At 48.2% G+C, this 134,784-nt stretch overlaps 8 protein-coding genes, 1 non-coding gene and 2 pseudogenes across 20 annotated transcripts; 8 read left to right on the top strand and 3 right to left on the bottom strand.

Annotated features, from left to right (window-relative positions):
- Nucleotides 1–882: 882 nt before the first annotated feature.
- ESYT1 (extended synaptotagmin 1) lies at nucleotides 883–15,396 on the top strand. The gene is made up of 31 exons (XM_058742406.1): nucleotides 883–1,377; nucleotides 3,027–3,068; nucleotides 3,247–3,381; nucleotides 3,499–3,572; nucleotides 3,694–3,766; nucleotides 3,926–4,015; nucleotides 4,192–4,247; nucleotides 4,680–4,803; nucleotides 4,892–5,068; nucleotides 5,196–5,278; nucleotides 5,657–5,705; nucleotides 5,836–5,922; nucleotides 6,025–6,117; nucleotides 6,347–6,418; nucleotides 6,622–6,708; nucleotides 8,149–8,298; nucleotides 8,614–8,769; nucleotides 8,894–9,070; nucleotides 9,244–9,326; nucleotides 9,453–9,501; nucleotides 9,611–9,700; nucleotides 9,815–9,910; nucleotides 10,194–10,265; nucleotides 10,358–10,444; nucleotides 13,094–13,234; nucleotides 13,330–13,484; nucleotides 13,591–13,689; nucleotides 13,768–13,899; nucleotides 13,974–14,079; nucleotides 14,312–14,361; nucleotides 14,557–15,396. The coding sequence occupies exons 1-31, from the start codon at nucleotides 988–990 to the stop codon at nucleotides 14,594–14,596; spliced, it is 3,315 nt and encodes a 1,104-aa protein (XP_058598389.1). The 5' UTR covers nucleotides 883–987; the 3' UTR covers nucleotides 14,597–15,396.
- Nucleotides 15,397–16,674: 1,278 nt separating this feature from the next.
- On the top strand, nucleotides 16,675–19,998 carry LOC131519400 (syntaxin-7-like; annotated as a pseudogene).
- A 13,826-nt stretch (nucleotides 19,999–33,824) lies between these two features.
- Nucleotides 33,825–38,180, top strand: MYL6B (myosin light chain 6B). The gene is made up of 8 exons (XM_058742402.1): nucleotides 33,825–34,011; nucleotides 35,435–35,663; nucleotides 36,400–36,427; nucleotides 36,664–36,807; nucleotides 37,038–37,211; nucleotides 37,700–37,777; nucleotides 37,909–37,960; nucleotides 38,070–38,180. The coding sequence occupies exons 2-7, from the start codon at nucleotides 35,481–35,483 to the stop codon at nucleotides 37,935–37,937; spliced, it is 636 nt and encodes a 211-aa protein (XP_058598385.1). The 5' UTR covers nucleotides 33,825–34,011; nucleotides 35,435–35,480; the 3' UTR covers nucleotides 37,938–37,960; nucleotides 38,070–38,180.
- Nucleotides 38,181–38,426: 246 nt separating this feature from the next.
- MYL6 (myosin light chain 6) lies at nucleotides 38,427–41,636 on the top strand. Of its 2 annotated transcripts, XM_058742404.1 has the most exons (7): nucleotides 38,427–38,540; nucleotides 38,793–38,820; nucleotides 39,688–39,831; nucleotides 40,060–40,233; nucleotides 40,322–40,399; nucleotides 40,693–40,737; nucleotides 41,440–41,636. In XM_058742404.1, the coding sequence occupies exons 1-6, from the start codon at nucleotides 38,538–38,540 to the stop codon at nucleotides 40,719–40,721; spliced, it is 456 nt and encodes a 151-aa protein (XP_058598387.1). In that variant the 5' UTR covers nucleotides 38,427–38,537; the 3' UTR covers nucleotides 40,722–40,737; nucleotides 41,440–41,636. The 2 variants fall into 2 exon arrangements, with proteins under 2 accessions (XP_058598387.1, XP_058598386.1); XM_058742403.1 differs by lacking the exon at nucleotides 40,693–40,737.
- Nucleotides 41,637–43,025: 1,389 nt separating this feature from the next.
- SMARCC2 (SWI/SNF related, matrix associated, actin dependent regulator of chromatin subfamily c member 2) lies at nucleotides 43,026–63,510 on the bottom strand. Of its 7 annotated transcripts, none has more exons than XM_058742390.1 (30): nucleotides 63,324–63,510; nucleotides 61,109–61,228; nucleotides 59,654–59,739; nucleotides 59,109–59,190; nucleotides 58,915–59,007; nucleotides 58,248–58,317; nucleotides 57,948–58,017; nucleotides 57,183–57,258; nucleotides 56,516–56,647; nucleotides 56,301–56,416; nucleotides 55,797–55,921; nucleotides 54,694–54,753; nucleotides 54,535–54,572; nucleotides 54,119–54,249; nucleotides 53,779–53,850; nucleotides 51,509–51,622; nucleotides 50,879–51,032; nucleotides 50,101–50,193; nucleotides 49,748–49,864; nucleotides 49,593–49,655; nucleotides 48,993–49,251; nucleotides 48,597–48,758; nucleotides 48,270–48,334; nucleotides 47,931–48,066; nucleotides 47,682–47,848; nucleotides 47,131–47,265; nucleotides 45,115–45,496; nucleotides 44,737–44,820; nucleotides 44,392–44,457; nucleotides 43,026–43,840 (listed from the first exon to the last, which is right to left on the bottom strand). In XM_058742390.1, exons 1-30 carry the CDS (start codon nucleotides 63,432–63,434, stop codon nucleotides 43,764–43,766), a joined length of 3,456 nt encoding a protein of 1,151 aa, XP_058598373.1. In that variant the 5' UTR covers nucleotides 63,435–63,510; the 3' UTR covers nucleotides 43,026–43,763. The 7 variants fall into 7 exon arrangements, with proteins under 7 accessions (XP_058598373.1, XP_058598372.1, XP_058598369.1 ...); XM_058742389.1 differs by having other exon boundaries at nucleotides 49,748–49,867; nucleotides 63,324–63,509; XM_058742386.1 differs by having other exon boundaries at nucleotides 44,392–44,820.
- Nucleotides 63,511–64,287: 777 nt separating this feature from the next.
- TRNAS-CGA (transfer RNA serine (anticodon CGA)) lies at nucleotides 64,288–64,369 on the top strand. The gene has a single exon. It is a non-coding gene; the product is annotated as a tRNA-Ser (tRNA).
- An 11,940-nt stretch (nucleotides 64,370–76,309) lies between these two features.
- Nucleotides 76,310–84,726, bottom strand: RNF41 (ring finger protein 41). Its single transcript, XM_058742396.1, has 5 exons — nucleotides 84,614–84,726; nucleotides 80,902–81,173; nucleotides 80,070–80,205; nucleotides 79,496–79,599; nucleotides 76,310–78,655 (listed from the first exon to the last, which is right to left on the bottom strand). The coding sequence occupies exons 1-5, from the start codon at nucleotides 84,701–84,703 to the stop codon at nucleotides 78,304–78,306; spliced, it is 954 nt and encodes a 317-aa protein (XP_058598379.1). The 5' UTR covers nucleotides 84,704–84,726; the 3' UTR covers nucleotides 76,310–78,303.
- A 4,513-nt stretch (nucleotides 84,727–89,239) lies between these two features.
- On the top strand, nucleotides 89,240–90,575 carry LOC131519393 (HIG1 domain family member 2A-like; annotated as a pseudogene).
- A 13,709-nt stretch (nucleotides 90,576–104,284) lies between these two features.
- NABP2 (nucleic acid binding protein 2) lies at nucleotides 104,285–110,775 on the top strand. 4 transcript variants are annotated; one of them, XM_058742398.1, is made up of 7 exons: nucleotides 104,285–104,771; nucleotides 106,421–106,522; nucleotides 106,870–107,008; nucleotides 107,121–107,192; nucleotides 107,325–107,406; nucleotides 107,501–107,564; nucleotides 110,251–110,775. In XM_058742398.1, exons 2-7 carry the CDS (start codon nucleotides 106,444–106,446, stop codon nucleotides 110,448–110,450), a joined length of 636 nt encoding a protein of 211 aa, XP_058598381.1. In that variant the 5' UTR covers nucleotides 104,285–104,771; nucleotides 106,421–106,443; the 3' UTR covers nucleotides 110,451–110,775. The 4 variants fall into 4 exon arrangements, with proteins under 4 accessions (XP_058598381.1, XP_058598382.1, XP_058598383.1 ...); XM_058742399.1 differs by lacking the exon at nucleotides 104,285–104,771 and adding an exon at nucleotides 105,887–106,003; XM_058742400.1 differs by lacking the exon at nucleotides 104,285–104,771 and adding an exon at nucleotides 106,013–106,090.
- A 118-nt stretch (nucleotides 110,776–110,893) lies between these two features.
- On the top strand, nucleotides 110,894–116,594 carry SLC39A5 (solute carrier family 39 member 5). 2 transcript variants are annotated; one of them, XM_058742394.1, is made up of 12 exons: nucleotides 110,894–111,045; nucleotides 111,719–111,827; nucleotides 112,029–112,383; nucleotides 112,898–113,081; nucleotides 113,915–114,077; nucleotides 114,255–114,424; nucleotides 114,668–114,808; nucleotides 115,189–115,285; nucleotides 115,371–115,544; nucleotides 115,660–115,740; nucleotides 115,884–116,074; nucleotides 116,331–116,594. In XM_058742394.1, exons 3-12 carry the CDS (start codon nucleotides 112,100–112,102, stop codon nucleotides 116,472–116,474), a joined length of 1,629 nt encoding a protein of 542 aa, XP_058598377.1. In that variant the 5' UTR covers nucleotides 110,894–111,045; nucleotides 111,719–111,827; nucleotides 112,029–112,099; the 3' UTR covers nucleotides 116,475–116,594. The 2 variants fall into 2 exon arrangements, with proteins under 2 accessions (XP_058598377.1, XP_058598378.1); XM_058742395.1 differs by lacking the exon at nucleotides 115,660–115,740.
- Nucleotides 116,551–134,033, bottom strand: ANKRD52 (ankyrin repeat domain 52). Its single transcript, XM_058742393.1, has 28 exons — nucleotides 133,852–134,033; nucleotides 133,444–133,527; nucleotides 132,886–132,964; nucleotides 132,594–132,664; nucleotides 131,376–131,576; nucleotides 130,482–130,569; nucleotides 130,197–130,339; nucleotides 129,683–129,895; nucleotides 129,358–129,436; nucleotides 128,929–129,043; nucleotides 128,663–128,745; nucleotides 128,439–128,556; nucleotides 128,164–128,232; nucleotides 127,851–127,991; nucleotides 127,694–127,774; nucleotides 126,368–126,479; nucleotides 126,091–126,162; nucleotides 125,611–125,812; nucleotides 125,262–125,349; nucleotides 125,068–125,185; nucleotides 124,262–124,481; nucleotides 123,959–124,046; nucleotides 123,767–123,850; nucleotides 123,514–123,659; nucleotides 123,212–123,294; nucleotides 122,931–123,013; nucleotides 122,657–122,748; nucleotides 116,551–122,219 (listed from the first exon to the last, which is right to left on the bottom strand). The coding sequence occupies exons 1-28, from the start codon at nucleotides 133,876–133,878 to the stop codon at nucleotides 121,969–121,971; spliced, it is 3,231 nt and encodes a 1,076-aa protein (XP_058598376.1). The 5' UTR covers nucleotides 133,879–134,033; the 3' UTR covers nucleotides 116,551–121,968.
- Between the last annotated feature and the right edge of the window lie 751 nt (nucleotides 134,034–134,784).

The following is a 134,784-nucleotide window of genomic DNA, read 5'->3' as shown; positions in this document are numbered from 1 at the left end:
AGGCAAATAAGAAACAGAATTGTCTCATTACTCTTCAGTTCCTCAGGGTCAGGGAAATCATGGGAAATGTAATCAATTCCACTGTAGCCGAGGCATCTCCTCTCCCCACTCCCGCCCCCACCGTTTGGGAGCCAGTTTAATTTGCCCTCTATGATAAAGATAACTAAATCTTGGAGATTACTAATAAGAAATAAAGCCTCACTTCCTGTACACACCGTTTTCTCTCTGTCTCTCTCGCTCTTCCCTGAAGGCTGGAGAATCCTAACTCTAATTCTCGTATTCTCCAGTTTTTCTGTAGCGTCTGTCGTTACACTGCACAAAGTAGAGGGCTGAAGACCGCATAGACAGAACCTTTCATTCCACATGGGGTGTTTTGTAAGGACAGCCACGGAAACCCCGAAGAATAAGAAACGTGCTTAGAATATAAAAACTACGGAAAGCTGACAAACGAACATGTAGGAATTCCAGACAAATCCTGCCAAACCGTCCGAACGGAGTGGAAGTAAATCCTCATCCTCCACAACCCCTCAACCCCAAGTCCCTCTAAAACGGAGTAATTGGCGGTGCGGCTCCGCATGACGTCATACCACAGGCACTCCCATTCCACTTGGGGGAGCGCCGGGGCTTCATCTCTTTAAATGGTACACCACGCCTCCTCTTTCTGACCAATCAAGTGCCGCTCTTTTAGCCTCTTTCCTCCTTTTCCCGCCATCCCAGACTGCCCATCTTGACACTCGGTCTAATCAGGGAGGTCCTGCCTCTCCCGAGCCCTAGCGCCTCCCGGCGGAAGAGGGGCAGGGTTTCTGTCTTTTGACTCCGCCTTGGTCTATGCAGCGCCGGCCAACCCGAGCCCTCAGAAAGAAGGGGCGTGGCTTAAATTCCCCTCCCCCAGCCCAGGGGTTACGGTTTGTTGGGGGCAGCTGGTCGCTAAGCTAAGCAACCTTCTCCTGGTCTCTGGGTCGGGCGGGTCCTCCCAGAGGTGGCACCATGGAGCGCTCTCCTGGAGACGGCTCCAGCCCCAGCCCCGCGGATCAGCCCTCTGCTCCCTCCGACCCCCCTGACCAGCCCCCCGCTGCTCACACAAAGCGGGACCTGAGTTCTGGGAACCAACCTGCCGGCCCAGGCGCGGCGGGTGAGGCCCTAGCGCTGCTGACTTCATTCGGGCGGCGGCTGCTTGTGCTCGTGCCGGTGTACCTGGCTGGGGCAGTGGGACTCAGCGTGGGTTTCGTGCTCTTCGGCCTCGCCCTCTACCTGGGCTGGCGCCGGGTCCGCGACGAGAAAGAACGGAGCCTTCGGGCAGCGCGGCAGCTGCTGGACGATGAGGAGCGGCTCACGGCGAAAACACTTTATATGAGCCATCGAGAGCTACCTGCCTGGGTGAGCGAGCACCCTCAGTGCTGCATAGCCCCCCTCATAGCCCCTCGGCTCTAGGGCTCTCCCTCCCTGTCCCTAAAGTCAGCTTCCCACCCTGGGGCCATGGGAGGGAGACTCCCCTCTCGCCCCGCTAGCCGGCTGCCTGCTAGGACGCGCCACTCTTGGGACCCGGTAGCCACTCTTCCCCCTTTCCCCCTCCTTTCCGCGTGCCCAGATCCTGATCCTTCCACAGAATCAGGACTTCTCCCTCTGCGGTTGGGCAGGAGCAGTTATAACATCTGGGGAGCCTGTCGCAGCTGTGGCTCTCCCTCCTAGCCAAGACGCTTGAGCGTTCCTCGCTTCTGGTGCCACTCGCGCCTTGCTGCTCCCGGACATCCCCGTTGCGGCTCAGAGGGTTCCCTCGTCACTCCAGTCTTCCTTGGGACTTTTCTCTCTCTCTTTTTTTTTTTTTTTTTTTTTTTTTTTGCCTATTTAAGGCCATAATGTTCTCCCTTTTCCCGCTCTTATCTCCGGGTACCCGCCGGGACTCGACCCCGGGAGCACTGCTCGGGGGAGCCACGGCACCCGGACAGACCCCCGACCCTCGCCTTGCAGCCCCAGGCAGCTGGGCCGCAGCGCAGCGGAGGCGGCTGCGGGACTCAGGGCGGGGGTGCGGGGGAGGGGGGAGGGTAGTCCGACTGACTGCTGCAGTGCCCGCTGCCCACACTTCACCGCCCCTGGCCGGCCCCACCCTTTTCCGGACTGCGCGCTGCGCTTGCTCGGTTGGGACCCGGGCCCTATTTCTGCGCCCCCTCACCCCCCTGCCTGCTCTCAGCCCTCGCCGGGGCAGAGCCCGTTACACGGCCCCTCCCTGCCCCCGCCTTCCTGCCCCTCCCAGCGGAGGTGCGGTTCTACGGGGGAGAATGGCAGAAGAGCGGAATCAAAGTTGACACTAGACAGATACAGCCATGCTGCGCAGGCCCAGGGCTGGAGAGGGGAAAGGGGGAGAAATGGTCCCAGGGGACATGTAGCCCAGGCAGCAACTGGCTATTCCTCCTACTCCTCATCATGGAAAAGCAGTCTTCTTCCTGAGGCGACTGTCCCTCCTCCTCCGCCAATACAAACCACAGGTGTCCTTCTTTCCCATAAAAGGCACACTAACGAAATAAAGAAGATGAAGAAAAAAACAAAAACGGCCAGCACTTCTGGCCCCTCAAAGAGCCGCTTCCCTCTTCACCTTCTTGGTGTAGAAGAAGCCCCAGTCCAGGGTGAAGTGGGAAGGCTGCAAAACGGAACCAAGACTTCTCTAATCCCAGGGTTTCCTCCTTAAACTCTGGTTTGTCAGGACCTCCCCCTCCAGAAAGAATGTTGCCCTTCTCCTCCCTCCCTCTCTGCTCCAGCAGCTGTCTTCATTTCACATCCCCAGCTATCCACAGAGCAACTTTGGCCCACATGCCGTCAGCGCCCCTTGTCAGAGAGACCTCAGAGCCCGGAAACCCCGTGGAGGGGTGAATCCTCTGAACATCCTAGCACCTCCCGGCCAACCCCTGGGTGTGAGGAGGCCCTGTCACACTTTGGTTTCCTTTCCTCTGTGGGCACACCACCCAGCATCTTAGTAGGAGACCACAGGTGGAGGCTGTGCTCATCCCTACCTCTCCCTTCCCCACCTCTAGGTCAGCTTCCCAGATGTGGAAAAGGCTGAGTGGCTAAATAAGGTGAGCATGATGGTCTTGATTTTTATTTTTCATGAGGAAGGAATGGGGTTCGTTTCTCTTGCCAGACCCTGCCACTCGTCAGGTCTGACCCCAGTGCTCTCTGCGAGGAGGATTCCGAAGGAACTTGCCTTTAGGAGGAAGATTGGGCTCTCCTGTGACGGGTTCCCTCTCCTTCCAGATTGTGGCCCAGGTCTGGCCTTTCCTGGGCCAGTACATGGAGAAGCTTCTGACTGAAACTGTGGCCCCGGCTGTTCGGGGCTCTAACCCCCATCTGCAAACATTTACATTTACACGAGTGGAACTGGGTGAAAAGGTATGTGTGTAGGAAGGAAAATAACTGGATGGAGGAGATGAGCCAGGGAAGGTGGGTGGCCCAGAAGATACTCCTCCGTTTCCCTCTTCTCTCTCTCAAGAATTCATCTCTCTGCAGCCACTGCGCATCCTAGGAGTCAAGGTTCACCCTGGCCAGAGCAAAGAACAGATCCTCTTGGATTTGAACATCAGGTAACACCACTCACTCTTCTTGCTTCCCCTTCAGCAGGATCCTGATCACTCTGCTTCTCTCCCCTTCCCCCATTTCAGCCTAGTACTAACCCTCTTCGTTCTCTTCCTTATCAACCCCTAGCTATGTAGGTGATGTGCAGATTGATGTGGAAGTGAAGAAATATTTCTGCAAAGCAGGCGTCAAAGGCATGCAGGTGGGGCATGTGTCAGGGGTACCCCTAATAGGGAGACTTTGCCCTAAATTTCATCGGATGTGGGGAAGTGGAAAGTTGGAAAAACCAAAGCTGGGGAAGTTTGGGAGGGAAAGAAGTCCTTTTGTAGAGAAATACTTTGATCTTCTTTTTTTGCCCCAGCTACATGGTGTCTTGCGGGTGATTCTTGAGCCGCTCATCGGGAACCTTCCTATTGTGGGGGCTGTGTCGATGTTCTTTATCCGACGCCCGGTAAGGGAAAACACCGAGCTGAATGGGGAAGCAGGGAAAACAGAGAGGATTGGGAGGGAGAGAGTGGCCAGCTCTGGGGCATGGGGGAGGGAAGGCTGAGGGGTCTGGCAACTGTTGGATGGGTGTGGCCATACCAGCTTGTGCTCTGTGCTGATCTCCCTGCTCTTTCCTTCCAGACCCTAGATATCAACTGGACAGGGATGACCAACCTGCTGGATATCCCAGGACTCAGGTATCAAGGATTTATTGAGCACCTAAGTGTTCCAGCCCTGGGCTGAGGGTTTTCGGGATACCAAGCAGTAAAAGATACAGCTGATATCGTCCAGGAGCCTTGATCATCCTAGCTGGAGAGAGAAGACAGATACCCCTGAAAAGTTCCATGCTGTTATTTTTCTCCTGTGGGGGAGCATGCTTGCGGATAGAGAAGGAAGAGGGCTGCAGAAAGCTCAGCAAGAGGAAAAAGAAAAAGAAGAGCTGGGACAGTAGTGAAGAGACAGAGCAGTAGGTGGGGAATTAGGGTGGAAGAATAGCAAAAACGGATTTTGAAGAAAGGATGTCCCTCTAGCGTTAGGTCACTCTCAGTTGTGGAAAAGAAAGCTGGGGTTGGGGGGTGGATATTGGAATTTGGGGCCACGTTCAGCTCCTTTTCTACCCCCCCATCCAGCTCCCTCTCTGACACCATGATCATGGATTCCATTGCTGCCTTCCTTGTGTTGCCCAACCGATTATTGGTGCCCCTTGTGCCTGACCTTCAGGATGTGGCACAGTTGCGTTCTCCTCTTCCCAGGGTATGGCCTCTCCAACATCAGATAGATCCTTCTTTCAGGAACCTCATGCTGGGTCCTTAGTTTTTTACCATCTGATTCCTATGCCCAGGGCATTATCCGGATTCACCTGCTGGCTGCCCGAGGTCTGGGCTCCAAGGACAAATACGTGAAGGGCCTGATCGAGGGCAAGTCAGACCCCTATGCACTTGTGCGAGTGGGCACCCAGACATTCTGCAGTCGGGTCATCAATGAGGACCTCAACCCCCAGTGGGGAGAGACTTACGAGGTGGGACAGCTGAGGAGTGGGAATTGTGTCAAATGGGGGAGGCCCTGGGAGGCTGTGAGAGAAGATCCTGATTGGATGATCCTCACAGTGTAGCCCATGAGACCCTTAACGCTGTAATGTTCTTCAGGTGATGGTCCATGAGGTCCCAGGGCAGGAGATTGAGGTGGAGGTGTTTGATAAGGATCCAGACAAAGATGACTTTCTGGGCAGGTGAGACTCTGCCTGTGTTAGGATTCTAAAGCCCCAGTGCTACCATGGTTGCAGAAGCAATTATAATCTCCTTCCAGGCCTGGGAATTGTGTATCATTTTCCTTCTTAACACCCTCTTCCTGCCTTCACCTGCCTTCTCTCTCTCTCTCTCTCTCTCTCTCTCTCTCTCTCTTTCTCTCTCTCTCTCTCTCTCTCTCTCACACACACACACACACACACACACACACAGACACACACACACATCTGCTGAGTACAAGAAGGGAGTCTGAGATTTGCCGTTTATTTCTGGGTGGGTGAGTGGAGGGCCAGTGACATGCTATTAATTACAACACATTCTCCTTTTTCCCCCTCTCACTGTCCCCTCCCCACCCCCTCTAGGATGAAGCTGGATGTAGGGAAGGTATTGCAGGCTGGAGTGCTGGATAATGTAAGTTGAGAGAAGAGGAAGAGGGAGGGTGGTCTCACCCATTGGGTTGACAATAGTTGCTACACTGGTAGAGAAGAGGTTGGGTAAATATCTGATCTCTGTTATACCTCACTTTCTTCTATCCCTCCAGTGGTTTCCTCTACAAGGTGGGCAAGGCCAAGTTCACTTAAGGCTAGAATGGCTGTCACTTTTGCCATCTGCAGAAAAACTGGAGCAGGTAACCAACCTGGCAAACAGGAAGCTGGCAGGGGAGAAACAGATGACTGGAAATATGGGGAACTGGAGGGCAAGGGTCTGACTACCGACCCCTTCCCTCTAGGTTCTGCAGTGGAATCGAGGAGTCTCCTCCCGACCAGAGCCACCATCAGCTGCCATCTTAGTTGTCTATCTGGACCGGGCCCAGGATCTTCCTGTGAGTGTGGCTTCTGAGGGCAGCTGAACAGGAAACCCTGGATGCAGCATTCCCATACCCTGTCTTGCCCCTGCCAACTGGGCTTCAGAAGCAGCAGCATGTAACACAAGGGTTCCAAGGAGGGGATCAGAGCCACCTCAGGGAAAAGATTCTGATGAGAGCCCTACTTCACTCACGGAGACAAAACCAAAAACACCAAGATGGTGACTTTCTAATTCTTCCCCCACAGCTAAAGAAAGGGAACAAGGAACCCAATCCCATGGTACAACTTTCAATTCAGGATATGACCCAGGAGAGCAAGGTGAGGGCCAGGATATCATTGTGGGAGATGGTGTGTGTGTGTGTGTGTGTGTGTGCCCACGCACGCGTGCCTGGTGGGGTAGGGGAGGATTGTTCTTGAGATGAAGTCTCCCCTTTAGGCTGCCTGTAAAGGCAAAGGTTTTCTGGAGAAACAGGAATGGGTACTGCAGCACGTAACCTTAATCCCATCCTGTGCGTCTCCAGGCTGTCTACAGCAACAACTGCCCGGTGTGGGAAGAGGCCTTCCGGTTTTTCCTGCAAGACCCTCGAAGCCAGGAGCTTGATGTGCAGGTGAGACAATCACCCCACTGAGCTCCTTCTGAATACCCTATTCTGCCTTCCCAGGTCTGTATCCCCTTCTTCCATCTGCCTTTTGATCACTATTTCAGTCCATCTACATAGACTCTCCACCTCCTTGAAGCACTCCATTCTTCCCCAACTATCTCTCTAGAATCATTCTTTATAACTGAGAATTGTATACTTAAAATGAGTGATTTTATGGCAAGTTATGCCTCAGTGAAATTATTTTTAAAAAAAGAACATATTGAGTACTTAGCCTTTTATATTTTTCCTTATTTAGTTTAATTGTAACAAAACAACTTGTACACTTCTAACATTTAAAACTAAGCATCATCTTTCCTTTTCAGTGGAAAAAGAAAATGTGAAAATAAACAGAAGCAAAATTACAATAGAGAATGTCAATTCCAAATAAGATTCTACAGGTTCTAGGGCACCTGGTTGGCTCAGTCAGTTAAGCATCCAGCTCTTGATCTCAACTCAGGTCTTGATCTCAGGCTTGTGAGTTCTGACTGGGTGTGAAGCCTACTTAAAAAAAAAAAAAAAAAAAAAATCTTACAGGTTCTGTCGATTCTCCCATCAAGTGGCAGGGCTCAAGTCATGATTAGAATTTTATTTTATTTTTTTAATGTTTATTTTGCAAGAGAGTGTGTTCTCTTACATGAGCTGGAAAGGGACAGAGAGAAAGAATCCGAAGCAGGCTCCACACTGTCAGCACAGATCCCGACTTGGGGCTCCGTCGCACAGACTGTGATATCATGACCTTAGCTGAAATCAAGAGGTGGTTGCTTAGCTGACTGAGTCTCACCCAGGTGCCCCAGGAGAGAATTTTATTTTAAAAGTGTCATCTTAAACTGCAAGAATGTCTGTTAAACATCACAATTAAACATGCCAGAGAAGCCATGTAGACATCTAGAAGCTTAAAGTTCACAGAAAAAAACATGAAACAGTATCTGCCTTCATGAAGTTTACTGGCTAGTTTCACAGACAAGACACATATGTATAAAACCATCCAGAAATTATTAAATATTAACTAATGGGAATAAAGTACCCATAATGTAGTGCTAAGGATAGCCAAAGAAAGGTACGGAGGCTTGAGCAACTAGAGAGATTTTGTGAAGAATTTTAGGTGGGCCCTGAGTGATTAATAGGATTTAAATAGGCAGGGGGAGGGAAAATAAGTAAATAAAGTAAACTAAAAAAAAGTAACAAAAATTTTTTTAAAATAGGGGGAGGAGAATGAGAACTTTTCAGATAATGGGAACAGGATGAGCAAAGGCAGAAGGAACGATGGAGTAGGTGGACTGTTAAGTTGGCTAGAGTGAGACAAAAGGTGATTGGCACAGAGCAAATGAAGCTGGTGGTAGGTTACAATTTCCCCAATAGGTCTTTTTCCTAATCTCTTCACTACATCCCCTCTTCCTGTGCCTCTAGGTGAAGGATGACTCCAGGGCCTTGACTTTAGGGGCACTGACCCTGCCTCTGGGTCGCCTGCTGACTGCCCCTGAACTCACCTTGGACCAGTGGTTCCAGCTCAGCAGCTCTGGCCCAAACTCCAGGCTCTACATGAAATTGGTTATGAGGGTATGGAGACAGAGGAAGCACTGAGGGTGGTAAAGGGCCTTGTAGATTCCTTGGTATTAAGAGTAAGGAAGGGGAATCCTCTAATATGTGTGGAAGAACCTATCAGGCACACAAAAGTGTTTGTTGACCTAACTGGGGAAGAAATAGTGTGTGAGTAGGAAGAGTGTGGAGGGAACCTTCTAGAGATGAGCCCAGCCAAAGCAGAAACCTGTTTTCTCGGTCAGAGCCTCTGCTCTGCCCCCCCACCCCCACATACCTTGCTTGCAGGTGGTCAGCTGCACTTCTTTGATTTGACAACTACACTACCCTTCCCAGATCTTGTACTTGGATTCATCAGAAGTGCACTTTCCCACCGTGCCTGGAACACCTGGTGCTTGGGACCCGGACAGTGAGAGCTCCCAGGCAGGCAGCAGTGTGGATGCCCCACCTCGACCTTGTCATACTACTCCTGATAGTCACTTCGGGACTGAGGTGAGTCTATATCTAGAAAGGACTAGGGTCGGTTGCCTAAGTGTGCAAAGCCTGTTTTTCAGGGCTGGTTTTGTCAGGTTTATCTCTCACAGCCATCTGGTGCCTCTGTCTGTCCCTTTTGCAGAATGTGCTTCGGATCCATGTATTAGAGGCCCAGGACCTGATTGCCAAAGACCGTTTCTTGGGGGGATTGGTAAAGGGCAAGTCAGACCCCTATGTGAAACTAAAGCTGGCAGGACGAAGCTTCCGGAGCCGTGTTGTTCGGGAAGATCTCAATCCCCGCTGGAATGAGGTTTTTGAGGTCGGAATTGAGCAGCTGGGACTCCTCTTGAGTCCCTTCCCCTTCTTCCCTCTAGCTCTGAGAGAGCCCCAGGGTCAGAAAGCCCTCCGGGGTTCAGGTGATTGAGGGGGAGGTTCCTAGTCATTTGGGAGAAAAAAGGAAAGAATCCCCTTTGCACTATTCTCTCCCACTAGGTGATTGTCACATCGATTCCAGGCCAAGAGCTAGACATTGAAGTTTTTGACAAGGACCTGGACAAGGATGACTTTCTGGGCAGGTGAGAGGATGGGAGTCTGGCAGCGAAGACAGGCTGGGCCTCTGTAGGCCACGGAAGTCTGGCTCTGGGGAGACAGAGTCATGGCTCTGACCGTTGGCCTCTTGTTTAAATCTTTCTTCTCTACAGGAGTAAAGTGAGTCTCACTGCAGTCCTAAACACTGGCTTCCTTGATGAGGTGAGCAAGAAATTAGAATCAATAATCCTTCCTGATCTTGACCCATGTCTCACTCTTCTAGTCCCTCTGTCCCCACATCCTCAAGCCTTAACCCTGCCTACTTCCTCAGTGGCTGACTCTGGAGGACGTGCCATCTGGCCGCCTGCACTTGCGTCTGGAGCGTCTGACCCCCCGGCCCACTGCTGCCGAGTTAGAGGAGGTAGGGAATGGACTCCAGATGGGTCAAGGCGAACTCTTGTGTCAGCTTCCGAGGTGTAGGCCAGGCCCCAGTATGTCAGTCACCACTCCCCAAGCCGAGTGTGTCTTCCCACAGGTGCTGCAGGTGAACAGTTTGATCCAGACGCAGAAGAGTGCAGAACTGGCAGCGGCCCTGCTGTCTGTTTATCTGGAGCGGGCGGAGGACCTGCCGGTGAGATCTGCTCCCCACGCCCCATAGCTCCCTGGCCCTTGCTCCGCCTCCCTCAGGTTTGGATGCCCCTGGTGTATTTGGAATAGTAAATTCCAAATTCCTCTTTCCCAGGGTGGCGCTGGGGTGGGAAGAATGGTCTGTTTGAGGCCAGGAGGGTGGTGGCTGTCAAGTAATAATGGGGACCTGGTCACTGGCTGTGGATGGAATTTGTGAGGGGAGCGGGGGATCTGCCTAACGAGGTCTAAATTTAAGACCGTATTTAACACAATATTCTGTCTCTTAGCTCCGAAAAGGTACCAAGCCTCCCAGTCCTTACGCTACTCTCACTGTGGGAGATACTTCTCACAAGACGAAGGTATTAGAAAATGCCACAGGGCTGTCTGGGAGGGATGAGAGATGCAGAGGAGAGAGTTCCAACCACTGACTGTAACCCTTCATCTCCACCAGACTGTTTCCCAAACTTCAGCCCCTGTCTGGGATGAGAGTGCCTCCTTTCTCATCAGGAAACCAAACACTGAGAGCCTGGAGTTGCAGGTACTATAAATTCATTCTGTGAACATTCTGCCATCACGGGCTGGGCACTGAACCAGGCACAGGGCGTTCAGAGATAAAAGATCTAGTTCTTATCTTTATGGAGCTCACACTCTCTTTTGGGAGAAAAATAACCACGGAAAACTTCCAGACTGACAACTGCTGACGAAAAGGCACCGTGGGGGGGCGCCTGGGTGGCGCAGTCGGTTAAGCGTCCGACTTCAGCCAGGTCACGATCTCGCGGTCCGTGAGTTCGAGCCCCGCGTCAGGCTCTGGGCCGATGGCTCAGAGCCTGGAGCCTGCTTCCGATTCTGTGTCTCCCTCTCTCTCTGCCCCTCCCCCGTTCATGCTCTGTCTCTCTCTGTCCCAAAAATAAATAAAAAACGTTGAAAAAAAAAAAAAAAAAAAAAAAAAAGAAAAGGCACCGTGGGGAAAAAAGGAGGGCTTTCATGTCAGACTAGGGGAAAAGGTAAAGTCAATAAGAGAGGCATCCTTAGATGACCTCTGAGCTTAAGGGTAAACAAACTCTGACCAAGAAGAGAAGGAAAAGTCTTCAGGCTGAGAAGAGAAGGAGCAGAAAGAAGGCAAATTATAGATAAGAGAGGCAGACAGAAGCAAGATCACAGGGGCTCTTGAATATTATGCTAAGAATCTGGATTTATCTAAAGGCACAGGGAAACAGTTGAGGGAGTGAGGGGAGGGGTGGGGCAGCCTGGATGGCTGAGCGTCTAACTTCGGCTCAGGTCATTATCTCACAGTGGTTTGAGAGTTCCAGGCCCCACATCGGGCTTGCTGCTGACAGCTCAGAGACCACTTCAGATCCTCTGTCCCCCTCGCTCTCTGCCCCTCCCCCACTCGTGCACTCTATCAAAATTAAACATATAAATAAATAAATGAGGGGTGACACACCCAGATTTGCACTTTACAGAGATCATGCTGATAGCAGGATAAAGAATGGACTAAAGGAAGATGATGCTGGAGGCAGGGAAATCAGTTAACAGTCTATTAGAGTAATAAACAAGAAATGACCAAGCTTGGATGGTATTTGGTGGTGGTTAATTTGACATGGGGGGAGATGGAACAAGGAACAGTCGAGATGCTAACTCCTGGGTTCTTAGCATGGGGTAGCTGGACAGAGAAGGGTGCCATGGCCAACACAGGGAATGCCCAAAGCAGGAGTTTAAGAGTTTTTTGAAAATGTTTATTTATTTATTTTTGAGAGAGAGTGGGGGGCAGGGGACGGAGAGAAGAGAATACCAAGCAGGCTCCATGCTGTCAGTGCAGAGCCCAACAGGGGGCTCGATCCCACAAACCCTGAGATCATGACCTGAGCCTAAATCAAGAGTCTGACGCTTAACTGACTGAGTCACCCGGGCACCACCAAAGCAGAAGTTTTTGAATTTGAGATCTCTGAGACCATGCAAGGGGAAAGAGCCATCCAGAAGGTGCATCTATGGCCCACTATGGTGTTCCTCCCTCTCCCTCTTGTTTGAACATCATGAATAAGCACCGTGTAGCAACTGTAGCCGTGGGTATGAAGAGCATTCTTAGGGATGTAGGGTGAAAAGAAGACCAAGGATGGACACATTGAGCATGGCAGCAGTGAAAGGGCAGGCAGAGGAAGAAGCGCCCTTCAAAGGGCCTGCAGCGTGGCCAGGGCAGTGGGGTGCGCACCAGGAAAGAAAGGGTTAAGGAAACCAAAAGAAGAATGTATGAAAAGAAGTAGCCAAATGTTACTAAAAAACAAAATTAGGGCCACCTGGGTGGCTCAGTCTTGGTTTCGGCTCAGGTCATGATATCATGTTTTATGGGTTCGAGCCCCACATCAGGCTCTATACTGACAGCCCAGAGCCTGCTTGGGATTCTCTCTCTCCCTCTGCACCCCCCACCCCACCAACTCATGTGCTTGTGTGCATTCCCACACTCTCTCTCTCTCAAAATAAAATAAATATAATAAAAAATTAGATGACCAAAAACTATTGATTGACTTTGAAAATGAGGTCACTGATTATTGGAGCAACTTCAATGGCATGAAGAGTGAAGGGTGAGCAAAAGTAAAGAGGTATGGGAGTGGGGAGAGGGAGGTAATATAGGGGTGCCCTTCCCCTTCTGAAGTGTGAAGAGTCAGATACTTTCTAAAGTTGATAAAACAATAAGTAGAGAATTATACGAACAGAAACCAATAGAACTTAATGGAACTATCAACAACACAAGCAAAGATAGAGAAGAGATGCAAATGAGCTCAATTCTTGACCTTGCATTGCAGGTCAGTAGACACCAAAGCTGACAAATCACAATAAAGTGATATATAGGCATATTAGTTAGAATTATGCTAGAACTAAGAAAACAGAAAGGGTTTACAGGTAGTTACTTAGGAATAAGGAAATGGGGTTGGAAGGGCAGGAAACATTTAATTCCATTTTTACTGTTCTTTTTCTCCACCTATGCAGCTATTACAGCCCTTGGGCATAATTTGTGAATGCCTGGGAAGTACAGATAGCATGGTCCACTCTGGTTAGGAAAGGAAGGGAAGCGGGACCAGCAACATGGCTTCTCTGTCACAAAGGGGAGTCTCTCTCTGAAACCACCCAAGTGTCCAAGCGTTTGGAACTAGAACACCAGGGTTAAATCATTGACCTCTTGACTCCACAGGTTCGGGGCGAGGGGACTGGTGCACTGGGCTCACTTTCCCTGCCCCTCTCGGAGCTACTTGTGACTGACCAGCTCTGCTTGGACCGTTGGTTTACACTTAACAACGGACAAGGGCAGGTGCTGCTGAGAGCACAGCTGGGGGTGAGTGCCAGGAGATGACGGGCCAAGGGCCACGCCCTCATAGCAAGGGAGTTGAGCACGAGTCTGCCCTGCTCACAGCCTTCTTGCCTACCTAGATCCTGGTGTCCCAGCACTCAGGAGTGGAAGCGCACAGCCACAGCTACAGCCACAGCTCCTCATCTCTGAGTGAAGAACCAGAGCTCTGGGGGGGGCTGCCTCATATCACTTCCTCAGCCCCAGAGCTCCGGCAGCGCTTAACACATGGTGACAGGTAAGGGCCTTGGACAGAAAGATGGGGTGCAGTCAGGAATACAAAGGATAAGCCACAGGCTCCCGAAGTACTACCTTCTTCCAACACTATCTCCATCTCTCCATAGTCCCGTTGAGGCTCCAGCAGGGCCCCTGGGCCAGGTGAAACTGACTGTCTGGTATTATAGTGAAGAACGGAAGCTGGTCAGCATTGTGCACAGTTGCCGGTAAGACCCTATGCTCCGGGTTCCCACCCTCCCTCCCCCCATCTTGGACTGCCTTCTACCTTCATCTCCCTGTTGCAGGGCCCTTCGACAAAATGGACGGGATCCCCCGGACCCCTACGTGTCACTGTTGCTACTGCCAGACAAGAACCGGGGCACCAAGAGGAAGACCTCACAGAAGAAGAGGACCCTAAATCCCGAATTCAGTGAGCGGTCAGTCAGGCATTCAGGGGGAGATGGCAGGCTTGGGAAGGAACCCCTGCCCCTAAGACCCAGTCCCTCCCCAGGTTTGAGTGGGAACTGCCCCTGGATGAGGCCTTGCGGCGAAAGCTGGATGTCTCTGTGAAGTCTAATTCCTCCTTCATGTCAAGAGAGCGTGAGCTGCTGGGGAAGGTAAGAGGGTGAGGACAAGCAAGGCAAAGGTAAGACTTAGAAGCTGCTGGTAATGAGGCTATAGTCCCTCAGGGACTTAGGAAGGAAGCACTGAAGGTGACAGTACTATACAGGTGGTCTGCATAGTACCAGACCGCCGCACTGCACTGGTTTGGACCAGGAATATGTGATGATGGGATGTGGTCTTTGGAGATGTCAAAATAACACCTTGCTCCTACCATCATCCACACAGGTGCAGCTGGACCTTGCAGAGATAGACCTTTCCCAGGGAGCGGCCCAATGGTGAGTATCGGATAGGCGGGGAATGGGCCTGGATATTTAAGTAAGAGAAATCCCAATCATAGGAAGGGAGAAAAGAATGCATTCTGAGGTGAGAACTGTTGATTCGCTGAAGTATAGGAGCGCTTGGGTCATGTTTCATTTATAAGAGGACACAGGTCACCTTTCTACCTGAGCTTCCTCTGCGTGTTCCCACAGGTATGACCTCTTGGATGACAAGGACAAGGGCAGTTCCTAGGAGCCAAGGATTACCAGCCTGACTACTGTCTCCTTGCCTTGCCTCTTGCTGCATCACCTCAATGTGATGAGCCTACAGCTAGGGCCCAAGGGCAGAGCCTGTGCCCCTCGCCCTCTCACCTCCCAGGCCCATGCCAGGGCCTTTGCCTGACCAAAGAGGAGGACCACAGGTTACCCTTTACTGCATGGCCTCAGGCAGAGACCTGAGCTGGCTATTTCCTGCTCTGCCTGCACATTCTTCTCCTTCCCTCCCAAGTCCTCAGGGCCTTCTGTACCTGTGCCTGGCCACTGGCAGCACCTGCAGTGGCATCAGCTTATGCCAAATATAGCTTTTGGAAAGACCTTTTTTTCTTTAATTGGATGCTCACCTTCTTCCCCACCATGAACAGTCAGGGAGGGTAAACACATAGGTGGGAAGGTGGACAGGCTAAACACTCAAGAGTCTCTTGGACTATTGCATGTAGTAAATGTACAGCAACCCAGGCCCACAGGGCCAGTTCTGTCCCCACTTTTCCTCAAGTCTGTCCTGCAAACTACACCTGCTGTGATGACTAGGGCAGTCTCTTCACTCACTTTGGGAATGAGAACACTTAGATCCTATCCAAGCCTTCAAGTAGTGGATATCAATCTTGGAACCTCTAGCTGGTGCTGTGCAGAGGAACTCGGAGGACTCGGGCCAGCAGGGCCAATGTTTTGCCCAGGTGCCTAGGCTGTTAACTCAGTGACGAGAACTGAATCTCTTGGTTTTGCACCAACTCTGCCAATCCACTGTATCTTACATTAAACATTATACTCAAACCAGCTGTGGCTCTTTTCCTTAAGGACAGGGAATCCAGCTTCTATCACTATTTGCAGATGACATGACATTCTATTTAGGAAACCTTAAAGACCACCAAAAAAACCGTTAGAACTCAAAATTCAGTAAAGTTGTAGGATACAAAATCAACATACAAAAATCTGTTGCATTTCTAATCAGGTACATTAAAACAATCCCATTTACAGTGGTTTCAAAGAGTGAAAGACCCAAAAATAAATTTAACCAAGGAGGTGAAAGACCTGTACGCTGAAAACTGTAACACTTTAGGAAAGGAACTGAAGACAGATAAAAGACATTCTATGTTCATGGACTGGAAGTATTGTTAAAATGTCCACACTACCCAAAACAACATAGAGTCAGTGTAATCCCTATCAAAAATCCAATGGCATCTTTCACAGAAATAATCCTAAGATCTGTATGGAACCACAAAAGTCCCCAAACAGCCAAAGCAATCTTGAGAAGGAAGAACAAAGCTAGAGGCACCACATTCCTTGATCTCAAAGTATATTGTAAAGATATACTAATGAAAACAGTAAGGTATTGACATAAAAAACAGGTCAACACAACAGAAAGCCCAGAAATAAACCCACACATACAGGTTTCCTCTGCTATCTGAAGGTATAACATTCCTGTGAAACCTTTCCTAATCTGAAATAATGTAAAGTGAAAAATTAATTCCCATTAATTTATATGGAGAAATTTCTTTGAGAATTCCCAGACCCCAAAAATAGTCTCTTCTAGGCTTCTCTGACCCTTGAGGGCACATCTTGCAAACAGATGCACAAAATAAATTGAAATAATGCACAGACGCTTATAGTTCAAAGCTATGGCCATTTGATGCTGAGTACAGTTCCCAGGGAAGAAGCTTGGTTCTCCCTGCTTGGGATGCCCGCTCCCCCTATAATAGCTCACTGCAAAACAAAAGCTGAACACCATTTTTGCTTTTCATTTTTTCATAAAAGCAAAAATCCCCTTTGTAATTCTTTCAGTTAGTGAAAGATACTAATATAGGTATTTCTTTAAAGTGGCCTAAGGGTGGGGCGCCTGGGTGGCGCAGTCGGTTAAGCGTCCGACTTCAGCCAGGTCACGATCTCGCGGTCCGTGAGTTCGAGCCCCGCGTCAGGCTCTGGGCTGATGGCTCAGAGCCTGGAGCCTGCTTCCGATTCTGTGTCTCCCTCTCTCTCTGCCCCTCCCCTGTTCATGCTCTGTCTCTCTCTGTCCCAAAAATAAATAAAAAACGTTGAAAAAAAAAAAAATTAAAGTGGCCTAAGGGTGCCTAGATGGCTCAGTCGGTTGAGCGTCTGATTTTTTAAGTTTATTTTTATTTATTTTGAGGAAGAGATAGCAAATACACCTCAGTAGGGGCAGAGTGAGAGGGAGAGAGAGAATTCCAAGCAGGTTCCACACTGTCAACACAGAGCCCGATGTAGGGCTCAATCTCACAAACCGTGAGATCGTGACCTGAGCCAAAATCAAGAGTGGGACGCTTAACCTACTGAGTCATCCAGGTGCCCCTTGACTCTTGATTTCAGGTCAGGTCATGATTCCAGGGTCATGGGACTGAGCGCCACTTTGGGATCCTCGCTGAGCGTGGAGGCTGCTTAAGATTCTCTCCGGGGCACCTGTGTGGCTCAGCTGGCTCTTGATTTGTCATGATTTCACAGTTCATGAGTTCAAGGGCCATATCAGGCTCTATGTTGACTGCAGAGCCTGCTTGGGATTTTCTCCCTCTCTGTCCCTCCCCTGCTTGTGCTCTCTCTCTCAAAAAAAAAAAAAAAAAAAAAAAAAAAAAAAAAAAAAAAAAAAAAAAAATTTTAATGGATTAAACACTTAGATATAAGACCTGAAATCATAAAAACTAGAAAAAAATATAAGCGATAAGCAACTTGACATAGATCTTGGCAACATTGTTTTTGAATATGACACCCAAAAGTAAAGGCAACAAAAGCAAAAATAATCATCTACATCAAAAGCTCCTGCAAAGCAAAAGAAACCAACAAAATGAAAAGGTAAACTACTGAATGGCAAAAGTATTTGCAAATTCATATATCTGATAAGGGGTTAATATCAAAATATATATATAAAAAAAAAACTTTTACAAAACTCCATAGCAAAAAAACCAAACCAAACAAAAAAACAAAAAAATCCAATTAAAAAATGGGCAGCTCTGAAAAGACATTTTTCCAAAGATGACATACAGATGGCCAACAAGTATCTGAAAAGATGTTCAAGATCACTAATCACCAGGGAAATGCAAATTTAAACCACAATCACCTTATACCTGTTGGAATGGTTATTATCAAAAAGACAAAGAGGTAGTAAGTGTTGGTGAGAAGAGGGAACCCTTGTATACTGTTGGTAGAATACAGATTGGTGCAACCACTAGGGAAAACAGCAATGGAGGATCCTCAAAAAATTAAAAACAGAACTGCCATGTGATCCAACAATTTCACTTCTGGGTATATATCTAAAGGAAATCAAATGATTATCTCAAAAAGATACCTATCAGCTGAGAATCTAGCTGGGGGCTCTGGAGCCGGTGGGTGCCTGGGGCCAGTGGAGGAGGAGGAAGCCGAGGAGGTTGGGGTGACTGCTTAGGTGACATCTGATGAAATTAGTGAATAAGCAAATCAGCTATGTCTTACACTCCGGGTATTGGTGGTGACCCTGCCCTACTGGCCCAGTGTATCTCTTCCAATATCCAGAGGATCACACAATGTTGCAACAGAAGCAGCAGTATACTACCCAACTTGCCAAAGAGACCGGAGTTTGGATCCCTGCCCACCACCCCCAGCGAACAGCGTCAAAGGAAAATACAGAAGGATTGCTTAGTGGCTCAATTCACGACATCACTGACAAACTTTCAAAAGGTCCAGAGGGAAGCTGCTGCGAAAGAGAAAGAGTTTGTTGCTCGAGTAAGAGCCAGTTCTAGAGTATCTGGTGGTTTTCCTGAGGACAGCTCAAAGGAAAGGAATCTTGTATCCTGGGAAGGCAAGCTCAACCTCAGGTGCAGGTGCAGAATGAAAAAATTACAGAGGATGACCTCTGCCTTATTCATGAGAGAGAACCTTCTATTAGGCAACTTGAAGCTGATATTATGGATATTAATGAAATATTTAAAGATTTGGGAATGATGATTCACGAGCAAGGAGATGTAATAGCATAGAAGCCAATGTGGAAAACGCGGAGGTGCATGTTCAGCAAGCAAACCAGCAGCTGTCAAGAGCAGCAGAATATCAGCACAAATCCAGAAAAACCCTGTGCATCATCATTTTTATCATTGTCATCTGACTTGTAATTCTCGGTCTCATCGTATGGAGAGTGAAAGGCTGAATTATAAAGGAGCACACTGTTGCACTACATTCTCAAATTATGTACGAAATTTCCTGTAATCATGGTTTATTACTATTATTATTATTTTAAAGCTATTGCATAAAGGATAGCTCCCATACTTTGTCATTTTTATTTGGCAGGGGGAAGTTTCTTTTGGATTCAATCTGATATATTCTAATACTGAAAGTTTTTCTCAGTATCACTGCTGGCATAACTCCCATGCTTTTCAATCTAGTAACTCTGAGGTTTTGTCCACAATATATATGCTTTTCATTTATAATTTATTTGCCCTGGTGACTTAGCTTTTGGAATCAGTAAATTTAAAGGTAGGTGTGTGTGTGTGTGTGTGTGTGTGTGTGTGTGTGTGTGTTCTGTGTGCATCTGTCTCTTGTCACAGAGTGACATGCACCCAGATTTGTGTGACTTCAATAAAAAATCTCAAAATTAATTTTGATATGGGCCAGCAGAGGAAATATTCTCAATAACTTAAAGTTAACCCACCTGTTTGTGGTGTTTTGTTTTGTTTCGTTTTCTGGTTCATAACAGCACAAATTATCTATTTGACTTTTATTGTTGGTTTTCTCTTAAGACCTTTGTTCAGTCTAAATGAAATCAGTGAGTAATTTCCTAGAATATCTCATCCTCCTGATGTATATACATAAACATTTGCTGTAGATTGCCTAGTAAAACACTAAGGATAATTGTTTTTGCATAGGACCTGTTTAAGTCTGATGTTTGCTGGGGTATGTGTAGTCACTATAAATGTTTAATGTAATTTGGAGGAAGAGTATGAAAAATGAGTTCATACTATGTTAGAAATCTGGAGATCCAACTTGTTATTCTGCTGTGTACTTTCATAGCTATTAGGATGGAAAACTAATTACCTTCCCTGAAATCCTTCAGAATTATGGCTACATGTGTATCCTTGGGTCAGAATTACTTTTGGGGAGCAACTTTCCCAGAATTATTGTTTTTGAGCACTAACACTTAAAATTTAATGTTTACCCTGCATACCATTTTGTACCATCCTTCATTAGAAAACAATGTGGATGTTTGCCAATTAACCACTTGCCTTTTTAAATCAATGTTGTTTTTGATGCACTAATCTGAATACTGTAAAGAAGATTGTCTTACTTTATAGTTTGTATTTTATAACAATGTTCTTATATAGCAGTTTGATAGTGAAGTCAGTGTTTTACATGGCAAGCTATGAGACTCCAAATGGGAACAAATAAAATATTAAGTAAAGCGTGTCTTTGCAACCAAAATAAAGATGATTTTAAAGTGAAAAAAAAAAGATACCTGCACCCCTATAGTCCCTGCATCATTACTGACAACAGCCAAGACAAGAAAACAACCTATGTGACCACTGAAGAATGAATGGATAAAAAAATGTAGCACATGTGCATGGCATGTGTGTGTATACACACACTATGGAATATTATTCAGCCATAAAAAGAATGAAATCTTACCATTTATATCAACATGGATAGACCTCAGGGGCATAATGCTAAGTCAGATGAGTCAAATACTAAGTGATCATACTTATATATGGAATCTAGTATACTAATAATACTAAAAAGAGCTCATAGATAAAGAGAACAAACTAATCGGTGATTGCCAGAGGTGGGGGTTGGGGGATGGGAGAAATGGGTTAGGGTGGTCAAAAGAAACTTTCAGTTAAAAACTAAGTCCTGGGCGGGGTGGGGGGGTTTCTGGGTGGCTCAGTTGGTTGAGCGTCCGACTTTGGCTCAGGTCATGATCTGATGGTCTGTGAGTTCGAGCCCCACGTTGGGCTCAGTACTGACAGCTCAGAGCCTGGGGCCTGCCTTGGATTCTGTCTCACCCTCTCTCTCTGCCCCTCCCCCGCTCATGTCCTGTCTCTCTCTCTCTCTCTCTCTCTGTCAAAAATAAGTAAACATTAAAAAATATTAAACAAAAAACAAAAAACAAAAACTAAGTCCTGGGGATGTAATGTAGAGCATGGTGATGACAGTTAATAATACTGTATCGTATATTTGAAAGTTGCTAAGAGAAGAGATCTTAAAAGTTCTCATCACAAGGAAAAAACCTTTTTTGTAATAATGTAAGGTGATGGATGTTAACTAGACTTTATAATTTTTTTAATGTTTTAATTTATTTTTGAGAGAGGGAGAAAGAGTGGTAGAGGGGCAGAGAGAGAGAGAGACATGCAGAATCTGAAGCAGGCTCCAGGCTCTGAGCTGTCAGCACAGAGCCCAATGTGGAGCTCGAACTCGTGAAATGCAAGATCACAACCTGAGCCAAAGTTGGAAGTTTAATTGACTGAGCCACCCAGGGGCCCCAAGACTTACTTTATTATTCTGAGATGTATACAACTATTGAAACATTATGTTGTATACCTGACACTAATTTAATGTCATACATCAATGTTAATGTTTTTAAGTAAAACAGGAAAAAATGAAAGTTAAAATTTTTAAAAAGCCTTTCAATTTATGAACCATGCCAGTTTAAGGAGTGGTCAGAATGTAGTGTGGTTGTGGCCACCAAGAAAGTTGGTTCTGTTGGAGCATGTGGGTGGCTCAGACAGTTAAGTATCCGACTTTGGCTCAGGTCGTAATCTTATGGTTTGTAAATTCGAGCCCCGCGTCGGGCTCTGTGCTGACAGCTTGGAGCATAGAGCCTACTTTGGATTCTGTGTCTCCCTCTTTCTCTGCTCCTCCCTCGCTCATGCTTGCTCTCTCTCTCTTCCCCTCAGAAATAAAATAAACATTAAAAAATTTTAAAACAAAACAAAAAAGAATGTTGGTTTTGTTGAGGGTGATCAAGGAATCTGTGTGAAGTAGCTACTGTTGAGTTTCCAATCAAGTCTGTTACCTATCTATTGTCTGCTGACCATTATGATCTCATGGGCTCTCCAGGGAAAAGAGTCCTAAAGCCAGTGAACCTGGAAGCTCTGTGCTACAGCATGGGCTCAAAGTGTGTCTTAGTAGCAGGGTTAGCCATATCCAAAAAGGCTTCAGGCCTACCTGATGGGCAGCAAAATGAGAAATATTTTACAACCATTCATATATGTTCACTTTTAACTCTTCCTCTTTTGGGACGCTTCCTAGAATGCAAGCTGTAGAAGCTGTACCCTATCTGTTTCAAAAAAAATTTTTTTTTAATGTTTATTTTTGAGAGGGAGAGAGACAGAGACAGAGAGAGAGTGAGGAAGGGAAAGGGAAAGAGGGAGACACAGAATCTGAAGCAGGCTCCAGGCTCTGAGCTGTCAACACAGAGCCCGATGCAGGGCTCAAACTCACAAACCATGAGATCATGACCTGAGCCGAAGTCAGATGCTTAACCGACTAAGCCACCCAGGTGCCCCCCATCTGTTCTAAGTACCACATGAAAGGAGAGTGAAGTGGACCAACAGTGAATTACTGAAAACAGGGTCAGTGGACTAGGAACTTGGAGATTTCATAACTGCATTGGGAGTGGGGGTGCTTTATCATCTTCTCTGGAAGAATATAAACCTTAGGAGGCTGTCTGTCCACTAGGAGGAGAGGAAAGGCTCAGGGGGGAATAAAAAAGCATTTATAAACTCAGTTCCACAAGGAGTTGTCAATTTCACCTTATTAGCAAAAGCTGAATTTAAGTTTCATGCCATCTACTAACTCAGCTCCTATTTTTTCAATAACTTTTTGTACTTGCTGCTGGTTCTTCTGCCATCTCTGTTTCCTTCCCATCAACCTAAGAGGATTCTCAAGCCTTGGTCATGAGCCAGAGGTCTCAGTTGCCCTCCCCCCAACCCAGAAACTTAAGGAAGGAAACCCAAAGAACACAGGGCAGAGGAAATTACATGTCTAAAGTTTCTGGTCTACAGATGGACTTGACAGATACATTTAGAACTTTTCTTCCTAAAGCAGCAGAACATACTTTCTTCTTGAGTGCACATGGAACATTCTCCAAGACAGACCACATACTGGGTCACAAAGCATCCCTCAATAAATATAAAAGAATTGAGATAATATCTTGCACACTTTCAGACCACAATGCTATGAAACTTGAAATCAACCACAGGAAAAATATGGAAAACCTCCAAATACATGGAGGTTAAAGAACATCCTACTAAAGAATGAATGGGTCAACCAGGCAATTAACAAAGAAAGAAGAAATTAACAAATATATGGAAACAAATGAAAAGTATAACAATCCAAACCCTTTGGGATGCAGCAAAGGCAGTCCTAAGAGGAAAATACATTGCAATCCAGGCCTATCTCAAGAAACAAGAAAAATCCCAAATACAAAATCTAACAGCACACCTAAAGGAACTAGAAGCAGAACAGCAAAAACCCCCAAAGCCAGCAGAAGAGAAATAATAAAGATCAGAGCAGAAATAAACAATATAGAATCTAAAAAACAGTAGAACAGATTAATGAAACTAAAAGTTAGTTTTTGAAAATATAACAAAATTGATAAACTTCTAGCCAGGCTTCTCAAAAAGAAAAGAGAGAGGACCCAAATAGAAAAAAATCATGAATGAAAATGGATTAAAACCAATCCCTCAGAAATACAAGCAATTATCAGGGAATACTATGAAAAATTATATGCCAACACACTGGACAACCCTCAAAGAAATGGACAAATTCCTAAACACCCACACACTACCAAAACTCAAACATGAAGAAATAGAAAATTTGAACAGACTCATAACTAGTGAAGAAATTGAATCAGTTATCAAAAATCTCCCAACAAATAAGAGTCCTGGACCAGATGGCTTCCCTGGGGAATTCTATCAGACATTTAAAGCAGAGTTAATACTTATCCTTCTCAAGCTGTTCCAAAAAATAGAAATGGAAGGAAAACTTCCAGACTCATTCTACGAAGCCAGCATTACTTTGATTCCCAAACCAGACAGAGGCCCGACAAAAAAGGAGAACTACAGGCCAATATCCCTGATGAACGTGGATGCAAAAATTCTCAACAAGACACTAGCAAATCGAATTCAACAGCATATGAAAAGAATTATTCACCATGATCAAGTGGGATTCATTCCTGGGCTGCAGGGCTGGTTCAATATTTGCAAATCAATCAATGTGATACATCACATTAACAAAAGAAAGAATAAGAACCATATGATCCTGTCAATAGATGCAGAAGAAGCATTTGACAAAATACAGCATCCTTTCTTAATAAAAACCCTCAAGAAAGTCAGGATAGAAGGAACATACTTAAACATCATAAAAGTCATATATGAAAAGCCCATAGCTAATATCATCTTCATGGGGAAAAACTGAGAGCTTCCCCCTGAGATCAGGAACATGACAGGGATGTCCATTCTCACCACTGTTGTTTATCATAGTGTTGGAAGTCCTAGCATCAGCAATCAGACAATAAAACAAAATAAAAGGCATAAAAATTGGCAGAGAAGAAGTCAAACTTTCACTTTTCGCAGATGACATGATACTCTACATGGAAAACCCAACAGATTCTACCAAAAGTCTGCTAGGACTGATACATGAATTCAGCAAAATCGCAGGGTACAAAATCAATGTACAGAAATCGGTTGCATTTTTATACACCAATAATGAAGCAACAGAAAGAGAAATAAAGAAACCGACCCCATTTACAATTGCACCAAGAACCATAAAATACCTAGGAATAAACCTAACCAAAGATGTAAAAGATCTGTACACTGAAAACTATAGAAAGATTATGAAGGAAATTGAAGAAGACACAAAGAAATGGAAAAACATTCCGTGCTCATGGACTGGAAGCATAAATATTGTTAAAATGCCAATACTATTGGAAGCAATCTACACATTCAATTCAATTGTACCGGCATTCTTCTTGGGGTGCCTGGGTGGCTCAGTTGGTTGAGCGTCCAACTTCAGCTCAGGTCATGATCTCGTGGTTGACAAGTTCAGGCCCCACGTTGGGCTCTGTGCTGATATCTCGGAGCCTGGATCCTGCTTCAGATTCTGTGTCTCTTTCTCTCTGTCCCTCCCCTGCTCATGCTCTGTTTCTATCTCAAAAATAAAATAAAACATTTTAAAAAATTGCACCAGCATTCTTCTCAAAGCTAGAACAAACAATCCTAAAATTTGTATGGAACCACAAAAAACCCCGAATAGCCAAAGTAATACTAAAGAAGAAAACCAAAGTGGGAGGCATCACAAGCCCAGACTTCAGCCTCTACTACAAAGCTATAATCATCAAGACAGTATGGTATTAGCACAAAAACAGACACATAGTCTAATGGAATAGAATAGAGGGTCCAGAATTGGACCCACAAATGTATGGCCAACTAATCTTTTTTTTTTTTTTTTTTAATTTTTTTAACGTTTATTTATTTTTGAGACAGAGAGAGACAGAGCATGAACAGGGGAGGAGCAGAGAGAGAGGGAGACACAGAATCTGAAACAGGCTCCAGGCTCTGAGCTCTGAGCTGTCAGCACAGAGCCCGACACGGGGCTCGAACTCACGGACCGTGAGATCATGACCTGAGCTGAAGTCGGACGCTTAACCGACCGAGCCACCCAAGCGCCCCAACTAATCTTTGACTAAGCAGGAAAGAATATCCAATGGAATAAAGACAGTCTCTTTAGCAAATGGTGCTGGGAGAACTGGACAGCAACATGCAGAAGAATGAAACTAGACCACTTTCTTGCACCATACACAAAAATAAACTCAAAATGGATGAAAGACCTCAATGTGAGACAGGAAACCATCAAAACCCTAGAGAAGAAAGCAGGCAACAACCTCTTTGATCTCAGCCACAGCAATTTCTTACTCAACACATCTCCAAAGGCAAGGGAATTAAAAGCAAAAATGAACTATTGGGACCTCATCAAGATAAAAAATTTCTGCACTGCAAAGGAAATAATCAACAAAACTAAAAGGCAACCAACGGAATGGGAGAAGATATTTGCAAATGACATATCGGATAAAGGGCTATTATCCAAAATCTATAAAGAACTCACCAAACTCCACACCTGAAAAACAAATAATCCAGTGAAGAAATGGGCAGAAGACATGACTAGACACTTTTCCAAAGAAGACATCCAGATGGCCAACAGACAACATGAAATGATGCTCAACGTCACTCATCATCAGGGAAATACAAATCAAAGCCACACTGAGATACCACCTCACACTAGTCAGAATGGCTAAAATGAACAAATCAGGAAACTATAGATGCTGGCGAGGATGTGGAGAAAAGGGAACCCTCTTGCACTATTGGTGGGAATGCAAACTGGTGCAGCCACTCTGGAAAAGTGTGGAGGTAACTCAAAAAATTAAAAATAGAACTACCCTATGACCCGACAATAGCACTGCTAGGAATTTACCCAAGGGATACAGGAGTGCTGATGCACAGGAGCACATGTACCCCAATGTTTATAGCAATGCTTTCAACTATAGCCAAATTATGGAAAGAGCCTAAATGTCCATCAACTGATGAATGAATAAAGAAGATGTGGTTTATATATAGAATGGAATACTACTTGGCAATGAGAAAGAATGAAATCCTGTCATTTGCAGCAACGTAGATGGAACTGGAAGGTATTATGCTAAGTGAAATAAGTCAGTCAGAGAAAGACAGATATCATATGTTTTCACTCATATGTGGGTCCTGAGAAACTTAACAGAAGACCATGGCGGAAGGGGAGGGGGGAAAAAAAGTTACAAACAGAGAGGGAGGGAGGCAAACCATAAGAGACTCTTAAATACAGAGAACAAACTGAGGGTTGATGGGGGGGTGGGGGAGAGGGGAAAGTGGGTGATGGGCATTGAGGAGGGCACTTGTTGGGATGAGCACTGGGTGTTGGATGGAAGCCAATTTGACAATAAATTACATCAAAATAATAAAAAATAAAGTCTCTGGTCTAGTTGTTCAATACTGGGCATATGGCCCAAGGCCCGCTGTTCTAGCTGGCTTCAGATAATATAAACAGGGATCTTGCACTGTGTGATTTGAAGAAGCACTCTTGACCTAGTTCATCACTTCGAGTAATTACATTTCCAGAAAACTAGAGGACATGGCACAAATTCTCCCATCCCTGAAGGGTCCCTAATCTTTCCTAACCTTTTCTAGTTCAGGATATATAAGGGAGGTTATTGATTTACATATTAAATGCAAGATGAAACATAATTCAGTACATTGTTGTACTTAATATATAAGAAGATGGAACAAATTAAGGGTCATTAATCACAAGAAGTAAATAAATGCACATCTGTTATTTCTCAAACAGCTGGTCTTGGTTACTAACACATACAAGATGCCTGCCTCTTCCAGAGAAAGGCAGATACAACTACATATGGGTACACTGTCACGGATGTTTGCAAATACTACTCTCTTGAAATGTGCCTTTACTGGCCCAAAGTGCCGTAGTTAACTGGGTGTGGCAATACAGTTGCCTACCCAACAGCCATTTTCCCCTTACCCACATACAGAATCCCAGAGAATTCCTGGTGGCAGTGTGCCAGCCTTAGAGAATTAATCATGATCCTCTTTGCTGTATACTCTCTCCCAGCCTCCCCTGTAACTTGGGGTGGCTCTGTGTGACCCCAGATCTGGTCAATAAGATGTGGGGACTGGAGTGTCAACAGAAGAAAGCCTTCATTGCCTCCCTCCTTTCTGGTTGGGTCACTGTTGGAAGGATGTGATGCCTGAAGCTGCAAGAGCCTTCTTTAAGACCACGAGCTGACTAACACAAGGAGGAAAAGCTAACATGATTACAGGAATATATATTTTATAAATTAAGGTCATGTGGTACATACATACAGTGAAATATTACATAGCCATTAAAAAAAGGAACTCTTGGGGCGTCTGAATGGCTCATTGGGTTGAGTGTCTGACTCAGGTCTTGATCTCAGGGTTGTGAGTTCAAGCCCCGCATTGGGCTCTGCACTGGTTGTGGAGCCTACTTAAAGATAAGTAAATACAGTCAGGCTCTGTGCTGACAGCTCAAAGCCTGGAACCTTGTTCAGATTCTGGGTCTCCCTCTCTCTCTGACCCTCTCCTGCTCACACTCTGTCTCTCACTCTCAAAAAATAAATTAAAGGGGCGCCTGGGTGGCTCAGTCGGTTAAGCGGCCGACTTCGGCTCAGGTCATGATCTCGCACTCCGTGAGTTCGAGCCCCGCATCGGGCTCTGTGCTGACAGCTCAGAGCCTGGAGCCTGTTTCAGATTCTGTGTCTCCCTCTCTCTGACCCTCCCCCGTTCATGCTCTGTCTCTCTCTGTCTCAAAAATAAATACACGTTAAAAAAAAAAAATTTTTTTTAAATAAAAAAATAAAAAATAAATTAATTAAAAAAATAAAAAAATAATACTGAATGAGTGAATAAATGAATGAATGATTGTTTTAAAAAATTGGGTGCCTGGCTGGCTCAGTCAGTAATGCATTCAACACTTGGTCTCACTTGAGTTCAAGTCCCACAATGGGCATAGAGCTTACTTAAAAATAAATAAATAAATAAATAAATAAATAAATAAATAAATAAATATTTCCAAACTTAAAAAGAAAAAAAAAAAAGCTCACTTTCTTCCTCTTGTGGTATAAGGATATGATACCTGTGCAACCTAGCCAGATTTGGCTACAGGAGGGAACCCAAGTAAGAAGCTAACAAATGGGAGGACAGTGGCAAGAAAATTAGAAAATGGATCCTTTTGTTATGTCATTAAATTCTGGATCAAAATGAACTTTTTATTTTTTTTATTTATTTATTTTTTTTTTTAATTTTTTTTTTCAACATTTTTTATTTATTTTTGGGACAGAGAGAGACAGAGCATGAACGGGGGAGGGGCAGAGAGAGAGGGAGACACAGAATCGGAAACAGGCTCCAGGCTCTGAGCCATCAGCCCAGAGCCTGACGCGGGGCTCGAACTCACGGACCGCGAGATCATGACCTGAAGTCGGACGCTTAACCGACTGCGCCACCCAGGCGCCCCTGAACTTTTTATTTTTGAGAGAGAGAGAGAGAGAGAGAGAGAGAGAGAGAGAGAGAGAGAGGCGCAGAGAGAATCCCAAGCAGCCTCCACGTTGTCAGCACAGAGCCTGATGTGGGGCTCAAACTCACAAACCATGAGATCGTGACCTGAGCTGAAGTTGGACATTTAACTAGCTGAGCCACCCAGGTACCCCTGGATCAAAATGAACTTGAAACCCATCCTACCTCTTGACTTTTCAGTTACATAAGCCAATAAATCCTCTTTATTGGTTAGCTAGTTTTAGTCAGATTTTTTGCTACTTGCAATTGAAAAAGCCATAAGGCACGTTCTCCTCAGATCCAAATATCTTCACCTCCCTACCCTTTCAATCATTCACTCCATGGCGACTCAACCTAGTTCCTGTCTTCCTCTATGTCCTTTGAAATTTTCATTTCAAAAGCACTATTTTCTCCAACTACAGCTCTGAGATCTCCAACCATCTTACTTCTTCAACCTCATTGAGACTCAAGCCTGTTAGTGACTTTTTTTTTAAATTTTTTTTTTTTCAACGTTTTTTATTTATTTCTGGGACAGAGAGAGACAGAGCATGAACGGGGGAGGGGCAGAGAGAGAGGGAGACACAGAATCGGAAACAGGCTCCAGGCTCCGAGCCATCGGCCCAGAGCCTGACGCGGGGCTCGAACTCACAGACCGCGAGATCGTGACCTGGCTGAAGTCAGACGCTCAACTGACTGCGCCACCCAGGCGCCCCTGTTAGTGACTTTTTACATTCTCTCAATCTAATAGGATTTTTTTTCCTTTTTTTCTTAGTTGTTTTGTTTTGTTTTGTTTTTTGTTTTTTGTAAGCTCTACTATGGGGCACCTGGGTGGTTCAGGTGTTTAAGCTTCTGTTGGTTTCAGCTCAGGTCTGTTTCATGAGTTTGAGCCCCATGTTTGGCTCTGCGCTGGCTGAGTGGAGCCTGCTTGGAATTCTCTCTTCCTCTCTCTCTGCTCCTCCCCTGCTTGTGCTGTCTCTCTCAAAATAAATAAATAAACAAACTTAGAAAAACAATTTAAAAAGTAAGCTCTATGCCCAATGTGGGGCTTGAACTCACAACCCTGAGATCAAGGGCCACATGCTCTACCCACCGAGCCAGCCAAGAGGCCCTAATAGGCCACTTTTATACTCACTCCTCTATTTGGCCTGGACCACAAACCCTCTTTTACTCAGACTCTCAACTTCCTTGCCTCTGTGTTCATCCATCATCCCTACTCCACAAAACTCCAACCCATTATCATGCCAGCTGCCTCTTTGCTCTGGCTCAATCATCCAAGCAGCTGAGTACTGCTGGAAGGAGGAAGTAACTGCCTCATGAATTGGTATCGCTACAAATTCATGATCTCCTAGTACACCCACCCTCCATGCTGCTCAGCAAGTTTATGTAAGAACACAGACTAGGCACTCAGTAAATGTCAAATGAGTATTTGTGAATGGTTTCCAGGAAACTGTCTCCCACTTTTCATAGCACCTATTTCAAACCTTTACTACTGTCTCAAGCTGTCTCTTCCTACTCCCTTTTTTTTTTTTTTTAATGTTTATTTATTTTTGAGAGAGAGACAGAGTGCAAGCAGGGGAGGGGCAGAGAGAGGGAGACACAGAATCTGAAGCAGGCTCCAGGCTCTGAGCTGTCAGCACAGCACCCAATGAGGGGCTCGAACCCACAAACCATGAGATCATGACCTGAGCCAAAGTCCGACGCTTAACCGACTGAGCCACCCAGGCACCCTATTCCTACTTCCTCTTCTAGCAAATTAATCATCTCATATTCTAATACGTGGCAAAAATACATGGGATCTCTCTCCATATCCCTAATCCCCAATCCATCTCCTTATCAACTTAGTAGTATCAGTGTCCATCCTTGACTCTTCCCTTTCAGTCAGATAGCCATACATTTTACAGATAGTTGAGTGCCCAGTACATGCCAGGCACTGTACTCTGCTTGGCCCTGGAAAGTGTATGTGTGTTGGTAGTGAGAGGTGACAGAGACTTAAAAGACAGAGGCAACAACCTGAGAAAAGGCAACATGACACTGAAGATCTGAAAGATAGTAGGTGTGGCTTGTACACCACTGCTGGGTTTTGTGGGCCAACTAAAGATTTAGTCTTTATCAGAATACATGGATGGATTCTAGGTAGATGACATGATCAAACGTACATTTTGAAAGATCACTCCTCTTATTAAAGCTGTACTGGGGCGCCTGGGTGGCGCAGTCGGTTAAGCGGCCGACTTCAGCCAGGTCACGATCTCGCGGTCTGTGAGTTCGAGCCCCGCGTCAGGCTCTGGGCTGATGGCTCGGAGCCTGGAGCCTGTTTCCGATTCTGTCTCCCTCTCTCTCTGCCCCTCCCCCGTTCATGCTCTGTCTCTGTCTGTCCCAAAAATAAATAAAAAACATTAAAAAAAAAAAAAAAAAAAAAAAAAAAGCTGTACTTACCTATGTTAGTTTGTTCTCTGTCCTTCCCAGTAGCTAAAAGGATTCCAAATAGATTCCCAGGCCCTAACACAGACCTAGAGTCAGAATCTTTGGGGGCAGTCTGGAAGTCTGTCTGTTTACAAAGCTCCCAGGAGATGCTGAAGAACAGCTAAGTCTGAGATCCACTGTCTTAGAACATTAAAAAAATGAAACTTAGCATACAAATTTATTTTTCTGCTTGTATCTTGCATCTAGTCTGGGCCTATAAAAACGGGTCTTGGAAAAGACTTTATAAACTACCCGTCTACCATAAAACATTCTTTTTATCCTCCTTCTTTCTATTATGGGTTACCATGAATACCACTTCCTGGTCAAAATGCCAAATGACCGAAGATATTTTTCTTAACAAATTCTTTCCCATTTACATAGGAAATAATGTTCTCTCTTCCTAAATGATTATGCATCTTAACACATTAGCTAGTGTTTAAAGAGCTAGTTAAGCTCTATGGGGTGAACCCATAATTACAATTAAGCTCTACAGGGTGAACCACAATTATTCAAGTAACTGAAGATCTATAGTGCTGTGTGATTCCTAAAGTTGTTCTATTAGGGTTTTGCTTTTTTTGTTTTGTTTTTTAGAGAGCATGAGCAGGGAAGATGGTCAGGGTTGGAGGAGAGAGAAAATCTCAAGCAGGCTCCATGCTGGGGCTCAATCCCATGACGCTGGGATCATGACCTGAGCCAAAAGCAAGAGACAGACACTCCACCCACTAAGCCACCCAGTAGCCCTGTGCTATTAGGTTTTTTAATATGCATTTTTCTTTTAAAGATGTGCCCTTCCCAATTATGTTCAAACTAATCTTAGAATAAATATGCAATCCAAAAAAAAAAAAAAAAACAAACATATTAGTCACATGCTACATGAGAAAAAACAGATTTGTCACAGAAAATCCACATACAGGCTGTATAGATCACTTATGCCGAGTTAAGATCATGTTCAGTTCAGTTTGCATTATTTATGATTAAAAGACAAGAATAGTACAAAAAATGAAGGACAGTCCTCCAATCTGTTTGCCAAGAGTCCTCATCTTTTCTCTTTGCTCTACCTCTCTATAAAGCAGACAAAAATGCCAGAAAGTCAGATGATGCCATAACTGCTTTAACTTGGCAAAATGCCAAAGAAGGCTACAGACAGACCAAGAGGAAGAGGAAAAAAAAAAAAAATCAGATAAACTACCTCCTCCAAATCAACTACCGCAGACATTTTGAAGGACACAAAAAGGCATCTGTAATGCAGTTCTTCCCCAGCCTTGTAACCAAACACTTATGAGAAATGTATTTCTTCTTGCTCCATCTCTTCATGCCTACTAATGATCCTTTACGGGTGTAAAATGGGGAAATGCCAACTATTTCATATGTTGGGAAGATTAAAGGACATTTATTTCACGAACGCTTATATGCTACTTACTCTGTGCCAGGCTCTTCTATTTTACAGATATTAACACATCTAATCCTCCCAACAGCCCTATAAGATAGGTACTACTATCCTTATTTTACAAATGGAGGAATTGAGGCACACAGATATAACTAAACTTGCTGGAGTTTATCAGCAAATACCTGGCAGAACCTGGATTCCAATCTAAGCGGAGTAGTCTTGAGCTCATTTTTCCTTAGCTCCCTCTTTGCTACAGGAGATAATTTAGCCCCTCAATTGAGCAGTAAGGGCTTGCTGGACGCCTCCGGGGATAGTTGCTAATATCCCCCCTTCATCATCATTGTGGTTTCTGTTACACAAGCCATAGAAGAGTAGTACTCTTCGGAGCAGCTTTCCCCAACCAACAAACACCACTTACTACTGCCGGTGAAGTTCATTTAGGCCTCACCCTCCCAACCTCTTAGGGGCTTTCTACTCTGATCCTCTGTCTGCACGCCCACGTAGCCCCAGCCTCCAGCACCAATGGCGCGGCCACAACCTTTACAGACTCGGGGCCTGACTGGGTTGGTTCCTTCCCAGCATGAGGGGTGGGGAGGGTGCTCTGATAATGGTGTGGGGAGTGAGATGTCCTATGCTGGCAGAGGTGTCACAGAGTGAAGGGTTGGAGGGCTCAGCCCTCCAATTCCTGGCGGACCCGTGAGGTCCCGATGGGGTGCCGGATGCATACGCGTCCGCTGTATGGAGAAACTTCACCTCAGGAGAAACTGAGGCAGGAGACCAGGCTTAATTCCAAATCTTAACCTATACTTCAACTACCAGCTCATTTCAAAAAAAAAAAAAGAGGAGGAAGAGGAAGAAGAAGGTGAAAGAGAAGGAACAGAAGAAAAAAACTTTGAAGGTACTGTTCCAAGACACACAGCAATTCAGTAGCCTCTGCTCTCTACCAAATCGCAAGAGTAAGAGAAGGAGACCGCACCCCTCTCTCCCGGCAATGCTTCCCATTGTGCCTTCCATCCAGCCGGCAGCGGCTTCAGCCTTCCCCCCGGTTCGGCGTTCTCCCACCGGCGGATCAAGGGAAGTATCCCAGCCCACACTAAGCGGGGAACTCACGGCTAAGCAAGGGAGATATCCTGGCAGGGGCGGGGGGGGGGGGGGGGTTGGTTGTCGCACGGTTTTAGGGTCAGGGGAGGGGTCTGTAAATTGCTCATTGCCTTTTAGGTCCGGAACAAGAAGGGCGCCAAAAGATCTTGAATCACCAACCGCTGCCACCTGCCGGAAGCCACTGCTTGGGCGTGTTTCTCCAGCTGGAGAGAGGCATATCCCGTGAGCCCGCGAGCGCATCCCGTGAGCCCGCGGGCGTTCGAGGACTACGACTCCCGGCATGCTCCGAGGCCTCTGGGGTTAACCCTTCGGGACCCGCAGCCTCCCAGCGCCCCGCCTCCGCCCTTACCTGGATCCCGCAGGGTGAGTTTTTGGCAGCTGGGGAGGGATTCTTTCCTTTCATTTAACCTTTATTGAAGGTGTGCGTGTTCGTGTGTGTGTGTGTGTGTGTGTGTGTGTGTGTGTGTGTGTGTGACTGTGATGTATTCTGGAAGGGTGGAATGATTCTGATTTTTCTAAAATGGGACAATGTTCAGTAATGAGATTCAGACGCATTTTTGCAAGTGGAAGACCGGGCGCCAACTCTCTGAACCCCAGGATCTACGTGGAATCACTATCTTCCTCGGAATGCTGCCTAAATCCTTTTCTTCCTTACCCCTAGAACAAAAGTAGCTAGCAACACCTCCTGTATACCTATGGCCTCTGACTTAGACCCTACTCTAGTGTCCCCAGCAAGGTTTGGAAGCTAGCCCCTGAGTCAGGGTTTTTATTGTCCCTTTGGTTGGGAGATGAGTACCCGTGGAGCCCATAGGACCTCCCACATCCTTTCAGATTAAAGATTTTAGAATTTAGGCCCTTTGGGTCTCAGGGCCTACCCTTCCCTTCAGGTGCACCACAGAATCCCTGTAGGTTCAGCAGGCACCCTGCCTTTGTCTGACTTGCATAACCATGGGCTTGTGGAAAAAGGTATGGGTGGTGGGCGTTAAGCCAGATTCTGGCCCCCACCCTCATCCTTAAGACAATCCTAGGAACAGGAGACAATGGGGGTGTCACACTCCTCTTTCTATTACTATTCTTTATCTATATTGTGCACAATTCCAGTTCTGGGCTGGGAGGGAGGGGGACAGGGACTGTAGGTATTGGGGATTAATAGACTGTGGGGTCAACTACCCCTGCTCCTCATCTGTGGTAAGAGAGGCTTTTTTCCCACCTTTTACTGCTCTTGGACCCCCCCACCTTTTTTTTAAGATTTTATTTTTAAGTAGTCTCTACACCTAATGTGGGACTCAAACTCACAACCCCCAGATCAAGAGTCACATGCTCTATGGACTGAACCAACCAGGTGCCCATCACAGACCCCACTTTAACAATTCCAGTTCATAAGGCTTCCCTCCCTGCCTCAGCCTTGAAGAGTCTAAAGCTACTAGAAAAAAGGGCTACTCTGTGCCAGGGGGTTGAGGCCTGGAATGCCTGGATCCCCTTTTTTGCTTCACCCCTGTATCAATGTCTGTCACTGGCAAGCATCCTATCCTTATCCCAGAGGTTAACTCCCCCATTCTGGGAAGTTTCTGGCTTCCGTCCCCTGCCCCCAAAGGTGTCATTGTTCTGGCCAGCATTTGGGGCTGAGTGAACAGAAAAGAGAAGACCTTGGGGCAGGAGTCCTGAACCATAGGAGTCCAGGACAGGCCAGCATATCTCTCCTCTATCTCACCCTCCCCACCGCCAACTGGCTCCCTGCCCCTGCCCCCGCCCCTTGACATCCCAGACTCCCTGGCTATTTAAACAGAGATGGGTGCCCCCATCGGCACACTGTCCTTTGGCCACCGGACATCATGCCTCCCAAGAAGGATGTTCCTATGAAGAAACCAGCAGGACCCTCTATTTCCAAGCCTGCTGCCAAACCAGCAGCAGGGGCTCCTCCAGCCAAGACCAAGGCTGAGCCAGCACCAGCACCAGCTGTCCCTCCAGCCCCTCAGAAAACCCAGGAGCCCCCCATCGATCTCTCCAAAGTGGTGGTGAGTCCCAGGAAAGTGAGGAAGGAATTTGGAAGGGGTGGTACAGGGTGGGAAACAGCCTAGGGGATTGGGGTATCTGGAAGATAGGGAGTCAGCAGCATTGGAATGATATTGGAGATTCCTCTCAGTCTCCCATTTGAAAGCATCAGGCTTATGACTCTGATGTTGTCTTTGTTGTTCTCTCCCTATAAACTATAATGTGTGTGGGTACATGCACACACACATACACACACACTCTCTCTCTCTCTGACCCCCTTGCTGGAGGCAGGGATTGTGACATGGGGAACATCTGGGTTCTGAGGACAATTTCAAGGTGAAGGGAGGGAGCTGCTGCCTGTGCCTGACTGACTGTTCAATTCTAAAAGCCACAGCTCTGAACCCCAGGAGGGAAGGCTGAAAAGGACAGACTTGTTAGACAATCACAGCTGGGGGCCAGGGGTAAATTTAGCCTTTGTTCAGCCCCCAGTTATGTGAGGGATGCAGGGCTCAGGGCACTGGAGGGAGGGGAACAGGTGGCATGGGATTAACCCTGTTCCCAGGAAACCCTCCCCCCATAATTCCTCCTCTTGGGATTCTCCCAAGGTCCAGAGCTGGGAATGGGACTGAGGTGGCTGGGCTCCCAGCCTGGTCTCTTTGGGCCCCTCCCCAGAAGTGGCTGCCAGTTGGTTGGGAGGAGTGCTGGAAACAGATTGAATGAGCCCTGTCATCCCTCCTCACCTGCTCTTTTCTTCCACAGATCGAGTTTAACAAGGACCAGCTGGAGGGTGAGGAGAAGCTGGTCCCTTAAGCCCCACTGTCTAGTCCCAAGCCCATGGTCAGATCCTTTTTCTGTTCCCCTAACTCCAGTCGCAACCTTAAAACTTTCCATGCTAGTCGTCTTTGTGTCTCCTATTCTGCCCAGCTTTAGCACATAGTTTCTGAACCTACTTTCTGTCGGGGGGTGGGGGTGGGGGGTGGATGGGAACCTCTGGTCAACACTGACCCGCTGTTTATACTTCAGAGTTCAAGGAGGCCTTTGAGCTGTTTGATCGAGTGGGGGATGGCAAGATCCTGTATGGCCAGTGTGGGGACGTGATGAGGGCCCTGGGCCAGAACCCCACCAACGCCGAGGTGCTCAAGGTCCTGGGGAATCCCAAGAGTGATGGTGAGGGGGATGCCTGGAACAGTGCGAGTTTTCAGTGTGGTGGTGGAACTGAGGAATGTTGGCAAGGTCGCAAAGGATGCTGGGGTGGGTCTCTGGACTTAAAAAACTGTCAAACACAAGATAGAAAAACATCCTGGATGTTGAACAGAATGAAAGCCTTCGTGGTGGGAATGGGAGCTGGGTCCAAGGTGACTCTACAGTGACCTCTCCTTCCCCTTTCTAACTTCCAGAGCTGAAGTCCCGGCGTGTGGACTTCGAAACTTTCTTGCCCATGCTCCAGGCGGTAGCCAAAAACCGGGGCCAAGGCACATATGAGGACTACCTGGAGGGCCTTCGGGTGTTTGACAAAGAGGGGAACGGCAAAGTCATGGGAGCAGAGCTCAGACATGTCCTCACTACCCTGGGTGAGGCAAGGACCAGAACTCCTGTGGGTTGGAGAGAAGGGGGTGGACCAAGAAGGTTAGCCAAATAGGCAGAGCCAGGGAAGAATAATGGTCCTGTAGGTCATGGGCAGAAGACTGGGAAGGTCAGAGGGGGCAGAATCTAAAGGGCTTCTTCCTGCAGAAGGTAAAGTGAGGGTAGATGCCTCCCAAAGGACAGAGGAAAGGGGATGAGCTGATTTTCTGTTGTGAAAGAGATGCTTGTGCTCTGTGATCTGGTAGCCCCTTAACCCTCTGGAATTCAGTTTCCTCTGTCAGCTCATGCAGGTGAAATGGAAAGCAAGATGGAGGAACACATTCAAGGTGTTAGCATTACAAGGAGAGGATTCCTTCGGGGTTCTGTTGCTATGAACCAAGTATTCAAGGGTGGGAGAAGAGAAGCTATCATCCAGAAGAGAGTGGCCTGGTTTGGGAGGGAGGGCAGGCACTAAAATGCTGTGTCTGTGGCTCAGGAGAGAGGATGACCGAAGAGGAGGTGGAGACTGTTCTGGCAGGACATGAGGACAGCAATGGCTGCATCAACTACGAAGGTGAGGGGACAGGGGAGAGGAGGTAGAAGGCTCGCGGTATGTGGGTGGGGGGACCAAGGGCCTGGATTATCTAAACTCAGATGGATTATCCAAGGGCCTGCTTCTGAACCCCTCTTGCTTCCTCTCTGCAGCCTTCCTGAAGCACATCCTAAGCGTCTGAGCCCTCCCACTCCGACTGGGGAGGCAAGTTTCCTATCCTTCCCTCAGTCTGGGTAGAAAAGTAGGGAAGTGCGTTTTCATGTCCTGGGGCGCGAGCGCGACAGGCCTTGGCAACTTTCATCTTTTTCCACAGATGCAGTGGGGCCGGACACTGCCCCTCCCCCCCTTCCCCGGCAGGCGGAAGCACGTTCCTGCCACTGGGAGGCCACCTATTGTTTCAAAATAAAGACACAGTTCAACCCTCCTTTGGCGTCCGACTCTTGCTTTCTTCAGAGGTGGGGAGGGAAGGGAGGGTTCTCCTCTCCCCAATCCGATATCCTCTGATCTTCCTGCTGCAAGGAGGAGCAGAATCCTTGTGCCCTACCCGATCCACTTCTGCAGTTTCTTCCCCTCAGGTAGGGCTATTCTAGAGGAAGGAGAAGCAGCGGGCCCCGCCCACCTCATTACTAATGTAGCAATATTATCTGCATAAGGCCAGACCAGGATTCTTATTGGCCGGATCAGCTGAGGGTGACGTCATTGGAACGCACGAAGACTAGGGTTGGGCCGGGAGCCGGAGCCATTACCGCAGGAAAAGGTCCCGCAGAGCAGAGCAGTCAAGATGGTGGGGCCCGGGGCCTGGAAGGATGAGCGGGATGTGGGGCAAGAGGCGGGAAGTCGGGGGTAGGGGCTTGCAAAGGGAACCTGAGGGCTTGGAAGGTCGGAGGTGGGGTTGGAAAGTTTGGGGGCCTGTCCTGCCGGGAAGTGAGTGAGTCCCCAGCATGGAACAGGAGTTAGTGGTTCAGTTTGTGGGACTGGGATAGAAGCTTGGGGGTTTGGAGTTCAGATGCTGACCGCTCCCCTCTTCTCTGAGCAGTGTGACTTCACCGAGGATCAAACTGCAGGTAGGTAATCTCTGACCCCTACTGAGGTCATGCTTAGGGATTGGGACCCCCGCCGCTAGCACCTATCCCATAACCCCACCTGTCATCTCTTCAGTACCCGCAGGGAAGTACTTCCTGGATTCCCTTCTCTTTCTGGATCCTCCATTTTCTTTTCTCACTCTTTCTTCCTCCCTCCCCTTGCACTCTAGATTCGAGCCCCAAGCCCCGGGTGAGTTTTAGGTGGTGTGGGTGTGTGAAACAACTTGGTCACCTAATGCCTGCTGTGTGTGGAGTTTGGGGAGGGTGTATTAAGTTGCCTGCGCTCCTCTGTCCCTTAATCAGCTTCTGCCTCTTTTCTCCTCCTGTGATAACTCCCCTCCCCCAGCTTGGATTTGTGAAGATTGTAAAAAGCAGTGACCTGGAATTTTGTGAAACTGGGGACGGGGAATTTGCTGAGGATACTTCATAGTTGTATCCTCCGAATGTCTCTTTCTGTACAGTAGGGGTGGGAAGTGGCAGGCTGGGATGACCCCTGTCCCAGGCTGCTGCTCCCACTTCCTTATAAGGACAGGACCCAGACAGGGCGGTGGCAAATTCCTGCCCTGAGTAGAGTTGTGAGGAGGCTGGGCAGGCTTGCTGTAGGCAGAGGGGGGCGTGTAAATGGATGTTACTACTCTGCCAAGGCGGGGGAAGAAGGCTGTGTCATTATGTGGGACACCTGAGTTGGGAGACAGGGACATTAGATCCCTCTTAGCGGACTTCAGTGTACAGTGGTATAAATATCTGGTTTCCTCAGCATGATCAATGTTCACTGGGCAGAAGGGGATGTCAGGGAGGTTTTGGGTTAACCCCCACATGCCCAGTGCTGATGTGTATCTGAATCTTCAGAGTTCAAGGAAGCCTTCCAGTTGTTTGACCGAACAGGGGATGGCAAGATCCTGTACAGCCAATGCGGGGACGTAATGAGGGCCCTGGGCCAGAACCCCACCAACGCCGAGGTGCTCAAGGTCCTGGGGAATCCCAAGAGTGATGGTGAGGGTCTTCAAGAACAATTTCTCAGTGTGGTAATGGGCCTACAGTTCTTCAGCTGAGAGCTTCCCTTTATCTTCGTAGGCCCAGAACTCAAGCAGGTTTGTCTCAACTAGCAAATCCCACTGATCTCTCCTGCCTTGTGTGGGAGCTGCCTGCTCACTTGTGATCCCTGTAATCTCCTCAGTTCTGAGAACCTGTGTGACTTTCCTTCCACCTTCTTTATGGCAGAGATGAATGTGAAGGTGCTGGACTTTGAACACTTCCTGCCCATGCTGCAGACTGTGGCCAAGAACAAGGACCAGGGCACCTACGAGGACTATGTCGAAGGCCTTCGGGTGTTTGACAAGGAAGGGAATGGCACCGTCATGGGTGCTGAAATCCGGCATGTCCTTGTCACACTGGGTGAGGCTCTGCCCTTGCTCTTTGAGCAGTGCCGCCTGATAACACACCTGCTACCCAGTTCCCAAAATGTTTTTCTTTCCCTTTGCAGGTGAGAAGATGACAGAGGAAGAAGTAGAGATGCTGGTGGCAGGACATGAGGACAGCAATGGTTGTATCAACTATGAAGGTGAGGGATGAATGGGGCTCTTGTGGAGAAAGCAGTTGTATAAGCAGGTCACGCCCAGTATTTGGGGCTTTCTCTGTCCCTGGGCTCCAAAAAGAACGAGGCAAGGGGCAGGGCCCAGCCCAGCCCAGGAGTGGGAGGCCACAGGGGTATGACAAGAAAGGAAGGGGTAATGTGTGAAGGGTGGGGAAAGAATGGGAAGTAAAATAAAGGGAATGTCTGTTCCCCCACCACCTGACCCCTTCACCCCATGTCTGTGTCTTGTCTTCACCATTAATGTCTCTTCCTTCCTGCAGCATTTGTGAGGCATATCCTGTCGGGGTGACGGGCCCATGGGGCGGGTACGGCTCCTCCCAGCCTCCCCTTCTCTAGTTGCCCTCCCTGGTGTTTTTCTTCCCAACCTTTGCTCTCTAGCCCCTGCCCTACCCCTACTACCATCTGACTTCCTCCTAGCATGTTTCTGCATGGAGCTGACTGGGGAGGGGAGGGGTTCCTCAAAGAGGAAGACAGCCTGGGGGTGTGGTACCTCCTTTTCTCCTAAAATGGGCTCTGAGGTTTTGCTCATAGGGCCCAGGGTGCTGGTGTCTGGGAACTCACACCAGCCTGTCTCCGTCTTGCTTCAGGGTGATCCTTTGGCCCTGGCGCACAGGTGGTTGGCATAGGGGGGTTGGTTGCCTGCCCCATTGTGCTGCTATAGCTCAATAGTCTTTTCTTTTTCCTTCTGCTGGGCAGCTTGGAGGTACCCTAACCCATACCTCTGTCTTCTCCTGCCAATGGCTGACAGTAGCTGTAGGTGTAGTTGAGAACTTTCCTGCCTCTGCTGTGTTCTTGCTGCTCGGGGAGAGGGTGGGGAAGCTAACAGCTGGTGGGAGGGAAGCTGGGGGCTGAGAGAACTGGGAAGACCCAAGGTGGCCTCTACAAACCCAAGGTTGGGTTCTGTGGGCATGTTCTTATGCTACCTTTGTGGTCTTGTGGTCTGCTGGCCCCTGGTGGACCCCTCCCCTTGCCCTACTACCTGGCTCACCCCTCTCTTCTATCCACAGAGCTCGTCCGCATGGTGCTGAATGGCTGAGGATGTTCCTGGTGTGCCCAAGCCCCATACCTTCCCCTGTGTTGATACTGTGCATGTAGCTCTAAAGGCCTCCTAGGTCCTCTTGTCACAAGCACTTTTGCTAGCTTGTCTCTCTTGGATGTTATTTGCGTTCAGCATTCACCAAATAAACTTGCTGTGTGCCCCTAAGTGCGGTTCTGCTTTCCTTCCCAAGCAGGGTGGAGGGGGAGAGAGGGTCAATAGACCAGGGGTTGGGAAAGCTGGGAAAGGGCTTGAAGGATCCATCTTTGTCATTGAAGAAATGCTGGCCCCATTCATTTATGCTACAAAGGCTACCCCTTGGGGGATTAAAGAAGCCATAAATCCCTGTAGGACCAAGACTGGCGACCCTCGTTCTATTCTATCCAGCTGAGTCCTCTCCTAGCCCTCCAGCTGGCTAAACCCAGCCTTTACCCTCCCAAGCACTGAAGTCCTTTTGTGGAGGAAGCCCAGGGAGTGTCTGAATGGAGCTAAAGCCAGGCCATATTAGCACAGCCTGAGCCTGTCCGTCACCTTGGCAGGGCTAGGGGCCAATAATAACAAGTCTGTGAGATGCCTGCCTTCTTCCCGCCTAATAAGGGAAGGAATGGAGCCATTACTTCTGAAAGGATAAGTATACAAAATCTCCAGGTTGTGAGGATGTCCTTCCAAGTCTCAAACAGCTATTTTTAGGGCAGGTGAGAGCCTCTGCCCAGCTCCCATACCAGTGCACAGTCCTGACCGCTGTGCTACCTTTAGCCTGTTGTGGAGAGAGGCCCAGTATCTGTGCCTGGCTTGCTCAGTGCCTCTCCAGCCGAGGTGCGAGCCCCTGGGAAGGACTCCTGGAAGACTCCACCCCCCACCCCCCACCCCCAGCCCAATCCCACTGCCTGACAGCCACAGGTAAGAGAACACAGAAGGCATTCACAAGATGGAACTGAAAGCAAATTAATTTATAAAAAAAAAAAAAAAAAAAAAAAAAAGAAAAGAAAAAAGAAAAAGAAAACAAAAGAAAAGAAAAGAAAAAAATTTACAGAAAACTTTTGAACAGAAGAAAGGTGCGAAGACGCAGAGGAAGAGAAACACGGGACGTGAGGAACAAAGCTTGGTGGGAGGGACTGGGAAGGAACTGGTGGAGAGCCTGGAGTCCCATCTGCCTTCACATCAAGGATGTGGAAGGGAGAGACGGTAGGGGAGGCAGTGGAATCCAGGGAGCAGAGCCTAGCTGCAAGCTGGCAGTAGGCACTACCCTAGGTCAGGCACCCCTCCACTGTCCCTAAATCCCAGGGAACCCCTAGCTACCAGTCAAGGTTCTGATGGTACTGGGGGAAGAGGGAAGAGGTTAGAGGGGTGACCCACCAAGTCATAAGGAGGTGCTTAAGTGCTTTTTGAAAAATTCAGGTTAACAACTCCCCATCCTCTCTAGCTCCCTTCTCCATGTCTTCTAGGAGCCCAGTGACAGGGCCCAGGGAGGAGGAAGAACAGTGCCCTTTCTTCCTCTATTACCTACCACAGGAATCCCCAAAATATGTTTCCCCACCAAATACACATACGCTGACATCAACTACGCAGGTGACTTTTAAAAACACAAAACTGACATTCAGAGGGAAAGGGGTCATTGGCTGAGCTGGGGTGGCCTAGAACAGCAACACTGAGGAAGCAGCAGGAGAGATTAGTAGGAATAAACTGGGGATGGGGCAGCTGAGGGGGGTGGGGAATTGATTCGGTCACTAACGGTGGGGGCTGGAAGAGACAGATTCGGCACCCTATTCTATCCCCAGAGCTCTCCCAGAACCTTAAATCCCCCTTTCCTGTCACCTCCCTCCTCCAAAAAATGTAAAAGTTGGGTGGGGTGTTTTTTTTGTTTGTTTTGTTTTGTTTTGAGTGGGTGGAGGAAGCTGCAATGTGGCTTTTTTATCTCTCTACTTCCTTTAAAGGGCTTAATTTTGTTTTATCCATAAAAAATGCAGTAGCTTTGAGGGGGTGCACCCTTAGAAGTGGTTAATTAGAACCTTGTAGAAACACTTTTCCCCAGCCCTTTCTTCAAGGGCAGCATCCCCATCCTATCCTCTCTCCCAGAAATTAGAAACATCTTTTAAACAGAAGTCCTTGAATAATCCAATATAAAAATGCATGCCCCTGACAGGCATGGCGGGGGCTTTGGAGGGGCAGGAGGAGCTTTCCTTACGTAGTGATGAACTCTCCAGGCTGGGGAAGGGTCCCAGTGGTGGGGAGAGGGCTGTTCCTGGAACCTTGATCTCCATAGGGGGTGAGGGAGAGAGATGTCTGGCTGGCTCCTCACTGTGGAGGTGGCACAGGGGTGACTGTGCCTGGGCTTGGGGCCGTGGGGTCTGGAGGCAGGGGGGTACCTGGGTCTGTGGAGAAAAGGAAGACGAATCAGCTAGGGTGAGCAGGAGAGGGATCCAGACCCAGGCCACCACAGACAAACAGAACTGGGCATGGCATGCAATGGGTGGGTAGGTGACTGAGGTACCCACAATGTACAACTTAATTTCCCAACACCCTCTCCCACCTCATACTGGGAAAACTGAAATACCCCAAATCTTCCTGCCCCCAAGGAAACTCTCTAAATGGGACATTCGAACGTGATGGGAACAAGCAAAGGGGATGCCAATCATCATGCAAACAGGTAGCTGTTTTTCAAGTTTACAACTGAGATGCTGTGCCTTAGGACTCCTCCGTGACCCACCAGTGAAAGGCCCCAACGTCATCCCAGAGGTGGCAGCTGCCAGGGTGGGGACTGGTGGAGGACAGCCAGAGAGGCCCTTCCCCCTGTATTCTAATTTACCAGAGCGTTCAAAAAGGATTGTGGAGTTCTCGTGCCTAAGCCCTTCCCCCTACCTGCCCCCCATCCCTCCATGTAACCCCTCTCCCTCACCCTTCTCCCCTCCAGGACCCTTCTCACCTGGCAGTGGGCTGGCACTGGGCAGGAGGTTGCCCTGAACAGCTGCCACAATGGCAGGGCTCTGGGCTGCGGCGGATCCGAGCCCCGGCCCGAGAGGCAAGGAAGATGGCATGGTGGTGGTCGCCGGCAGGTTAGGATGTAGAGGGTTCGCCATGGACACAGGCAGGTTAGGTGGGGGAAGAGTGCCCGGGGCAAACGGGAGATGGTGGTGATGCCCATGCAGGTTAGGAGGAGGGGGCAGGTTAATACTGATGGAGTCAGCTAGACTACCAAATGGGATGATGGATGGAGCGGGAGGAGGAGGAGGAGGCGGCATGCCAAAAGGCAAACCCAAAGGAGCATTACCCGCCACGCCTGGGTGCCCGCTGCCTGGCACTGCCCCTGGCATCATTGAGGGAGGAGTTTGTTGGTTGGGGAACGGTGAGGGGCCTGGAAACACAGAGGAGAGACCAAGTAGGTTAGAGGCATAAAACCTCCCTTACTAACTCACTGTCCCAGCAAGGATAACCTAGCCACTCCTCAGCACCACTTTTCCTGATACGAGAATAAGTGATAAATCCCTGGAATAAAATTCCAAAGCTCTGGGTCTGGGGCAGGATTGCTGTTGTCTCAAGGATATAACAGAGGTGAGAGAGAACCCATCTGCAGAAATTTCCAGTCCTGTCACAGATCCCTTTTGAGGGAGCCCTCTAGTTAGCAAGGGTTCCAGAACCCAGAACTTACCATGGGGTCCAGGGGGGGGTACCCCTGGCGGAACCGCCCCAGGCTGGGGGGCTCCAGCTGGCTGCTGCTGCTGCGGCCCTGCCGTTGACCCTGTGGGCCCAATCTGTTCAGAGGGGCCCATGCTTCCAGGAGGGGCCCCGCTGCCAGCAGGAGCAGGGGCCACAGAGGCCGGAGCCATGGCCAAGCTGTGAACTGCGGGTGGCCCAGCAGTGCCCGCAGGTGGGATAGGCTGGGAGCCTGGGGGCAGGGCTGGTGGTGGCTGCTGCTGCTGTTGGTGCATTTGTTGGAAGTGCTGCTGCCGGGCCCTCATCTCTGCGTACTTCAGCTGCTCCATGTGGAAGGCTTGTCTGTCGGCCAGGAGCTGCTGCCTCTGATACTCCAGCTGCCAGTGCCAATTGAGTACCGTTACCCACGTTCACAAGATCACAAAGGCAAACACATTGCCCCCTGCTTTGTCTTCTGACAAATCCAGCCTCTCATTCTGGCAGTTCCCCACATCACATGTAAATCTTGTGCTTGGGCTTGCCCTGCCCTCCCCTGTCCTCCCCTTAAGAATTCCCATGACCATGTCTTCTGGCTGCCCACATGGCTTCTCACTGCAGTGGAGTTAATCTAGTGGGGACCCTTACTCATTTCAGCTTTGAAGCTTTGAATCTGACACTATGTTCATTTGGAAAACGCTTCCAGTTCCTCTTGTCAACTTGCGTTTTCTTCCCCCAAAATTGGCTAAAACACTCACCATTTTTAGGAAGCCATCCCAGATCAACTCATTAGCCTCTGAGCTTTGCCTTTATTTTGTTATATCTCAGGACTTATATATGTGATTTAGAATCTTTTAATTTGAATTTGTCAGATACTTTAAGCATTCACTTTTTGATGCCTCTGTATTGAATATTGGATATCTCCAATTAAACTGCAGGTTCTCTGAGGTTAGGATCCCTGTTTTCTATTTCTTTTTATGTGGTCTCAAAAACAAAATGGTTTGGGGTGCCTGACTGGCACAGTTGGTTAAGCATGCGACTCTTGATCTCAGCTCAGGTCATGATCTCACATTTGTGAGTTCAAACCCCACATCAGGCTCTGCGCTGATGGCGCAGAGCCTGCTTGGGATTCTGTCTCTGCTTCTCTCTGCCCTTCCCCTGCCTGTATGCGCGCGCTCTCTCTCTCTCAAAATAAATAAAATTTTTTAAAAAATGGTTTAATACATTGTCTATCCCATCCCCCTTCCAAGTTTACCTCCTGGATCTGAAGCCTCCTCCCCCTCATCATCCCTTAAACCTGCTCACTCACTCAACGATATTCACACTCTACAATGGGTAAAACACTGGTCGAGGACCTGGAAATGAGGCAATCAAAAAAATAACTAGATGGTTAAGCGTCCAACTCTTGATTTTGGCTCAGGTCATGAGCTCTGCAATGGGGTTAGAGCTGGGCATGGAGCCTGCTTAAAATTCTCTCTCCCTTTCCCTCTGTCCCTTCCCTGCTTGTGTCTTGCTCTCTCTTGCTCCCAATAAATAAATAACTAAATTTAAAAAACAAAAAAACCAGGGGGTGCCTGGGCTGGGTGGCTCAGTTGGCTGGGTGTCCCACTCTTAATTTCAGCTCAGGTCATGATCCCAGTGCCCAGGGAACAAGCCCTGAGTCAGGCTCCATGCTTAAGCCTGCTTAAGAGACGCACTCACTCTCTCTCTCTCTCTCTCTCCCTCTCCATCTGCCCCTCTCCCTTGTTCATGCTCTCTAAAATTAAAAAAATTAAAAAAAACAAAAACAAAAAACAAAAACAACTAGGATCTCTGCCCCATGATGCTAACATTCTATGAGACCTCAGGCTCCAAGCTTCACCTGTGGGTCACTTGTCCTTAACTGCCTGGAGTTAACTCCTCCTGCTCCTCTGCTGTGAAGCCCTGTTACTCTCAGGCTTTCTGCACTGTTGCTCACCCCCATCCTAAACCAAGGTATAGCTCAGAGGCAAGGTGCGGCCCCAGGTTCCACTGGCCAGCAGGGGATGCTACTCACTGCCTCTCGCTCCCGGTCCATGATCGTCTCCAACTCTTCAAAGTGCCGGAGTTTGATCTCCAACTTTTTCATCTGGGTCTCCACCAGCAGGGCCACCAGCGATTTGATCTTCCTCTCCTCCACGGCGGCCAGGTGCTAGGGAAGGCGGGGAGGGCAGCACATGAGTGGGAGGGCCCCGCAGGAGACATGCCAGGGAGAGGGTGGCAAGGTGGAGGCTGGCAAATTTTAAGAAAGAACTTGCTGTGGTCACAACCCACAGAGTAGCAAAGCATTCATATTCTTAAAAGAATATGAAAGAAAAAAAAAAAGAGAGTGAGTGGCAAAGGATAAGACAAAATCAAATAATTAGAGGGTAAAAACAGGCCTAATGCTAAAAAGCTTCAAGAAGCTTAGAAAAGAGATGACCAACTCTCCCTCTCAGGATCAAAATGAGAAGAAAACAGACCAGGATCATGGAAGTGAGGAGCACACAAAGATTTCCTCCAGATGAAGGGAGATCAGAGAAGGGGGCAGCTCCGTCCCTGGGGGTCTTCTGGGTCTCTGGCCCTCACCTTGGCCTTCACAGCAGCGGCAGCCAGGGCAGCAGCAGCGGCGGTGGAGAGATTGCCCTCGCCGATGTCCCGCTCCACTTTCGTCTTCCTCTCCCCCTCTGACTCCACCACTTCCTTCAGCACCTCCTCCTGCCCCTCCTTTGGTTCCTTCTCCTTGTCGGGGTCGACTGCGTCAGAAAAAAGGTGGGGTCAGCCCTACAGCCCCACTTTTCCTTCCTGGACCCCCAACCACCATGCTGGGAAGCTCACCTATTGGGTCCCCATCGCTCTTCTCTGACTCCTTCTCGCTGTCACCTTGTTTCCCTTTCTCTTCATCCTTCTTGGGAACCTCGCTGGTTTTCTCTTTCGCTTCTTCCTCGACAGCCCCAACTCCTTCTCGGGGCTCCTGAAGTCCCAGTGAAAGAAAAGTAGACAATATCAGGGTAGCTGCTACTCACACAAAGGGCCCAGACTGGTAAATGAATTTTTACCCCGCACTTTGGAGGTACCTGGACTCCAGACAACAGCCCCACTTAAGCCCAGCACCCCATTCCCCACCGTGCCACCCCAGCACCTCCACCCTCCCAGCCCAGCTCATTGACACTATACCTTGGGCTCCTTCTTCTCCTCTGTGGCCTGGCTCTCCGCCCGTGCCTCATCAGTCCCGCTCTCCTCTAGGCCCGTGGGAAGAGAAAACGGGAAATGTCTGATACAGAGACCGTCTCTGGGACACTTTTCCAAAAGCCCCCTCTCCTACCCAAAATCTTAGTGACAGGACTGGCAGGGAGCCACAGTCCCTAAGATGGAGTCCTGGGGAAAATAAAAACCCTGCCAATTGTCCCCATTCAACAACTCGAAGGAGGGACAGCACAAGGATATGAGGTGGCTCTGGGTCTTCGTGACAGGGGAGAACTCTGGGAACTTTCCAGGTCTTACCGATCCGCTCAGGCTCATCAGAGGTGGTTCCGGCGATACCACTGCTTTCCAGACCGAAGGCTGGGTCCGCCTTGCCTGTCACTTTGGCAGCTTCCTCCACTTTCCGAACGTGGGCCTCCACCAAGGCTGTGGGTACTTCTTCCTTCATTTTGGAGAACTCTTCTGCAAGATCCAGAGAGGACAAGGCTGGGACGGGGGCAGGCAGGCAGTTCTAACTGTCCCTATGAAAGCGGCCTCACAAACCCATCTCTTCATCTAGACCAACACGGAGCTAGACAGGTGCCTGAGCTGACGCCAGCAGCAGACAACGCCAGCAAGGCAGCCAAACTGGAGGGGCTTTCAAGGTCTGAGTAACCAGCCCTTCAAACCAAAGAGGCCAGGACCCCTCCACATTACCTAGGGCCGACTTCGCAGCAGCAGAGGCGACTCGAGGATCGACGACAGAGGCCAGGAAGGCAACAGTGCTCATAACAGGGTTGCCTGACTGACTGAAGGGGATAGGCTGGTAGGCCAGGGGGCCCAGGGAGGCCTCTGAGTCCTCCAGGTACGGGTCTTCAATGGGAAGACGAAGAAAATGCAAGATGCACTCATCCTGCGTGCGGCTTCCCACGTGTTCTGACACTTTGTTCCAGTCATCTTTGTACATTTCCAGTGCCTGGTGGTAGTGGTGGAGACACAACTTCCTTACTTAGCCACTTTCCTTGAAGGTCAACTCCCCCCATCCTACTAAGGGTAGCGGGCTTCAAAGATCTCTGTGTTGTGGTGTTTGTGGAGTCTGCTGGGTCCCAGGGGAATCTCCAAGTAGCACTAAGAAAGGATATGGAGTTAATGAAATGGCCCAAATGCCTGGCCTGGAGCTGTTCCCTGGGGCAGGTGCAGCAGGCAGCGGGGAGGAGACACACTGGGGACAAGATCACGCTCTCTGCACTCACAGGTGCAGCTGGCACCCTGGCCACTTCTGTTTTCATAGAACTCTCCTTTCCTTGCCCAAATTACCTCTAAGAGTAGCAGGGTCTCCTGTTCCGTCCACTCTCGAGTGGCACTGGCTGCAGCTTTACTCTGCAGGAGAAACACGCAGGTCAGAGAGAGGAGGCCATGACTTCCAGAGAGTGAAGGTGCTCCACCCCTGAAGTCGGCCCACACCCCCGTACCTTGGAGGGGACGTTCTTCTTTGTGTACATGTCTGTGCGCAGCCCAAAGTTCTGCATGTCTGTTGGTTTCTCTTTGCCTTTGTCAGGGAAGTTGAGCATTTGCTGGGAAGCAGAGGTCTGCTATTTGTGGAGGGAAAAGAAAGAGGTGAGTACAAGTGACCGCAGGAGCTAGGGGCAGACAGAGAGAGAAAACAGACAGAAGGAGTTTCCTTCCCAAAGCCAGGGACACCCCTGAGTGGGACTTCCTCCCTCACTGCTGTAGCTCCTCTGCTCTCATGTCTCTTCTTCCCCGAGCAGGGGCCCCCCAATAAAGGGGCAAATAAGAAGCCCAGCGGGGTCTACACCCCACCTACCAGCTCTGGCTTGCCCTTAGCCGTCTCTGGCACCAGGTCATCCAGCTCTTTGCCCTTTCGCCCAGCCTTGGTATCAGCATCAACCTGGCGGCCCTGGGAGACAGAGCTTGGCGTCATGGAAGCTGGGCAGGAAATGACCAGGCCAAGGCCCTGGAGGCCTCAAGACCAAATGCTGGGCAGCCCACAAGCTCTGGGGGCACTCATGCCACTGTTCCATGTTCCCTTAATGATTATTTAGATCTGTAGTTGGCATGATACCCATTTGTATTCACAAATATCTTTACAGATTCCCTTAGGAGCTGGACAATTTAGGTTCTAATCCTAGATTTGGTACTCTGTGATCTTGGGCAAGCCACATATTCTGTCTTCTCTTAATTTTTGTAATGTATGAAATGGAAGTGGAAAAAAATGGAAGTGATCATAATTATGAGGCAAAAACGGAAAAAAAAATGTTGGAAACATGACAAAGTTAAAAAATTTCATGCAACTTCATTTTCAGCCATCTTTCTCTATCTCTTCTGTGCCCTACCCTGGCCTGTCTGCTCCTCGAGAACAAGGAGCATCTCTTCTCCCTCAGCAAGTCCTCACAGTCTTAGGTACAGAGGCTGAGAGAGGGTGCTAAACACACGGGCTGATTCCTGTGGCCCTTTGCATCCCATGGAAAAGGAAGAAGCCTCAAAACACTCCTGAACCATTACCCTAAAAAACCAGAAAAAGAAAAGTCCAAAGAAGCCCAGTTTTTCCCAACCCGACCCCGCCCCACAGCCCCTCACCCTACCTGCGGTGTCTTGGGCTGCAGAGGCACCAGCCCTGACGGTGTGTCTGCCAAGACATGGAAGTGAGAGGTGGGCGGAGGCCCCATCGGGGTTGGTCGACTCTCAGCATCCACCTGGTAGTTAATAAGACCCCACTGCTCTAGGAAGGCATGGACCCTGGGAGGAGAGAGGTGGAGACAGGGTCACATGGGACAGCCAGAAAGGGGCAGAAGTGGGGCACAACACTCCCTCTCCTCAGCCCTCTTCTCTGTTCATTCTGCTCCCTGGGAGATCCCATCTCCTCCCACACCCTAAATGCCAGTGACCCCCAGGTCTACCTACATATCCAGCGGGGACCTCTCTCCATATCCACTCACCTACTAGACCTCTTCTCCTGGATAGCCAGTAAAATCGAAGCAGGATCCTTCAACTACAGACGTACTCCTTCTCCTTTTTCCCACATGCCAGAGAATGCCACTGCCATTCCCTCAAGTCACACGTGCCCTGAATATGAACTCTGCCTTTCTCTAGAGGTGGTTTTTTTTTTTTCCTTCTTATTCCCCTACGCTCCTTGCTGGCAGCCCCCCTTCTGCCAAGAGACATCTGTGGGCAGACATCCTTATGTACCCCCTTCCCCTCAGCTGCAGACCCACCTCATGATGGCACAGACGTCACCCGCCAGGTTCCTGCGGCAGGCAGTGGAGGTAAGATACTCTTGGGGGTTCAGCCGGTAAGTGTCAATCATGAAGTTTCGATAAGCCAGGTAGCTTCGGAGAGAGACAGAAAGATGAACAAGAGGAAGAAAAAATAAGTCCATTGAGGACTGAAGGGTAGGAAAAGTGATAAAAGGGCTGACGATCCCTCCTGTGCAACAAAGAGGAAAGAGCAGATCATTTGCCTCGGTAAACACTGAGGGTTTACTAGATGCGAGGGCTTCAAACACTGCTACATTTTCCTTGATGGGGGGTTTTTAGCGAAATGAATTATCTCCTTGGCTGTAGTTAGGGGAGTTTTATCCAGCCTTTGAACAAGTAATAAAAACAGAAGAAAGGTGCCTTTATTTCCAAAAAGACAGGTGTTAAGGGGAGGTCTATCCATGCCTCCAACTAGTCAACATGATGTGGTATAAAGAATGTATGTTTTTGTTTTTTAATTAAGCTCTACACTCAATTGAACTCACAATCCAGGGATCAAGAGTCACAGGCTCTATCTGGCTGTTGATAGAGCCTGTGACTCTTGATCTCGGGGTCATGAGCTCAAGCCCCACATTGGGTGTAGAGCTCACTAAAAAAAAAAAAAAAAAGAAAAGAAAAGAAAAAAAAGAATATATGTTTTGAAGGTGGAAAGATCTAAGTTCAAATCCCAGTTCTACCTGGCCTTGGGCAAGTTACTTAAGGTTTTTGAACCTCAGTCTCCTAATCTGTAAAGTGGAGTATCTGCTTAAGAATAGAAACGTCTACAGACATCTAGTACAGTGCCTGGCACATTTCAGGAGTTCAGTAAATGGTAGCTATTATGTGGTGTGCCATAAAGTTTGAGAACATGAGCCAGTATAAAGGATTCAGATCCTGGTTTTTCTACTTACTGGCTGTGTGATCTTAATCAAGTGACTTAACCTCTTTGTACCTCAGTTTCCTAATCAGTTAACTGGAGAGGATAATAGGACCTACCTCTAAAGGTAATGTGAAGATTAGTCAATGCATGTAAGACACATAGGATAGTGTGTGGGAGATAAACCTTCAATAGATACAGGCAATTATCACTATTTACTACACTATTTACTATCTTACATCAAGACCGCAAAGTGTAGAACAGTTCTAAATCCAACCCTGCCTACAGACCATGTTGAACTCATGTGACTGGGTCACCACCGCCTTTTCCTTTGGAGAAAGCAAGGCTTCGTCCTATACTGCTTTCCCCGGGAAGAGGAGAGAACCACACCAGGCTACAGGGAAAGAAACACAGTGGGAAGGCAAGATGGCCCCAAAGAGGGGAAGCTAAGGAACATCTGAGAAGCAGGCTCGTTCAGTTCTTAGGGGGATCAAAGCTTTCTCACCCTTCTCATTGTGGTATTTCTCCTGGAGCACCTCTAACCATAGAAGATTGTCAAGACTCATCCAAAGCCAAACAGGTTTAGCCTGAGGCAACACCTTGAAGAAGATAGAGACTTCCAAGCCCCAAGCCTGCACTTTACATAACACTTCTCTCCAGAGAGCCCTCTCCATCCCTTAATTCAAAGGCTTGGAACTTCAGAGCTCTTCCTCTTGTTTTTCTATTAAAACCTACTCTCCGAGACCAGCCTGGTAATAGTCACTTACATTTTAGTCAAAGCTATTATTTATGCTAGGAGTCTTTGCATTTTATTATTATTATTTTTTAAATTTTATTGAAATGTTTTATTTATTTTTGAGAGAGAGAGAGACAGAGTGTGAGCTGGGCAGGGGCAGAGAGAGAGGGAGGCAGAATCCACAAAGCAGACTCCAGGCTCTGAGCTGTCAGCACAGAGCCCGATGTGGGGCCTGAACCCGTGAACCACGAGATCATGACCTGAGCCGAAGTCAGACGCCCAACCGACTGAGCCACCCAGGCGCCCCAGTATTTGCATTTTAGACATCTTAGTAACTATGGATTGGAAGGCTCTGTATTCTGTTGAAAGAAATGGAGGCATCAGAGCAGGTACCCATTTTGTACAGAAAACCATGCTTAATACTGCCCCCAGGCAAATCCCAGAGAGCATGCTACTGAGGCCCCAGTGCTGGGCTAGGGCTTCCTGTGGGCGGAGATCGTGTCTTTGTAAAAGTAGCATAGTGCCTGGCTCATAGAAGAAGCTCAAGAAATATTTGCCAAACTGGATGGTGCTAGATCAGGAAAGGTGATCAGGGACAGGAGGGAGAAAGAGAATCATAAGCTGAGATGCCCTTACATTTCTGGAGTCTTGGACTTGTTCTTGCCGTTAAAGAACTCAGGGAGAGCCCTCCGCTCAATGGCATGAACACTGTAAGAGAAAACGGAATCGATTAAGAAGACACTGGTGGAGATGAGAGCCCCAAAGAGAGGTAAAAGCTAGAAGGGAGGGAGGGAGAACACAGTTCTTCATTCCTTGAGGAGAACTTCCCACAGGGCTGTAAGACTCAAAGACACCAGGAGCTCCCCTAAAACTGAAATATACCCCAGTCTGTCTGGCTAATGAAGAAATAACTTATTTGGAGACAGGAAGAGAAGGCAAGGAAATGGGGAGGCATGAGAAGATGGAGAAAAAATACCTATTATAGTCAAACCAGGCAGCATAGCTGGGGATAATGATGTGGTGGGTCTGTTCAGTCACATTGTCCTCATGCAGGTCCGGGTTCTTCGTCTGCTCTCCCTTGTTCCCTGTACTGTTTTCATCCTCATCCTACAAGTATAGAGGCTGCTAGCCACACAGCATTCCCATTTTGCCCCTGGCGACCCTCTGCTTCTCCCACACCCCAGGAACGTGGGCACTAAGGATGGGTATGCAAATGAAGAATATAGGCCCAGAACTTGGAAAGGGTCAGAGTTTTGAGTTTTGAACAATAGCTAGAACTAGTCTAAGGTGGGAAAACTTGGGGCGATGGAAAGTTCTGAGTATCAGGAACTTTATAAGCACGAATCAGAATCCCATAGAGAGGTAGAGAAGGCTTCTCTAAACTGGCTGCACCTTGCCCGTGGTCTCCATGCTTTCATCCTCCTGTTCATCTGAAAGAGAGAGGCAGTAAAATAGAAGGTTGGAGTCTCCTGTGGGGCAGGAGAATCCTACTTTCTGAAAAGCCGTGGCAGGCTACGGGAAGGTGACAGCTGCGCCCCCTCTCCTTCTTACCCAGGTCAGTCATGGTGCCTCCTTTGACTGGGGCTGACTCGGAATCCTTCTTAGTGTTTACTGCCAGGAAAGAGAGTCATTTTACCAGACAGGTTCTGCCCAAATCAAGCCTTTACCTCTCCACCTTTAACAAGTCTTAGAGATCTGGCTTTCTCCAAATACTTCTGTCCATCTAATCCCAAAAAGCAGTAACTGCCTCCAGGCACAGTCATTGTAGGGCTTGAATCTCACCCGCCACTTTCCCTCCTTCCCCCACCCAAAATTCACTTAACTGTTTACCTATAAGGAAGCATCTTTTACTCTATGGACGTGCATAAATCATTTCTGTCTTTGACAGGTCTCCTTATCTCCATCTATGTGTCTGTAAATTCTTTAATGAACAGAGTCTGACCAAATCACTCTGTAGAGGAATAGTAGGATCTTCAACATTTTTTAAAGCAGAGGACTTGCCTTAACTGAATCCATACCCAATAGCTCAGGAAAAAACATGAATACAGAAGAGAGCTGCTGTGATTGATGAGGGGGGTGGAAGCCAGAACTCCTCTCTCTCAGTACCCCCACCCCCACCCCCACCCCTGAAATACACTCCTGGATATTATTTGAGCTTGTCTATGGAATACAGATCATATTCCACATTTACAACTGTACAACTCTTTAGCACCACAGAGCAATGATCTCCAAGGTGGGGTTCTCACATAGGATACAAAACATGGTCCACTGGAATACAGGCAAAGAATAGTAGAACTTCTCTTCACATTTGTTTTTTAATCTTATCTTTTACATTTTCCCATTTTTAGGTAATATTTGCATGTATTTAATAGTGTTTCTAAAGTAATGGAATAACAGTAGATATGTACAATTTATACTTGAATACTTTACTGGTGGGGGTACATGATCAAAAACAGTTTGGAGACAACTACTGTCAGGCGTAAAGCACAGTCCACAACTCAGATATGGATGTGATGTCAGAGGACTGTCCGTGGTGATGAAAATAATTTTAATAACCAGCTAAACTGAAGGCAGAGTTCCTTAAGACCTGGAGCTGGGCCTGGGAAATCAGCCCTCTCCAAAGGTGGGTCCCAGTGGTTTGTTGTGGCCCATACCTGTTTTAGGCAATGTCACCTCCTCTACATTGGGGACTGGTGAAGGCTCATCCATGTCCTTTGTTAGGTCTTCTTGCTCCTCCTCTCTGTGGCCACGCTTTGACTTGGTGTAAGGTGTTGAGGGACTGGGAAGGGAAGGGAGTGAAAGAGAGTCCAGTCATCTTTGGACAAAGAGTCCCTGGAAGTTGAGGTTCAAGGGGAGCAAAGCAAGAGAGAATCCCAAAGATGGAACTGAGCATACCCAGAAACCCATCACTATAGAGTACTGGGAAGTACAAAGGCTTTGCACTTGAAGATTTAGCTCTCTTTGAGTCTACTAGTGGCTGCAACCAGAATAACAACCAGGCAGCTAAAGAAGACCTCATTGTCCCTCTCAGGACATGGACAGGAATATGGCCTACCCAGGTCAGGGCCAGGTGGTTATGGGAAGCAATCTGTCCTCCCTTCCTTCAACATGGTGTGGAGAGAATGGTGAAGGTGGGGGCAGGGTAGGGGCTGGCATACCCTTTTTTAGCATTTTTCTTCTTAGCTTCTGGGGTTGGTGAAGGAGAGGGAGAGCGCTTCCTCTTCTTATAGTTCCCCCCTTTCTTGTCCCGTCGGTCTGAATCTGGGCTGTTCACCTGCAGGTTGCAGAATTGGAGCAAATGTCAGCCAACAAGCCCCACTGAAGACTTATTCCAAGATTAAGGGATCAAGGAAAAAAGAAGAGGAATTTTAACCTCATCTGTCAGTGTCTTGGCTGAAATCTTCTTTCGGCGGGAGACAGGGCTTTTGTCATCATTCACCTCGTAGTCTTCCTCATTCATCCATTCATTGAAAGTGTCTGTGTCCAGAATCCACTTTGCATGAACCTGAAGTACAAAGGCAGACTGTGCTGGAAAGAAGCCTGAAAGCCACAGCTCTGTCTGGGGACCCCGAACAGAAAAGCTGAAAGGTACAGGAGCCTGTGCTTCATCTCCAAATGGTGGTCTGGTCCTGGTATGAACCACTTTTTTTTTTTTTTTTTTTAAGAATTTATTTTTGGGGCGCCTGGGTGGCTCAGTCAGTTAAGCGTCCGACTTCGGCTCAGGTCATGATCCTGTAGTCCGTGGGTTCGCGCCCCGCGTCGGGCTCTGTGCTGACAGCTCAGAGCCTGGAGCCTGTTTCGGATTCTGTGTCTCCCTCTTTCTCTGACCCTCCCTTGTTCATGCTCTTTCTCTGTCTCAAAAATAAATAAATGTTAAAAAAAAAAAAAAAAAAAGAATTTATTTTTAAGTAGTCTCTACACCTAACATGGGGCTTGAACTTAGAATCCTGAGATCAAGAGTCACACAGTCTACCAACTGAGCCAGCCAAGCACTCCCTGGGATACTTTTTGGGGTACTTTAGGGGACAAGAAATGCTCACCTTCCTAGGTTTCTCAGGAGTTGGAGCATCTTCCACAGATGCTTCAATTTCACTGGCTGGGATCCAAGTGTCGTAACTGCCATAGGAAATTGGTGAAGTCAGATCAATGGGATGGAGTTGTGGAAAAGTAAAGTGCAAATCTTTTACCTTTCTCATTTGCAAAAAAAGTATTGGATTGTTAGGTTATTTTTTGGTATGATTATTTTTCCAATTGATATTGGGATTCTTTTCATTATAAAATAATAAAAACAATTTCAGAAAGAAAAAAAGAAAGAAAAGAGTCCCTTCAACACAACTGTTCAGTATATATTTTTCCCAGTAAATTTTTTCTGTACCATTTTGTTTTTACGTAACTGCAATGTCACTAGTGTTATTTTACAATCCTACTTTTTAGCATTTAATATTTATCTACAAATTATCCATGTTATTTCTATCAGTTCAATGGCTGCATAATAGTCCACTGAGTAGATAAACAAATTGCTGAAACATTTTCCCATTGTTAGACATTTAGATTGTTTCTAACATTTACTTATCATAAATTATACTGGAAGAGCCGTTTCACACATAAAGCCCCAATCTTTTTAGCCTAAGCCTCATTTAATAAGTCCAAACCTCTCCCAAGACAAAATTCTCATAATAGATAGAAGAACAAATTAACAGACCTAAAAATAACCCCAAAAGAGAGCCTGCTTGCTTTGCTAGATGTTCTAGGGCTTCTCAGTCTGGCTCTCATACTTAAACCTTGCCCTAAGACCCTGTCCTCACCTGTCAGGATAGTAGCCCCAGTGCAGAAGAACCTGCTTATCCCTCTTCATGACTGGTCGTACCCATTCCTCTGGGGGTAAAAACAGAACAAGGAGAGATGTAAGCTAAAGGGGTATACAGAAAATAACAGTACACAATTTGTGTTGCAGCCAGGGACCTGGAAATAGGGATATAAGGCAGTAGGAGGGCTCAGAGTTGAAAGGAAAGAGGAGGTGCCAAGGCACTGTGCGGGGGCTGAGCAGTGTCCCCACTGCTAGTCTAAGCCATTCACTGCAGTGGCCAAGAAAACCCAGGTCTCACCTTCTTCCAGGTTCCCTGGGACGGGATACACAACATGGGAGGCATTGCTCTTATCCTCAGTGACTGTTCCCTGCATGGCACAAGGAAAAGTAGGTAAATATGGTGCCCTCCGAATTATTCATGGGTATAAATAAACCAAAATAAGATTTAACCACAGACCTGCCTTCCTAATCATATTCTGCTCAAAATGGTATTAAAGTTGGCTTGCCTTTTTTAAGCACACAACAGCTGAGAGGCAGAGGGAAATGGCTGGGATTGTGCTAATAACGAAGAAAAGCAAAGAACTAAACGTTCCTGCAGATAATCCTCTGAACAGATAATCTACACACGGGAAATGTAAAGTTGACTATATGTCCCCAGCAGTGATATCGGCTTGTTATTATAGAGTTCCAGAGTAAAGGTTTCATTGCTCTGAAATCAGGCAATCTCTGGCTTTCCGTACCCCCAGGCCAATGCAGCCGCTAGGAACAGTGATCTAAACCTGTCAAGACTGGGAGGTGGGAGAAGCAGAGAAAAAGCAGCTCAAGGCTTTAAGCCTAGTCTTTTCCCAAGTAGGCAGAGGCACCTCTGCAGTAGAAAACATGTCACCTGAGGGCTGCTTATTGTATTGAAACGATCAGGAAGACAGTCATGGAGTTTCCAAAGCTCGCCTGACCCACCCACTCACCTGGTGTCTCTTGATAATGTCCTTTAATTTCCCTAGCAGTTTGGGTTCGATTTCTGGGCACAGAAAAATGTTAGGCCGAGACAGGCAGTTATTCTGTGGGGAGAAGAAAGAGATGGGATGGGATCATGGGAAAGGCGCGATTTGGATTTTCACTGAGGGAAAGGAGATGGACAAGGGAGGTTCTTGACTATTACCTGCACCAAGGATTTCTCAATGGTCATGAACATTTCCACGTTGCGGTCCATGCGTGATGGATTCTGGAAATCGTAACGCCGCCTTGAAAAGAGGCAATAACTTATAGTGAGTGTTATAGATCAGGTCTGAGGATGAGGTTAGGGTATATGACTTCTCAGTATGGGAAATCAGAAAGCAGTTTTGCTCACAATAGTTGCCAAAATGGCCTGGGATCTGGGGTTCACTAAGCTCGACTCCATGAATCATTTGTACTTAGTCCAAAAGGACAAAGAAAAGCTTGAGATGCCAACTTAATCCCCTTTCCTCTACAACACACACATTGATGCACACACACATACACACATACATACTCACTTGCTCTTAGACTATTTTGGCTCTGATTCTCAGCCATTTTTCTGACCTAGCAAGTCACACCTACTGACCTAGCAAAGTAAGAGACTTGCAAGAAGGTCTACCTATGTTCTCCCATCCCAGAAAGACCCCAGGAAATCATAAAGGGGGAGTCCCTCTAAATGTAAGAAGCACAGAGAAGAAGGCATCTCACCATCCCTGGTCACTCTTAAATTTGTAGGCAGCTGCAAGTATGTGGCACAGGGAGCCTCCTGCTTTGAAATCTAGGAAACATTTGATCTACAAAATTGAAATAGGAAAAAAGTATGTGAGAGTTACATCCTAGATTCTCTTATTTTTTTTCTCTTCCAACGTTGTTTTTTTTTTTGTTTTTTTTTTTTGTTTTTTTTTTTTTTTTTTTTGGGACAGAGAGAGACAGAGCATGAATGGGGGAGGGGCAGAGAGAGAGGGAGACACAGAATCGGAAACAGGCTCCAGGCTCCGAGCCATCAGCCCAGAGCCTGACGCGGGGCTCGAACTCACGGACCGCGAGATCGTGACCTGGCTGAAGTCGGACGCTTAACCGACTGCGCCACTCAGGCGCCCCTAGATTCTCTTATTAACAATCCTTTCACAAAATCCCATGCAAAACTAATCTCTCTCTCCAAGCTGGACTTCTAACCCTTATGCCACCGTATCTTGTGGCCTGGAAGAAGGGGGAGAAAGAAACCAGTATTCACAAAGCCCCACCTTGTGCCACGTACTTACTGGTTACCTCATCACCCATTACAGAACCCCTACAAGGTAGAGATATTAATCCCATCTAGAGATGAAGGGCTAGATACTCAAAATGTTTAAATGACTTACCCAAGATCACAGAGCACAAAGTGGCAGAGCCAGGATTTGAACACAAGCCTGTGCAAATCCAAATCTCATCCAAATCCCTTTTAACCATGCCATAAGAGGGGGCACCTGGGTGGCTCAGTCAGTTAAGCGTCCGACATCAGCTCAGGTCAGGATCTCACAGTTTGTGAGTTTCGGCCCCAACGTCGGGCTCTGTGCTGACAGCTCGGAGCCTGGAGCCTGCTTCGGATTCTGTGTCTCCCTCTCTCTGTCTCTCTGCCCCTCCTCAGCTTGCGCTCTCTCTCTCAAAAATAAATCAACATTAACCATGCCACGAGAGTTTCACGTATGAGCTCAGACACGCTGAGATAACCTACTGTACAAAGTATTTATTTTTTAAGATTTTATTTTTAGGGGTGCCTGTGTGGCTCAGTCGGTGAAGTGTCTGACTCCTGATCTCAGCTCAGGTCTTGATCTCAGGGTCATGAGTTCAACCCCTGTGTTGGGCTCCATGCTAGGCGTGGAGCCTACATACATACATACATAAATATCAAGACTTTATTTTTAAGTAATCTCTACACCCAACGTGGGGCTTAAAGTTACAACCCCCACACGCTCCAACGACTGAGCCACCCAGGCGTGCCTTGTTGCACAAAGTATCACCAAGACAAAGAGAGCGGTAAACTGGGGACTAGGGCAAGCCAGTAATGCCCTGACCAGGGATAGGGATGATAGGAAATTACTCAAATCTCAAAAAGTATAAAACTTACAAAACCCCCACAACTCCCTCTCCAGTTTGGAGGATTCCCCATGCATTTGCACTCACCGGCAGTTTAGTGAGTGGTGCATTGCTGACATGTTTGCCAAAAACTTCTTCCTGAAACTGTAGCAGCTGTACAACCAGGCTAGACAAGGACTTGTTGGTGGGTGGTTCAGCTTGTATATACTAAGGAGACAGAGGGAAAGGTAAGAAAAGGAGACTCCAGATGAATTGTCCATTATCTCCCTTATTTCTTCCCAGGGAGCTCTAGAAACATCTGGGGTAGAAAAAATAGGCTCTTCTTCCTCCACATGTCTACTTTCTATAAAGAAAATGGCAGAAGGGAAGCCCTCTAAGCCCCTCACCAGAAGTTGACATTCTGCTGCCCCCAGCCCAACCTGCCAGCATTGGAGGCCACGGAGACTTCCTATTCTTTCTCAGCTACACCCTGAAATTGGAGTTGAAAGACCCTGATTTCTAGTTAACAACACTGAAGGTGGTAAAATTCTGAAGGTTCCTTAAGTTCAGGCAATGGAAGCAACACCTTTGAGGCTCTAAGCAAGAGAACAGTGTATTTCTTGGGGTAACTCTGTGGAAGGCCAAGACTCCCCCCTAGAACGCAGCTTAATACGAAAGGTGCAAGGAAGTGAGGCAAGGCAAACAGACTGAGAGCTGAGTTTGTGCATTCTGCTTCTACTAGGAATTGGGCACAAAAGTCTTCGTAGGCTCTCCTAGATGGCAAGGACCAGCTACTAAGACCCAGCCTGGTGAGAAAGAGCAAGAAAACATCTATCCTTTCGGGGGAAACTGTATCCGAGACAAGCAACCCTGGGCCTTCTTACACATTTCCATATTATGCTACCTAGTATCCTAGCCTTCTGTTCTAATTTAAATCTGAGCCAACAGGCTAACTTTCTCTTTACCTTCTGACCCCTGTTTCCTCAACCCTAATCACAGAGAAAAGTGCTCTTCTCAGTGGGAGATGTAAAGAGAGCCTTGAAGGAAAAGGTAACTGACAAAGAGCTAAGAACTTGAAAGCTGAATTTGAAAGCTCACAGGCTGTCAATCCCCCCAGGGCCAGAGACTAAGCCCCTAGACTGATCTCTCTTCCAAAAAGGTCAAAGGAAGAGGCTGGGGAACCAGAGCCTCATGCTGGGGTACAGGAAAAGCCACAGATCCAGCAGCTGTTTGTCAGGATTCTGACACTCAGAGAGACCTCTGAGACAGGGCCATAAGCAGGATCAGAGGGGCGTTCTCCTAAACAACCCATCACACTTCTGACAGGCTGCAAAGCTGGGCAGGAAGAACTGAGGAGCTGAAGGAAAACCAGAAACAGAACCTCTAACTGGGAATAGTGAAAAGGAAGAGGCAGACTATCTCCACAGAAAAACCCTATGTATAGATGTTCCTTTAAACGAGGCCTAAAGACAAAGACACCACCAGGAAGAGGTTTGACAGAAAAGTCAGGTAAGGCTTTTTGAACCCTTTGTTCACTACCTTATTATCTCCAGTTCCGAGCCGGGGGGCCAGAGATATAAAGCTGTCCTAGCCTCTGAACCCCAAACCAAAGGCAGTGCAAGGCCAGGTGGCCCGGTGACTTCATTGTGAAGCTGAGGAATGGTTTAAGAGGTCGCTGCCCAGGAACTGCTATACCCTGCCTCCCAAGAGGTTTCCTTGCCCCTTGGATGAAAGTGGGGGACAAGCGGTAGAGACAGGTGGGCGGGGGGTGCTTCTTAGGGCTGATGAGCAGCCAAGGGCCTGCTCTGTGGCTGTTTACCGTCCTGCTTTCATCATCTCTCCGAACATACACAAAGCACTAGGGAGGCCTCAGCCTACCGGTACCTGGCTCCGTGGGGAGCTCTGGCGGGCACCGTGGCGGGCACGCTGGGGCGTGTGTGTGTGTAGGGGGGGGGAACATCAGACACCCCGTCCACCCTCGGCTGCCTCTCCCGGAAAAGCCGGGAAGGCTCTGGCCCAGGAGAGGGTGGGCGGCTGGCACCGGGACCCGCCGGGGCAGTGGAGAAAAACAAGGGGCAGAGGGCGCAGCAGGGAGGGCGGGGGCTGGAATCCCAGGCTGCAGGGCGGGGGGGGGGGGGGGGGGGGGGGCGGCAAAAGAGGCTGGGGGGAGGGGCGCGGGTCGCCGGCGGGAGCGCTGGGGCTGCTCCGGAGGCCGCGGGGGAGGGGCCGCGGGCCGCCCGAGGGTGGGCAGGATCCGGGGGGAGCTGCGGGGCCTCTGTCCCTTTGTCCCGCCCCCGGTCCCCGCGCGGCCCTGCCCGCGTACCTTCTTGTAGTTCTTGCCGAGCCAGAGCCGCACGTTGTCGAACTGGGTCACGGTGTCCGCGGCCTCGTAGTACTTCACGTTGGGCCCGCCGTCCTTCTTCCGCACCGCCATCTTCTCGGGCTCGGGCCCCGCCGCCGCCGCCCGCCCCGCTCAGCTCAGCTCCCGCCTCCTCCGCCTCCTCCTCCGCCCGCCTCCCGCCGCCTCCCGCCGCCGCGGCCGCCGCCTCCCGCCGCCTGGGCCGGCCCCGGCCGGCGCAGCGCCCCCTGCCGGCCGGTCGGGCACGGCGACGGCCAAGCGCCGGGCGCGGGACCCCACCCTGGCGGTCTCCCCGGCGGCGGCGGCGGTGGCGGCGGAGGCGACGGGAGCGTTGGGGAGGCAGCCGCTTCCTGGAGAGGGCGCCCACTCCCCTGAGATCGTTCTGTACCCGACGCGAAGCCTTTCCTGCCCCTTTGCTTCTCAGCCCAGGGAATGGGGAACCTTTCTATTCCTACCCCAAGGGGACGCCCCCAGCTCACAGCACATTCCCAACCCCTCATGGAGTCCTTAATTCCAAGGAACCCCAGACCCCTTTCCCCAAGAACTTCCTCTCTTTCATCCATCCCCAGAAGTTCCCCTTTTCAACTCTTCCTGAGTCTCCATCAGCACCCCTCTCACTCCTTAACCCGAGGAGTCCTCTAGCCGCTACCCTGGGTCCCAGTACCTTCCCTCCAACTGCTTCCTTCACAGGCCTCGCCATCGCTTTCTAAATAGCATACGCTCTTTAAGACCCCTCTTCCCTCCCTGAGTCACCCGGTCCATCCGACTGTTCCTTTGAGTGGCATAGAAGCGAGGTAAGGGGCAAAGGGCGGGGGTCCCAGGATACACATCCTGTATGTGGTCGGAGTCGGCTTCCCATTGCCACACTCCCTCCCTGATCGCAGTGCGGACCCCTTCTGTAAGCGCGCGGCAAAACATAGTTTTGGAAGTCACGGTGGCCGAGTGGTTAAGGCGTTGGACTCGAAATCCAATGGGGTTTCCCCGCACAGGTTCGAATCCTGTTCGTGACGGCCGCTTTTTTTCCCTCTCCCTCTCCTTCAGGATACGTAAAAGGAACTCCCCTCGCACGTGTCTTTCCAGCATTTACCTTTCTGTGTCAGAAATAGCTGAGAGGTCTCACCCCTGGATTGGGACGGATGGAGGTGATCATGGGAAGCTTAATTTGCACAACTGTATCGGCTGCTAGGATACTGGACACCTTCGCAGTTCTGTAACTTCAGGTTTGTTAGAGCTTTGACACACGTTTCATTCTTGGGGAAGGGAATAGCAAAGGATTTGGCTGAAGAAGGGTTAGGCTTTTGGAAATCTGAATGCCTCCTGTGCTGTAATAGTTAAAATTAGAATTTCCAGGAAGAGAGGGCATCTCTGGATTTCATGACCAGAAGTCTGATTATCACTGAGACCCAGGAAAAAGCATACTCTCATTTGGATTTCTTTGAGGAGGCGCATCTCAGAAATCACTGGGCTAGGAGGGAGTAGCCTGTCAAACATAACAGCTTATGTTATGAAACATAATGGCTGGAGCTGGAGTGTGGGGAGATAACACTTTTTACTGAATGCTCATTATGTGCTAAGTACTGTTCTAAATTTTCCGTGCATTAACCGGGTTAGGGAATTAATTCCTTCTCTGACCTCTAACCCTCCTGTACTCACCTTACTGGGTTCTTCCTCCCCCCCCCCCCCCCCACCAATTTCTGATCATAGGAAATATCTGGGATACTTGTTGAGGATGTTCTTTTTGTATTTCATTTCTTGCACAGCAGCATCTTCTCCAAGATGAATCTCCCCAAGTGCAGGGAGTTCAGTAGTAATTCATAGAGCTTTCCCCACACTTACACTTTGCAGTTTCCTGCCTTCATACCCTTTTTCATGCTCTTCTCTCCGAGATCACCCTCACCACTGTACCCTTCCCTCCTTCATACCCCATCATTTATCCCTTCCCATCCTGCACATCCTTTCATGTTTCCTCCTTGAAGCTCTTGATTCCTCCAGCTGGAACCCATCATTCTACCACCACCATCCACCTGGTTGCATGCAAGGAATCTCCTTTGACACACTTCTGTAAGAATTAAAAGTTATATTTATTCTGCTTCCTAAATATGTCTTAAGTCTGTCCATTTTTTTCAGGGTGAGGGCAGGCTAGACCCACTACTTGCTGGGGCCTTCATGAGGAAAGTAGGGTTATGAGGACCACATGAGTTAATATATGGAAAGCTGCACTAAAGCATCCAGTCGTAGCCAGAGACCTTAAACCCTTTCATGGCTGCTTTTTGGGTTTCCTGACCTGGTCCCTTTTCACTAACCATTCTTTCACATTCACTACATTCTATCCACTGGCATTCCTGGTATAGTATTTGTCTGTGTTCATTCTGTTCTCCGCCTGAAATAATCTTTCTCATCTTCACCTTCTACTCAACCTCTACTTCAATGTCAGTTGTCCTGAGAAGTCTTCTCTAGTTACTTGTCACCTACAATACCCCAATCTTCCCCAGTAGGACGTAAATTCCTGGCACATATAAGCCACTCAATTAAAAAAAAAAAAATCTTTGTTGAGTAAATGGATGTGTGGGTGTGTGTGTGTGGGTGTGTGTGTCTATGTCTATGTGTCTGTGTGTCTGTGTTTAATGTCTATTTTGAGAGAGAGAGAGAGAGAGAGAGAGAGAGAGAGAGAGAGAGCGTGAGTGGGGAAGGGGCAGAGAGGGAGAACCCCAAGTAGGCTCCACATTGTCAGCACAGAGCCCAATGCAGGGCTAGGTCCTACCAACCATAAGATCATGACCTGAGCTGAGTGAGCCAAGATCAAGAGCTGGATACTCAACTGACTGAGCTACCCAGGTGCCCCTCGATGTGTTTTTACAGTAGTTACGTATACATGTTTTAATCTTCATTCAGATTGGACTGTAAGCTTCTTGAGAGTTTGGACTGTGTATTTTGGTTTTTTTGTATTTCATTTACTAGGTTTTTATACACAGATGTGAGCAAATATGTAGTGAATGAGTTAATAAACTAACAGGCTCAGTACTCAAGCTTCCTACCAAATGCCATTTTGCGCATGCTCTCAGATTTAAATGTCTGGAGAGTCAAGACCAAAATTGACCAGCAGAGGGCAACCAACAACTATATTGTGAAGGGAAGAAGGCACCATGGCTTACAAAATGGAGGATCTGGACGGAAAAGCTAGCAGAGGTTGTTTGGTGTTTGGAGATCATACCTTTCGCTCTCAAATATTTTCCCTGTAACTGTCATAGGTGAGAGGCCAAGGTTTCAAACCTTCATGTACAATAGATACATTTCTACCATCCCCACCGCCCACCTGAACTCCTCAATTCCTTCACTTTACCCCTTTTATCCCAACAAATCCCCTATCCTTATACTTTTCCTTGACTTATACGATCAGGTCCCCCCAGGCATTCTGTAGTTTCTGGCTTGGTATTTGACTTTGCTCATTTGCCCTAAAGTTACCTTCTCCACATAGGCTTGTAAAGCCCACTCATTTCAAAGTCCTAAGGAAACTTACATAAACATCCTTTCCATAACACATTCAAATTGCACAGGATCAATCCATTAAATCAGAACAAAACTACACTTTTATTTGACAGTTCCAAATCATCACGTTGTTTTCTACTTCCTTCTATTTTTTCTTTAGATTATTTTATTTAAAAATTAAAAAAAAAATTAACGTTTATTCATTTTTGAGAGACAGAGAGCAAGCGGGGGAGGAGCAGAGAGAGAGGGAGACACAGAATCTGAAGCAGGTTTCAGGCTATGAGCTGGCAGCACAGAGCTCAATGCGGGGCTCAAACTCACTGACCACGAGATCATGACCTGAGCCGAAGTCCAACGCCTAACCGACTGAGCCAACCAGGTGCCCCTTATTTAAAATTTTTTAATGGGGCACCTGGGTGGCTCAATTGGTTAAGCGTTGGACTTCAACTTAGGTCATGATTTCACGATTCTTGAGTTCAAGACCCGAGTCTAGCTTTGCGCTGATAGCTCAGAGTGTGGAGCCTGCTTCAAATTCTGTCTCCCTCTCTCTCTCTCTGCCCCTCCCCCACTCACACTCTGTCTCTCCCTCTCTCTCAAAAATAAACGCAAAAAAGTGTTTTATTTTTTTTATTTTTATTAAAAAAAATTTTTTTTAACGTTTATTTTTTTTTTAATTTTTTTTTAAACATTTTATTTATTTTTGAGACAGAGAGAGACAGAGCATGAACGGGGGAGGGGCAGAGAGAGAGGGAGACATAGAATCAGAGGCAGGCTCCAGGCTCTGAGCCATCAGCCCAGAGCCCGACGTGGGGCTCGAACTCACGGACCACAAGATCGTGACCTGAGCTGAAGTCGGACGCTTAACCGACTGAGCCACCCAGGCGCCCCTAACGTTTCTTTATTTTTGAGACGAGAGAGACAGAGCATGAATGGGGGAGGGTCAGAGAGAGGGAGACACAGAATCCGAAACAGGCTCTGGGCTGTCAGCACAGAGCCCGACGCGGGGCTCGAACTCACAGACCGCGAGATCATGACCTGAGCCGAAGTCGGCCGCCCAACTGACTGAGCCACCCAGGCGCCCCAAAAGTGTTTTAAATAAAATAAAAATTTTATAATGCTTATTTATCCTTTGAGAGAGACTCAGAGTGTGTGTGTGTGGGGGGGGGGGGCGGAGGGGCAGACAGGGAGACAAAGAATCCTAAGCAGTCTCCAGGCTCTGAGCTGTCAGCACAGAGCCCGATGCAGGGCCCGAACCCATGAATGGTGAGATCATGACCTGAGCTGAAGTCAGATGCTTAACCAACTAAGCCACCCATCTCTACACCTCCACCCATCTCTACACCTATCATGGGGCTTGAACTCACAACCCCAAGATCAAGAGTTGCATACTCCACCAACTGAGCCAGCCAGGCATCTCTACTTCTGTTTTTTGAATAAAATGTATACTCTCTGCCTCTAGCTTCTTACTATCTTAATACTCTGTTGTGAAAACCTTTGCTAACTTTGAAAACTTCGATTTCTTTTTTTTTTTTTTAATGTTTATTTTTGAGAAAGACAGAGAGAGTGTGAAAGGAGGAGGGGCAGAGAGAGAGGGAGACACAGAGTCTGAAGCAGGCTCCAGGCTCTGGGCTGTCAGTGCAGAGCCCAACGCTGGGCTCGAACTCATAAACTGAGATCATGACCTGAGCTAAAGTTGGATTCTTTTTTTTTTAATTTTTAAAAAATATTTATTTATTTATTTTATTATTTTATTTTTTTTAAATTTTTTTTTCCAACTTTTTTTTTTTTTTTTTAATTTATTTTTGGGACAGAGAGAGACAGAGCATGAACGGGGGAGGGGCAGAGAGAGAGGGAGACACAGAATCGGAAACAGGCTCCAGGCTCCGAGCCATCAGCCCAGAGCCTGACGCGGGGCTCGAACTCACAGACCGCAAGATCGTGACCTGGCTGAAGTCGGACGCTTAACCGACTGCGCCACCCAGGCGCCCTAAAAAATATTTATTTTTGAGAGAGATAGCATGAGCAGGGGAGGGGTAGAGAGAGAGACACACACAGAATCCGAAGCAGGCAGGCTCCAGGCGCTGAGCTGTCAGCACAGAGCCTGACGTGGAGCCTGAACCCACAGACTGTGAGATCATGATCTGAGCTGAAGTTGGATGCTCAACCAACTGAGCCACCCAGGTGCCCCTGAAACCTTCAGTTTCTTAATGTTTATTTTTGAGAGAGTGGGGGGGGGGCAGGGGAGAGAGGGGGACAGAGAATCTGTCGCTGACAGCAGCGAGCCAGATGTGGGGCTTGAATTCACGAACCAAGAGATCATGACCTGAGCTGAATTCGGATGCTCAACCGACTGAGCCACCCAGGAGCCCTGAAATCATTTTTCTTTTTTTCTTTCTTTCTTTCTTTCTTTCTTTCTTTCTTTCTTTCTTTCTTTCTTTCTTTCTTTCTTTCTTTCTTTCTTTCTTTCTTTCTTTCTTTCTTTCTTTCTTTCTTCTTTCTTTCTTTCTTTCTTTCTTTCTTTCTTTCTTTCTTTCTTTCTTCTTTCTTTCTTTCTTTCTTTCTTTCTTTCTTTCTTTCTTTCTTTCTTTTTCTCTTTCTTTTTCTTTCTTTCTTCTTTCTTTCCTTCTTTTCTTTCTTTCTCTCTCCCTCTCCCTCCCTCTCTTTCTTTCTTTTTTCCTTCCTTTCTTTTTTTTAAACTTTTAAAAATGTTTATTTTTGAGAGAGAGACAGAGTGCGAACAGGGGAGGAGCAGAGAGAGACACAATCTGAAACAGGCTTCAAGCTCTGAGCTGTCAGCACAGAGCTCGATACGGGGCTCAAACTCACGAACCATATTATGACCTGAGCCAAAGTCATATCTTAACTGACTGAGCCAACCCAGGTGCCCCCGAAACTATTGATTTCTTTTTTTTTTTTTTTTAATTTTTTTTTTCAACGTTTTTTATTTTTTATTTTTGGGACAGAGAGAGACAAAGCATGAACGGGGCAGGGGCAGAGAGAGAGGGAGACACAGAATCGGAAACAGGCTCCAGGCTCCCACCCATCAGCCCAGAGCCTGACGCGGGGCTCGAACTCACGGACCGCGAGATCGTGACCTGGCTGAAGTCGGACACTTAACCGACTGCGCCACCCAGGCGCCCCCGAAACTATTGATTTCTTATTGGACTTCAGAGACACTCACTGTACTCTCTTCTCTTAGAACATTGTTTCTCCATCTCATTTGTTTTCTCCCTCCTTCTGTGGAATTCTGCCAAAAGCTCCATTCTTTTTCCTACTCCAAGACAAAAATCCCAAGCCAAACTGTGGTCCTGTACCTTCAGCTACCTATGACTGCATAGTTGACCTAATGTCACCCAAAACACAAACTGCTCCTTTCCCAAGATGACATTCTCGACTTTTCCCATTTCTGTTAATACTATTCTCTCAATTCCATCTAGTTTCCAATCTTAAGAATTAATCTGACATTTTCTTTTCTCCTATGCCCATGATTCATCAATCATTTCTTCTTCCATCACATCATCTGTTACAGTGGCCTTCCAGATGCCCCAGTTTCACCACTATAAGAGTCACATTGATTTTGCCCTGAGGGTTCTCAGTGTTTCCATTGGTCAATTGCCAGAATTGAGAAGGAACTTGAAATGATACTGAAAGAACTGTGGGTGTTTAGCATGAAGAAGCCTTAGGAAGGACATGACAGCCAACTTTTCATCTAATTGGAAGGTTGTCACACAGAAACAGAATAACAGAAGATACTATTGGGTTTCAATAGGCTGAAGCATCAGGAAGGTAGATTTTGACTCAATATCTAGTAATAGAAGGTGTCTCCCATGGGACTCAGATGATGGTCGACTTTCTTAGAGACAATCAAGCAGAGGGGATATAGAATCTTGTTCATGATTTTGGTTTCATGATGGTAGTTGATCTGGATGATCTACAGTGTTCCAGGCAAATCAAAGACTCTGAGCCTCAGAGCTATTTGGAAATCTGAGGGCTCCTGAAGGGGTTGTTTTAATGTCACTCTTGGTTATATTTTGATCTGGAGGCTAACCAGACAACTCTTAAGCTTTCTTTTGCTCCATCTCATCTTGCCCTTCTTATTCTGCTCATTGGGGAACCTGAAACGAAAACTTAGTATTTGTGGGGGAAAAAAAAGTATTTGTAGAAGGGGAAGGATTAATATCGGCCCACATGTATAGAATGGAAGTGTTACACATTGAATTTTAAAATTAGTGTTTTTACAAAGAAAATGGTAGGGAAGAGTTTATTGGAAAAATTAAGATATTAGGTTTTATAAATCAGCAGTGTTGCTCAAGAGAGTAAATACTTTTTTCTGCAGTAACCACATTTAAATATCGTGAGATACATTTTTTTTTTTTTAATGTTTATTTAGGGGCACCTGGATGGTTTAGTCGGTTAAGCTTCCAAATTTGGCTCAGGACATAATCTCATAGTTCATGGGTTGGAGCCCTTGTGTTGGGCTCTCTGCTGTCAGCATGGAGCCTGCCTCAGATCCTCTGTCCCCCTCTCTGCCCCTCCCTTGCTCTTCCTCAAAAATAAAATAAACATTGGGGCGCCTGGGTGGCTCAGTCGGTTAAGCGTCCGACTTCGGCTCAGGTCACGATCTCGCGGTCCGTGAGTTCGAGCCCCGCGTCGGGCTCTGTGCTGACCGCTCAGAGCCTGGAGCCTGCTTCCGATTCTGTGTCTCCCTCTCTCTCTGCCCCTCCCCCGTTCATGCTGTGTCTCTGTCTCAAAAATAAATAAACGTTAAAAAAAAAATTAAAAATAAAATAAACATAAAAAAAATACTTTAGGGGAACCTGGGTGATTCTGTCGGTTAAGCATCCAATTTCTCAGGTCATGATCTCACGGTCCTTGAGTTCCAGCCCCGCATCGGGCTCTGTGCTGACAGCTCAGAGCCTGGAGCCTGTTTCGGATTGTCTCCCTCTCTCTCTGCCCCTCCCCCACTCGTGCTCTTTCTCTCTGTCAAAAATAAACGTTAAAAAAAAAGGTATTTTAAAACAAAAAGAGAAACATGCTTCTGTGATCAACACACCCTGCCTAAATTCAACCATTTTTTAAAAATCCTTAATTCTTCCCAGCGAGATACCCCCAATTTAATCAGGCTGAGCATCTCCATTGACAACTTAATACCTTCTCTCATGAAGTTCTTTCTCTTATAACTGAGTAGCTAATGCCTTCCCCTACTAAACTTTTCAGCGACAAATTAGACCTTACCCAAAATTGCTTTTATGTGACTATGCAGTGCCATCGTTGCACAAAACAGTTCTGGAACTCCTTCACAGCTAGTTTATGAGCCACATTTAAATGATTCATTACTTGTCAACTGTACTCAAGACGCACACACACTATAATCCTATTATCATACAAAAAAATCATTCTAAATCTTTTTTTAAGCTGCAGCAGTAGCCAACTTTATCATGCATCTATTTCCAGAATTTATTCCAGATTACTTCTGGAATCCACCCACCCCCGGTCCATTCTTAGCCTTCATCCTGTCCTTTTGGTGTTGGCATTTCATTCCTAGAATTTCTTGACCACCTTTGGGCAGATAACTCCCAAATCCACATGCTTTTAAGCCCCAGATCCACGTTTCCATTTACTGGCTAAATACCTTTATGTGATAGTATTTACAACCCAACGTTCCCCACCTGAGCTCATTACTTCACCGTTGAAACCTGCTCATCCTCTCCTCCTGCCTATTCAGGTTAATAATGACCCTATTTTTCATTCTCACAGGAGAAATCTCAGTCTTTTATCTGTGACTCATCTTTGGTTACGTGACCCTGGTTACGTGCACTGGTTAGGAACTCAAGCTCTGAAATGACTTTCTTGGTTCAAATCCCAGTTCTAATCGTTAGCTATGCGAATTTTGTTGGCTATTTCCCACATAGAAAATGGAGATGGCAATAGGCACCTTTTGATAAAAACCGTTGGGATGATGAGATGTTTGATACTTACAATAGTGCCCAAATCACGATAAATGTCCAACCTTCTTTCCTCACTGCCAGTATCTGATCTTGTTCAGAACTCCGTTCCAGTGATTCTTCTTTTAAAGGATTTTTTTTAAAGGTCACTTTTTAAAATGTTTGAGAAAGAGTAAGCAGGGGAGAGGCAGAGAGAGAACTTTTTTTTTTTTAATGTTTATATTTGAGAGAGAGGAGGGAGGGGAAGAGAGAGAGAATCCCAAGCAGGCTCTATGTTGGGTCCAACGCTGGGCTTGAACTCATGAACCATGAGATCATGACCTGAGCCGAAATCAAGATTCAGACACTTAACTGACTGAGCCACCCAGGCGCCCCTAGAGAATCTTAAGCAGGCTCCATGCCCAGGACAGAGCTGGACACAGCACTTGATCTCATGACCATGAGATCATGACCTGGGCCAAAAGTCAAGAGTTAGACACTCAACCGATTCAGCTACCTAGGCATCCCCATCCCTAAGTGATTCTTCTGAGAAGCATGTCACCGTTGGTAGTAGGTAGTTGAACCCTTTCCTCCTCATCATTCCATTGTACTTAGTCCTTATTAGCAATATATTATTTTACATTTCCTTTGTTCAAGTGTCTGTCACCTACTAAACTGCAAATTCCTTTAAGGACTTTTTTTTTCAATTATTTGTGCATCTCAAATACATGTCACGTGTGGCACATGACAGGTATGCCCTAAGTGTTGGCTGAGTGAATCTAGTCACTTACTAAGGCCTGTCAACTTTATTCCCTGTCTCGTGTCCTCTTTCCTGCTCTTTCAAGCTCTCATCCTATTGCATGATTTACTGCAAAGCTTATTTGGTATTGTCACCAATTTTTCACTGTCTTTCCATTGCCACCAGAATCATGAGTTGGAGGTTACTCCTCGTCAAAAACTTACCTGAAAAATTAAAGACCAAATTCCCTGCCATGTATTCAAAGCCCCCCAAGAATTGGCCCCAAATTATTTCTAGTCTTATCTTCCACCATTTCCTTCAACAAACTCTATGCTCCAGATTGCACTGGTGTCTTCCTTCTTTAATATATCCTTCACCATAACTTGTTTTTATTCACACTATGGTCTCAACCTAAAAGCAGAGGTTGCAAACTGGTGGACCTTGTTTTTTTGGCCCACAAAAAAAATTTTTTTTAATTAAGCCAACGTTGAAAACTTGTGGCATTTAGAATAAACATTAGGATGTCCAATGGTTCTTGAGAAGCAATAAGATTTGACAATATGGGGCCCCTGTTGCTGTATGGCAGCAACCCACCTGAACTGCACTGCCAGCTGCCCCCTCCTCAGGGCTCCTGAGCAGCTTTTAAAAAAACCTCTCAACCATATAAGTATACCATGAAGAGATCAGACTAATGGTGGGACAATTGGGCCTATCACCTGATGTTACACAACATAGAACAGCTCTCCTGTGATGTCTTCTATCCTCAGAACTGCTTAACTTGAATCTCTCAGGCTCTGGATCAAATTCTGTTTAGCAAAAATAGGGTAGAGGAAGTTAAAGGGCACCGCGCAGAAGCAATCAATCAAATCCAAAAAGACCACTCTCCAGGACAACTGGCCCAATCTCTTCAACAAATCAGTGTTACAAAAAAGATTGTTGCAGGAGTGCAAAAGATAGTTAATACATGGTTCCTGGATTGGATCCAGGGCTGGACAAAAATTAGCTCTAAAAGTACTTTCTTAAACCAGTTAGGGAAGTGTGAATATAGATTGTTAATTTTAAGCATGTTATGTTGGCAATGTAGGAAAATGTTCCGATTCTTCAAATTAACACACTGAAGTAAAGAATCAAAACCAACCCTCTATATTTCCCCACCCATTCTCCTGACTTTAAAAGTCTACAATGGGCTGGCAAACTTTCTATAGGGCCAAGTAGCAAATGTTTTAGGTTTTGTGGGTCATAGTGTTGTGGCAACTACTCGGTTCTGCTGTTATAATCTAAAAGCAGTTGGGGCGCCTGGGTGGCGCAGTCGGTTAAGCGTCCGACTTCAGCCAGGTCACGATCTCGCGGTCCGTGAGTTCGAGCCCCGCGTCAGGCTCTGGGCTGATGGCTCGGAGCCTGGAGCCTGTTTCCGATTCTGTGTCTCCCTCTCTCTGCCGCTCCCCCGTTCATGCTCTGTCTCTCTCTGTCCCAAAAATAAATAAAAAACGTTGAAAAAAAATTAAAAAAAAAAAAAAAAAAAAAAAAAAAAAAATAAAAGCAGCCACAGACAATACATAAACAAATGGGCATGGCTGGGTTCCAGTAAAACATTTTTACAGAATCAGGCAGCGGGATGCAATCTTCAGTTTGCCAACCTCTGATCTAGAATAAATACCACTTCTCCTAAACAAGTATTTCCTGGTACCCATCAGAATCGGTGCCTTTATCTTCCCTCTGCTCACATATTGCTTGTAGCTCTACTTACCACATTTATTATTCCTATATACTTATCTCCATTATGGAATACATTCTTTGAAAGTAGGTGCCATTGTGCTACATGACACCCATCCCCACCTGAGTTCCTTGCAGAATATTCAATGAATATTGTTTCCAAAAACCAAAATACCCTAAAAGATTGATTTGGCACCATTTGTGACATTCACAAGAATGAGCAACAGGTTCTGAAAGTAATTTTGAATAAGCTTCAGGGGAAAAAAAAAGCACTCCTGGTATCACTAGACTATATATATATATATATATATATATATATATATATATATATATATATAGTGTATGTATGTATGTGTTCACCAGTGTTTTAGAATCAGACCTTGTGCACATGAAAGTGTAGCAGATTCAGAGCACAGGAATGTCCTTATGCCCTTTTGTTTTTTAACCACACACTAGAGTATCGAGGGTATTAATGGATTTACAGGAAGTGCATCATAAATGCTCAACAAATTGCAAATATACTACTGGGGGAAAAAGATTTTCTTTTTCTCATGGCAGGGAGAAGGTGGCAGCAGATGCCTGTGAAAGGGTTTATCAAGATTTGACAACCACACCAGGTTCCATCATTCCAGGTTCCTTTCCTCACATTTACTTCCCTGGCTAGGAGACACTGGGTAGTGGAGACATCCCTGACTGCGATGGAATCCCAGATTCCAAAGCAAAGGTGCTTGTGGGACAATGGAGAAAGGTACATGCATCTCTTCTGTTGAAATTGTCCTAAAACCCCAGGAACACTTAGGGAAGACATGGAATTTGGGCAAAGGCAAACCCTGGAAAAAAAAAACACAGTTCAGGTCACTGGAGAGAACATGTTGGCTTCTACAGAACAGGAGACAGGAGGGAAAGTGGGAGGAGAGCACACAGAGCAAAGTGAGGTGCACAATCCCAGACAGACATCCTCCTAAAACAGAGGTTAGTTCTATGACAAACGTAGGTTATAAAGCAAGAAATAAGGGGAATCAAGGTGAGAGAAAGGGCAAAGCAGAGGAGAAAGCATCACAAGAAGGGGAGTGATGTTGAATTAAGAATTGAGAGTTGAGTAAAAGGTTTATTATTAGTGCAGTCAACACCATGGAACAGCACATATAACACAACCAGCAACCCGCAGAGACACTAGTGCAAAGGGGAGGGAAGCCTTAACTGAGCTTCCTGGCTCTGTCTGAAGGTGATGACAGGAGAGTATGGGCCTCAGTAAGGCAGGCAGGGTCAGAGGGGAGTGGAAGAAATGTAGTAACCAGACTAAGTATAGCAGCGTTTTCAAATTCCTGAGCACAATGTCCTGGAGCTGGAACACAGGACTGTTCCCTACTCCCTTCAAGCTGTATCCCTCCACCCCATTCCCAGTGGAGCCATGACCCAACTCCCCAGACCTATAGCAGGCAAGCTGGCCCGGAATAAAACTCCAAAGAGAGAAGAAACTGTTATATGGCCATATGTCTTCAACCCCACTCCCACTGGTATATTAGAATAATCACACCCTCTATCCCTCCCCTTCTCTAGCTCTACTAGCCACCCTAGCTAGGGATCAAGGAATGCCTGGGTAGCCTAAAATGGAGCTGAAGTTCTCAGAGGGCATGGGTAAGACAATGCACAGCCTGTACTCAGAGACACAGAGATATCATGTCTCTCCCATCTTGCCTGGTGAAGCTTAGAATCCAACTATGTATCTCCAAGGAAACTGGGGGTTGGGGGGATGGCAAGGTCTTCAAAATTAATACAGAGTTTTATAAGGAGACCCCTGGAAGGACTGGAGCAAAGTTCAGAGGGCACAGGCATTGATGTTGGACTGTCACATCCATCACTGGAATAACAAAAGAAGCGTCTCATCTCAGATGGGGTTATGGAGGGTTGGGGCAGACATAAGTTCAGCCAAGGACTCCCTTGGGCCCTTCTTATATTAAAGCCAAAGATTGTGCTGAAAAGGAAAAATATAAAACAGATCCCATCCCTGTCCCATCCCACCCTATCCAGAACCCCCACAATAGGAATATCAAAAGAAAGTTTTAAGCTTTGTTAATTTTTTTTTCTTTTTCCTTTCTTAAAAAAAAAAAAAAAAAAGTAAATAAATTAGATTGCCAACAATGTGGCTGGACTGGAAAAGTAGGGTAGCCATAACCAGGCCATTCTAAAAAAAAAGTGGGGGGGGGGGGCGGGGGGAGGGAGAGAAGGAAATACAAACAATGGCCAAAGGAAATTATCAAAATAACTAGTTACAATCACAGGGCTGGAGAGGGGTCTATGGAACTATTACGGCCCAAGCCAGAGGCAGTGCCTACCTGATTTCAGCAAAAGCCAGAGAGCTGCTTCTTGCTGAACACATCCACCTCAACAGACTAATCCCCTACTCCCAACCCTGTCATTCCCTAATTATGAGAAAATGTAGGAAAGAAGAGCTCATCTGGAAATTTTCGGCATCCTAACCTGCACACCTGCAGAACCAGCAAGAGCCTGCACCTGTAAGGTGGGCTGGACAGAGTATTGCTTGGCACAGAGGTCCAGTCTTTCCCTAAGGGCCAGTTACTGGCCTCATTATTTATTTCTAGGGTTTTGATTCCACCCTTACCATTTCTTCAGGATGTCTGCTCCCCAGAGCTGCCCTCTAAGTGCTGTTTAGTGTCAACAGGCCTGCCTGCTCTGATTCCCTGGTTTCGGAGGAGGGGGAACGATTAGATATTCCTCACTCCACCCTGATCCTCTAGAGAAAATTCTTTGTGCTTTCTAAAAATATCTAGAACCAGGGACCCTAGGCAGGAAAACAGATATAGAGGTGAGGACTTTTCCAAACTGACTGAAAATTTACAGACATCTTAGGGGAAGAAATTACGAAAAGGAAAGAATCTGTGTTTCCCACCTGAAAGGCTGAGCAAAGTGCCCTGGGGCCCTTCAGTGCCAGAAGAGCAGGGAAACATGTGGCCCGTGTGTAAGCCACAGTACTATGGGTAGTAGGGAGGACTCAGGGACCAGCTGCTGGAGCGATGGGCTTTCTGACTGCCATCTCTTCCTGCTAGCCCGTCGAGATCTCCTATATCTCTTCCACACCATGGGCAAATATCATGACAAGCCCCGGCTCCTGCACCATGTCGTCACCCATATGCTGGTTCTCACAGGCCATCACGACAACAGCCTGCTTGCCAGGGATGCGCTTGGCCACGTAGTTCTCATAGTAGCGCCGGTTCATCTGTCTTGTCTCTAGCGTGGCCAGACCCTGGGGCCAGCTACGCTCGTGGGCATTTTCGATCAGCTCGTTGACGATAGAGGCAGGACAGCCACTCTCCACCAGGGAGCGCTTGATTACAGCCTGGAGTACAGCATCTGGGGTCGAGATCATCCCTCCCCAGCGGGTCACTCTTGCTGGCTGCAGGGAGTTCACCCACCTGTGTGGAGGGGGTTGAAGGTGGTCATTCCAGCTCATCCCCCTTTTCTTCATTGGCTTTTTCTCCTAATAGGAATGACCACCCACTTGGTGCTCAGCTTAACCCTAATCTCCCATCTTCCTTTTTCCATCACTAGTTCAGAAACTCTAAATCCTTCCCTAGTTGGTCCCGTGTGAGTCACCACATGTCACTCACCAGATGAAACTCAAAAGTGCAGAGTTTCTGTCATTTTTCTTAAAAATCTCAATACTAAACACACACAGTGCCTAGCACGTACTAAGTGCTCAACACATGTTTACCAAATGAAGTGATTATTCCTCTATACTGTGTCCCATGCAGCACTGTTTACTCTCTATATATTGATTCACACTTAAGAGTTTAGTCTATGAATTGCATGGGACTCCAGCACTGAAAGGGATTCTAGACTTTGCTTGTTTATGCTGCATTTTAGATCCTTCCCCTGGATTTGCACTGACTGTCTTCTCTGGATTGTAAGCTACCTGACAACAGGGACAATGTCTATTTCTTTTTGGCCCTCCTAACACTCCACAGCCTTTAATACAGGGCTCTGTACATGTGGGTACTCACCTAAGTCTCAATGAACTGAATACTTGGGTAAGCTTTCCCTTCCATCCACCCAATAGAATAGGAGATCCTATAGTGGGGCTGGAAGTTATCCTCTTCTCCTTGGTCCCTATCCTTCATCCCAACATCTGAAAAGCGGTGGCCCCAGCCCAGCCCTTTTATTACCCGCCCTTCTGCCATCCCTTGCGTTTCCTCCTTTCAGGGCTAGGTGCCAGGATGTGGAGCAAGTGACTCCATGTCCTGAGTGACACTCACTCTAGGATCTCGTTGTATTCAATTGTTTCCTCCAGGTTCTGAAGGTTGGGGTTGACACTGCGAATTGCACGCATGTATGCCTTTAGCAGCTGGATATCTCGCTTCTGTTGGAGGGAAGGAGAACCAGGGATGATGGTTAGGGCAGACAACAGATGAAAGACAGAAGTTAGTCTGAGAATGAGGGCAACTGAGAGATCTGAGGAAAAACCAGACCTATACACTTCAGGAAGACAGGGATATGACTATCTCATTCACAGCTGTATCCGTAGTGCTTAGCTGAGTACCTTCTTAGAGAAGGCATTTGATGAATGTTAGGTGAATGAATGACATTGATGGGATGAAAGAAAGGGAGACGAGCTCCAATCTGATTCCCTACCAAGCCAGAGGCAGAGTATCCACTCACCCAGGCACACAAGCACAGGCACCGAGCTGCAGGCTCACTGGTGCTTCTCACCCATGGCTCTCTGCACATACACACAGACACACGCATGCAGTTACACATAGTCACACATCTGTTATATACACATGTCTGCATATTAAGGACAGGTTCTCCCCTATGTTCTCTGGGCCTTACCTGCTCCGCCAGCTGGTGTTTGTGCTCCGCTGAGGTCTTCTCCAGCTCTGCGATGCGTGTCTGTTGCTGCTGTACCACTGAGCGCAGGTGCTTAATGCAGTTGTGGTTTGGCAGCTCATCTTTGGGCATCTCCAGGCTGCCACCCAGGGTGGGAAACAAACAGAACAGAAACGCTCAATGGGACATGTGGGCAAAGGCACAAAACTGCTGAGTGGGCTTTCTTCTACCCCAGATTTCTAACATTCAGGCCTCCCCTCTTATTTATTCCTTTCACTTCCTTCTCCACAGCTCCCCCCACATCCTTTTGCTATCTACTTTCTCTGGGCCTCTTTCCCTTTCTAAGACAGTGTTTTATCTACCACATGGCTCTCCTTTCCTTCTCACTCATTCCTTCTGAGAAGCCCTAGATTCACAGACCTGGCTATCAGCATGTAATCAACTATTTCACACCCCAAAGAAAGAAAGGAACAGGGCAAGAGGAAATATGAGAAGGCTAGAAATTAAAGCAGTCAATCTGACAAAGAGAAAGTAGTACTGGGCTGAAAAGGAAGAATAAAGGAAATCAATCCTTAGTGTTAGCACACAGATTGGGAACTGCTGCCTCATTTCTTTTATTAAAGCAAGAGCAAAAAGATCATAGTTGAAAAAGCAGCACGAAGTGACATCTTGGGGTAGAGAGCCAGGGAGGCCAAGGACACTCCTTGTGTATGTGCACAGGAAACTGCCTTAGCTGGTGAGCAAGGGATCTGGGAAAAAGGGGTGGAGGGAGAGGGGGAGTTATAAATGGGAAGGTCCTTATCTGTATGGGGCAGGGGAAGGGAAGTAATCTCACCCGCAGCCCTGTTCACAGGTCACAGGCCGTTTGGGGTTGTGCTCACAGTCGCTGAGGTGAGACATGAGGTTGTCAAGCCGGACAACAGCACTACAGCCAAATACAGCGTTGTCGCAGGCAATCTGCAGCTTTGACAACATGTTCCGCATGATCCGAGGTACTGGGCGCAGGTGGGCGACCGTCACAACGCTACGGTCCACCGGACATGTCTGCTGCTGAGAAAACCACTGGGTGATGCAGGCATTGCAGAAAGCATGCTCACAATGAGGTGCCTAGAAGGGAGAGCAGGGCAAAAGGGGCACAAGAGAATTAGCAGGAGCTAAGAGCCTGAATATGATAACTCCGCAAAGCTACTCAAGCCTCTGAGCAGCTTCCAGGGCCAGAGGTCCCTGGGGGTCACAGGGAAGGACAGATGCACTATGGGCAAGACACTGTGTAGGGACAGGCTTCAGATAGGTTTCCTGTGCTCAAGATTCCAAACGAATTGTGACATAAGACAAACAAGTAAAAAGTTATGTAACGATAAGAGGTATAAATAATATTCCAGGACAATAGGAGAGATGACACAAGGCAGTCGATTATTAATTGCCAACTGGATTGCATACACAATAACTGCCAAAGAAATCCAAAGGAGGGTCAGATCTTTCTAGGCTAGGTCAATCAGGGCACGTATTTATTATGGAGGACATAATTTGACATGGGTCTTGAAGGATGAGTAGAGAGGACACAGGGAAGAGATTTACTGGCAAAAATGCAATATAAGAAAGCAAAACAAAACAAGCACCTTGAACTCCTGGTGAGAAGTTAAGAGTCCTCTCTGTGTGGGCCCAGGTTCCTATTTTATGAGGGCTGACCTGAGGCATTGCCTTGAATCCCAATGGTGAGGCCTATCCTCCCAAACAGAGCCATTTTCTCATAGAGTCACATTCTTTTCAATTTCATAAAGATCGTATTTCAGCTTACTTCTTTGATAAATCAGATAACCTCTAAAGTTTAATCCCTCAAAGTGAGAGGATTCCCTGGCCTCTGGCAAGGGACAAACACAGTAGGCATTTAGTAGTTGTTGATGAACGAATGGTGTGCTATTTCCCAAACACTCTGCTAGGTGCTTACAATACAAGACAGGTTCTGCCTCCAAGGTGCACACAGGCACCAAAGACCAAAACAAAGAAAGGCTTTGTAACAGAAGGAGTCATTCACAATGTCACTAATGCAACTGTCAATACATTTTTATTTTTCACTCAAAGATATATTTCTTTCCAAAATCTTTACAGATCCTATCTCCAAAAAACAATCCTAAATTTGTCCACTTTTCCCCATCTGTCCTGCCACTAACCCAGTTCAAACTATCATCTCTCACCTATATTATTAAATATGTCTTCTAACTGGTCTCCCTACTTCTACCTCACCCCTTTATAATTCATTCTACATTCGTCAGCCACAGTGATCACTTAAAAATGCAAACTAGATCATATCACTCCTGCTTAAAAGTTTACAATGGCTTCCCTTTGTACTTAAAATAAGTCCAAACTCCTACTCAGGACCTATACAATTCTGCTTGATCTGGCCCTGTGCCTCTGACCTCTCTTCACCACACACCATGCTCCCAGTGCTGTGTTCAGGCCAGTCTGACCTCCTTTCTGTTTTTGTCTATACCCAGCTCACTCCTGCCTCAGCATCTCCGGTTTTGTAGCTTCTCTTTGCCCGAAATGCTCTTCCACTAAATCCTAGCATGAACATCTCCTTGTCATTCAGATTTCAGCCCGACTGTCACCTCTTTCGTGACCATTCTATCCAATCTTGCCACCCCTGCAGAAATATACAGAATGCGCTATGTTCCACGTAAGAAAGTTGGGCAAATGAAGTAATAATAAAAAGAGTTAACTGTGAGGAGATTATATGGGCTGGGACAAGGATGGAGTAAGAGTTCTCATGGTATGCCTCTTTCTACTCTTTTGGTTTCTGAACCATATGAACTTATCACCTATTCAAAAATTAAATAAATATGATGTAGGGATATCAGCATTCCTAGCAGGTGCCTTCTACCCTTGGATATGTGTCTGGTAACCTGGCATCCTGAGGTCTTCCTGGCCTACTCCCAAAAAGTGGAGGTGGGGGGGCAACTCCTGACTTAGTTATGAACCAACACTGACTTCTCCACACGTGACTCAACTCAAATGATAGTGCCAGAAAACAGACAAGGCCCTGCCAGGGGAAGGGAAGGAACTGACACACCCCATGACCTCTCGACACCACCAATAGCTTGCTCCACACCCAGCCAATAGTTCTACTGGCAGTAGGCTGCAAAGGCCCAGACAGGGTATAGGTCCAGGGCTAGCTGCCATTGGAATGCAGTCGGATTTTCAGTCAGCTCAGGCACCTTTCAGTCAGCTCAGTGCTCCTTTGACTGGTTGAACACTGGAATAAGAATATACTCAAAGGATCAAGAGGAGCCCCCAGGAGCTGTATAAGCAATGAGTTGGGGAAGGGCCGTGAGACCTCACTGACTCGTGTCCTGGTTTGGAAAATGGGATTATGTCTAGCCAGCCAGGACTGCCAGAGGATTCATTGGTATTTACAGAGGGCAGGCAATAAGGACCATGCAGGATGATGTCCCATGAATGCTACTGTTAAGACTTCATCTCACTTATTATACTTGCCTGTTAATCACGAGTTTCTCCTCATTAGTTTTTAACAATTAAAAAATAAAAAAATTGTTTTTTCCATGGGGCACCTGCATGGCTCAGTCAGTTAAGCGTCTGACTTCAGCTCAGGTCATGATCTCAGGGTTCGTGAGTTCCAGTCCTGCATCAGGAACTGTGCTGATAGCTCGGTGCCTGGAGTCTGCTTGGGATTCTGTGTCTCCTCTCTACTCTCTCCCTGCTCACACTTTGTGTGTGTGTGTGTGTGTCTCAAAAATGAATAAACATTAAAAAAAAAAAAAATTAAGGGGCACCTGGGTGGCTCAGTCCGTTAAGTGACTCACTGCGGCTCAGGTCATGATCTCGCAGTTCGTGAGTTTGAGCACCGCGTCGAACTCTGTGCGGACAGCTGGGAGCCTGAAGTCTCCTTTTATCTCTGCCCCTTCCCCGCTTGCACTTTCTCTCTCTCTCAAAAATAAATAAACATTTCAAGAATTTTTTAAAAGTTGTTTTTTAATTGGTTTTTCCAGCAAGTCCCAAGAAGGAAATAGGACAGTACATACAGTTCCCTACTCCCTCTTTGTTAGAGAGTAGGGCAGGATGAAAAGGCTTGCAGGCAGACTCGCTGATTAACTGAAACACTACATCATCAAAATACAGAGAAAACTTAGGAGAGTCCAGAAGTTCAAACATGGTAGGAACATGGAACCTAGTCAGAGACCCTACAAAGGGAAGTTCCTGAGCTACTGTCAGAAGACAGAAAACAGGTGACCATTTTATAGCAGAATAAATCTCAGAGTGACCTCAGAAGAAAATCTGAAGCGCTGGACTTCTGTGGCATCCACCTCTAGACAGACTCTGAAAGGCCCTATTCCTTTTGTAGCTGCCACTGCTCCTCTGCACCAAACCTCTATTCTGTATGTGTGTGTTGCCAAGGGGGTGGGGGAGGGGCAATTGGGGGAGGGAGGCCAGAACACAGTGACTTCCCACTGGTCCCATTACTTATGAACATTTTTATTAGCTCTACTATCATCTAGTGCCCCACCAAACCTGCCACCAGACCGACTCACCTGGACTGGCTCCTCCAAGACACCACTGCAAATAGGACAGATAAGGTCTTCGTCAACATCCCCCTGGAAACGGGTTACATCATACCCCATGTCTCATCACTGAAACCCAGGTCCTGGAAGGAGCAAGAGGAAAAAGAGGCCAGTTCAGAAGAAGCCTACAAATATGTGCCAACCTGGAACTCATGGCCAAGATCCATTCATTTGTCCAACAATTATTCATTGAAAGCCTACTATGTGCCAGTCATTTGGGAGAAAGAAATCTGACTCAAGAAACTTAATTCTAATGGTAGAAGATATTACATAACCATACACTTAAAATATGAAGTGACCGGGGTGCCTGGGTGGCTCAGTGAATTAAGTGTCCAACTCTTGGTTTCGGCTCAAGTCATGATATCACGGTCTGTGAGTTTGAGCCCCATGCTGAGCTCTGTGCTGACAGTGTGGAGCCTGCTTAGGATTCTCTCTCTCCCTCTCTCAAAATAAACAAACTTTAAAAATTAAAAAAAAAAAAAAAAAAAAAAAGAAGTGATAAATGTTTGACAGGGCATTATGAGGGCAAGAGATGTGGATACCTAACCCAGGCTAAAAGGAGAGGGTAGTTTTGAGTTTTACAGGAGTAGGTGTCACCAACAGGACAAACAAGAGTAGCTAGGTATTGGGGATGGGGGCAGGGTGGGGCATTAGCATTAGGGCTTTAGGCACATGAAAGAGCACATTCAAAAGCCCAGAAGTAAGAGGGCATATGATTGGTTCAGGGAACTCTACATGGTTCAGAAAAAGGTTGACCTGAAGGATCCAAAGGAGGGAGTGACTAGATACAAGGCTAGAGTGGCAAGCAAGGGCCTTGCCATGAGAAGTCTTATGTAAGGAGTTTGGGCTTCACGAGTTTCGAGCGCCACATCAGGCTTGCTGCTGTCAGCATGGAACCTGCTTCAGATCCTCTGTCCCCCTCTCTTTTTGCCCCTCCTCCGCTCATTCTCTCCCTCACTCTCTCTCAAAAAAAACCAAAAAAACTTTAAAAAGTTTAGCCAAAAACTTTACTGTAAAACAATCTACACAGTATTCAAATAACAAACACTTACTGAGTGCCATCTATATACCAATAAGCCTAATGAAACCTAGTCCCCCTGAGATAAGTGACGAGGAAGAGAAAAGCACAAGGTACTAGAGGAACACAGAAGAGAGAATTCTAAACCAGACTTGGGATGGTCAGAAAGACTTCTGACAAATGGCTCTCAAAGTATGTTTAGAACAAGTGTTCTCAATCACAGCACTGTAGTCATCTGAGCTAGAAAGTTCCTTGTTGTAGCGGTCTGGCCTGAACTGAAGAGTGTTTAGCAGCATCCCTGGCCTCTACCCACCAAAAGTTAGTAGTAGTCCTCCAGTTGTGACACCGAACATGTCTTTACACTTTGACATATATCCTCTGGGGGACAAAATCACCCCCGGTTCAGAACCACTGGTTTAAAGAATGATGAGTTAGCATTGTGGATCAGGGGATGGGACTTTTTTTTTTTTTTTTTTTTAATTTACATACAAATTAGTTAGCATATAGTGCAACAATGATTTCAGGAGTAGATTCCTTAGTGCCCCTTACCCATTTAGCCCATCCCTCTCCCACAACCCTATGGGGCTTCTAAGGTAGATAAAATAGCATGAAGAAGCAAGAAGTCTGCTGAGAGTTTAGGCAGAGATGGGCTGGAAGATGAGTAGAGAGAGGTGGGCAGCAGCCAAGCACTGAAGGCCCTGGGACACTACACTATACTTGAAATTAACCTGAAAGCTATGGAAGTACCTGAAGGATTTCTTTTGTTGACATACATTTATATATTTTTATTCTGACAACTTCAGACTTTCAGAAAAGTTGCACAAATAGTAAAAAGACCCCATTTACCCTTCATCTAGATTCCTTGAATGTTAACACCCTACCATATTTTTTATAATCGCTCTATATAAATGTGAATAGATAAAAATTTTCTGAGCTACTGGAGAATAAATTATAAACTTGTTGCCTTTACCCCTAAATAACTTTACTGTGTATTTCCTAAAAATAAGAACATTCTCTTACATAATGATAGTAAAATTATAGAAATCAGGATACTAACATTGACATAATACTAAATTTACTAACCCCTTTCCAATTTTGCCACTTGTCCCAATAATCTCCTTTAGCAAAACAATATTCAAGACTGTGTTTCACTGAATTGTGAAGCTTCTTTAAACTCTCTTAATCTGAAAAAGTTACTAACACTTTTGGGTCTTTCATTACCTTGGTGTTTTAAGAATACAGGCCAGTTAAATGAGAAAGTCTCTCAGTGTGGGTTTGTCTGATGTTTCCTCATGATTAAACTCAGGTTTCATTTTGGACAAAAATGCCATGGAAGTAATACTGTGTTCTTAATACATCACATAGAAGCATATGTTGATTTGTATCATTCCAGGTGACACTAACTCTAATCCTTTAAGAAATTGACATGATCAGGGATTCCTGGGTGGCTCAGTCAATTAAGTGTCTGACTCTTCATTTTGGCTCAGATCATGATCTCATGGTTCCTGGGTTTGAGCCCTCTATTGGGCTCTGTGCTGACAGTGCAGAGGCTGCTTCAGATTCTCCTCTCTCTCTCTCCCTCTGTCCCTCCCCCACTTGTGCTCTATCTCTCCATCTCAAAATCAATAAATAAACTTAAAAAAAAAAAGAAATTGACATGATCGGTTTTCTGTTTGTCAGATAATTCTGGCAGCAGTGTAGAAAAAGTAGGCGGTAGGGAAGATAAGAGTAAGAGAAAGACCTTTTTAGGAGGTTACTGTAAAAATTCAGAAAAATATAAAGGCTCAACTGGGTGGCTCAGTTGGTTAAGCATTTGACTTAGGCTCAGGTCATGATCCCACAGCTTGTGGGTTCGAGTTCCGTGTCGGGCTCAGAGCTGACAGCTGGGAGCTTGGAGCCCACTTCGGATTCTCTGTCTCACTCTCTCTCTGACCCTTCCCCACTTGTGCTCTCCTTCTCTCTCAAAAATAGGTAAATAAACATTTAAAAAAATAGTATAAAGGCTCAAATAAAGGCAATTAAGAGAAAGAATCTATATTCTTTCTTCTTTTAAAAGAAGAATGTATATGACTCCTTTGTTTCTGCCTTAGATAGTTAATGGTGAATTCTTACTTACCAAAATAAGAATTTAAATAAAAAGATCAGAATTAGGGAATAAAAACAATGATCCTAGTGTTGGACATGTAGAGTTTGAGATTCCAAGTAGAAATCTTGAAGATGGTAGCTGACACCAGGGGTTTTGAGAGGCCACACAGGGAAAGTACACAGAATAAAAACAGAATATGAGGAAGGGTCTGAAGAATATAGAACCCTGGAGGGCACTGATTCTTTGCTTTATTTCTTACCTTCCTTTTTTCACAAGTAATACATGACTACATTCTCCATTTATTTATTTATTTATTTATTTATTTATTTATTTATAAAAAAATTTTTTTTTGTTTTAATGTTTAATTTTTGAGATAGAGAGAGAGAAACAGAGCACGAGCAGGGGAGGGGCAGAAAGAAAGAGACACAGAATCCAAAACAGGCTTAGCACAAAGCCCGACACGGGGCTTGAATTCACAAACCGTAAGACCATGACCTGAGCCAAAGTCAGACGCTCAACTAACTGAGCCACCCAGGAGCCCCAGTTTTTTTTATTTTTTTTTTAAAAACTTTTGTTTATTTTTGAGAGAGACACAGAGTGCCAAGTGGGGAAGGGGTAGAGAGAGAGGGAGACACAGAATCTGGAGCAGGCTCCAGGCTCTGAGCTGTCAGCACAGAGCCCGATGTGGAACTTGAACTCATGAACTGCAAACTCATAACCTGAGCTGAAGTTGGACGATCAACCGACTGAGCCACTGAGGCGCCCCTATTTTTTTTGTTGTTTGTTTATTTTATTTTTGAGAGAGAGAGAGTGTGAGCAAGGGAGGGGCAGAGAGAGAGGGAGGGAGGAAGACACAGAATCCAAAATAGGCTCCAGGCTCCAAGCTGTCAGGACAGAGCCTGATGCAGGTCTCGAACTCACGAACCAGATCATATCCCGAGCCAGAGTCAGCTGACAGCTCAGAGCCTGGAGCCTGCTTCCGTTCTGTGTCTCCCTCTCTCTCTCTGCTCTTCCCCTACTTGCATTCTGTCTCTCTCTAAACAAACATTAAAAAAAAAATTTTTTTTTAATTCCAATCTACTAGTCCAAACATTGGTTACAATGCATTTTGCCATTCCCCTCAGGACTTACATTTGTCTGGTTGCCATTTTTTACCCCTGAAACAAATCATGTTGCAATTAACACTTTGGTAACATGATTTTTTTTTGAGCACAAGATCAAATCTCTCTCCTAAAACAGATTCCTAGAGGAAAAACTGCTGGGTTGAATGACAGGACTATGATTTATTTTCCTAGATAATATACTCCCTATCATCTGGAAAGGCCTTTTCAGTTTATACTACCACCAATAGTGCATAAGAATACTTTAATAATGACATTTAAAAGGAAAGGGAAAAAAAAGAAGCCTACAAAAAAAAAATTTTTTTAAAGTCTGAGACTGACCAGAGATAAGAGAAAATTCTGGCAAGAAGAGGCTCATAAAAGTCAAGGGAGTTGGAGGAAGGGGAATTTTGTTTAATGTGTACAGAGTTTCAGTTTTCCAAGATAAAAAAAGTTCTGGAGATGTTTCATAACAATGTGAGCATACTTAACATTCCTGAACCATATACTCAAAAACAGTTAAGATGGCAAATTTTACGTTATGTGTTTTTTACCACGATAAAAAAAAAAAAAGTCAAGGAAGTGGAGTGCTTAGAGGAGGAAAGGAAGTGTCAAAAGCTGCAGTCAAGACTGATAACAATAAAAAAATCAGTATTTTCTCAAAGCTGTTCCCCAGGACATGGTGGCCCCTGTTACTCTGGAGGCACCCTTTGAACCATCACAGCCCCTAGTGACCGAGGGCTTTAGCCCCAGTGTCTGCAGCACTTTGGAAAGCTTCAGGGGAAAGTTCCTTTGCAAGACCCTCAAGAACCCAGTGATAACTGTAGGCTGGCTGTGCACGTCCGGCCGCCCTAACCTACAGCCTCTACTGCTTCCATCGGGGTTAGAGCCACCGTCCTCAGCTCATTATGTGCACCCAGACTGCTGTGCAGGGCTTCATGGTTGTAGCCATCTTTGCTTGGTCTGGCTCCATCCGCTATGAAGTCTTGATCCTGAGCTCAAGACCTGGCCTTGATCTCCACAGAGATCAGGGCACCTGGGTGGCTCAGTCAGTTAAGCGTCCAACTTCAGCTCACGTCATGATCTTGCGGTTCCCAAGGTGTGAGCCCCATGTTGGGCTCTGCGCAGACAGCTCAGAGCCTGGAGCCTGCTGCAGATTCTGTATCTCCCCCTCTCTCTGCCTGTCCTCTACTCATGCTCTGTCTCTCTCTCAAAAATAAATTTAAAAAATTAAAAAAAAAAAAAATCCATAGAGATCATTCCCAGCTCCATCCCAGCCCCAGGAAGCAACCACTGATCCTGTCACCTGACTTATTCCCTCATCTCCCCTGATAAGCCCCTGTGTCAACAGGGGAGAAGTGGCCAACTGTGTAACCTAAAGATGTTTTTTCAGGAATCTCAGATTTGGTTCAGTTTGGGTGTTACATACTTCTATTTGTGCCCCACTTTCTCCACTTCCTACTTAATAAACTGATCCACTTGTAAAAAAAGAAAGAAAGAAAGAAAGAAGGAAAGAAAGAAAGAAAGAAAGAAAGAGAGAGAGAGAGAGAGAGAGAAAGAAAGAAAGAAAGAAAGAAAGAAAGAAAGAAAGAAAGAAAGAAATGTGAGGATGTGAGGTGAGACCGGACACCAGGGCAGATAGCAGCTGCATGCAGCTGGGAGGCACTGTGAAGAGCCAATGTAGTGCAGCATGAAGTGGGAGCCAGACTGCAGTGGTTCTGAGTGAACAAGAAGGGAGGCAGAGGGGCAGGGGCTGCAGAGAACTCTGTCAAAAGCTTGATTTCAAAAGAACTACCTGGAGGATAACAGGAGGTGGAGGAAGTGGGTTGTGTGGAGGTGTTTTTCCTTCCGGTGAGAAAGGCCCATGGATGTTGATGTACCAAGAGGAAAGTGCTAGCGAAGAAGGGGAAGTAAGACAGGAGAGAATCTGGTCACTGAGGCAGGGGTAGGCAGGAGATCCAGAAACATGTTAAACAGGAAGAGGGACACGTCTGAAGCAGGAAGGAAGAATGGCACAAAAAGCAGTCCAGATCAGTTCTCAAAAATCGTGCCAGCAAACTTTACGTGTACTTATAAATAACCCATACATTAAAAGACCAGAAAGATCACTAAAACGTTACCAGTGGTTTTACTTGGGTGTGAGGCTAAGGATGTTTTTCTTCCACTTTTAGCACCAAATACTTTAGTAGGCATTCATTTTTTTTAGTCGCAATTCAATTTTAAGTAGTCTCCTATATTATAAAAAATATATATACTTTTTAAATTTAGAAATTACTCGAGACTAAAAAATACAGGAATGCTTTTACTTTTGAAGTACAGAAATAAAAGACAGATTTTGAGCATACCCAGAAGTTTCTCCCATGGACCTGGTTAAGAGTCTTATGTTTGCTGAATTAGAATGGACTATAAGAGACCATCTGGTTTAACATCCAGGGCTGGAATCCTCTCCACAGCACCAAACAGTCAATCACCCTGTGCTTAGACACTCCTGGGAAAGGTCAAGATAGGGTGCAGCAAGAGCACAGATGAGAAATATCCAGCCCAGACTCATTTTTGTCACAGCATTCTAGAATACCTGTCCCTCTAGAACAGGGTACCCACAGCTCCGCATGCGGATTGACCAACATGGGCTACAGAAGGGCTATTACCACCTTTCTTCTCTACTTCAATTAACGCAACCTATGACTGGTTAGTCTGTCCTGAATAATAGCTACTGCCACTCTGCTAAGTCCAGACACACACACACAGAGTTGGGAGGAGGAGGAGGGGCAAGAGAAAAAGTCAAGAAGAGGAGGTACCTAAGGTAGCCTCTATAGGATAGGCAAAAATAAAATATCTGTAATTCATCTGTTCAACTGCTGACTTCACAATATCTAATTTAATATTTAATTAAATAAATTATAATTTGGTTTCTCTACAATAGCTATAACATTTATCAGAGGGGGGAGAAAAAACATTGCTGCCTTTAAAATGCACCAGGTATGGGGGTCTCTGGGTGGCTCAGTCGTTGAGCATCCAGCTCTTGATTTTGGCTCAGGTCATGATCCCAGGATGAGCCCCGAATCGGGCTCCATGCTGAGCACAGGATCTGTTTAAGATTCTCTCTTCCGCCCCCGCTCTGTCTCTCTCTGCTTGTCCCTCAACCCCACTTGCTTGATCACTGTCTCTAAAAAAAATTTAAAAGGGGCACCTGGGTGGCTCAGTCGGTTAAGTGTCTGACTTCGACTCAGGTCATGATCTCACAGCTCATGAGTTCGAGCCCTGCATTGGACTCTGTGCAGACGGCTCAGAGCCTGGAGCTTGCTTCAGATTCTGTGTCTCCCTCTCTCTCTAGGCCCCTTCCCCACTTGCACTCTGTCTCTCTCTCTCTCAAAAATAAACATTAAAAAAACTTTTTAAGGGGCGCCTGGGTGGCGCAGTCGGTTAAGCGTCCGACTTCAGCCAGGTCACGATCTTGCGGTCCGTGAGTTCGAGCCCCGCGTCAGGCTCTGGGCTGACGGCTCGGAGCCTGGAGCCTGTTTCCGATTCTGTGTCTCCCTCTCTCTCTCTGCCCCTCCCCCGTTCATGCTCTGTCTCTCTCTGTCCCAAAAATAAATAAAAAACGTTGAAAAAAAAAAATTTAAAAAAAAAAAAGAAAAAGTTGATCAAATTGAATCACAACAAAAGAAGCAGTAAGTGGGGGTGATGGGTAAAACAGGTGAAGGAGATTAAGAGGTACAAACTTCCAATTATAAAACAAGTCATGGGGATACAAGGATAGCACAGGGAATATAGTCAACAATATTGTAATAATGTTGCATGGGGACTGCACTTATGGTGGTAAGCAATGAGTGTACAGAACTGTCAAATCACTGTTATATATCTGAAAATAATATAACATTATATGTCAACTATACTTCACTAATAAAAATGTTTTAAAGAGAACAACAACAAAAACACAGTAAATATCCCCAAAAAGTATATACCCTTTATCTAGCAATCCTACTTCTAGGAACTTAGCCTAAGGAAATAATTAGAAGGGTGCAAAAACAATGTACTAGGTTGTTTCAGTGTTGTTCATAACAGCAAAAAAATCAAGAACACCACAAATATCCAGAATTCCTTACATCTATAAAATGCAATACCAGGAGGGGTGCCTGGGTGGCTCAGTCAGTTAAGCAACAGACTTTGGCTCAGGTCATGATCTCACAGTTTGTGGGTTCAAGCCCCATGTCGGGCTCCACGCTGACAGCTCAGAGCCTGGAGCCTGCTTCCGATTCTCTATCTCCCCCCTCTCTGCCCCTCCCCTGCTTGCACTCAGTCTCTCTCTCGAAAATAAACAAACATTAAAAAGAAAGAGATTTTAAAAAATGCAATACCAGGAGACATTAATATGACTTAGATATATTTGTTTCTTATTAATAATTTATTTAAATTACTTAAATATACTTTGTATATATCTTGTCTTATATCTTATTATATATTTATATGACAAAATGACATATTTATGCTTATTATATATGATATAGTACCGTTTTTGTTAAAAAGTATATTATGTGTGTATGCATTTATACTGGAGGATACAGAGAAGCTGTCTCTAAGTGTACTACTTTTAGTACTTTTTTTAAAAGTTTATTTATTTTTGTAACGTTTTATTTATTTTTGAGAGAGAGAGAGCACACACGAGCAGGGGAGGGGCAGAGAGAGACAGACACAGAATCTGAACAGGCTCCAGGCTCTGAGCTGTCAGCACAGAGCCCGACGCGGGGCTCAAACTTGTGAACCGCGAGATCATGACCTGAGCTGAAGTCAAATGCTTAACCGATTGAGCCACCCAGGCACCCCAGAAAAGTTTATTTATTTTGAGAGAGAGAGAGAGAGTGCACCCACGCGACAGAGGGACAGAGAGAGAGAGACAGAATCCCAAGCAGGCTCTGCACTGCCAGCGCAGAGCCTAAGGCGGGGTTCAAACCCACAAACCAAGAGATCACAACTCCAGCCAAAACCAAGAGTGGGACACTCAACTGAGCTATCCAGGCGCCCCAGTATTTTTTTTTTTTTTAAGAATTTTATTTTTAAGGGGGCACCTGGGTGGCTCAATCGGTTGAGCATCCAACCTCGGCTCAGGTCATGATCTCACTGTTCGTGAGTTCAAGCCCCAAGTCAGGCTTTGTGCTGACCATGTAGAGCTTACTTCGGATTCTGTGTCTTCCTCTCTATCTGCTCCTCCCCCCACTCATGTGGGCTCTCTAAGAAATAAGTAAACATTAACAAAAATTCTATTAAAAAAAAAATTCTGTTAAATAAATGTTTATTTTTGAGAGAGAGAGCAGGCCAGTGGGTGGGGGCCAGAGGATCCAAAGTAGTAGGCTGGGGCTTGAACTCACAAACTGTGAGATCATTATTTGAGCCGAAGTTGGAAGCTTGACTGAGCCACCCAGTCTCCCCACTAGGCATTATTCTAAGCATTTCTTGAATATTAACTCATCCAATTCCTACAACTCTATGAGTTACTCTATGAGGTCGGGACCGTCATTATCCACATTTTATAGATGAGTAACAGATGCACAAAGGTTAAAAAGCTTGTCCAAAATCATACAGCTAACAAGTGGTGGAGCCAGATTCAAATCCAGGCAGACTGGCTCCAGAGCCAAGCTTTTAACCACTGCTAAGCTGCCTCCCAATTTGAAAAATTCAAGTTGCAAAATGTATGTTTTATGAATAGTATGGTCCCTTTTTTTTTTAATTTGAGAGAGAGAGCATGGGAGAGAGGGGCAGAAGGAGAGAGAGACAGAATCTCAAGCAGGCTCCACGCTTAGTGAGAAGCCCAACATGGGGCTAGATCCTATAACCCTGCGATCATGACCTGAGCTGAAATCAACAGTCAGATGCTCAATGACTGAGCCACGCAGGTGTCCTGGTCCCATTTATATAAAAAACAATTTAAAAAATAAAATTAGGGAGACCTGGCTCAGAAAGGACTTAAAAATCTTTAAAAAATAAAACTTAATTATGTGTATTGTACACATTTTTAAAAATTTTTTGTGTTTATTTTTTTTTTTGAGAGAGAGAGAGACAGAGAGAGATAGAGCATGAGAGGCAGAGGGGCAGAGAGAGGAGACAGAATCTGAAGCAGGCTCCAGGCTCTGAGCTGTCAGCACAGAGCCCGACATGGGGCTCGAAGTCACAGAGTGCAAGATCATGACCTGAGCTGAAGTCAGAGGCTTAACTGACTGAGTTAAGCTCAAGTCAGTTAAGCTCAGTCAGTTAAGCCTCAGCCACCCAAGTGCCCCTGTACATATTTTTTAAACACTTATTTTAAGTTTATTTATGTGAGAGACAGTACGTGCACGTGAGTGCTTGAGCAAGGGAGAGGCAGAGAGAGAGAGAGAATCCCAAGCAGGTTCCTCATTATCAGTGCAGAGCTTGAAGTGGGGCTCGAATTCACAAACCATGAGATCATGACCTGAGCTAAAATCAAAGGTTGGCTGCTTAACCAACTGAGCCACCCAGGCTCCTTTAACGTTTATTTTTGAGAGAAGCAGGCTCTGAACTGACAGTAGAGAAACTTATTCGGAAGCTGGAACTCAAGAACCACAAGATCATGACCTGAGCCAAAGTCAGACACTTAACTGACTAAGCTACCTAAGCGCCCCTATTGTATACATTAAAAAATTTAAATACTAAGAGGAGTGCCTGGGTGGTGGGGTCAGTTGAGCCTCTGACTCTTGATTTTGGCTTAGGTCATGATTTCAGTTTGTGAGTTCGAGCCCCATGTCTGGCTCTGCACTGACGGTGTGGAGCCTGCTTGGGATTTTCTCTCTGGGCTCCTCGTCCACTCATGCTCTCTCTCTCACTTCCTCTTTCTCAAAATAAATAAAAAGTTTTTAAAAAATCTAGATGCTAAGATTTTACTTTTGTTTTTATTTTATTTTTTTAGTTATTTTGTAAGAGAGTGCATATGCATAAGGGGGAGGGGAAGGGGGAAGAGAGAGAGAATCTCAAGTAGGCTCTGGGCCCAGTGTGGAGCCCAGTGTGGGCTCTTGGGGCTCATTCTCACAGCTGTGAAATCATGACCTGAGCCGAAATCAGGAATCAGACAAAATCAGGAGTCAGACGCTTAACTGACTGAGCCATCTAGGCGCCCCTGCACTTTCTCTCTTGCACTTTCTCTTTTCTTTCTTTCCTTTCTCTTTTTTTTCTTTTTTCCTTCCTCTTTCTTTCTTTCTTAATTTCTTTCTTTCTTCCTTCCTTCCTTCCTCCTTCCCTCACTTTCTTTTTCTTTCTTTCTTTCTTAATTTTATTTAAATCCAAGTTAGTTAACATATAGTGTAATGGCTTCAGGAGAATTTAGTGATTCATCACTTACACACAGCACCCAGTGCTCACACTAACAAGCGCCCTCCTTAATGCCCATCCCCCCACCCAACACCCCTCCAGCAACCCTCAGTTTGTTCTCTGAATTTAAGGGTCTCTTATGGTTTGCCTCCCTGTTTTTATCTTATTCTTCCTTCCTTTCCTCTTTTTTCATCTGTTTTGTTTCTTAAAGTCCACATGAGTGAAATCATACGATATTTATCTTTCTCTGACTGACTTATTTCGCTTAGTATTATATATTCTAGCTCCATCCACGCTGTTGCCAATGGCAAAATTTCATTGTTTTTTTCCTTTTTTTAAATTTTTTTTAATGTTTACTTATTTTTTAGAGAGAGAGAGAGAGGAAGCAGTGGAGGAACAGAGAGAGAGGGAGACACAGAATCCAAAGCAGGCTCTAGGCTCTGAGCTGTCAGCACAGAGCCCAATGCAGGGCTCGAACCCACAAATTGGGAGATCATGACCAGAGCCAAAGTTGGAGGCTTAACCAACTGAGCCACCTAGGCACCCCTTTAAGTTTATTTATTTATTTTGAGAGAGAAAGAAAACAGAAGCAGGGGAGGGGCAGAGAGAGAAGGGGAGAGAGAGAGAATCCCAAGCGGGCTCCACACCATCAGAGAAGTGCCCAAAGTGGGGCTCAATCCCATGACTATGAGATCATGACCTGAGCCAAAGTTGGACATTTAACTGACTGAGCCACCCAGGCATCCCAAGATTTCATCTCTTTTTGATCGCCGATTAATATTCCATTGTATATATATACCACATCTTTATCCATTCATCAGGTGATGGACATTTGGGCTTTTTCCATAATTTGGCTATTGTTGATAGTGCTGCTATAAACATTGAGGTGCATGTACCCATTCGAATCAGCATTTTGTATCCTCTGAATAAATACCTAGTTGTGCTTTCATTTTATCTTTTTTTTTTTTTTAACTCTTCTTAACGTTTATTTATTTCTGAGAGAGAGATAGAGTGTGAGCAGGAAATGGACAGAGAGAAGGGGAGACAAAGAATCTGAAGCGGGCTCCAGGCTCTGAACTGTCAGCACAGAGCCTGACATGGGGCTCGAACCCATGAACCGAGATCATGACCAGAGCTGAAGTCACTTAAACCAACTAAGCCACCCAGGCACCCCTGCACTTTCATTTTAAATCAATGCTAACAACATTGTCTCAAGGAGGAATACAAATTCTGCAACTTATCTTAATGGGGTCTCAGGAGATCTCCCATCCCAAAATAAACAGAACAGAACTTGCCTCTGTTAGCAAAGGATGGCCAGAGCGCATGGGAAGCCATGAGTCAGGGTTAGGAGCTACAAGTTTACCACCAAAAAGTCAGGGTTTACAAAGCTCTAGGGAGATGCTGGCCACTGTTCTTTCTAAATCAAAAGTCCCTCTATGTGCTCAGAGATTCCCCTGTTTTACCCACTCTTACACAATTGCATTCTTTCAGGGGTGCAGCCTCAAGAATTAAGGGGAAATTTAGATTTCTCATCTGAGTAGGGTATTCCCTATTTGTCATCTGTAGGAAACAAACGTCATATACAACCTTGGAAGCCAGCTCCTTGCCCTGCCCTCAAGCAGATAATCAAGCTGATGGGCTAGGCTCCTTGATTATTCTTTCTACTCTCTGGGACTCTGAACATGGCTATGAGGCTGTCATAGGGGCAGACTATCATCCCAAGGGGAATGCCCCACAAGAACTCAACTGCTCACTGCCCTGGAGGCAGAAACCTTAATAAAACTGAAACCACAGGGACCTCAAGAGTCACAGCCAGTGACCATAGCCACCGGAAGCACAGTTTCCTGGATATTTCCCTTGAGTTGTAGAACAAAAAAAGGCCTTGGAAGGTTTCACTCAACTGGGGAGCAGAACTAAAGTAGCACTGAGGTGTCTATCCCTTCAGGCTTATAGGAGTTTGGCCAACCTCCCTAATTTGAACATCCTAAAGACTGCATTCCCAGCCTTCTTTTCTGTAGGCCAGAACTCAATGTTATGTTACTTTGTCTCCTTACTGTTACACTGGGGTCTCTCTATATAGTTCTGGTCAGTATTATAAAGATGCAAGAGCTTTCTCCTATCCCTTTCTATACCCTTTTAACCTGCTGTTGCAGTTGTTTCCTCTGGTCTACCTCTGGAAAGAGCTAGGAATTCAAAACAGATTGTTCTTAAAGGAACCTGAACATTTAGCCTCCTTTATTCAGGGTTTCTTGAACCCATGAACAGATGTGCAAATCATGCACACTGTCTCTTTCTGTCAGACGCATGTGAGCACCCACACACACAAAGATAAATATCAGAGAAGCCACTCTAACTATAATTCATATTTTAGAGTAAAAAGGACATGCTGTTACCAATCCTTGGCAAAAGCATAAAGGTAAAGGCCAGGTATACGTATCGTAGACTCACTTCTATCAATTCTCCCTTCTCCTTGCCCTGACTACAACAGATGTGCAGAGGCTGAGGATTCTCTAGCCCCAATTACTACAAACCACCAGACACATAGCTAGAGGGCCCCATAACCTGCTCCAGTGTAAAGAAACAGGTAATGTCTAGGAATTTCAATCTAGTGAATAAAATTAACTGGTGAAGGGTCTCACATTTCATTACAAATCTTCCTGTCTCTCGGTGAATGGAAAAAAAGGAAACTGAGTTGGGAATACAGAAACCTGAGACCCAGCTCTAGCTCCACAACGGACCAAATGTGTGACCTTGGGCAAATTACTTAACCTCTCTGGGCCTCAGTTTCCATACTCCACAAGAAATGAAGCATCTTGGACTACATAAATTCTAAGGTGCTCTACAAATTACATGATTCTGAGTTTCAGCATATAAAACAAAAATATCTAAATTAGGAGGTAGGGGCGTCTGGGTGGCTCAGTCAGTTGAGCAACCAACTTTGGCTCGGGTCATGATCTCATGCTTTGTGGGTTTGAGCCCTGAGTCAGGCTCTGTGCTGACAGCTGAGAGCCTGGAGCCTGTGTTTCCTATGTAGGATTCTGTGTCTCTCTCTCTCTGCTGCTCCCCCACTCCTGCTCTGTCTCTCTCTCTCTCTCTTGCTCTCAAAAATACACATTTAAAAAAAGAAAAAAATATTGAAAAAAATTAATTAGGGGTAATTACATTATACAAGGTGCCTTATGACTAACTGACCTTCCTCTTTTTAGGCAACTCTCTTGACTTTTTTTTTTTTTAAGTTTATTTGAGAGAGAGAGAGTATGTGACCAGGGGAGGAGCAGAAAGAGAGAAAGAGAGAGAGATAGAGAGAGAGAGAGAGAATATCCCAAGCAGGCTCCACACTGTCAGCGCAGAGCCCAATGTGGGGCTCGAACTCATGAACGATGAGATCATGACCTGAGCCGAAATCGGAGTCAGACTGCTAAAAGCAACTGAGCCACCCAGGTGTACCCAGCCCCTTTTTTAAAAAATTTCTAATGTTTATTTCTCAGAGGGAGAAAGAGAGAGAAAGAGACAGAGCACAAGTGGGGGAGGGGCAGAAAGAGAGACACAGAATCCGAAGCCGCTCCAAGCTCTGAGCGGTTAGCACAAAGCTGGAAACAGGGCTCAAACTCGTGAACCGCTCAAACTCGTGAACCGAGAGATCATGACCTGAGCCGAAGACGGTTAAGGATACTTAACAGAATGAGTCACCCAAGTGCCCCACCTTTTTTTTTTTTAATGTTTGTTTATTTTTGAGAAAGAGAGAGAAAGCGCATACATGGGAGGAGCACAAAGAGGGGGAGACAGAGGATATGAAGTGGACTCCACGCTGACAGCAAAGAGCCAAATACAGGACTTGAACCCACCAACCGTGACATCATGACCTAAGCCAAAGTCATACATTTAACCGACTGAGCCCACCCAGACACCTCAACTTTCTCGACTTTTTAAGTGAAAGGAAGTGGTATTTTTTTCTTTAAGCAGCAGAGTCCTTAGACTGAAGTCACTCCTCCTCTTAGAGAAATTACTTCTGAGGAACTCAATTTCCTCACTTGTGAGATGAGGGGATGGGCTACATTGTCCCAAAGGTTCTGTTTAATTCTAGAATGCTGTGATCCATACTAGATTTACCACAGTGAGGGTAGGTGGGTTGGTTGGTTGATTTATTTACTTATTTTTTTAGTAAGCTCTATGCCCAACAGGGGGCTTGAACTCATGATCCCACAATCAAGAGTCCCCTGAGATCAAGAGTCACATGGTCTACCGACTGAGTGAGCCATGCACCCCACCACAAAGGATTTCAAAATTAAAATTCCTTTAGCATATTTTAATTGGTTCAATTTACAAAAGAATCCAGAGGGCACACAATTCAAGAATGTACTTAACACTTGAAGGGAAGCCTACTAGGCCTCAAAGGGCAGCAAAGACCTCCCACTTAGTCACCAGCACCAAACACTCTGTGTGGTTGCCCCAAATCTCATCTTCATTCTCTATACACAGCCCCCTTGCCAAAAGAGGCATGTAAAAGATACAGAAAACACAATCCTTGTCCTCAAACTAAGGTGTAGGCTTGAGTCCAATGAGTGAATATATGCAAGATATAAAACACATTAAAAAAACATAAAATTTACTAAGCAGTTTTCCAAGTAAAGGTTACTGTAAGATATAAATAGGCAAAGAACAGACTGATGTGGATTAATCACAGAAAGCTTTATGCAGAAGAATTTCAAGAATCAGGTTTTCAAAAGCAGAAGGAACTCAGATAGGATGAGAAGAGACCTGAATTCTGGAATGGGATTCTGAATCAAGGCTCTTTACCTTCCAAGTGTTGGGGGGCAGGCTCCCTGTTCACAAGGCTCCAACCCCCTGATGCCTCCACTCAGTGCCACTCAGGAGACGCTCCCAGTAACCCATCTTGTTGGCTATTCTCCGACTGAGTCTTCCTTCCTAGTGACAAGCTCCATCGCCAAGGGGATGGATGTGATGTCACAATCAGGAGCACTCTATTAATAGGAACAAGGAAGAAAAAGGTGAGTCAGGGGAACTACCTCCACTTGGCAGTGAGACTAGACAGATTGGATCTGGCAGTTGGTTGAGGAGGAGGAGGAGACAATTCCATTAAGGCCTACAGGTTTCAGAGCTGAGGACACAGCACTAACTTCTAAGGATGGAGGTTACTGGCTAAGAAATCACACACACACACAGTCCAAGAGATTCAAACAGAGCTGAGAGAGGCAGAGAAAGGGACAAGAATAAATATGAAGAAGAAGCACTGTTTGAGACAGAAAGATTCTCTTACTCGGTGTACACAACCACAAATAATGTCAATGATTCCAGATCTGTGGCTATACAACGCACAGATCAATGATACCTTATATGCACGGTATGATGCTTAAATTTTTCCCAAATGCTTTCACATAAATTACTGAATTCATGTAAAAAGAATTCTAATCCCACCCTCCAACTGGAAAATACTATTTCATAAGAAGATACTCAAGAATGTTCATACAGGTGTGATTCTACTTCCCAAGTCAGAAAATATTCCTGAGGGTATCAGGCTTTATTAAAAAGGTGGGGGGGGGGCACAGGGGGGCGCTTGGGTGGCTCAGTGGGTTAAGTGTCCAACGGCTCAGGTTATGATCTCGAGGTTCATGGGTTTGAGCCCCATATCAGGCTCTGTGCTGACAGCTCAGAGCCTGGAGCCTGCTTTGGATTCTGTGTCTCCCTCTCTCTCTGCCCCTCCCTTGCCCACACTCTGTCTCTCTCTCTCTCTCAAAAATAAATAAACACTAAAAATTTTTTTTTCTTTTTTTAATGAAGAGACAGTGAAACAGGAAATTATTCCAGACTGGGCAACTGGGAATACTAGAGGTAGCAGTATGATTAGGCAGACTAGACTCTCATTACTAAAAGAATGGAACCAAGAGGGACAAGGCTTCAGATGAAGGGTGCTGAGAGATCTACTCAATACTACACAGGAGCATAGCAACTATTCCAACTCCTCTTGTCAACATCACATGGCTATCAATAGATTAAGGGCTGCATAACAAAGGAATAGGATGATGATAATTTTTATACATAAAACTGAGATTATTTCATCTTCTGAGCCTGGCACACACACTGATTAGTTCACTATACTCATCAGCCACAACACGTTTTAGCGTGGCATTTTTAAACTAACAGAGCGATAAATGTGCAATGCCAGACCCACTTTCTATTTGAGGGGTTGGGGGTGGGAGTTGTTTCTCCCTCATCCATAACACAAAGGAGAATATAATGCTGCTTCCATTTTGACAACACCCTATCTCCCAACAGCCTGACATATGCACCTGTACTCCACGAAATGCTTCCACGAACCACTGCTGTTGGCTATACTCAGTCTTCTACTGACAAGCTCCAGACTCAGAAAGCAAACTGTTACCCACTCTTGGGAAAAAAACAATCTTACTCTGATGCTCCCTTAGCCAGAACAAAACAGGATTTTTCAACTGAGAGGAGGACCAGGAGTCAGGAGACGGGTTGTGGTCCCAGCTCTGCCAACTGTATGACTTTAAACAAGCCAAGTATCCTTTCTATAGTTTTTAATGTCTTCACCCGACAAGTAGGGAAGATACCTGCCTTATCTACCTAATATGTTGTACTAGAACAATCAGAGACATAATAAATGTGAAAACATACTGAATACAGCTATGTCTCAGGTAAGGTTTTGTAGTAATAAAATGCAAAATAAATTTAAGAGTACTGAAGGCAGGTGAGGGAATGCTTGAAAGAAGCTTGGTTCCTTTTTAATTACTAGGAACCAGGCCCAGCCACAGAGTCGGCTGGACACACAGGGTAGTACCACTATCATATCACTCAGATTCCCTAACACTAGTCTACCCCATTCCTATCTGGAGGGAAACTATCAGCCAGCAACACTATCAGTTTCTTGTCCTATTGTCAGACTCTAAAACCACCTGTATAGGAAGTGATTAGACTGTCACTATCACAGCCCATCCCCCATGAACAGTGGCTCCTTAATAGCCACACTTGTTGTTAGGTGGAATGAAGTCAGTTTGTGAATGGGGAAGATGTCAGTCCCTCAAGCAAAACACTCTCACCTCTCTTAGTTTTCTGCTCCTTCTCCAGCCCCCTCCTTCCCACTCCCCAATTTCACAGAGTTCTGGGTTGGGGAAGGCTTTCCGGTGAGTGAAGTCTGCATAAAGGGCCTGGCTGCAAACCCAAGGAAGGGATGTAAGGAATGTGAGATTCCTTCACGGAGGGGGGGGGGGGAGGGGGAGGGGGTAAGGAATGGAGAAGGAAGACAAGGCTGCCAAAGACAAGGCACGGGAGAGGAGCCAAGCTATGGCGCTTCGAGGGCGGGGGTTCAGGTTCCGCCACCCCTGCCCAGGCTGGCCCCCAGAATATTCCCTTCCTCTCCTCTCAACCCGTCAACACTGCCCATTTAAATACCACGTTGCAACCCCAGGTCCCTTCTTTCCTGTCCTCCAGCCAGCCCAGACCCCCTCCCGCACTTAAGGCTACCCTACTCCAATGGACCTCCCCCGCAACCCACCCTCCAGCGCCCCTTTCTCACCTCCCGACTCCTCCCTATCCCTGTTCCCTTGCTCCATTTTTCATCTTTACTCCTAACCCTTCTCCTGACCTCCAATATCTCGAACCCGTGCCCCAATCCCGGTGGGACATCGCCCCCTCCCCTCCCACACCCTCTTTTAGGTGGGAGCCGGCGCAGGCGCAGTACGCACCGCCCTGGAAGCGGTCTGGACTCTCCGTACCCCGGCCCGGCTGGAGCTGAGGCCGCAGCGGCCACGGAATAGCTCGGGTGCCGGGTCCCAGCCTTTCCTGGGAGGGGAAGGGGAAGGGGAAGGAGAGGAAAGGTTCCAACCACTCGTCGCCTTGTGAGACGGATCCCTTGCACCGCCTACCACTGCTACGCAACCCGGCGGAATCTCGTCACCAAACTCCGCCTCTCTGTTTAACTCGGACCTAGACTAGACGCCAAGAGCGACCAACGAGGAGGGAGGAAGGTTAGCCGGGCCTCCTCTCTACACCGGAAATCTTTATGATCCCAACGAGGACTATATAGCCATCTGGGAGGGAGAGCTCTATGTTCTTCCCAGCATGAGTGTTGGGGGCGGAGCCGGAGGCTAGCTCCTGGGAGGCAGAGGCTTCGCTTTGGAGAGGTGTACGTGTCCCATCTCCTAAAGTTGATGCCACGAGGTGCGAGATCGTTGCGAGGAGGCTGGCCTGCAGTGTGACCTGCCATCTCCCGTTACCAGAGTGGTGGTCAGCATCCTGGAGCCTCCCGAACCTATGACTTATAGTCACGGGAGTGGATACGGCGACCACGGGGTGGAGAATTGGAGTGTCTAACCGCAAAGCTTTAATCTAGCGTGCCCAACGGGTTCCCTACCTCTCCTCGCCGCACTCCTGTTGTGTCTACGTTGGCTCTCCGGACACTCATAGAGTTCCCTGAAGCACCTAAGGGCAGGGAAGGGAGATAAAATGTCCCTCTTCCTAGGTTGGGCCTTGATTTCCTTGGGATACGACACCGTAGTTGAGGGGTGTGGGCAGGAGAGAACCTGGGATCCGAGGAAAATCAAGGCGGAGCCTAAAGCTCTCTAGAAGGTAAGGGATTAATTAAACCAAAGCATTACAACTACATGACCTCTTAAGCTAATCTGATATTAAACAGTATTTGTTATGGATATTCGCTAAACAAATGGTAGTGCTTTGTACATATGTAATTGGTTTATACACAACATTACAGAACTAGAACCTTTTGTTGATTTTCTAACAAGTCCCAAGGGGAACTAAAGGTTTGGGCCTCCTCTGTTAAATCCTCTGGGGTCTGGGAGAGGAGGCGGGCCGGACCCTGGGATCTAGTGAGATAAGTACATTAGGAAGAGGTGTCTTTCAGACTCTGAGAGAGACTAATGCAAATGCTGTTCTCTGTGCCCCGGGTTCCATTCTTTCAAAAAGGGTGTCTGCCTCTGGTGTGAAGGCCACTTTTTCCAAAACCCTGACCGCGCTGGGTCGTGCATTAAAAATGAGGACCCCAGGGGCGCCTGGGTGGCTCAGTCAGTTAAGCGGCCGACTTCGGCTCAGCTCATGATCTCACAGTCTGTGAGTTCGAGCCCCGCGTCGGGCTCTGTGCTGACAGCTCAGAGCCTGGAGCCTGTTTCAGATTCTGTGTCTCCCTCTCTCTGACCCTCCCCCGTTCATGCTCTGTCTCTCTCTGTCTCAAAAATAAATAAACTTTAAAAAAAAATTAAAAAAAAAATGAGGACCCCAAATCAGGAATAGAGATAAGGATTATAGCCGTGGGAAAAGAAAGTACCTGTGTGCTAAGCACTGCCTTTTATATAACTTACGTTTTCTTGTCTGCAAAATGCAATTACATATTTAAGAATTATCGAGAAAACAAGTGCGGAGCCTGTTTCAGACTTTTGACCACCGTGTTCCAAAACCTCTGGTCCTTTCTCCAGTGTCATGTCTTAAAGAGAAAATTTCAGAGCCTAGGTACATCCTCCCAGTAAAGGAAAGGAAAAGTGGGACTCGAGGCGCCTCCTGGTGGTCAATCTTTCTCCTGGCCAAGCCAACCACCTACCAGGCTCCTTTAATACCTAAAATCCGCCCCTTTTGCGGCGCGTGAATCTTGGATCCCGGTTGGCTGGGCGGGGTCCAGCGGCGGGCGCGGGGCGCGCCGGGACAGTGCTGATTGGTCCGAGGCGGCCAGCCGGAAACTTCCGAGAATGTCCGTACTCCCGCGTTCCACCGCGCTGCATCCGGCGGCAGCGGGGCCTGTGGCTCCCCCTGCGGGCGGCTCTGCTGCGTGCACTGTCCGGCCTGCGGGCTGGGTGGGTGGTGGGTGGTGGGCTGTGGGTGGGGGAGGGGATGGACCGAGTCCTGAGTTGTCCGGATGAGGGTTCGGGAAGGTTTGGCGAGTAAGATTCCATTCCTTGGGTCTGCACCAGTTTCCCTACCCCCCCCCCCCCCCCCCCCCCGTCTCCGTCGGCTCCCCGACTTCTGGGCTTGAGACTGAAAGAGCATCCCGGGACGGGGCCTTCCAGTCCCGAAGCAGCCTATACAGAGACCCTGAAATTCTGATCTTGAAGTTGGAGGCTCCTGGGGAAGTTGGTTTATAACCTTTTAGAAGAATTAGAGGATTTGCGGCTGCCTGACCCCAGCCTAGTGTGGTAGGTAGGCCTTGGGAAATGGAGCATAAGGGCAAAGACTCCAAGCCTTGAGCCATCATTCCCCTTTCCCCCTTCTAGTGTAGTGCGGAGGCTCGGGCAGCATGACGACGGAGACCTTCGTTAAAGATATCAAGCCTGGGCTCAAGAATCTGAACCTCATCTTCATTGTGCTGGAGACAGGTGGCTATTCTGGGATGGTGGGACCCCTGCGCGGGGGTCTCAGGGTTGGGGAGGGGGCAGGAGGGGAAGAGCACCACCTCCAATGTTAATTAGCTACCGGGATGTCAGGGTGCACCCCAAAACGCTGCTTACGCGGAATCTCCTACACCCTGGCCTGGAGAGTTGTAGTCGAGTGCAGAGTAGATGGAACTCGCCAGATCCAAGCCTCCAGCGCCACTCAGGCCTCTTTCCACTCAGTGCCCTCTCCATGGTGCTGTCCCTCCACTCCCCCTCACCCACCCATATCTAGATCTCATCCCTCTGACCCTCCCTTCACCTCCACCCCAACATTTGTCTGTTCCCTCCAGGCCGAGTGACCAAGACAAAAGACGGGCACGAGGTTCGGACCTGCAAGGTGGCCGACAAAACGGGCAGCATCAATATCTCTGTGTGGGACGACGTGGGCAACCTGATCCAGCCTGGAGACATTATTCGGCTCACCAAAGGGTAACTCCTGGTTATTCCTGGCTATCCAAGGCTAGTAAGTCAAGGGGGTTAGAGTTAACAGTCCCTATAACTCTTCTGAGTACTCTGAGTCCTACTTTTCGTGCCCCCACAGGTACGCTTCAGTATTCAAAGGTTGTCTGACACTATACACTGGACGTGGGGGTGATCTTCAAAAGATTGGAGAGTAAGTGTTTTGGGGATTGGGATGCAGAAGCACCAGCCAGCATAAGGGTATATAGTCCATGTCTTGTATCTAGACCTTTCTCAGGCCTCCAGAGGCTGGGTCTGAGGCTTCAACTAATTTCTCCCTTTGCAGATTCTGTATGGTTTATTCTGAGGTTCCTAACTTCAGTGAGCCAAACCCAGAGTACAGTGCCCAGCAGGCACCCAATAAGACGGTGAGTCCCATGGCCTTGATATGGGGAAGGAGGGTAGGTCCAGCCAAGAAGCATGGTAGGGAACAAGGTCTGAGTATTTAATTTGTGCCTTCAGGTCCAGAACGACAGCAGCCCTACGGCTCCCCAGCCTACCACCGGACCCCCTGCCGTTTCTCCAGGTAAACCTTTCCCTTCCATCTGCTGGTTCTCTCCCTAGCATGGAAAGATGCATTGCCCTCATCCTTTTCCCCAATTTGTCTTCTTTCCATGTATCCCCTTCCACCTAATTCTCCCAGTTCTTTTGCAAGTCCTTGTGGGGAAAATATTTGGGGACCTGTTTCTGTCACTGATAGGGCTCTGGTACTCTTTTGCCACTACCACTCAAGGACACAAATGAAAACAGTTTATCCAACAAGATTGCACTCCTTTATTCAAGCTTGTTTCTCTCTGCTTCTTCTCTGGCAGGTCCTTGCCCTTTCCCCCTTGTCCTTTTGACTCATTACATGGCTCTAACATGGATGTATATGACTTAACATGCAGTCTACACTGTACAGAGTTAGGGCACCAAGTAGTTCCCTTTGGGGAGTCACCACTCTTCTTGAAACTAAAGACCCTTCTTCTAGCCTGTGGACCTCAGGATTATGATTCTTCCATCTGATATACTGCAAGACCCTGTTTTTTGGTCTCTTGCTTTTGATTAGAATCACCCACCAACACCACCTCCTTCGTCCCCTGGCTTCTCTTTAGGAACTGGGTTTCACTCGTCTTTTTCTCCTTCTGGGTAATCTCCCGGCTGAGCCTACTACTGCCTGGGTGTTCGACTCCTCTTGCCTCTGATCTGTGTCTTAGGTTTCTCCCTGTGACACTAGGCTTCAGGCTGCTTCTACCCTTGCTCAGTCTGTGTCTACATCCCTAGTTACCATGGTTTTCAGAATTGTTTGTGTCAGAACCACTGGGATCATGGTTTTTTTGGAAACACCATGAAATAACATTTAATTCCACCATAAAAATCAGCATCCATATTTTCACTGGAAAATATGACTGTTATATATGTCCAGGTCTCCATAACTATAACTTATAAAAAGTATTTTATTTATTTATTTTTTTTAATTTTTTTTTTCAACGTTTTTTTATTTATTTTTGGGACAGAGAGAGACAGAGCATGAACGGGGGAGGGGCAGAGAGAGAGGGAGACACAGAATCGGAAACAGGCTCCAGGCTCTGAGCCATCAGCCCAGAGCCTGACGCGGGGCTCGAACTCACGGACCGCGAGATCGTGACCTGGCTGAAGTCGGACGCTTAACCGACTGCGCCACCCAGGCGCCCCAAAAAGTATTTTAAATAAGGTACATTTAAGCCTGTTTGGCCCTAATGCTCATTTGCCAGATGTTTGTTCACTTTGTTATCTGCTAACAGGTGCAAAAGTCTTAATAAAAAGCATGTCTGGCGTAAGAACTTAACATTAACTCCCTATGTACTCCTAACTTTTTCTGTGAATTGAGGAAAAGGCATTATTTTTCCATTCTGGCAACAGATATCTTAGTCTGGTGGAACAGCCTGGGTCCAAGCAGATATGTGGTTTAAGAATCACTAGCCTGTGACTTCTACCCCTTTTAGGGTTCATAGTGCCCTCTGTATAAGAGACACAGGCCTCTGTCTTCATTTAACAAACATAGATGAGGAATGCCAAGAAATAAAAACACAGCACCTGCCTTTAGGAGCTTGTAGTCTATGAAGGAGATGGTCCTACAGATGACACACTGGTAGGGGCAAGGGTAGTGATGTGCACAGTTGTAGGAGCTCAAGGAAATCATCTCACACACCTGGCTCCAATCAAACATGTGAAATATACACCAAAATGTTACTTATCATTTTGAGGGTGTGCGTAATATTTTTTTTCCTATTCCTATCTTTCTTTTCTTTTTCTTTTTATTTTTATTTTTAATTTTTTTTTAACGTTTATTTATTTTTGAGACAGAGAGAAAGCATGAACGGGGGAGGGGCAGAGAGAGAGGGAGACACAGAATCAGAGGCAGGCTCCAGGCTCTGAGCCATCAGCCCAGAGCCTGACGTGGGGCTCGAACTCACGGACCGCAAGATCGTGACCTGAGCTGAAGTCGGACGCTTAACCGACTGAGCCACCCAGGCGCCCCCCTATCTTTATTTTCCAAAATGAAAATGTATGTATCATCGTGATACCCACCACACTTTCCTTTTTTAAAGCTGCTTCTTGGGGCGCCTGGGTGGCTCGGTCGGTTGAGCGGCCGACTTCGGCTCAGGTCACGATCTCGCGGTCCGTGGGTTCGAGCCCCGCGTCGGGCTCTGTGCTGACAGCTCAGAGCCTGGAGCCTGTTTCGGATTCTGTGTCTCCCTCTCTCTGTGACCCTCCCCCATTCATGCTCTGTCTCTCTCTGTCTCAAAAATAAATAAACGTTAAAAAAAATTTAAAAAAAAAAAAAAAAAAAAAAAGCTGCTTCTTACATAACACAGAAGCTTTGGGTCCTTCCCCTTCCCATGCTTCTCCAGTTTTACAAAGACTTTCGACAAAGGGGCATTTTGTCAGAGGTTCTTAAGCCTAGAGCTAAACAGCGAATGCTAGGTCTGACCTCCATGATACAAAGGTGAATGGAAGAGAAGAATATCACACTAGGATTCACATAGCAACTTCCCAAATGATTGAGTCTTCTCAGGGCTCCATTTGTACAACCCCTGCTCTTTGCAACTGGTCCAGCTGGCCTGAATGTGCCGCTGTGCTTGATGAAGACTATGCTACTCTCTAGGGCACAGAGGGAGGCCTTGGGGATGGACCTCTCTCCTACCTTAGTTTTCTAATTCCTGTGTTTCTTCCCCTTCTCCCACTACTAGCCTCTGAGACCCAGAACGGGAATGGACTGAGTGCCCCACCAGGTCCTGGTGGTGGCCCGCACCCTCCTCACGCACCCTCGCACCCTCCCAGCACCCGAATTACCCGAAGCCAGCCCAACCACACAGCTGCCGGCCCTCCTGGCCCCTCCAGCAACCCTGTCAGTAACGGCAAAGAGACCCGGAGGAGCAGCAAGAGATAGCAAGACATTCTTCCTCCCTTCCCACCACCCACTATAGCCCAAGTGTCTCCTAGAGAACACAGCCTTTTACTAGGCTGCTGGCTTGTGGGGGGTGGGAATGGATAGGCAGCAGTATTTTATCCACTGAATTTCACTGGAGGGGTGGTGAGCAGTTGGCCTTATCCACCCTAAGCCCATGCTCCCTGCCTTACCCAGCTAGATCTGCCTATCCCTGGGGATTCAAGGCCCTCTTTCCCTTTAGAAACGACAGTCACAGTCTGTTTCTTGTGTGTGTGATGTGGAAATCAAATCGAATCTCTCCTTCCTAATAAATGTTACCACTCTGTACTGGGCTCCTTTGCTTTTCATGGGAAAATGAAGAGGTTAGCAGTCAGACATGTGGGAAAGTGGAGTGTCCCTAGGAGATAGAAGGAAGACAAGTTACACGTAAGGAAGTGTAGGCAAAGCAGGCCTGCCCCTTTAAGGTAGTGTCCCTCCCCTGCCCCCTCCCTGCAGGTGACCCTTGCCCGCTTGCCTGCCTACCCCCCCCCACAGCTGGAGCCAAGAAGGCTGTGTCCCCCTTCCTCTGGGCGTCCTTCCAGTCTCCTGCTGTCAGGTAACGCCAAAACCTCGGCCCCCTGGACTAATTGCCCTAATCAGACTGTGCTCCCCTGATCTTAAGCCAGGTCAGACATCTGCAGGGAGCCCAGATATTTCTTTCCTCTTCCCACCAGGGCTTCTCCTTTCTTGATCATCTATTTCCAGAGCTCTGGCTCTTAACTCTGCTGGGACAAGGAGTTGCTAAGAACGCTTTCTTCCCCATGCACCTGGGGTTGCCACTTATCTGCCTCTTCGCCTCTTTTCTAGCTAAGGGACACCCAAATCCCACTTTCCCGGGGATTGTGGGGATGGAGGTTGGAGATGGAGGAAGCCCAGTACCAGATATAAGGTGTGGAGGGTGGGGGTGAGAGTATATGCAGGGAAAGGTTAAAATGGTACAACTGGCTTAGTGGGGTGAGTTATTTAGAAGAAAAGGCCAGGCTCAGGGTTTCCTTAGCCATGTGGCTTTTCCAGGGGCAGAGGGTGGCCCCTCCCTACTCAGGGGCCCCAGCCAAGACTGACCTTTGACCCCAACCCCAGAGACCAGTGAACCATTAACTCCTCTCTGATGTGAACCTTCCCACACTGGCCCCTCCCCTCCCTGACCCCGCCCCAAGGCAGGTGGGCTGGGAGGGGGGCGGCGTTTGTCCATCCCAGCCCTCTAACTGACGTGGCCTCCATTCCACCAGGGCACCTGGAGGCTGAGCCCCACTCCCCTCCCTGACTCAGGAACCTCTTAGTGTCCACAATAAGGCCTGACCGGGACCTGAGGTGACGACTCTCATGCTGCCAATGAGGGTGAGGCCCTGTGGATTGAAGGGGGACAGAGAGGTGAGGCAGGGTTGAGGGGTGGAGTTTGGAGGACAGGATGAGAAGTCAGCTCTGGATCAGGTGAGGGAAGCATTCTGGGTCAAGGAAGGTGTTCTAGAAACTGGAAAACAGAAGGCCTGAGCTGGACAGCAGAGCAGAAGCCCAGGCCCTTTCTCCTTGTTCTTCCAGGGCACAGTCCTCAGGATGTTCCAAAGGGAATAGAAGCCAGAACCAGAGCCTCTAACCCATTGCCCCCAATAATGGGGCCCCCAATGAGTCATCTGCTGGCTGGCCTGTGTGTGTGGGTGGCCTTGGGCTTGGCAGGGGGCTCAGCCCCCAACCTGGGCCCTGCTGAGCAGGAGCAGAACCATTACTTGGCCCAGCTGTTTGGCCTATATGGGGAGAACGGGACACTGACAGCCGGGGGCCTAGCGCGGCTTCTCCACAGCCTGGGGCTAGGCCGAGTTCAGGGACTTCGCCTAGGACACCATGGACCTCCGGTTGGTCGGGCTATACCCCCAGTTGGAGACAATTCCACATACAGGTACTACTAACCCTTCCTTCCCTTACCCCAAAATGCCACATGCCCACCTCTTCTCAGTGCTTGGATCAGTCTCCAGTTGCCGACCTCTAGCTTCCTAAAGTCAGATTTCTGGAATTACAAATGTTTCCAAATCTGACTCCTAGTATTCCTTCAAGGCCCCCTTTGCCTCTACTGCTTTCTGATTCTCTCCTCTTCCAGATCCCCGGACCCTCTTAGGTCCAGTGCTCTTAGTCCCAGTGCTCAATGTCTCCAGGCTGACTCGGCTCCCAATTTATAGCATTTTGGCTGCTCTCCCCCCAGCCCCATTTCTCTTTCCCTCACACCCCTCATTCCTAGACTCTCCTATAAATTGACAATTCTCAGATCCTTCTAGAATTGACATTCCACGATTTCTGGGTCCCAGGAACTCAAGCTAGTGGCTGGTCTTCACTTTCCCCCTAAGCACCCTAGGAACCTCAAGGGGAGTTTCTTAAAGAACATGAGTAAGTCTGGCTTGCTATCCCCTCTGCTCCAGATCACAGGACCCTGAGCTGAGTGTGGATGTCTGGGCTGGGCTGCCTCTGGGTCCCTCAGAGTGGGGTGACCCAGAGGAGCCAAAGGCCCCAGCATCACCCCGTGGGCCAGCCCCCTCTGGCCTGGACCTCTTTCACAGACTTCTGCTGCTGGACCATTCATTGGCTGACCATCTGAATGAGGATGTGAGTCTGTTGATCTCCAGGGTGGGGGTTGGGGGGAGAAGGACTATGGGATTTAGATGGCCTGAAATTGTTTAAAGAGTAATTTAATACAGTTAATTAAAAAAAAAAAAACAAAAACCCAATCCAGATGTGATCTTAGGGTATGTTATTCCAAGAGTGAAATACGCTTCTTCTGGGCTCAGTGCACATGAACCCACACCCAAGTCTCCAAGGACAGGTTTAGGGGCCACACTTGGTGGCAAAGCAGAGAATCCAGAGAAATAGCTGAGGGTAGGATCTGGGGCTGGCTATCTGGAGAGGAAACCTGCAGGGAGTAGATGGCTGTCTTCAGCCAGAAAGGCAGTGAACATGTTCCATGTACACCAGAGGGCAGCCAAAGCTAACTGTGAAGCAGGCCTGGTGAGGGTGGGCACCCCATCACAGGAAGCACTCAAGCCAAGTCTGGATGAACATGTAACAGGGCTGTTGCGAGGAAGCTGGATGGCATTTCAGATTCTTTCCCTTCTAAGATTCTGCCATGGAGTGCTCTAGTTGTCCAACCAACTCCATCACCAAATCGTTGAAATCATCAGGAGCTTGGGAGGGAGAGAGATGGTGGCAATGTTTACTAGCACCCAACCTGCACTGAATTGAATATTTGCACTGGATTGAATACTCACTAATAATTAACACACACTGATCCTGTGGAACCACCCCAGTCCCTGATGCACCTGCCAGCATAAGCAAAGGGGATCCTGGAGAGACCCAAGAATCCATACAATGGAAGGACAGACATTAAAGACCACAGTTCTCAGCAATGCCCCAATATATGACCTCTAACTCAACTCCCTTAGTGTCTGAATGGCTCCCAGCTGCTGGTCAACTTTGGCCTGAGCCCTGCTGCTCCTCTGACCCCTCGTCAGTTTGCTCTGCTGTGTCCAGCCCTGCTTTATCAGATCGACAGCCGTGTCTGCATCCAGGCCCCAACCCCAACCCCCTCAGGGGATCTTCTGTCTGGTCAGTGGGTGAGAGTGGGTGGCAGGGTGCCTTGAACCCTGGTAGGGAGTGGGCCCCTGGCCAAGCAAGATGGGTTTGTCGGGGTCCTCCCTCCCTTTGCAGTGTATCTCTGCCCTGCATTTCTTCTGAGGCCCTCCTTCCAACCCTAGCCTAACTTCAGTCCCTGATTCTCCCCAGCCTTGGTTCATAGCGCCCTGGCAGTCCTGCTGCTCAGCCTCCCTGCTCCCCTCTCCCTGCTGCTGCTGCGGCTCCTGGGACCTCGTCTATTACGGCCCCTGCTGGGTTTCCTGGGGGCCCTGGCCGTGGGCACTCTTTGTGGGGATGCACTGCTACACCTGCTGCCACATGTACGTGAAGCCCCTTCCTTGCTCCCTGCCCCGTGATGGGCAGCCTCCACGTACCCAAGGTGTTCCCAGTCACAGGACATCCCCTCCTCATTCCTGTCAGATCCCACGCACCACTCCCCAACCTCAGCTTCAGCCCACAGCTGCCTTCTAGCAGCTAGTGAAGGCTTGCCACGTCCCACACAGGAGGGGGATGTTGTCGGGTGCAGGGGCTTCTGGGGTCTGCCCTGACCCCCTCTCTGTCAGGCACAAGGAGGGCAGCATGCTGGACCTAGCGGACAACCAGAGGAGGACCTGGGACCAGGACTGTCAGTACTCGGAGGTCTCTTCCTGCTCTTTGTGCTGGAGAACGTGCTAGGGCTTTTGCGGCACAGAGGGCTCAGGCCAGTGAGTGATACCCTTTTCTCCTCCTCCTGCCAAAACTAGAGTCCTGGCCAAGAACTGGCCACGCAAGCCAGGAGGTGAGGGTGTGGGGTGTGTTCCTGAAGCGCTGTTTTCCTGAGTGTGCAGTCCTGACAACTAACAGAGAGTGGGTAGGGGGCTCCTTAGCATAGACCTGGGACTCCTGGCCAAGCGGCCTCCTCTCCCAAGTTCAAGTCAACAAGAAACAAGGAGTGCCAACCTGGGAAGAGAGCGGAAAAGCCAAAAAATATCTGCAAGTGCCAGAGGTGAACCCAGGTGCTCACTTTCCCAGCTGGTAGCCAGGCCTCTCCTTAGCCCCTGGCTCTGTTGCCTCCTCCACCAGGAGGGATACCCTCCCATTTCAGAGATGCTGCAGGCGAAAAAGAAAGGATTTCGGAGCACCAGCCCTGGACCTGGAGGATGGCAGTGGGATGGCCCTTCAGCCCCTGCAGGCAGCTCCAGGTAACCAGAAGAGAAAATGAAGAGTAGGCTCCCAGCTCCCGGTTCTCACTTGCAGCCACTGGCACTGTTCTTGTCCTTCCTGCAGAGCCAGAAGCTCAGGGCTGCCGTGGGGAGCAGGACAGCCAGCCCCCACCAGCCCCAGCTCCTACTGGGCACCAAGGCCACAGTCACGGGAACCAGGGTGGCGGTGATGCCAATATAACGTGGATGGTCCTCCTGGGAGACGGTCTGCACAACCTCACTGATGGGCTGGCCATAGGTGTGATGGGAGGAGAGGGCTACCAGGAAGTGGGGGAGGGAAGGGAATGCAGGCCCCTGTGCCCCTGGGGAGAGCTTTCTCCCAGGCTGACGACCTCCAATCCTGCCAACCCCAGGTGCTGCCTTCTCCGATGGCTTCTCCAGTGGCCTCAGCACCACCCTAGCAGTCTTCTGCCATGAGCTACCCCATGAACTGGGTAGGAATGGCAGAAGTGGGGTGGGGTGGACTCTAGAAAGGAGAGGCCTCCAAGGGGTGGAATTTAGGAGGCTGGCAGGTGATAGGGGTGAGGGACGGCCCTGGCTTATTATTCCCTCCCACCCTGTCGTCTCTTCCTCACAGGTGACTTTGCGATGCTGCTCCGAGCAGGGCTGCCCTTTCGGAGGCTGCTGCTGCTGAGTTTGGTGTCTGGAGCCCTGGGACTAGGGGGTGCAGCCCTAGGGGTGGGGCTCAGTTTGGGCCCTGTCCCTCTCACTTCCTGGGTGTTTGGGGTCACTGCTGGGGTCTTCCTCTATGTGGCCCTTGTGGACATGGTGAGAGGTGTGGGGTAGTGCAGGGAAAGCAAGGGAGGCAGGGAGGTGGGTTCAGCGGAGGGGGACGTATGGGTCCTTCTGCCTCCACCACCGGCCACCTGGAAAGGTGCTGGACCCAGGCTGGGTGGAGTCTGAGAAACAAGGGCCTGGAAGAGTTCAGAGGGGTTGCCAGTACTTTCTGATGCCTCCTTGTCATGCTTGACGTGGGGTGGTGCAGAGACAATGCCAGGATCCTGATGCTCTTTTTTTCTTTCAGCTACCAGCCCTGCTTCGGCCTCCCGAGCCCCTCCCTACGCTCCATGTGCTACTGCAGGGGTTGGGGCTGCTGCTGGGGGGCAGCCTCATGCTCACCATAGCCATGCTGGAGGAGCAGCTATGGCCCCTGGTCTCTGATGGCTGATGGGGGCCAGTGGAAAGGCGCCAGGTTGCCCTTCCTTCCCCCCAACCACAGGAATGGAGGCGGGACACAGGGCCAGTAGGAGCAATAGGATTTTAATAAACAGAACCCATCCCAAAGCCATGACTACGACAGTTGTACTTGCACCAAAACAGCATAGAAAACCAGGATGTGGTGGGAGGAGGGCTCAAAGCAGGTCGGGGGAGGACATGAGCAGGGGCCTGGAGGGTGCAAGGTGCATCAATCTGCAGGGAGCGCATTGTGCTTTAGCCCAGGGAGGAGGGGTAGGGTGGGGCAAATGCACCGCCAGGTCCCCACATTTTCCTGCTGCCCTCAGCACCCTGGGGATACAGGCATCTGGGCGGATCTGCCCTTTATTGCTGCCCACCAGCATTAAACACCCCTGACCCCAACGCTAGCACCACAGGTGGATCCGGGGCAGGGAAAAGGGCAAGAAGGGGAAAATTGCTTAGAGAAAGATTCAACTAGAATCCAGTGAATTGTGCTCAGTTCTCTTTACTTCCTACAACCGAGTACATGGGTCACAGGGTGGAGGGTGCAACAGGACATGAAACATGCCCCTCGGTGCCCCCAACACACCCCTGCACACAGGATGGTGGTGTCTGCAGCATCACAGGTCATGCAGGGCACAGGGAAGGGGAGGTTCACACACACATAGACGCCCACAGCGGGTACCAGACAGAGAACACCCCTGAATATACACAGCTGTACACAGGGAACCCCCAGGTCCCCAACCCAACCCTCTCCCCTGTCTTGCCATCCCCCAGGCAGGAGGAACTGTATTGCTTTGAGAGAGCCACCCTGGGGGCCGCTCTGCCAGGCACCCTCCCCTCCCCTCCCCCCCACCCCCATTTTGGCACATCTGCAAGACACACGGCAGCGAGAGTAGGCACCCTCCCTCCCAGGCTTCTGTGGCTTGGAGTTGAAGAAGGGGGTAGGAGACTTTGTCCTCCATCTTTCCCCTAGCCCTTCCCAAACCCCTAGCAAACCCACTCCAGCCAGAACCCACCCCCACCCCCAAAACACACACATACAAAGCTGAGCTATCCAGGAATACAGGGGAACAAGGAGATTGTCCGGGACAGGAGTGGAGGCAGTCGGGGGAGAAAGGACTGGAAGCAGAGACCCCACCCTGGTGTGGGGGTAAGACTGGCACAACAGCTACTTTAGTGCAATTGGAGAGGGTGCCCAGAGTGAGGGATGGAGATGGGAGGGGAAGGCTCTCCCCGATTTCCCTGGGGGCAAAGCCAGGCTCCCCAGGGAAAGGGCCTAGCAGGAGTAAGTGAGGGCCAAGGGCAGATGCTCTCGTCACCCGCCACCCTCTGCCCTCCCAAATGCAGTGACAGTGTCCCCCTCACACCTAAGTGGGCAACAGCAGCCTCGGAGTCAGTACCTTCAAGTAATTCATAGAGCAGACCCTCCCCACCCCAGCTTCCTCCCATCTCTGGGATTTGGTCGCTTCTCTAGGGTTGGGTCGGGAGGAGGGAGTCCCCAAGTCAGGCCCTTCCCTCTCCACCTCCCTCTTCCCAGATCACTGGGCTTGGTCCTCAAAGATTCCTTGCCTCCGCCCTTGGCCAACCTGGGTCAAGGCCACGGAGGGCTGGAGCCACCACGATTAGAGGGGAAGGGGCTGCTTTGCTCCTTATCCCTCCTTCTTAAAAGGTAGGGTTCAAACTAGGCGGGATGGGGCCCCATACTGGTTTGCCCCAGGAGGAGGGCTTCTGGGCTAGGGTCTGTAAGGCTATTTTCCTTTGCGGTGGGAAGGGGAGGTGGGGATGAACACAGGGTGTGGGGAGAGGGGGAGAAACGGTGGAGAGGGAAGGAGGAAGGGGCCTCCCTGCTGGAGCGTAGTCACTGGAGTCATTCAGACGAAGAAACACTCATGTGCACAAGATACAGAGTGTGCCTGTTCCCAGCCCCTCCAGCCAGGCCCCAGCCTCACCTCTCAGGGTCCCTTCCAAGACCCGAGAGGTTTGGGGGATACAGCTGTAGAACCGTTCACTCTGGCCCCACGCCCCCCACCCCACCCCCAGCCCCTTCTCCCCTTCAAAGGTCCAGGGAGTAAGAAGGTGCTCGGGTGGGCAGACAGCGGTGGAAACAGTATTGAGTTTTCCTTTGGTTACATATTGAAGGCAAAGGTGAGCTGGACTTACAGTCAAAACGGATAGGGATGAGGAAGGAAGAGGGGCCATGCCGGGGTTGGAGAGGGAGGTAGACCCTCCTCAGCCCCTCCACCCCAAGGAACACATGTCTAAGTGGGGTGGCAGTCCCTCAGTCTCATCTCTCCCACCCCCCACAGCACCAAACAGAAGGAGAAGCCCCCTCCCCCAGGGGCTGCTCCCCACCCCAACCTGGGCTGTACATTCAGTGGTTTTCAGCAGTCCTATGGCTCAGGGGGCCACAGTGGGGGAGGTGGCCCATCAGTCTCAGTTGGACAGTGGCAGTGACCCGGGTTTGTTGGCCCATCCTAGGACCCGCAGTTTGTGCCATTTGTTTTTCTGAAGGATAGTACACAACCCTACCAAAGCCACCGCCCAATCAGAAACATCTCCCCAAAATCAGAAACTAAAAACTGGCTCTTATCTCGCCCTCTGATTCACACACCTGTTTCCCTGTCTCCTATGTAGCCCTCGCTCTGTCTCCTTTGCTGGGACCTGGGGCTGCTCCCAGGGTCCTCACTTAAAATAGGCCTTTTCTCAAAAGTGCTTATTACTTGAAGCAAGTGCTTTAGAGCTGCGGTGGGGAGAGGGGGAGGGGAGAGGGAGGGCAAAGGGAAGGAGGTGTTTCCTCCCCACCCTACCCCCTTAAGATTGGGGGGCATTCTGCCTGTTTTACTTCTCCACACCCGTTTAAGTCAAAGAGGTTTTAAAAAAAAAAATCTTAACATTAAAATAAATATGCAGTCGCCATGAGAATGGTTAAAACGCTTCAAAAAACACTAGGGGCTGGGGAGCCCAGGGTGGGGTGTGGGATTTCCTTTGGCATAAGGAGAGGAGGCTGCTCATCCTCCACACCTCCTCACAGCCACATGAGGAGAGGCAGAGGACTCCCCATAACCTGCCCCAGCACTGCTGACCGTGTGCTGAAGGGGCAGCAGGGGGACAGGCAGCCACCAGAAATCTCATCTAGCAAAACAATGGGGCTCCTGACAAATACTCAGAATCTTCCTGTCATCGCCAAACATTGATAAAGGAGAACACGACTGATACCCCAAGAGTCTTCTCTGGAGAATCCATCTCTCTGCTCCCCCTGCCCCCCCCCCACCCCGTCACCTAATTCCCAGCACCAAAATGAGAGGGAGGGGGTGGAATGGGAAGATTTCAGGAGAGACAGTTAAAGTTAGGGGCAAGCTTTGCAGAACCAGCGGGGGCGGGGGGGGGGGGGGGCTGCAGCCCTTAAGAGAGGTCACATTGATTGTCGTATAGGGGAGGGCAGGGTATGAAGGGAGGTGGGCAAGAGGGGCATCGCAAGGCCCTTTGGCTTTGAAAACAAAAATAAAAACTAAAAGCTGCACAATCCTTCTTACCAATAATGGTCATTTGGAAGCTTTGAAATGGTTTAGGAACTGAGGGTTAGGGGAAGCAAGACACAGAGGGGATAAAAAGAGACCATGACAAAAAAAAGCCAAAAAACAAACAAACAAAAAAAACAAAAAGGACTTGGACAAACACCCCAGGCTTCAGGGAACCAGCATGAGGTATGGTTAAGGGTATCTGTTAGCGAGGCAGGGGTCCCTGGGATACCCCCTCCCCCCTCAGCCCACCCTTGGCAAGGGTGGCAAGACTTGCAGGAAAAACAACTGAAAAGTGGGTGAGGTTGTGAACAAAGCAAGCGTGAGGGGGCGTAGGAGGGGAGGAGACTGAGGAATCCCCCGGAGGAGACCCTGTACTGTGTAAACAAAGCCTGTCCAGTTCTCAGGGGACAATACTGATGGCAGCCAAACTGGGCAAGGATGCACTGTGGGGGTGGAGGGGGCATGACCTCTATTCAAGTTCTGTGTCTTGGCCCCTGGCTGAGGTATTGAGTGTGAGGAAGGGAACACTGGGCTATGGGAGCGGGTCCAACTGTCCAGGAGGCTTAGCTGGGAGATGGATGGACAGGGCGTTTGAAGGGACCAGGGCCAAATTCAATGCTACATTTAGAGAGAAAACTGCCCCCTCCTCACTCTGGCCCAGTTTGGCTTTTGGGGTGCGACTTTTAGGAATCTTCTCAGTGCAGCCCCTAGCTCAATCCCATGTCTCCCTGCTGCTGGGAGGGCAGGGACCAAGCCTCAGTGTGTATTCGTCACTCCCTAGATCAGAGCTTCATCCTCACACCAGAGGGGAAGCCTGGGTCCCGAGTAGCCACGGTCCCTAGTCTGCCCTGCCCCTCCCACCATCTTTGGCTTCAGATCAGGAGTGACTGGGGGCGGTGGGTACTCTTGGACATAACGGAAGGTGGGGGTACAGAGGAACTATGGGTTTGGGGGGCACAGGAGGAAGAATATTGTCCTTCCCTCCCCACACATGCAAACACATGCCTGAAACACACAGGACATTCTAGGGTTGTGGTTTTGAAATGGGCAGGAAATTAATTTGTTTCTTCCCCTAAAGGATAAAATGCTTACTTAAAAATTCATGACAAGCCTCAAAGTTAAGGGAGAGGGGAGCCAGGGAGGGAATGGCCACAGGCTCTGCCCTCCCAAAAGAAGTTAAAAGAAAGAAGCAAGGCTAAAGTGCGTGGTTAGGGGACCAGGCCAGGAGTGGAAGGGAATCAGGGAGGAGCAGGCTGTGGGGGCAGAACCAGCCCTTGATTTGCATATGAGGAGCCAGGGGAGAGTGCAGGATTGGGGCCCAGGTACAGTAGTTGCTGCTTCAAGTGTTTTGCATTTGAACTTTTAGGGGTGATGGGGTACAGAAGTGGGGGAAAAGCTCCAGGCCCCAGTGCTAAATACCCTCCCCCCTCATCCACTAGCTGCCCCTGAAGGGGGAGGGGGACACCCCCAGAGTGCTCACACAGTACCAGAAATTAAGGCTTCTCACTGCTGCGGGGATGGAGGGGCCAGCCGAGCAGGGAGGCAGTGATGGGTATGGAAGAAGAGGAGGGATCTGCCTGGCAGTAGGGGCAGGGGCGGGGGGACACAAAGAGGAGAAACAGAGGAAAGGGTGGGGGGAGTTGGCAGCAGAAAGGGGGGACTGAGAGATGGGGTAAAAGAGAGGGTAGCCAGGCATTTAGCAATCATTTGGGGACACTTGGCAGAAGGGGTTGCCCTGGGGGTGCCAAGGGCCTGGGGTGCTCCCTGTTGGTCCCAGACCCTTGCCAGGCCAGGATGGTGTGGCAAAGGGGTGAGCAGCTGCTCCCCAGTGCATTTTTCCCCCCTCTGTCCCCCCCCACCCAGTCGTGTTCTCCTTTAAAGTGCCCTAAATGTATAGACTTTTTCTAAATAAATAGAATAAGATATCAAGCCACCGGCAGGGGGAGGGACACTGATGGGGGGCTACTCCGAATAGCAGCCGTCTAACCCAATGGCGCCGTGCCGCTCCTGACTGTAGGGGCAGGAGGCCCCATGGGGCAGGGCGCCGCAGCCACCCACCGTCTTGGCTGCTGCGATGCCGCAGTTCTTGAGCAGGCTGAAGCTGAAAGGACTGACGGCGTCCTTGGGTGGGAAAGGCTTCATGGTGGAGAGGATCAAGGCCAGGCAGTCTGCCACATCTTTGTTGGGGGCGCAGGCCAGCGCTGGGGTGTGACCTGTAGGGCGGAGGGGGAAAATTGAGGCACAGGGTCCTGTACCCCCGGGGCCCCATCCACCCTCTGCCAGGCCCTGAGCTCTCATCTGTGGAGGGTAGCCAAGGTGGGCAAGAGCCCAGCACAATCAGAATTCAAGGGCTATGAGGGCCCAGGGGCACCGACAGGCAGACTGTCAAAGTGTGGGGTAAAGGGTGGAGTGCGGGGGACAGAAGTCTGGGAGGCTGAAGTGTGTGGAAGGTCTTCCTAAGAACCCTGCTGGCTCCCCCTAGTTCCGTCAGATTCCCCTCAGAAATGCTAGCGTATTGGTATTGGGTCCCTGCTCTGAAGAGTTCCCCTGGGAAAAAAACCCAGTTTATAGCAAAGTTAAGAAGTCACCTCCTGAAGAATGTCCCTGACCCCAAACCCAGGAGAGGCGGGGGGCTCTGGACCCCACCCACCTTCTTCATCCACAGCCAGCACGGTGGCCCCACGACTTAGCAGGGCCTGCACCACAGAAGCTAGACCATTCCGGGCAGCAATGTGGAGTGGCCTTGGAAGAAAGGAAAAAAAGAACAAGAAATCAGTGAGATCCAAGCTGCCTTTTCACATCCAGCCAGAGTAGCAAGACTGCTGAACAGATACTGTGAGCTCTAGAGAGCCCCCAGAATGCATGTGGCTCTTTCTTACCCATCTGCCTCCCCTAGCCAGGCTCCCCCTTCCCCGGGAACTCACATTTGCAGCGCACTGTTGGTAGCATTGATAAGGCCAAGGTCTTGGGTTTCTGCCAGGATCATGAGGGCACATTTCTCATGGCCCTGAGGAAGAACAACAGAGATGGAGTGGAGGCAGACAGGCTATAGAGCAGGAGTTGGGAAGGGTTCAGGGGACAAAAAGCTATACAGGCTGGACAATCCTGATTGCCACTCCAGTCCTCTCTCCAACTGGGCAGACCCACCCCCCTCATCAAGCCCACCCCCTTACGTGGCCCTCACCACCACCAATCCAGGCCACACCTTGCTACAAGCCAAGTGGAGGGCAGTGTTCTTGTTCTCATCCAGCACAGTAAGGTCTGCCTTCCCTCGATACAGCAGAAATTCTGCAAGAGAAAGGGGGCAAAGGAGTGATGCCTTCCCTCCAGAGCAGCAGCCCTCATGGCTCCTGGCCCTCCCATCTGCATATACTTTGCATCCCATCTGCAGAGGAGGGAAATAACCAAATACATGACTCCTGTTTCCTGAGCCCCACAGGCAGGGCTGCCCCATCTTGCAGAAACCCAAGGGGGAGCTCCTCCCTTCCACACATGGCCCTTACACACCCACAGCAGCGGTCTGGCCGTTCTCGGCCGCCGTCATGAGCGCAGTGCGGCCAGTGTGGTCAGTGGCGTTCACCTCGGCTTGATGCTGCAGTAGCATCCGGAGCCCAGATACATTGTCCGCGAAGGCAGCGGCGTGAAGAGGGGTCCTGCAGTGTGGGGTCAGGGCAGAATGAGAACAGAGGGCTCATTTGCCTGAGCAGAAAAAGGAGGCCAGAGGTGACCGGGGCTTCTCCCTAAGCCTTGTACTACTCACCGTCCTTTGGCATCTCGGCTGTTCACAATCTTGGCACCCAGAGCTCCCAGCAGCATCTCTGTGGTGCTGTCCTGGTTATTAATTCTGGGGGGGAAAGGAAATGTCAACAGGAAGGACAAGAAAAATGGAATGCCTGTCCTAAGCCCAGGTCACAGAACCTCAAGTGGGGCTGAAGCACAGGAAGGGACTTACACTGCACAGTGCAAAGGAGTGAAGGGGTTTCCCTCCAGGTATGAAAACGGGCTGTGTTCAAGTAACAACTCCAGACAATCTTCATGTCCTGAGCAGGAGAAAGGGAGAGCCGTGGGGGTGGAGAGAGATGACAACAAGGTTCCCAACATCTGTCCTGTGCCATCTCTGGATACTCCATTCCACTTCCAGATCAAGATTAACCCACGTCCCTCCCTCAATCCATGGGTCTGTGGTCTCTGTTCTGGTCTGTCCTCCCCCATGTCGCACCCCCGTTCTTATGCTGCCAGGGCCCCAGGCCCGCACCAGTGTAGGAGGCCCAGTGCATGGGCGAGTATCCACTGTAGTCCACGCCAGCATCCAGGGGGTCTGTGGAAAGGGCGGCCTGCAACAGCGTCCGCAGCACTGCAGTGTGGCCGCAGGCTGAGGCCAGATGGATGGGGGTGCGGCCCTTGAAGTCTCGGCACAGCACAAATGCGTCGTGGTCCAGCAGGGCAGCCAGGCAGTCCTCACAGCCAGTCACTGCCTGTGGATGACATGATGGTGTGAGGGAGGGTGAAGGGCCACTCCCTTTCAAACAGCCAGTCACTGGAGCTGGCCCAGGCATAAGAACCACTTCCAGGGCTCCAATCGTTATTTTCACAGCAACCACTCTAAATGTTAGGACTCCTTCCTTCCTCCATTCTCTCTATGCCAACAGACAACCAGAATGGCAAGAGTGAATTCGGGCACTCTGGAGTAGTGGGGGGACAAATTGCAAGGTAATTGCAATTGACTAAGGGATCAAAGAGTCCCCTGGGATGAAGAGGAGACGGCTTTGGGACAGGTGATCACGGAGAAGGACTGGGACAGTGGCATCATTATCCAGTGGGTCAGGACCAGAGTGTGAGTAGTGAGCATGTGGCTGTATGAGATTACAAAGCAAGGGAATCAGAAAGATCAGCTACACATGTCAGGTACTCATCCTGGAGCAAATGTAGTAAGACCCAATAAGACCCTGGGCACAAAATCCTGGCCCACCTGCTAGGCAATTTGCTGTCCTACTTCTGATGGGTCCTGTGCTCCCATGTCCAGGCCTGTCTGTGAGCAGCCCCACCCAGGAGGTCACTCACCCCACGGTGGAGGGCGGTGCGGCCCCGGAGGTCAGCAGCATCAGCTGTGGATCCTTTCTCTAGCAGCAGATGGACACAATCCACGTGGCCATTCATGATGGCCAGCATCAGTGGGGTTCTACAGAGGGGGCGGGAGACAGATGAGGGCCAGCAGGGACAGGAAAACCCGCATCCTACCCCTGGCCCACACTCACTGTCCATAGGCATCCATGACATCAGTGATGTCGGCGCGTTCCCCACTGTCGATCAGCAAGTGCAGGGAGTCAGTGTGGCCAGAGGCAGCTAAGAGAAAAGGCCTGTGTCAGGGCATGGTCAAGGGGAAGGAGGCAGCCAGGTCAAGCATTAAGGACTCCAGGGTGGAGATCATGGAAGGACCTGGGGCAGGCTGAAGTCTTGGGGGATAGGAAGCCACGAATCAGGACTTGAAGTTCTCCTCACCCTGCTTCACTCCCAACCCCAATCCCATTCGGGAGGGATCTGGGACCCGTCTCCAAGGCCTGGTGTGGCAAGGGGAGGTACCAGCAGCCTAAAGGGGGTACTAACCAGCAGCGTGCAGGGGTGTCCACTTGCGTTTGCGCTCCTTGATGAGAGCAGAGGCGCCGTGGGCCGTAAGCACCTCCACACACTCAGTAGAGCCTCGCTCAGTGGCCAGGAAGAGCGCGGTCCGGCCCTTGTGGTCCCTTACATCCAGATTCACCAGCGTCTCAGCCAGTGTCTTCAGGGCTTCACAGTGACCGTTGTAGGCCTGGAGGGGAGCAGGCAACCAATGGAAACAGCTTGGGACACTGCCCTCACTCTGCTCTTGGGCCCCCTGGGGGAAACTCCAGGCAGCAGTCCTCCCCATGAGCTCCCTGGGTCCCTCAGACTCTTCACCTACACTACACCCAACCCTGGGCACTGCCTGCCTGCCATGTCCCCCCAAGAAAGCAGAAGCCAGGACAGATTCACAAAGGCTTGCACCTGTGTGTGGACCAAAGGGCAGGCAGGGACAAGGAAGGCAAGAGGAAAAGACCTGGGACTCACAGCTAAGTGCAAAGGGCTAACTGGAATGGTGCTCTCCACATCCTCCAGGCAGTTAAAGGACATTTCTAAGAGCTGCAATGGACAGAAGAGTAGGCGCTGAGGTTCTCAAACTCCCAAAATGTTATCCCCTGTCCCCTACCCACAGTAATGCCCTACACCCCTGGACCTAGAGACCATATCTGAGTCAACCACCCCTCGGTTTCAGAATTCACAGACACAAAGGTGACTATGAGCCCTGCCCCTGCTTCCTCTCCTCCAGGCCAGATCCCACACGTACCAGTTCGAGGTTCTGTCTGTTGCCGTAGGCGGCTGCATAGTGCACAGCTGTGTAGCCCTGCCTGTCCCGCAGGGAGGGGTCTGCACCGTTATCCAGTAAGAACTCCAGACAGCTGGGGGGCAGGGGTAGACGGTGAGGCAGGGACAGGCCCAGCTGGTGAGGGCCCAGGTGCGGGCAAAGCAGAGGAGAGGTGCAAGGGAGCTCCTCCAGGCCTAGCTGGCCAACACCCATCCGCTGCTCTAGGAAGGCTAACTCCTGCCCGTTCGACCCTTCCACTTGAGACCCACCACTTCCTTCACATCAGCTCTGAACTACTCTGGCTCCAATGCCTTTCTTTATCCTTGGAACGCTCTCCTAGAGAACCTAGAGCATAATTATGTTATCAACCTGCCAATCGACACTTCCCCCTACCTCCAGACATGCTGACCCCTTGCCTTGAATGCCTTCTCCTTCCAGCCCATCTGAAGAAGAAGTCCTACTCATTCAAACTCAGTTCCAGCATCCTCTCCTCTGTGAGGCCTTCCCTAACCTTCCCAGTGAGGTGCCTCTTCCTCTGTACTCCCTTGGTACCCTTCTCATAACGTAGTACGACTAGCAGTAATAATAATCTAGTATTTAGCACTTACTATGTGTCAAGCACTATTCTAAGCACTTCATGTGTATGAAATCATTTAATCCTCATAATGACCCCACAAGGCAGCTACTACTCTTATTCCTTATGATGGTTAAGGAAACAGAGGCACAGAGAGGTTAAGTTGTCAAAGCTTGGATTTTCTTGGATTGTAAGTATCCTTTTTAAAAAAAAAAATGTTTTATTTCACAACACTTTTAGATTTATAGACAAACTGTGAACATAGGACACAGTCCCCATTTACTCTGCATCATTTTCTCTATCATTAACAATCTACATTAGAAAGCATTAAGTGCCCTTTCATTTATCTTTCCCAACAGATCATTAGCTTTCAAAGGCAGAAATTTGGGGTAATTTGTCTTTTATCCTTAGCATCTAGCACAGTACTTGGTACCTAATAAGTAAATCCTCACTTAAATCTTGTGGAATAAATAAAAGGCTTTGTGCATTAAGTTTTTCTGATTGTCTCAAGAAGACCATCCGTTCCCTGAGGGAAGGAACTGTGTCTCATACTTTTGTTTTCACCCACAATGCTTAGTCCAGGATTAAGCTCAGATCGCTCCCAACACACTGCTGGCTGGCCAATAGCAAGCAGCAGAAATGAGGTGGCAGGATGGGGAGTGGATGGGAGAATCACGGGACCAGAGCTGGCACTGCTGGGAAAGTACATCCCAGGGGTCTTCTCGGCTACTCACAAGAAGGCCTCCTTCCTGCGGGACTCCTTCAGTGGCTCGTCCTCTTCAGCATCGTGGCTGGACGATGAGTGGGGTTCCGCTCTGGAGGACAGAGAGTGAAGTCAGGGGAGGCTCACGGAGGTGAACAGGGCTGAGAAGGCCAAAGTGAGAGTCTCACCTCCTGTAGGTGTCAGAGGCGGCAGCGTAGTGGAGGGGAGAACAGCCTTTACAGTCAGCCTCATTGACACCCGCCCCAGCAGTCACCAGTGTGACTGCACACTGGTAGCTGCCATTGGCGGCTGCATAGTGCAGTGGGGTCCTGAGGAAAAAAGAATGAATAAAAGAATCAAGGGCAGACCCAAATGCAACCACACGAGCAGCCTAAAGCTGCTCTGCAATACTCTCCTCACTTAGTCTCCAAGTTGCTACCACTCCCTCCACCATTTATCTTTTAGGACACTCCCTGTGCCTACTGCTGCATATTGACACACCTTCCAAATTTGTCTCTCCTCCTCAAGTCAGCTCCACTGCTCAACAGCAAATTAAGACATTCAACATTCCTAAAAGGAAGGAGGATGAGGGTTAAGAGAACGAGAGCCTCAAAGAGGAGCCACAGGCACAGGGAGGGGCTAAGGAAGGATGGCACTGGACAGCCCTTTCTGCTGTGATTGCTCTCACTGTGACAGGCAGAGAGACCTGGGCAGCAGAGAAGGGTCCAGACCCTTGCCCAGATCTCTTCTCAGCACCTTGAAGTGAGAGAACGTACCCTCCAGAAGCAGCAGCATGAAGACAGGTGCGGCCAAGGTTGTCAGGCGTATTGATGTCAAACCCAGCTGAAAGCACATGCTCGTTGCTGAGTGAAGATACAATGCTGTACAGCTGACCTGCAGGGCCAGAACAGCACAGATCCCATCTGAGCGCACTGAACGGAGTGGGAAAAGGCTTCTACTCACCCACCCGTACCCAACCCCCCAACCAGTCAGCACATACCTGAGGAAAGAAGCTTACGACAACAGTCAGAGAATCCAAAGAGAACAGCTAAATGCAGAGGGAACATGTCGTGAATGCCGCGCCTGGAGAGAAGTTGAGGGACTCAGTCCTTAAGTCAAGGAGGGACCAGTTACAGACTTCTTTTTTGTGGCCCCCCCACCAGCCTAGGAGACAGTGAGGTTCCACAAGCTTCCCTTTGGCAAGCTTCTTTGTGCCTCCACGTTTGATGTGAGCAGACACTACAGATCTAAGGGGCCCTGACTCACCGGGCGGTATCCGCGCCATTGGTCATGAGGGTGCTGATGAGTAGCTCGTGTCCGTAGCGAGCAGCCACGTGCAGTGGCGTGTTCCCAAATTTGTCAGCACAATCAATCTCGCTGCCTGTGAGGGGATGCACACACACAAACTCAGGCAGACCTGAGGCTCCAGACCACTCATACCAGTCAGCTACCACACAAGTGCTCGTTATGTGCCACATCCCAAGCTAAGCATTCCACACGTGTTATCTTGTCTGTAAGCCTCAGGGGATGGGGCATGCAGACCTGGGCCATTTCTACAGGTGCCTTGCTCAGAGCTCTTGGTGCCGATCCTGACTGGAAGATATGGGAGGTAGACTAAGGAAAGAAAAGGGTTTCTAGGGATGAGTTCTCCAGGGGAGGGAGAAGAAGGGAGCACAAAGTCTCCCAAGTCCATACCATTCTGGATGAGGATCTGGGAGCGGGTGAAACGACCATGGATGGCAGCCATGTGCAGAGGACTTTTCCCTTCCTTGCTCTGTGAAAACATGGCAATTTTTTTTTCAGTGCAAAGCACAGGGAATACCCTATTCCCCCCCTTTGAAAGGACACATCTCTGAGGACAGAGTGGTCATATGGACATCTGCTCAGCCCACACTCTCCTGGGTCCCTGACAAGGTCTGATCAACCCAGGAGGCAAGTGGACAATTCCCCAGACTTATGCAGAGGGGAAGATATGGTCAGGACCTCCAGAGCTAGGTTGCAGCCTCATCCCTTCAGGCACCTGGTAGTTGACATCAGCCCCGTTATTGACCAACAGCTCCAAGCAGAGAGCGCCATTGGTAGAGACTGCAGCCACATGCAGCGGCGTGAAGCCCTTGTCATTCGGCTGGTTGACATTGGCTCCTGCATTCACCAGCTCAATAGCCACAGCATCCTGGCCCAGGTAGCAGGCGATGTGCAAAGCTGTGTTTCCAAAAGCATTGGGCTCATCAATCTGGATTTTCAGGGGTACAAGTAAAGGGATAGGGAGGTATCAGTTTAAACAAAGTGGAAGCTGGCAGAGATAACCTAGAAAATCCCAGAATCCCAACAACTGCCTGAGATACCTCGGGTTCCTGACTCGATAGACTGAGGGCACTATTACTTACGGTAAGCATTATTCACCATATCTCACTATATCCTGCCCACCTCCCAAAACCACTCCAACAATCCCAGCACCCTCATGTCTCCATACACAGACTCTGACCTCCAACTCCATGCCCTTAGTGCCCAGCCCCAGTGCTCAGCACCCTGACCTCAGCCCCCATCCGGAGCAGGTACTTCACCACTTCAATCTGGCCACTGGCAGCAGCTGTGTGGAGAAGCCCATAGCCCTTGCGGTCCTTGCAGCTGAGGTCCGCTCCCCGTGCCACCAGCAGTTTCAGGACCTCCAAATGCCCTAGGAAGAGAGAAGAAGCTCTCAAGGGGGTGGAGGGTGAACTAAGACCCTGGGTGTCTCTCTCCAAAGGCTGCAATCCCCATCCCTGCCTTGGGAAATCCTAAATGTCAAATTCCTACCCTTCCCATGAACCCTTTCTCACCTAGAAAAGCTGCCCAGTGCAGAGGCTGCCGCTCCTTTTTATCACAAACATTCAGGCTGGCTCCCTTGTTCAGGAGCAGGTTCACCGTCTGTATCAGGATATGAAACACACCTGTTCATGCTTTCAGTGTACCTAAGGGCAGGTACCTAAGCCAGGTTCATGCTTTCAATGTACCTAAGGGCAGAAGCCTCAGCTCCTGAAAAGGCTGAGGCACCCAAATGTCTTTGTTCTTGAACAGAACAATCTGGAGAACTAGAGGGAACAGAGAAAGCAGAGACTAAGAAGGAGATCCCAGAGAGATTTGGAAGTCTGAAGGAAACTCAAGGGAGTGTTTTCATTTGATTTGGTGGTTCTTCTTTTTTTTTTAATGTGTATTTATTTAGTTTGAGAGTGAGAAAAAGAGAGAGAGCGCACATGCACAAGCAGGGGAGGGACAGAGAGAGAATCCCAAGCAGGCTCCATGCTGTCAGTGCAGAGCCCAAGGTGGCCAGAGCCCATAGTCACAAGCCGTAAGAAGATCATGACCTGAGCTGAAATCAAGGGCTGAATGCTTAACCGACTGAGCCACTTGGGCACCCCATGAGCTGGTGGTTCTTAACTTCTTTTGAATAATCTTCAAAAACATTTTGAAAGACATGGACACTCGCTTCAGAAAAAGGCATGTATGCAAACATTTTCCATGCAACTTCAGAGTTTATCACCCTCTTGAAGACCAAGTCAAGAATTTCAATCTAACCCGACCATTCGTTTGGTGCTTGAACCCAAGTGTTTATATAGTCATCCAGGCTGCTTTTCCTCAGACCTGATGACCCAGAAGCAGAGGAAGATGAGTGGGAAGGGAAGCAAAGACAAAGGGAAGGCACTAGACCAGGCACGGATTAGAGCGGTCCTCACCTCTAGATGCCCACTATGCACTGCGTGATGCAGGGCACTGCGCCCGCTCCTGTCAGCCACATTGAGGCTGCTCAACAGGGGTGCCAGAGCCTCAGCACACTTCGTGGCCCGGTTGGCGGCAGCCACATGCAATGGTGTCTGCCACAGCTTGTCCCGGGCATTCACATCTGCTGAATGTGCCAGCAGCAATCCCAGCACCTTCTGTTAAGGAGCAGGGGATAAGAAAGAGAATACAGGGGGAGCAGGAGGTAAAACAATAGTGGAGGGAAGAATAGGTCAGCCTGGCACATGTGGCCCCATCCCCCCAGCACAGTGTCTTCTCATTTTTCCAACATATGTAGCCTCTCAATACCTACTTCCCATCTTCTGGATCTTTCTAGAACTTAAAATTTTCCCTACCTTGCTGAGAAAAAAATGCCCCTTCCTTTTCCTCAAGTCACCTGGTATCACTCCCCAACTCAGACCCTGATCAACCATATAGCTACTACCAAGCAAATCCACATAAGTAGAGGATGCCAATCCTTCACTATTTCTAGGAAAAATACACACTCCTGCCTTAATGCCCGAATACCCTCCTTCAGTCCTTCCATAGGCACCAAAATCATTTCCGTTACCTCAGTAAGTGAACAGATACTGGTTCCTCTCCAAAACCCAGGCTAAAATGTCCCTCCTAATCACAACACACCCTATTCCTGTTGGCCTTAGTCCCTCCCCCTGGTGGATGGAGCCAGGGAAGTGACCATCAAACCAAGAGGGAGGTCTCCTTTTCCTCCTGCTCTTCAAGGTTGATGGACCCAATTGATGAGGCAAGTTTGACCCCTGTGCTGTCAACTTTGATGCTGCTTGAGAGGCAGGAAGGCAACACATCACTACCCCCAATCCCTCCATCACAAGGTAAGAAATCTCAGTGCCCAGAGGGGGATCAGACTCCAAGGTGGCCCCCCAGGGAAGGATGAGTCACTCAGGCCTGGCAGCAGGGCCCCCTGCAGTCTGCCAGCCCAGTGTTAAGCTCTCCCCTGACGTCACATCAGCTGGCAACATTCAGCCCCCCCTTACCAGCCAGTTCTAGGGGTAGGAGGGAGGGGCCAAGGTCTAGTATCCTGACCTAGGGGTAGATCAGCTTGTAGGGCAGAGAGATGAGGCTCTCCAATCCTTAACTTCCACCTTTAACCAACTCATCCTCTTTTGGAAGGGTGAAAGGACATAGGATGCCGATACCTCATTTCGGGAAGCAGCAGCACGATGAAGAGGGGTCAGCCACAGTGTGTCCTTAGCATTGACATTAGCACCTATGGGGATATAATTTTCTCTTTTGGTGGGAGGTAGAGAGCAAGTGGGGAAGGAAGCCAGTAATCAGGCCAGGGGATATGGATGGAGATGAAGCCTCTCCCAGACCAAACACCAGAGAACAATTCTTAGATACAAAAAAAAAAAAAAAAAAAAAAAAAAAAAAGGCTCTTTCCTCAGGTCCCCTCCCTATGTGCCACACCTTCCAGCTCCCCACTTTCACCTGACATCAGTAGCAACTGGAGGATGGGGACATCGCCTACGTAGGCAGCAGCATGCAATGGGGTCCGCCTCTCTTGGTCCTGGGAAGGCAGAAAAGAGCAGTGGCTGTGACGCTGAACTATCACAGACCCCAGCCCCGGTCTTAGAGCTCCAGGCCTTTCCCCACCTCTTCCCATAGGTTCGACAGCCTCCTAAATCCCAATCCTAAATTAAAACAAGAACCTAGGGAGGGCAGAGTCAGAGTCAGAGAGTCAGGAGTCAAGGGGTCAGGGCCAGGGGGCTGTGAGCAGTCTCCTTCTTCCAGGAGGGGTGGGGGCGCTGCAAACACTGATGGTTCAGGAGAGAACACCTTTTCTGGGCATCTTTAGCTTCACTGGTCTATGCTTCAAGCCTGACCTGTTCTCCATCTCCAAATGTAGAGCAGGCGCCCATCCCAGGGTAGAAAGTGTTGCGGCCTCATCCTAGCCAAGGAGCCACGGAGCCGCCCCACTGTTTGGGAGGGGTCCAGAACACCAGGGCCCAGATTACTGGCTCATCATTCTCCCTGATCCCAACTCACCAGTACATTGATGTTCTCCTTCTGCGAGAGGAGGGAACGCACTTCCTCCACATCTCGGCTAAAGATGGCCTGGACCAGGGGCGGCTGCAGGGAGAACCAGCGTTCAAAGAGCGGGCCGGAGCGGAACTAGGAGTGGGGGGCTGGGGTGGGGGGACACCTGGTTTGATGAGGGGCGTCGCTGTAGGGGCTCCGCTCGGGGGTCCTGGCTGCAGGGGACTCCCGCGGTGTGTTGGCCAGTCGCCAGGCCCCCAAGGACACCGGCTTGGTTGAGGGGAGCACGGCGTGGGGCGGGGCGGGAGCCGCGGGAGCCCCGGGCTCGGGCCCAGCCTAGGCCGCACATCCCCGGGCTCGCGTGGCGGCTGCGCCGGGCTCAGGAAGGAGGAAGCGGGCAAGGACAGGAGGGCTGACCTGGTCCGTGATGCTGAGGATCCCCATGGCCCGGCCCGGGCTCCGTCCGCATCGAGCTCCCGGCGGCGGCGGCGGCGGCTCCACCGGGGACACGGGGCGGCCCAGGCGGCGGCTGCGGCGGCGGCTGCGGGGAGAGCGCGGCCCCGCCTACCGGGGGGCGGGCGAGCGGGAGCCCGCAGCGCTCCCTGGCGGCCGTCCTGGGCCGGGCCGCGGGGCTCTTGCCGCGCAGACGGCTCTCGGCCTGGCGCCCTCCGCCCCGCCCTGGCGCCGGGAACGGCCCCGGCACCCCCGACTTCGCGCTTTGGTTCTCTGGCTCCCCAAGCCGCCGTGGTGTGCTCTCTGCTCCAGTCTGGAGGCCCAGGAGTTTTTCTCACAAGACCCTACCGGCAACCCGAGCCTTGGCCCTGCGGTGCCTCCCACCACAATGCCTCCGCCGGAGCTAACTCCTCCCGTCAGCGATTACATGCCCCCGAACCGCCCCCCCCCCCCCCCCCATAGACTTGGGGAAACAGGGGCGTGGAGATCTGGGTATTATATATGGCAATAGCCCCAGAGAGAAGAAAGACTCGTATCTCTACTGGCAGTGACATGAGTTGGGGAGAAAGGAAGTAGCAAAAGTGCTCAAACTGCCGAGAGAAATCTCAAAACGGACTCTCCAGCTGCAGAAAATCCCCCACAAAGAAGCTGGGACAGCCGGCAGCTGAAGAAGGCCTCCAAAGCCAACAGAAGAAGCACTTTTCGAATTCCCAATTACTCCACTGCCAGGTTAAGGTGGTAGGCCGGCTACACTTTAAAAGGCTCTATGGCTTCTCCCCAGAAAAGGGTGGGGGTGCTTCCCTTCCTGTATTGGAGAGGCCAGAGAACAGCCAATCAGGCAAGATCTGGATGGAGGTCCTCCCAACCCAGAAAAGGAAAAGAGGAAAGAAAAGTGAT

Source organism: Neofelis nebulosa, chromosome 8 (genome assembly GCF_028018385.1).
Source record: "Neofelis nebulosa isolate mNeoNeb1 chromosome 8, mNeoNeb1.pri, whole genome shotgun sequence".
Lineage (NCBI taxonomy): Eukaryota > Metazoa > Chordata > Mammalia > Carnivora > Felidae > Neofelis > Neofelis nebulosa.
Note: the sequence above shows the minus strand (reverse complement) of the source record. Positions and strands in the feature narration are given on the sequence as shown.

Bases quoted from the DNA above. Each gene is read 5' to 3' on its own strand.
- SLC39A5 (XM_058742394.1), top strand. From the start codon at position 112,100: ATGGGGCCCCCAATGAGTCATCTGCTGGCTGGCCTGTGTGTGTGGGTG. The intron at 114,078-114,254 runs GTCAGTGGGTGA...GATTCTCCCCAG, and splicing joins CTCAGGGGATCTTCTGTCTG to CCTTGGTTCATAGCGCCCTG. The intron at 114,425-114,667 runs GTACGTGAAGCC...CCTCTCTGTCAG, and splicing joins TGCTACACCTGCTGCCACAT to GCACAAGGAGGGCAGCATGC.
- MYL6 (XM_058742403.1), top strand. The intron at 38,821-39,687 runs GTAGGTAATCTC...CTGAATCTTCAG, and splicing joins CACCGAGGATCAAACTGCAG to AGTTCAAGGAAGCCTTCCAG. The intron at 39,832-40,059 runs GTGAGGGTCTTC...TCTTTATGGCAG, and splicing joins GGGGAATCCCAAGAGTGATG to AGATGAATGTGAAGGTGCTG.
- ANKRD52 (XM_058742393.1), bottom strand. From the start codon at position 133,878: ATGGGGATCCTCAGCATCACGGACCAG. The intron at 129,044-129,357 runs GTATGGACTTGG...ATCCCCTCACAG, and splicing joins CCAGATCCTCATCCAGAATG to GCAGCGAGATTGATTGTGCT. The intron at 124,482-125,067 runs GTGAGTGACCTC...TGTCATCCACAG, and splicing joins GCACCGCCCTCCACCGTGGG to GCAGTGACTGGCTGTGAGGA.
- MYL6B (XM_058742402.1), top strand. From the start codon at position 35,481: ATGCCTCCCAAGAAGGATGTTCCTATGAAGAAACCAGCAGGACCCTCT. The intron at 35,664-36,399 runs GTGAGTCCCAGG...TTTCTTCCACAG, and splicing joins TCGATCTCTCCAAAGTGGTG to ATCGAGTTTAACAAGGACCA. The intron at 36,808-37,037 runs GTGAGGGGGATG...TCTAACTTCCAG, and splicing joins GGGGAATCCCAAGAGTGATG to AGCTGAAGTCCCGGCGTGTG.
- SMARCC2 (XM_058742385.1), bottom strand. From the start codon at position 63,434: ATGGCGGTGCGGAAGAAGGACGGCGGGCCCAACGTGAAGTACTACGAG. The intron at 58,318-58,914 runs GTGAGTGGGTGG...TGTGCCATGCAG, and splicing joins ACATTATCAAGAGACACCAG to GGAACAGTCACTGAGGATAA. The intron at 55,922-56,300 runs GTATGCCAGCCC...TTCCCTTCCCAG, and splicing joins AAGAAAAATGCTAAAAAAGG to TCCCTCAACACCTTACACCA.
- RNF41 (XM_058742396.1), bottom strand. From the start codon at position 84,703: ATGGGGTATGATGTAACCCGTTTCCAGGGGGATGTTGACGAAGACCTT. The intron at 81,174-84,613 runs GTGAGTCGGTCT...TCTCCCTTCTAG, and splicing joins TCTTGGAGGAGCCAGTCCAG to GCACCTCATTGTGAGCATGC. The intron at 79,600-80,069 runs GTAAGGCCCAGA...TCCCTCCAACAG, and splicing joins AACACCAGCTGGCGGAGCAG to AAGCGAGATATCCAGCTGCT.
- NABP2 (XM_058742398.1), top strand. From the start codon at position 106,444: ATGACGACGGAGACCTTCGTTAAAGATATCAAGCCTGGGCTCAAGAAT. The intron at 106,523-106,869 runs GTGGCTATTCTG...TGTTCCCTCCAG, and splicing joins CTTCATTGTGCTGGAGACAG to GCCGAGTGACCAAGACAAAA. The intron at 107,407-107,500 runs GTGAGTCCCATG...TTGTGCCTTCAG, and splicing joins AGCAGGCACCCAATAAGACG to GTCCAGAACGACAGCAGCCC.
- ESYT1 (XM_058742406.1), top strand. From the start codon at position 988: ATGGAGCGCTCTCCTGGAGACGGCTCCAGCCCCAGCCCCGCGGATCAG. The intron at 13,485-13,590 runs GTAAGGGCCTTG...ATCTCTCCATAG, and splicing joins CGCTTAACACATGGTGACAG to TCCCGTTGAGGCTCCAGCAG. The intron at 14,362-14,556 runs GTGAGTATCGGA...GTGTTCCCACAG, and splicing joins TCCCAGGGAGCGGCCCAATG to GTATGACCTCTTGGATGACA.